Here is a 108,670-nt window from a genome sequence, read left to right on the forward strand (position 1 = left end):
AGGATGGAATAAATATGTCTCAGTATTTTACTTTCTTATGCCTGTGTTTTCAGCCTCTGGAAGTATCAAATATAGTTTATTCATAAGTGATCTGTATCACATTAGTATCTGCCCTGAGGATACATGACTATGGATTGAAAACATCAGGCCATTATAAAGCACATTAGGAGTTGGACTACAAATATATAGACCTGGGTTCCATTCCTGTTTGTGTTTTTGGACAGGACAGTTCGTCTGCATTGTCTCAGTTCACCCAGGTATAAATGGAGAGTATGACTGGGGAGGTAACCTGCAACAGAGACGTATGTCCTGTCCAGGGGGAGTTGTAAACTGTAATCTGTTTCATGTTACAGTACCTCAAGCCAATGGGCCTGTACAGACTTCAAGATTTTCTTAAAGGAAATCACAGCCATTAAAATAAGAGTTATATGACAGTGTGTAGAGTGACTTCCTGTTAAAGAAATATTAACTAACTATATATAAATAATTGCATGGGTGTTAGTAAGAATGCATTCTTTGAGAGAGTTCACAGATTTGTGGCATCAGTGAAATGGTGCTACTGCACAAACTGAGAACAGGCAGAGAGGTCTCAGTGCACCAAGAAATAAGAATGCAATACAGTGTGATATCACATAGCCAAAGAAACAGAGAAACTAGATTACACAACACATATGGGTGATTCTTAGACTATGGGCACTTATTATGTCCTTTGATCATATTGTATGAAAAACAGAAAAAAGGGGAAATGTCACACTTTTATAGTTATCTTTACAATGAAAGTGTGTTAAGAAATTTGTTCTAGTAGTCTATGATGACTTTTTCACCTTTTTTCAGCATCATTCTATGCAAATATTGCCGTTTTGTGCTTGTCCCACACCCAGACTTTTGATCTTCAGTGATAAAAATGAATGGTAAAGAAATGCTTTTTCTAATGTTTTAAAATATCTCTGAATAAAATATCAGTAAAATAATCAAAACATAATTGGGGTATTCAATGTCATACAACTGTTGTGATTTTTTTAAACAAAATGTAGTTGTCCCACACTATTGCCGTAATTTCCACCACAACACTGTAATGTCCCTAAACAGTTTGTATGAAAGATTGTTTGGGTAATTTCTATGGAGATAAACAGTGACATCAGAGCACATGTATATAGCGCCAAATCACAACAAACAGTTGCCCCAAGGCGCTTTGTATTGTAAGGCAATGGTGTGGTGGAAATTACATTTACAAGGCCAATAGTGTCCGTAGTTAAATAATCACCCATATATTCCACATGCTTCCATGTATGTTAAGTCATACCTGTGGAACCATTTGTTTAATGCTTTAATTTTGTTGTCACATTATTGGCAATAAAGGTTTATAATGAATCTGAAGTACAACTGTAGTAATAGTCAAAAAAGGAACATTTGCAGTGGGGGGCAAGCGGTTAGTATGTTTGTTACGAGAGCAGAAGGTTCCTGGTTCAAGACCATCCCTGCATATTCCATATGTTATGAAAGTACATCATTTTAAATAGTTTTGGTCAACTATACCATGTGAGGTGAAGAAGAGTGTGCAGGCAGGGTGGCAGGTGTGGTTTGTGATAGAAGGGTATCTGCAAGAGTGAAAGGGCAAGTTTACAAGATAATAATGAGACCAGCTACGTATGTTGCATGCAGAATGTGATGTTTTGCAGTTGACTAGATATCTTTGTGATCATGTACCACAGAAAGAAAATGGTTTTGCACACTGGCAATAATTCTACACTTTAATTTTACACTATTTAAGCAGTCCAAAAATGTGCTTGAGGGGCGGCTTTTGACCTAGTGGATCACACACTGAGGCAGGTTCTAATAACCACCAAGTTTATTTGTTTGACTCAACCTGATCCTATTTCTTTGCAAAATTTCACCATAATCTGCAAATCCAGACAGACAAGAGCAATCACCTAACCTCATCCCTCCTCTGGTGGTTGGAGGATATAATACGGTGGAAACTTAAGACTTGACAGTCTTGTTGAAGGCTGACTTTTTCACATTACTCTCAAACACTAAACAGTGCCTCCCTGCCACTGCTGTCCATGACACCAAATTGGCCATTTACTATTCTTCATTGGCCTTGCCGCACCTTTCAATACCACCCATCTTCCCACAGCACCTGTCAATTTGGAAACAATCTCATTATTTGTAATGTAATGTCCAGAAAGCCTAAACAGAATCAGTGTGACACTAGGAACATTGCTGTTTCACAGTCAGCCAAAACAGATGGGTGCATCCAACAACACGATCAGCTGCTCCTCACTGATTTATAACCTTTGTGTACAAAATGACAGGTTGCTGTTTGCGAGCCAGTCTCACAGATCAATCGGCCACTAACCTCCTCTGCGACACCTCCGCCGCCACCTTATGCTTTAAACTGTAATCATCCATCAAGCCCGAGGCCTCGTATCAGAAATTGTTGGGTCGATGTGGCTAAGGTTTCCGATGCAGCTTGGACAGCGGCAAGGCAGGCAGACATAATCGAGTGGCCTGTTTTCATAAATGCAACAGCTGGGACCCAGAGAGGAGGAGGCCAAAGACGACGGGACACAGTGGTCAGGAGTTACAGGAGAACAAGGGATAGCAGAGTGGTACAAACTGGTAAGACAGTCTAATGTATGAATACTGGACAAATCGGGGAGAATAAAAACAAAAATTTCTCTTGCACAACATTGCTTAAGAATAAATGACTGACCACAATCTTCCTTCTTGCCCTACAAAATGTTTCCATTAATCAGACAGTGTAGTACCATTAGTTTCCTTTCACTTGGTGTGTTTTGTTTACTTACTTCTGCAAGAAGAAAAGACACAAAAGAAGAATTAGGGCAAATTCTTTTGCCTCTTGAGTCATGACCATATCCCCTGATCCCAGACAATTAGGACCATGACCTCAAACATAGTCCAACATGTTACTTGCTGAGCAACACAGTTGGGCTTCCAAAAGTAAAGACGTGTACACAGTAATTAAATATGATGATGATGTGGAATATGAAGGTGTGGAAGAGAAGAAAACTTTAATTAAGCTGGTGTTTATACAGTATACAAGACCCTGATAGTGTTTCTGTGGAGTGGCTGAGTAAGCCATTATACAAGTGAGGTTGAGTAATAGGTTGTTGTTCTTTCAGCTGCTCCCCTCTTTTGGTCACCACAGAGGATACAACCAGATCCGCATTGGTGGCATTTGGCACAAGTTTAATGCCGGATGCCCTTCCTGACGCAACTTCAGTTTTACCTGGAGAAACACACACACACACACACACACACACACACACACACACACACACACACACACACACACACACACACACACACACACACACACACACACACACACACACACACACACACACACACACACACACACACACACACACACACACACACTGCTTAGCTTGAGATCTGATGGGATCAGGCTCACTCAGAGGAGACTGGCTGCATACAGTTAAAACTTTGCATGTAAATTGACCAACATATAAGTGCACTAAGAGCAAGTCTTGACACATCACTATATAAAAAAAACAAAAAACAATGTGTTGCTCTACTTTTCTGCATTAACACTGCCATCACAGATGTTTAAGGGCACCAACACAATCCCATACCATGACAGACCCTGGTTTTGGACTTGTTACTGATAATTCTGGAGTGCACAGCATCCATTTGTTTAAAAAAAAAGATCTGGAATACTGATTTGTTTGACCGCAGTGCACTTTTTCGCTGTGTGATGGTCCAACCCAGATGCCTCCAAGTCCAGCAAAGTCAATATCACTTCTGGACAAGGTTAGCATAAGGCTTCTTTGTTACACAGTAAAGTTTTAAGTGGCGTTTGTGAATGTATCACCGCATTGTAGTTCTAAGTTCCTGAACCATGTGGCTATATCAGCTATTGATGAATGACTGTTCTTGATGCAGTGCTGTCTGATTGGTGGGGGATCACAGGTGTTCTTGTTAGGTTTGTGCACTTGCCCTTTACAGTGAGGAAAATATGTATTTGATCCACTGTCAATTTTGCAGGTTTTCTCACCTTCAAAGAATGGAGAGGTCTGTAATTTTTTATCGTAGGTACACTTCAACTGTAGGATTTTAAACCATGACAGCATCATGTGTTACTAATGTAATCTTTGTGACTGTGGTCCCAGCTCTCTTCAGGTCATTGACCAGGTCCTTGTGTGTAGTTCTTGGCTTTCTCAGAATCATCCTTACTCCACAAGGTGAGATCTTGCATGGAGCCCCAGACTGAGGAAGATTGACAGTCATCTTGTGTTTCTTCCATTTTCTAATAATTACACCAACAGTTGTCTTCTCACCAAGCTGCCTGCCTGTTGTCAATCCCAGCCTGGTGCAGGTCTACAGTTTTGTCCCTCGTGTCCTTAGACAGCTCTTTAGTCTTGGCCATGGTCGATAGGTTGGAGTGCGATTCACTGAGTGTGTGCACAGGTGTCTTTTAAACAGGTAACAAGTTCAAACAGGTGCAGTTAATACAGGTAAAGAGTGCAGAATAGGAGGACTTCTTAAACACAAACAGGTCTGTGAGAGACAGAATTCTTGCATGTTGGTAGGTGATCAAATACTTATTTTATGCAATAAAATGCAAATTAATTATTTAAAAATCATACAATGTGATTTTCTGGATTTTTTTTAGATTCTGTCTCTCACAGTTGAAGTGTACCTACGATATAAATTACAGACCTCTCCATTCTTTGTAGGTGGGAAAACTTGCAAAATCGACAATGTATCAAATACTTATTTGCTTCACTGTACGTATTGAAACTCCTCCATTTTAACTGAATACTTATAGCACATTTGAATAAACCTTTTTTTGTGAGGATGGTATGAGCCCACATTTTGGTTTCATACACATTTTTACACTGGATGCCATTGTTTCTACAACTTTTGACATTTGCTAATATTTAGCTTAGAGGTTAGTTAGCTGTACTCACAGTTCCTCATGGATACTGCTATTTTACAAAGTTAACATGTAAATAGTTCTGAAATGAAAATGAGCTTTTTCATAATGTGCTAATTATTGTTAAGATCTTAGTTGGGTAACATCAAGCTGCTAACTAGTTTATTATTTTCTTAAATTGCCTCACCTAGCAAATGTTGCATTGTGGTTAAATTGAGAAAGAAAGAAAGAAAAAAAAACACAACAACAACACAAACTAGGGTTGAGCGGGATACTCATTTCAGACAAGTATCCAGTACGGATAAAGCATTTCTGACAAGTACGAGCATGATCCGAATAAAACTCAATATCTGTGCTTGTGCTGAAGGAAAATTCTCATTGGCTACCTAACTGTCTTCATGCTCTGTGATTGGCCAGTCACACACAGTGCCTGCCCCTCCACAGACAGACACGTCTGTCTGCAGCTTCTCTCTCACACACAGGATCTCTCTGTGCTTGGTTTCCGTGCTGTGCTCTCTCTTCAGCTCGCCTCTCTTTCAGTTTGTATGATATTTAAAGTTACTTGGTGAACTTGTTTTGTATCGTACGCGGAGCATTTGACAAGACAGAGTTGAAAACGGCTCATGTCACGTCGATCACCGCCTCCACTCTGGTCGGGACTTTTTTTTTTTTTAACCATTTGTTTGCTCTTTGTTTTGTTGGTGATATAAAGTCAGTTGGAAAACTTTGCTCCTACTGAACGCGGTGCTTTTGAGATGAATACAGTGAACAAGGCTGACATTATTTCCCTGTTTGCCATCACTGGATGTTTGCATGAATCACCAGGTTCACACAGATCGTTGAATTAAGTCTTACAGATCACTTACACACATATACACACATAGCTGAACACACAAAGTAGCCTATATTAATATTTTTAATGAACATGGCTGCATGCAGTAGCTCCATGAAAAAAATCAAAATGATCCACACAGCCACAGCGCTCTCAATCAGAAAAAAGTTTTATTAAGCAGAAAAAAAAAGTAACGCTTTGAGCAAATGCCTTTCTGATTGAGAGCTCTGCGGTTGTGCGGATCATTTAGATTTTTTCATGGTGATATGCTGTTGATCCTGCACGCCTCTTCAGATGCTTGGGATGTGCGTGTCTTCATTGCTTTGCATGCAGTATCTGACACTTTCTCACTGCAGTTCATAAAAATAAATTGGTCAGTAGAACCTCTCTCTCTCTCCCTCTCACAGTCACACACACATGCACACAGACATGCATTAATCAATATTGTTTAACTTTAAAATGCCAAGAACGTTAGGTAGTAAAAATAAATAACTGAAAAAGATTAGTTTGATCATAATTTTTTTTTTTTTTTTTTTAATTGTGTTGAGTGTGACAACTCTTGTTCATACATACTTAGTAGTTCATAATTTCCTACTGCATTGAATATCAATTCTGAGGCTATTATTATTCATTCATACATTTAAGAATATTCATGTTCTGAGTTTATAAAAAAAAACTTCTGTAAAATAGTTCCTTTACTATTGTGTTCAAAAACATATTCATGTTCTGAGTATATATATATATATATATATATATATATAAAAAATTGTTCTATAAATGGTTCCTTTACTATTGTGATGAAAAACATTGAATCTCAATTCTGAGGCTGTTCTGTAAATACTCAGACTTAAGAATATTCATGTTTTGAGTTCATAAAAACTTGTTCTGTAAATAGTTCTCTTGCTTTTGTGATAAAAAAAAATGATTTGAATCTCAATTTTGAGGCTGTTCTGTAGTTTTCAAATAAACAATAAATATAGCAACTTCTGATCAATCCATATCAATTTCAAACTTAAATCTTCTTAAAATAATGTACTAATTTAATCCCTAGCCATTTCTGGTTAAACCACGCCCACTTCCGGTTTAGGCCAAGCGCACTACATGTACAGATACGGATACAGATAATTATATGGTTGAACAGATAATGTACTCGCTCATCCCTAATTTAAACACCTTACAAGCAGTTTGTTTTAAAAATAAGATTAGAAACATTTAAACTGACCTACAAATGTAGACATATACGAATGATTACTGCTCCTAAAATGTACACCAGAGCTCAGAAAATAGGTGCCGCATGTTCACAGCATCTCCTCCAGAGGGAGCCATTTCAGCATCAACTGCCACCTCATTTATGTGCAGCTATGTAGAACTCACAAAAAAAAAAAAAAACTTTGAGGGGAAAAGACATCCCAATGCCCGTATCTTAAAATTTGGGCAAAGTTAAATACAATACAATTTTAGAAATTGTGCCATTCACGTTTTTCACTTAACTCCAAGTAACCTTCTTCAACTTAAAAATGTATTAATTCCACCACTTGTCTAAAGATTACCTGCTGTTAGCCCACTGGTTTACAGGTAATCTATTAAATGGGGTGTGTGGATTTTTTTTTTAAATTTCACATAGACTAGTTTTAGTTGAACAGTCAGTCCTGATTAATTCTTAGCTTAGGAACACAAGGAGTTTTGAGCAAGTTTCTTAGAACTGGAGCTGCCCTACCCGACGCAACTACAGTGTAAAACTTGTGCCAAGTCCCAATGCAGATCTCTACTAAATTTGACAATCCTGAGCAACTGGGGCAGCCCCCCCCCCCCCCCCCCCCAAAAAAGATAGTTTTGAGGCTGAAATGAAATATTCTTTGATACTTGTTTTAAGAACCAAATTTCCTTAACTCCATAAAAGGAAAATTTGATTACCCCAGACTTATACAAATATTTGCATTTAAACACAAATTCTTTCAGACAGCTCTGCAAACTAATAATGACACTTCAATTGTAATTACTAATGAATAAGCGTGTATAAAACTAGACTGTCACAGTGATTTTTACATTACAGTTTGACACAGGTTTTTGTTTCTTTTTTTTAATTCAATCCAAGAGTCACATTAACAAGGTAGATCATAGCAGTCCTGAACAGACAAAAATCAAAGCAGCTTGCAGTAATGACTATCAAAATGCATTCAAATAAAACATAAGAGTGTGGAAAAAGACCAGGAGTTAAAGCTACAGAGAAAACATTTCAGTTTCCTGGGTCAAATACAGCAAGCCATCGGAAAGACACCATCACTCTAGTTCTGCTGTCAGAGTACACAAGTGTTTCGTCTTCAGCTCACTGCTGGACAAACAGTCACAAACGGGCAGCCAGTAGCATTAAAGAAGAAAAGTCACCTCTACTAATGCATTTCAAACATAAGTGTGCGGAGCGAATGAACTGATTGGAGTCATTTCCATACAGCTCCAATTTAAAATAATTCTGCATGGAAAAGGTGCACAAAAAATAAAAATACATGCACCACTTGATGGAAACCAAACACTTTGCTTTGAAATAAAAGTTTTCTTCTTGCATAACCATTTTACAGCCTTAAAATGCATTAAGTAGTTTAAATTGTCAGGAAATGTTAAAAGAAAAAACAAACAAAAAAACAAAACAGGTTGGGAGATTAAGTTCAGTCACAGTCTCAGTTAAAGATCAGAGTTTGGTCTTTAAATATTCCTTTTGTTAGTTGGCCCACATATTTACAGTGGATTTAGTGATAATTTTAAGAATCACCTTGTCTCAGAGGGGTGGGTGGACTGAACACCTTCAGTCTATGGTGTGAATATTAACATAAATCAAATCACGAGATGCTACAAAAATCCCACAAGGAAGCAAAAAAAAAAAAAAAAAAAAAAAGGAATGAGAAAATTCCTATAGTTGTGAGTATGTGAAATAAGGAGCGGGTAACAGCTTCTTATTTGTGTTCAGAGTCCCTCGGGGCTCTTGCTTTTGTAGCAAATATATCAAAGTGTAAACTGCACAATCATAAATTTGAGCTCCAACACTAACTTGCACGTGTAACATACTTTCCAACACGTGATACTTGCATAAAAAATAAAAATCTAAAGAGCAACTTTAAACGACGTGATAATGGGAAAACACTACAGCGTGATTAAGCACTGATTTCTGTGTGTACAGTTGGGAGTGTTTGTGTGAGGAGGCCCGTCATTTGGCGACTAACACCTCAGGACCTGACAGATTAACACACAACCTGTTCACACTACAAACATAAAAAAGTGTAAATTAGAAACTAATGATTTGTTAGGAAAATGTCACCTGCAGATCAGTGCTTCCGATTGTGACAAGATTGTCTATACATTCTCTTTTTTTAGTCATAAACCCCATAGATTCAAGGCTATCGGTTTCTATATGAAATCTGCATTTTGTTATCGAAGCAGTCAACAGCAACGTTGATAAAATTTCACACTGTTTTGGAGGAATACAGCACATTACTGCAGTATTATACAAAGGTGGAGGAGGGGAAAACGTGGCTTTGTTTTTAAACCAGCAATACAATCTGCAAAGAGAATACATAAGATCACAGATCTCTGTTATGGCAGTGGAAAATAAAAATCATTCATATACGTATATCAAAAATTCACAAAATGTCCCGCATTTGGAATATTCAAAATACATATCAGAACTCTTTAACAGATACATCTTGAGAAGGCTAAAGAGATGTGAAATATTGCTTCACTGAAAGCCTAAAATGTGTGTGCGTGCACGCGCATGCACCCCCATGGATCCAACAGGAATATGAAACGAAACGCTGACAAATACAAACTTTTAGGAAAAAAAAACAGAAAACAGAAAACACCAAAAATACTGTGAAATGTTCATACCCAAAAACTTAAAATCAAACCACTAATACAGTAAAAGGTATAAGTTGGCCAGTGACGGCGTCTTACACCATTCCCATTCGGTGCACTCTGGTGAGGTACTGATTCCCTTTAAACATTTCCCTTTAAAACGTGACATCAACCACTGTATGTTAACGGCGGTGTTGCCAACCGAACGGTCCCTCCTAAAGTTCATTCCCCCCTGCTTTCACTGCCCATGTGTCATTTCGAAGCGTCAGCAGCAACTCACCGATTATCACCTCGTTTCTGCTTAAAACTGCGCTCCAGTCATCATCTATCTGCAACAAATATCTGAAGCTTTTGTACAACAATCATTTCCACATAAATTCAGCATTATTTCACATCATAATAAAAAACGGTGGAGCGTGGCAGCAGCGCGCCTGAGTCTGACTCTCTACACCCAAAGCGATCAAAGGGAATAATGTGATTATTAACCATTAGATGACAAAGTAAAACCTCTTAAATCATGCTAAAGTCAGTGGTAAGCAGAAAAAAGGCAATAATCGGTGAATCGTTGCTGATGCTCCGAAATGACGCATGCGCAGCAAAGGCAGAGGGGACCATTTAGTCTGCAACACTGGTTACACCAGAGGTCAATCCCTCAATGGCAAGATACCTACAATAAAATTACACACTAAGGTAATATTCAGCTAATTAAAAATAAACTCATTTGTCTGATTTACAGTCTGATTTTTTGGAAATTCTGTTTCACAGCACAGAGCCAATAGCCCGATTGTAAACCTTTACTCACGCTGCTACACGCTGCTGTAAAGATAATTCCATTATTAAATTAATCACCAGCTATAATGACAAGTGAGTCATTTTTGTAATAATAATATAAAAAATCCCTAACTGTCAGATTACAGTGGCATAAATGTGAATATAATCCAATTTCCTTACATGTTTCTTTACTGCTATCTGAGTGTAAAACGAATTAGTTTGATTTGTGGACAAAACAAGACATTTGAGGATGTCATCTTGGGGTTTGGGAAACAGTGACTGACATTTTTCCACCAGTTTCTAAAGATTTATGGGCCAAACAACTAATCTAGTAATTGAAAAAACAGCAGACTATTTAATAATGAAAATAATCCTTAGTTGCAGCCCTAGCCAGTAGAGAGACAACAAATTTAAAAATCACATTTTTGTGCCAATTGCATCAGCATCATTAAAAACAAAAACAAACCCACAAAGCATGGATTTTTACCACAGGTGGATATTTTCTGATTCCACAGTTGTCCTTCAGGTGTGATTTGGTGCAGCACTGTTTAAATCAAACGCTTTGAGTAGTGGCGTATAAATGACATAGCTTCTTTCTTGTATGTGAGTTATTAATATAATATAGCCATTACTGTCAAATTAGAGATTTTACCGAGAAGCTGACATTTCATTGTAATGTCATGCAGAAAAAAAAGGGAAGTTGAGAAATACTCTGCTGACAAATTGTAGGAATGGTTAGGTGTTTGGCAGTGTATGGAAGAAAAGAAGTAGTATGACCCTAAGTTACCATTTAATAATAATAATAATAATTAAAAAAAACAATTGAATGTGCTTTCAATTGCCATACATTTTGAGTTCCTCCTTAAAGCCATTAATTACACTTAAGAGTTAAGAGCAGGAAAAAAAAAACAAAAAAAACAACCCATACATCCTTTTTGGTCCACACTGTATAATTTCAATAAAACATAACGTGCCTGAAAGAGCATAGTTGAGGTTTATGTCGACGATGAATGAATAAACAGACAAGTATCGATGTTAAAATCCAGTGAACGTCAAAAATGATGACATCATAGAAGTTTTTCATTGTCACTGAACCCTGAGCTAAATCAAATATCACTGTATATATATGTACTCGTATGTACAGTGCATCTGTGAAGTACTCACAGCGCTTGACTTTTTCCACATTTTGCTATGTTACAGCTTTATTCCAAAATGGACCAAATTCATTTTTCCCCTCAAGTGTCTACACACCATACCACATAATGACAATGTGAAAAAAGTTGAGATTTTTCAAATTTATTGAAAATAAAAATCCAAGAAATCACATGTAAAGTATTCACAGTCTTTGCCATGAAGCTAAAAATTTAGCTCAGGTGCATCCAGTTCGCACTGATCATAATTTAGATGCTTCTACAGCTTCTCTACCTGGGGTAAATGATTTTCCATGATTTGGAAAGGCCAAAACCTGTCTACATGTAAGGTCCCACAGTTGACAGTGCATGTCAGAGCACAAACCAAACATGAAGTCAAAGTAATAGTCTATAGACTTCTGAGACAGGATTGTTTCGAAGCACAAAATTGGGGAAGGGTACATAAACATTTCTGCTGCTCTGAAGGTTCCAATGTGCACAGTGGCCTCCATTATCTGTAAATGGAAGACGCTGGGCTCCACTAGTAGTCTTCCTAGAGCTGGCTGCCCAGGCTTCAGTCCGGGAGGTGACCAAGAACACGATGATCATTCTGTCAGAGCTCCAACATTCCTCTGTGGAGAGAGGAGAACCGTCCAGAAGGACAACCATGTCTGCAGCAATCCACCAATCAGGTCTGTACAGTAGAGTGGCCAGACGGAAGCCACTCCTTCGTAAAAGGCACATGGCAGCCCACCTGGAGTTTGCCAAAAGGTTGCTGAAGGACTCTCAGACCATGAGAAACAAAATTCTCTGGTCTGATGAGGCAAAGATTGAACTCTGGGCTGAATGCCAGACATTACATTTGGAAGAATTCAAGCACCATCCCTGCAGTTAAGCATGGTGGGTGGCAGCATCATGCTGTGGGGATGTTTTTCAGCGGCAGGAACTGGGAGACCATTCAGGATTGAGGGAAAGATTAATGCAGCTATGGACAGCGACATCCTGGATGAAAACCTGCACCAGGGAACTCTTGACCTCAGACCGAGGCGCCGGTTCATCTTTCAGCAGGACAATGACCATAAGCACACAGCCAAGATATCAAAAGTGGCTTCAGGACAACTCTGTGAATGTCCTTGAGTGGTCCAGCCAGAGACCAGGCCTGAATCTGATTGAACATCTCTGGAAAAATCTGAAAATATCTGTGCACCGACGCTCCCCATCCCAAATTTTTGTTTTTTTTTAATGAATTGGCAACAAAAAAAAGGGGGGGGGAGGGACTTTTTTCATGCTGTCATTATGGGGTGTTGCAAGTAGAATTTTGAGAGGAAAAAATAAATTTCTTCCATTTTGGAATAAGGCTGTAACATAAGAAAATGTGGAAAAAGCGAAAAGCTGTTAATACTTTCTGGATGCACCGTATGTATGTAACAGGCTTACACAGACCTGAGTTCACCTCAAATGTGACTAGTAAAGCTAAACGCTTCGAGTGGTCAAACAATTGTCACTGGTTCTCTCTTAGGCCTTAGTTCTTGAGATAAAGAATCCTAAATACTGCTCAAAACAGCAAGAGCCCATGCAATCAACATTTTCTGTTCAAAAGGCAGCTACCATTTAAGAGGAGAAACAACCAAAAGGTTCAACTAAACGCTGATATTCAATAATGATGAGTTCCCTTCACTGGCTGAGGCTTGATTCTCTCCCGCTTCTCTCTTTTTAAAAACATGCGGTCAGAATGAAAGTCGAAGGGAGAGAGAGAAAAAAAATGTGAATGCTTGTTTGTCAATCAATCAAGCATCTTATCTGTAACAGCCGTCGGGTGACTATTTGATCATCTGGTATGGCTACGACAAAAAGTAAAAAATAAAAATAAATCACCTGACATTGACCTTAAATTTTATGTGCATAATAACAAGGATTATGAAGGGAAAAAGAAAAACTACAAATCCCTATCTTGGTCAATGAGGTTACTCAAAGTAATGAAGATTCACTCGAGAGCTCACCATTACTCACACACCGCTCTCACCAGGAGAGCAGATTATGATTTTTGACACATTCAAGTTCAGTTTTGTTTCTTTACTAGTCCAGCTTTAGCGTCTTGGCGGTCGTTGGGACTGAAGTCGGGGCAGATACCGTTGGCTGTCTTGGTTTGGTGACCGTGGTTTGCACTGTGATAGAGGCCTGCATTTTTTGCGTACAAGTACTCCTCAGCAAATTCTGGGTGCTGCTCCACAAAGCTCCTGAACATATCTGTAGACACACCACAAGAGGGCACCAGAGATAAATGTAAAATGAAAGATAATTTCTTACAGTTCCATTACTAGAGACTTCAATCAATCAATCAATCAATTTTTTTATATAGCGCCAAATCACAACAAACAGTTGCCCCAAGGCGCTCTATATTGTAAGGCAAGGCCATACAATAATTATGTAAAACCCCAACGGTCAAAACGACCCCCTATGAGCAAGCACTTGGCTACAGTGGGAAGGAAAAACTCCCTTTTTAACAGGAAGAAACCTCCAGCAGAACCAGGCTCAGGGAGGGGCAGTCTTCTGCTGGGACTGGTTGGGGCTGAGGGAGAGAACCAGGAAAAAGACATGCTGTGGAGGGGAGCAGAGATCGATCACTAATGATTAAATGCAGAGTGGTGCATACAGAGCAAAAAGAGAAAGAAACAGTGCATCATGGGAACCCCCCAGCAGTCTACGTCTATAGCAGCATAACTAAGGGATGGTTCAGGGTCACCTGATCCAGCCCTAACTATAAGCTTTAGCAAAAAGGAAAGTTTCAAGCCTAATCTTAAAAGTAGAGAGGGTGTCTGTCTCCCTGATCTAAATTGGGAGCTGGTTCCACAGGAGGAGCCTGAAAGCTGAAGGCTCTGCCTCCCATTCTACTCTTACAAACCCTAGGAACTACAAGTAAGCCTGCACTCTGAGAGCGAAGTGCTCTATTAGGGTGATATGGTACTACGAGGTCCCTAAGATAAGATGGGACCTGATTATTCAAAACCTTATAAGTAAGAAGAAGAATTTTAAATTCTATTCTAGAATTAACAGGAAGCCAATGAAGAGAGGCCAATATGGGTGAGATATGCTCTCTCCTTCTAGTCCCCGTCAGTACTCTAGCTGCAGCATTTTGAATTAACTGAAGGCTTTTTAGGGAACTTTTAGGACAACCTGACAATAATGAATTACAATAGTCCAGCCTAGAGGAAATAAATGCATGAATTAGTTTTTCAGCATCACTCTGAGACAAGACCTTTCTGATTTTAGAGATATTGCGTAAATGCAAAAAAGCAGTCCTACATATTTGTTTAATATGCGCTTTGAATGACATATCCTGATCAAAAATGACTCCAAGATTTCTCACAGTATTACTAGAGGTCAGGGTAATGCCATCCAGAGTAAGGATCTGGTTAGACACCATGTTTCTAAGATTTGTCGGGCCAAGTACAATAACTTCAGTTTTATCTGAGTTTAAAAGCAGGAATTAGAGGTCATCCATGTCTTTATGTCTGTAAGACAATCCTGCAGTTTAGCTAATTGGTGTGTGTCCTCTGGCTTCATGGATAGATAAAGCTGGGTATCATCTGCGTAACAATGAAAATTTAAGCAATACCGTCTAATAATACTACCTAAGGGAAGCATGTATAAAGTGAATAAAATTGGTCCTAGCACAGAACCTTGTGGAACTCCATAATTAACTTTAGTCTGTGAAGAAGATTCCCCATTTACATGAACAAATTGTAATCTATTAGACAAATATGATTCAAACCACCGCAGCGCAGTGCCTTTAATACCTATGGCATGCTCTAATCTCTGTAATAAAATTTTATGGTCAACAGTATCAAAAGCAGCACTGAGGTCTAACAGAACAAGCACAGAGATGAGTCCACTGTCCGAGGCCATAAGAAGATCATTTGTAACCTTCACTAATGCTGTTTCTGTACTATGATGAATTCTAAAACCTGACTGAAACTCTTCAAATAGACCATTCCTCTGCAGATGATCAGTTAGCTGTTTTACAACTACCCTTTCAAGAATTTCTGAGCGAAAAGGAAGGTTGGAGATTGGCCTATAATTAGCTAAGATAGCTGGGTCAAGTGATGGCTTTTTAAGTAATGGTTTAATTACTGCCACCTTAAAAGCCTGTGGTACATAGCCAACTAACAAAAATAGATTGATCATATTTAAGATCAAAGCATTAAATAATGGTAGGGCTTCCTTGAGCAGCCTGGTAGGAATGGGGTCTAATAAACATGTTGATGGTTTGGATGAAGTAACTAATGAAAATAACTCAGACAGAACAATCGGAGAGAAAGAGTCTAACCAAATACCGGCATCACTGAAAGCAGCCAAAGATAACGATACGTCTTTGGGATGGTTATGAGTAATTTTTTCTCTAATAGTTAAAATTTTGTTAGCAAAGAAAGTCATGAAGTCATTACTAGTTAAAGTTAATGGAATACTCAGCTCAATAGAGCTCTGACTCTTTGTCAGCCTGGCTACAGTGCTGAAAAGAAACCTGGGGTTGTTCTTATTTTCTTCAATTAGTGATGAGTAGAAAGATGTCCTAGCTTTACGGAGGGCTTTTTTATAGAGCAACAGACTCTTTTTTCCAGGCTAAGTGAAGATCTTCTAAATTAGTGAGACGCCATTTCCTCTCCAACTTAGGGGTTATCTGCTTTAAGCTACGAGTTTGTGAGTTATACCACGGAGCCAGGCACTTCTGATTTAAAGCTCTCTTTTTCAGAGGAGCTACAGCATCCAAAGTTGTCTTCAATGAGGATGTAAAACTATTGACGAGATACTCTATCTCACTTACAGAGTTTAGGTAGCTACTCTGCACTGTGTTGGTATATGGCATTAGAGAACATAAAGAAGGAATCATATCCTTAAACCTAGTTACAGCGCTTTCTGAAAGACTTCTAGTGTAATGAAACTTATTCCCCACTGCTGGGTAGTCCATCAGAGTAAATGTAATGTTATTAAGAAATGATCAGACAGAAGGGAGTTTTCAGGGAATACTGTTAAGTCTTCTATTTCCATACCATAAGTCAGAACAAGATCTAAGATATGATTAAAGTGGTGGGTGGACTCATTTACTTTTTGAGCAAAGCCAATAGAGTCTAATAATAGATTAAATGCAGTGTTGAGGCAGTCATTCTCAGCATCTGTGTGGATGTTAAAATCGCCCACTATAATTATCTTATCTGAGCTAAGCACTAAGTCAGACAAAAGGTCTGAAAATTCACAGAGAAACTCACAGTAACGACCAGGTGGACGATAGATAATAACAAATAAAACTGGTTTTGGGACTTCCAATTTGGATGGACAAGACTAAGAGTCAAGCTTTCAAATGAATTAAAGCTCTGTCTGGGTTTTTGATTAATTAATAAGCTGGAATGGAAGATTGCTGCTAATCCTCCGCCCCGGCCCGTGCTACGAGCATTCTGACAGTTAGTGTGACTCGGGGGTGTTGACTCATTTAACTAACATATTCATCCTGCTGTAACCAGGTTTCTGTAAGGCAGAATAAATCAATATGTTGATCAATTATTATATCATTTACCAACAGGGACTTAGAAGAGAGAGACCTAATGTTTAATAGACCACATTTAACTGTTTTAGTCTGTGGTGGAGTTGAAGGTGCTATATTATTTTTCTTTTTGAATTTTATGCTTAAATAGATTTTTGCTGGTTATTGGTGGTCTGGGAGCAGACACCGTCTCTACGGGGATGGGGTAATGAGGGGATGGCAGGGGGAGAGAAGCTGCAGAGAGGTGTGTAAGACTACAACTCTGCTTCCTGGTCCCAACCCTGGATAGTCACGGTTTGGAGGATATAAGAAAATTGGCCAGATTTCTAGAAATGAGAGCTGCTCCACCCAAAGTGGGATGGATGCCGTCTCTCCTAACAAGACCAGGTTTTCCCCAGAAGCTTTGCCAATTATCTATGAAGCCCACCTCATTTTTTGGACACCACTCAGACAGCCAGCAATTCAAGGAGCAAGGAGAACATGCGGCTAAACATGTCACTCCCGGTCCGATTGGGGAGGGGCCCAGAGAAAACTACAGAATCCGACATTGTTTTTGCAAAGTTACACACCGATTTAATGTTAATTTTAGTGACCTCCGATTGGCGTAACCGGGTGTCATTACTGCCGACGTGAATTACAATCTTACCAAATTTACGCTTAGCCTTAGCCAGCAGCTTCAAATTTCATTTCCTTCAATGTCGCCTGCTCTGGCCCCCGGAAGACAATTGACTATGGTTGCTGGTGTCGCTAACTTCACATTTCTCAAAACAGAGTCGCCAATAACCAGAGTTTGATCCTCGGCGGGTGTGTCATCGAGTGGGGAAAAACGGTTAGAAATGTGAACGGGTTGGCGGTGTACACGGGGCTTCTGTTTAGGGCTACGCTTCCTCCTCACAGTCACCCAGTCAGCCTGCTTTCCCGGCTGCTCGGGATCTGCCAGGGGGTAACTAACGGCGGCTAAGCTACCTTGGTCCGCACCGACTACAGGGGCCTGGCTAGCTGTAGAATTTTCCACGGTGCGGAGCCGAGTCTCCAATTTGCCCAGCCTGGCCTCCAAAGCTATGAATAAGCTTATTACATGTACCGTTACTGCTAAAGGAGGCCGAGGAATAACTAAACAATTCACACCCAGAGCAGAAAAGTGCGGGAGAGACAGAAGCCGCCATGCTAAATCGGCTAAGAGCTAGTAGCTACGCTAAGCTAGCTCACTAGCTAGCTACCAATGACATTGGTTAATGGGGACACCTGCTGCTTCTCATTGCAGAGTTGGAAAAAGTATTTAAGTGGAACCATTGGTTAAATCTTCTCTCCATTACACTGTTCCACCAAGTTTATTCAATATTTTGATTGATCACTGACCAGGGTATGCTTACCAAAAGTGATTTTCCCTTTGTGGTCCTTGTGGATGGCAGTGAACAGATGCGACACATTGAGGTGATCCACTCCTAAAGCAGTTTTCAGGATAACTACCAACTCTGAATCAGTGATGGTGCCATCCTCCTCAGCCTCAAACATCTACAAAGGGAAAACATAAAATAAAAATATGATTTCACCAATGAGAGTTCAAATCTGAAAGAAAAAAAAAAAAAAAAAAAAAAAAAAAAATCCAACACAGCCAGATGAATCACTATATATACTTCTAAAATAAGGGAGGGCATAAAAACAAAAGTACATAATCTCTCAACAGATTTCATGGGCCCTGAGGTCACAGATGTTTATCTATTAAACCTATTCAAGTGAGAACATGAAAATAACCAAAAAATGAGTCCACAGACTGATATTTGTGCTGAACAAAAGGTGACCATATACAATATTATCTATCAAGCAAATGTTATGCGGATCTTAAGCGAGGTCTGCAAACTCTTACCCCGTCTGGTGACAGGGCGGAAATATGAAACAGAACGTACCTTGAAGGCCAATTTCATAGTTTCAAGAGTCTTGGCAGGTCTGCATACAACTGATAAGGCTATCACATATTCTCTGATATCCATGCAGTTATTTTCATGCTGGAAAAGCAAAGGAAAACAATGTTTGAGCAAAGATTGTGAGTCAGTACATGTTCAGTTTTTCCACAAGTGGAAAATCTCTATTTAGGCTGAGAACCAGCTGCCGGAGTAAAACACTGTAGTTTTAGACTGCATTCTGAATGAACAGAAATTAACATTGTAAACTGCTGTCAGAGTAGGAGGGGTGACTGAAAGGTTTTGAGCCAGACCCTGAAAAAAAAGCGTGTGGTTCTCCATCTTTTGCATTCTGAGAAACCAAAGCTTCTCTTGAGAATGTGTGTGAGATTTAGAATCACTGGGTGTAATGTTGCAGATACAAGTGCGTAGGGGTGTGTCAGATTAGCAAAATGGACAGAGCTGGTGGTTTTGCTGGGACTCAGTATGCCACAAAAAAGGGAATGCCTCCGAAGGAGATCCATGAGGACATGGTCATGACATTATCAATCAATTCAATCAATTTTATTTATATAGCGCCAAATCATAACAAACAGTTGCCCCAAGGCGCTTTATATTGTAAGGCAAGGCCATACAATAATTAGGTAAAAACCACAACGGTCAAAACAACATTAGGGGATGATATCCTGTCTTTTGCTACAGTTAAATGCTGGTCAGCTGAATTCAACAGGGGCAGAACAAGTGTCAAAGATGGCACAAGATGAGGAAGACCTTGAACTGCCACCTTGACCTATATGATCCAGAAGATCCCTGATATGGACCTCACTGACAGAAGAGTAAGTGAGCGTCACATAGTGAGTGCACTAGGCATTTCCCTTGAGAGAGTTCATTCAATTTTGAATGAAGAACTGGGAATGATGAAACTTTCAGCATGATGGGTCGCAAGGCTTCTCACAGCTGATCAGCAATGTACAAGGTTCCAGATGCCCAAGAAGAATCATTGGCTTTTTGAGGCAAATCTAGATAACCTCATGTTGACGATTCGTGACCATGGATGAGACCTGGGTCTCTCACTTCGAACCAGAGCCCAAACAACAACCGAACCAATGGAAACATGCTGGTTCTTCCCTGCAGAAGAAAGCCAAAGCTGCCTCATCTGCTGGAAAGGTCATGGCCTCTGTCTTCTGGGATGCTGAGGCCATCATAATGGTGGACTATCTCTAGAAGGGACAGACCATCAATGCAGCCCATTATGCTTCCCTTTTCCAACAACTGCGGGAGAAAATAAAGCAGAAGCAGTGTGGAATGCTCCGACAAGGCATTCTGTTTCACCAGAGCAATGCTCTGGTCCATACGCTGGCCATCACAATGGCTGGCATCCATGAATGTGGCTTTGAATGTGTTCCACACCCACCTTATGCCTCTGATGTGGCTCCTTTCAGACTTCCATTTGTTTCCAAAGATGAAAAGGCATCTTGCTGGAACACGTGATAATACCGCTAATGATGCCACATCTGCAGTGGATGACTTCCTTGAGGTCCAGGATCAGACCTTCTATGAAAACAGTATTAAGGCACTGCAGGGATGCTGGGAAAGGTGTGTGTACTTACATGGGGATTATGCTGAGAAATAAAGCATTACATTAATTTAGTTGTGGTTTCTTCTTGGTTGGACTCAAAACTTTTCAATCATCCCTTCTCTGTTCTCCGAAGAAATCAACACATGCAAATCCATAGGTGTAGCTACTGAAACAAAAAGCTATGTCCTGTATAAAATGGACAAAATGAGAACCAAAGACAAAACAAGGTTCTGAACATTTCCTACTAAGCATAACTGCTACAAAACAAATCATCAAACTTTATGTCGACAGACGTTAAAATCTGTAGCAGACATCAGATTCTGGCATCTGACCTTTTCTTCTGGAAGAAATTTCCAGACTATAAGTCACGTCAAAAAATGCATCATAAAGAAAAAACCTAAGCTGCAGCAGCGCATACGTCACATCTATTTTTAAACATATTTCACAAGAAATGAATAAAAAAAAAAAAATGTCTAACAATCTGGAAAGACACTTCAGTCACACACCAGTCTAAAGGAAACAGACTAAATACCTTTAAATGTTGCATTTCCTGTTTCCTTGAACCATGATTTTTGTGTTGTTGCGGCTTTATTTTTGACATATGAGAGTCGGCTGAAAAGTTCTGCCTCCAATATGATTATTTCAACAACAAGCAAGACAAGGAAGTGAAACTAGTACAAGTATTGCTGCACAAAACAGTTTTTGCTTGCAATTTCAGGCATGCAGAATAGCCTTCAATGAAACTCATGCACACAGTAGTAGGTAAAAATACTGATATACACAGACGTGTTTTTGAAATGTGGCAATACTGAATTCCTTACCATGGAGGGTTGTGCCCACATGGATATTCATTGATGAATGACTGCTGGCAAGACTGTACATTTTTTTAAAATGCCAACTGGAATGAAAATTAAGACCACTATTACAATAACTAAAAGCGGAAAACAAAACAACATAAATGCGTGAGTATTAGGGAGAAAAGTTTTGCCCGTATACATAGAACACGGTTACTGGTTTAAGCCACGCTGCAAAGTCTGCCTCAGCAAGCAATTTGTCATCAAAATTATACTTCCTTCTGTCATCACACAAGTGCTTGGCTCCTCTATCTCACTTTGCATAATGTGAATAGGCTTAAAAAAAAAAATAGTAGAAGAGAAAATGATAGTGTCATTTATTTGGATATTTTTAAATTTCAATGTGAGAAGAAAACATAAATAAAATCCTACTTCCCATGTACTACCATTTTTAAGATTATGCTTCCCTTTTCCCACAACTGCAGGAGCAAATAAAGCAGAAGCAGTGTGGAATGCTCCGCCTAGGCATTATGTTTCACCAGGGCAAAGCTCTGGTCCACACGCCGGTCATCGCAATGGCTGCCATTCACAAATACAAACAACTAGAGGTGCACCGATCGATCGGGCACCAATCATTATTGGCCGATCACGCCTTGATCGGTTTGATCGGTGATCGGCAAAATGCGCCGATCAAAAGGACCGGTGCAGGCAGTAGCGCAGGGAGTGCTTGGTCCTGTCATGACACGCTTTCCTCTGTGACGTAAACTCATTTTGCTTCTGATATGAGCTGGATGGACAAGGAGAGCAGTCGCCATCATCTAATGTAGTCCATGTCCGTCAAAATGAGTCAAATGGCTCTGACAGATCTAAATAGACTGCTGTGTAATGAATGGAACCACACTGCCATCTAGTGGACATCCAGTGTGCGTGAGTGTGTATTTGTGAATCAGTAGGCATTTTGATTGTGTTTATCTATATACATAAATGGCTACTTTTGTCTTTCTGTCTGTCTGGAATAGGCTCTAAAACTACAAAAGGTGAACTCCCCAAAGTTACATATTCTGAACCACCATGACAGGGGCTACTACCTGGTACTATTTTCAAACAAAAAAAAATTAATATTAAGACAACAATATTAGTTAGTTTCAATCCACATGAATTGTGATAGTTCTCCCCATGCCAGGCATTGGTGGCTGAGAAGGGGTAGGGTAGGCGGGGGTCAATCCACATGAATTTTGATAAAACTTATACACAATCACTATGATATAATACTTATCAGAATACAGCCTATTCCTTCTTGGAATGAAGGTTTTCACTCTTAGCAGAGAGCTTTCAACCACAGGCTGTAAATTAAACTTTAAAAATTTACTGGAAGGCTGTAAATTAAACTTTAAAAGTTCAATGGATAAAATATCAAGCTTTGTCTTTTCTTGCAATTTGTACATGTATTTCTAAACATTTGCACATATTCTAAAAATAAAGGTGTCAAGTGTACATGATGTGTATCACTTGCCTAGCGTTGATCATAATGTATCAGGCAAACGCATGTTTTCTGTATCACAATGGCACTCTGCAGATCATTTGAAAAAATGATGTAGTTCTAACTGCTGACGGGGCAGCACCCTTTCAATCAGCCAGTAAGCGGGCATAGAACCTGTGTTCTCCAATGGCGCGTTGTATATAGGCTGCTCATTATGATGTAAATATCATAAATTAAATTTTGTTATTTATCAACTCTTCACAACCTTCTGTCCTATTATAATAGTGCACTAGCTTTGGGGTTGATCTAATAGTTTTGGTATGTTGATGTTTCATGGCTCAAACTGTTTTTAGTGGTCAAACCTCTTTTTTTATTTTACAATTGAAAAGATTGTTGGTTCTCTAAATATAACAATGAATGCATAACTAAGAAATATGCAAGGCAACATTTACACCATTTAAAGATGGAATGCCTTAAAGTGTGCAAAAAGAAACCACTACTTTTGCTGATAATGTGGCTGGCCTGAATATGGCAGATCCTGCCATCTTCCAGTTAGTCAGATGCTCCAGAGTTGGTAACCCCAATCAGCTGTATATCCACTTTCCTGACAGAAGGACAAGGAACATTGTCTACCAAGAGGCTCTTCAGAACTATTGGTCAGTAAAAGCTACATTTAAATATATATTCAACATCTCAAATCCAAAATTAACATTTGCTTAAAAGCCATTTTATTTTTGTAGCATTGTTATAAACTAGATTTGCAATGTATCAACAATTATAAAGTTCATAACATCAATTCTGATTAATGATTATGAGCATACTTGATCTGCAATATAAAGTCTGAAGAACTTCATTGTTGTTTCTTGCATGCAGCAAAATTCAGTTTTCTCTCTTGGTTTGGGGATTCCACCTATTTTGGGTTTGTAGTTCAAACCTTTGCTTATTCGGACTACATATATACTTATAAGATATCTACAATTATGACAAAATATAAACTTTGGAATATTTTGTAGATTATATCTTAAACAGGTTAACCTGGGCAACGCCGGGTACCCCAGCTAGTTTTTTCATATGAGTGTAGAGGTACAGAGAGTACAAAGAAGCTTTGTTCATTTGATTTGCTTATATTGTGAACTGCCATGATACTGGAATTGACAACTAAGTTAAAAAAAAAAAAAAAAAAAAAAATGATTGAATTGATTGATTTGTTTGTGGATCTGTGGATTTTGCAAAAAGAATGTCTCAAAATTACGTCACAGAGGAAAGCAATGAATGATGTAATTGGTGATCCACAAATGCTGAAACTCAATTCACAAATACAATTTCCAGTTTTACAAATGTTTTTTTTTTTTTTTTTACAAATTAAGTTTATATTTGCAAATACAACATTATTTGCAAAGACCAATTTACAAGTTACAAATATGAAATTTGCATTTGTGGATATCTGAACACATTTTCAAATCAATGATTATTTGTAGATCACCCTGTGTGCATTTACAAATATTAATGAGACCATTTAACCCCATAGAATGAGGGCTGTATTTTACATTCTCAACGTATTCTCTGTAGGCTGTAACCTGAGCAACATGAAACATGGAGGAAGAAAAAAAAAGCTTGCTGGTAGAACAAAGTCAGTGTAATAAAACAAAAGTTGGCAGTTTATTCTAGTGTCTTTATTTGAATGCATGTTTTTTGTTTTCATTAAGTTTTAATGCAAAAATAATCCTATACATTAGACCTATATTCTTATTTTGGGCATGATCCAAATATGTACTTGATCAGTATCGGCCTTGATCGGTATCCGCAGATCAAAATTTCAGTGATCGGCCTAAAAAATCCTGATCGGTGCACCTCTACAAACAACGTTAGCTTATATTAGCACTGAAATTAGCCATTCTATTTACATATCAAAAGAACAAATTTACAATCGTTAATGGACTATTACATCCCACCTTTATTACAAAAGCGGACATTCAAGCATGTAAAAGGGAACCACAATGCCACAAACAACTTAATATTCTGATCCTGAGGACCCCTTAGCTGCCCAACAAGGTGCCTGCTGTAAAAAAACACCCAATTCAGCACTGAACCGTTCCTGCAGGAAAACACTGATCTCAAAAATGACCCAGGCAATCGGCACAAAAGCGGAGATCCACCAAAAAGCGGAGATTTTTCATCCCTGAGATATACGATTCCTGCACGTACTTGTTATTTAAAGATTCATGGAGAAGGCAGAACTTTTTTAGCCAACACTTATACAAGTCAATTTAGAATGTAAGTGGCATGACCTCCCAAACTAGTAAAATAACCGTGATTTGTACCCCAGAAAAACTACAGTACTGTTTTAATAAACTGAAACATGGTTTTAAAATGAACTGGCTTGAATCAATTTGTATGCCAAGATATCAAGATCAGAAAAATTTAGCTCCATTTTAAAATTTGCTGTAAATTATTGTAGAGTTTTGCAATTTGTGTCATGCTGCCATTTGTGACAATACAATGAAATCGTGGCCCATGTATCATGATGCACGGCATACCGTGATGTCCTTCCTAATACTGAACCCTGAAAGATGCATGAATTAGAGAGTAATGAAAATCTCACCCGTTACCTCATCAAAAAGTGCAAACATGTCTCGCAGCATGTCTGAAATGGGCACATCCAAGTAGTGAGCAAACTCATCCAATCCCAGCTTTTCTCCCTCCAGCTTCCTGGCTCTGTTTCCATACTCCTGAAGAACCTTCTCTGTATTCTTGGGTTTCAAGCTGGAAGAGTGAAGGGCAGGACTATATGGTTAATAATGATGCCACAAGGTGGCCACATACACACAAAAGCAGCACCATGAAGCACAACTGACTGAACAAGTTTGACTTTTGTGACTTAAGCAAACTGTGAATGACCATGGGCTTGACAGTCTCTGTAGTATGAATGTGTCATAGAATTTCATATACATCACACATACTATACATCCAACTAGTTAAAAACACCTGTACCAGTACGGTTTGTCTCTGGGTTCCGAGACTTCTGGAATTACCACACACCTGATGCCACATAACTCCACAAAATACCACTCACAGTGAAAGAGGACACAGCAACAGGGGTTTCAATATGTACTGTTGGCTGTCACAACTGTTAGGCTACTTGACAAAGTACAAATGTTAGCTTTTAGTGGCATCTTAGACTGCAATTGATCCATGATCAACTGTAGATTAATTGCAAAGCTTACAAAAAAGCGTAAACTATAGATTTATTGTCATGGTGAGTTATTCTCAAAGTAATAACTGTGTAAATCTTGATTTACAGTCACAATGGCAATTAAATACTTTTGAGCCAAGGGGCCAAAAAGCCCCCAACAAAAACAAACGTGTGCTCATATGAATGGAGCACAATTTATTTCAATTTCAATTTATTTTCATTTATATAGCACCAAATCACAACAGAGTTGCCTCGAGGCGCTTCACAGAAGTCAGCAGTGAGCAGACCATCTCTGTGCTCAAAGTAGCCTGTTGCTCAACGGACATCAGGTTCCAAACATGGAATATTCACTCTAAAATAGCAGCAATTGAGAATGGAATGATCTCAGTGTATGTGTGCTGCGTCTTCTTCATGCTGCTTATTTTTGGACAAAGTACAGCTTTCAAACAATATAATATAACTAGATTTGGGTAGTGTTCCTAAAATAGGTAACTGACATTTTTCAAGGGTAGTAATAAATTATGCTAAGTTTCTATAATGAGTTGGAATGGTGTGTGAGTCCAAATTGTTTTAGAACCTTAGACCTCAACAGTTTTTAGAGGAAGATCTCAACCCTTTAGTTTCCTGTTAATTACACAACTTTTTAATGCTAACTTACTGTTTTAATAGTAAGTCCCTTCGGCTGCTCCCTTGTTTTGCACTCGGGGTCGCCACAGCAAATCCAAGGTGGATCTGCATGTTGAATTGGCACAGGTTTTATGCCGGATGCCCTTCCTGACACAACTCCACATTACATGGAGAAATGTGGCAGGGGTGGGATTTGAACCCAGAGCCTTCTGAACTGAAACCAAGCACATTAACCACTTGGCCACTACCACTAATTTACTGTTTTAATGTACTTCTAAATTGTTTAGGTTCATGTTATAATATACACACTATTGCTATTATTAATATTGTACTTTATTATTACTTATGTTTTGTCAACTGATTTTTAAATGAACCACAATAGAAGTAAGTGTTTACACCTGGCGTACCCAACCAGGCAATCCCAGGCTGAGTTCCAGTGAATCGCATGAAAGAGGGGAAAAAAAAAAAAAAAAAAAAAAAAAAAAAAAAAAAACTCACTGGGCTCGAGAGGATTTAGTGCTGCTATAACAGACTGAAGCAGCAGGTGGCAACAATGCACCAACAAGGATGCCGGCTGCCGTTAAACGCCAGAGTAGAAGAATAGCCCTTCTTCTTCTTTGTCTTTCGGCTGTTCCCGTTAGGGATCGCCACAGCAGATCAATCGTTTCCATCTCACCCTGTCCTCTGTATCTTCCTCTGTCACACCAACCACCTGCATGTCCTCTCTCAGCACATCCATGAACCTCCTCTTTGGTCTCCCTCTTCTCCTCCTGCCTGGTGGCTCCATCCTCAGCATCCTTCTCCCTATATACCCTGGGTCCCTCCTCTGCACATGTCCAAACCATCTCAATCTCGCCTCTCTGACTTTGTCTCCAAACCGTCCCACCTGAGCTGTCCCTCTGATATGTTCATTCCTAATCTTGTCCATTCTTGTCACTCCCAAAGAGAATCTCAACATCTTCAGCTCTGCCACCTCCAGCTCTGCCTCCTGTCTTTTTGTTAGTGCCACTGTCTCTAAACCATACAACATAGCTGGTCTCACTACTGTTTTGTAAACTTTCCCCTTCACTCTTGCTGATATTCTTCGGTCACAAATCACTCCTGCCACCTTTCTCCACCCACTCCACCCTGCCTGCACTCTCACCTCTCTACCACACTCTCCATTACTTTGAACAGTTGACCCCAAATATTTAAACTCATCTACTTTCACCACTTCTACTCCTTGTAACTGCACTATTACACTGGGCTCCCTCTCATTCACACACATGTACTCAGTCTTGCTTCTACTGACTTTCATTCCCCTTCTCTCCAAAGCATATCTCCACTTCTCCAGACTAGACTCAACTTGCTCTCTACTCTCACTACAGATCACAATGTCATCTGCAAACATCACAGTCCATGGGGACTCCTGTCTGATCTCATCTGTCAACCTGTCCATCACCACTGCAAACAAGAAAGGACTCAGAGCTGATCCTTGGTGTAATCCCACCTCCACCTTGAATGAGTCTGTCATTCCGACTGCGCATCTCATCGCTGTCACACTATTCTTGTACATGTCCTGCACTACCCTAACGTACTTCTCTGCCACTCCAGACTTCCTCATACAATGCCACAACTCTTCTCTTGGCACCCTATCATAAGCTTTTTCTAAGTCCACAAACACACAATGTAACTCTTTCTGTCCTCTGTACTTTTCCAACAGTATTCTCAGAGCAAACATTGCATCTGTAGTGCTCTTTCTCGGCATGAAACCATATTGCTGCTCACAGATCGTCACCTGTTTTCTAGGCCTAGCTTCTACTACTCTTTCCCATAACTTCATGCTGTGGCTGATCAGCTTTATGCCTCTGTAGTTACTGCAGCTCTGCACATCACCCTTGTTCTTGAAAATAGGAACCAGCACACTTCGTCTCCACTCCTCAGGCATCCTCTCACTTTCCAAGATTTTATTAAACAATCTGGTTAGAAACTCTACTGCCATCTCTCCTAGACATTTCCATGCCTCCATTGGAATGTCATCTGGACCAACTGCCTTTCCACTGTTCATCCTCTTCATAGCAGCCCTCACTTCGTCCTTGCTAATCTCTTACTTCCTGATTTACTCTCACCACATAATCCAGCCTTTTCTCTTGCTCATTTTCTTTATTCATCAACTCTACAAAATATTCCCTCCACCTTCTCAGCACACACTCCTCACTTGTCAGCACATTACCATGTGCATCTTTTACCACCCTAACCTGCTGCACATCCTTTCCAGCTCTGTCCCTTTGTCTGGCCAATCGGTACAAGTCCTTTTCTCCTTCCTTACTATTCAACTTCTTGTACAGCTCGCAATATGCCTTTTCCTTTGCTTTTGCCACTTCTCTTCTCGCCTTACGCCGCATCTCCTTGTACTCCTGTCTACTTTCTTCATCTCTCCGACTATCCCAAAACTTTTTCGCCAACCTCTTTCTCCTTATGCTTTCCTGGACCTCTTCATTCCACCAAGTCTCCTTGTCTTCCTTCCACTGTCCAGATGTCATACCCAGTACTGCCCTAGCTGTCTCCCTCACCACATCTGCAGTACTTTTCCAGTTGTCCAAAATTGCTTCCCCTCCAACTAGTGCTTCTCTCACCTGCTCGCTAAATTTCACACAACAGTCTTCCTCCTTCAGCTTCCACCATCTGATCCTTTGTTGAGCTCTCACTCTCTTCTTCTTCTTTACCTCTAAAGTCATCCTACAAACAACCATCCTATGCTGTCTAGTGACACTCTCTCCTGCTACCACCTTACAGTCTGTGATTTCTTTTAGCTTGCATCTCCTATAAAGAATGTAGTCCACCTGTGTGCACCTTCCTCCACTCTTATATGTTACCCTGTGCTCCTCCCTTTTCTTAAAGTAGGTATTCACCACAGCCATTTCCATCCTTTTTGCAAAATCAACTACCATCTGTCCTTCCCCATTCCTATCCTTGATACCATATCTACCCATTACTTCCTCATCACCTCTGTTCCCTTCACCAACATGCCCATTGAAGTCTGCTCCTATCACCACTCTTTCATGCTTGGGCACACTCTCCACCACCTCATCTAACCCACTCCAGAAATCTTCTTTCTCCTTCATCTCACAACCTACCTGTGGGGCATATGCACTGATGATATTCATCATCACCCCTTCAATTTCCAACTTCACACTCATCACCCTGTCAGACACTCGCTTAACCTCCAACACACTTTTAACATACTCTTCCTTTAAAATGACCCCAACACCATTTCTCTTCCTGTCCTCACCATGGTACAATAACTTGTACCCACCGCCAATGCTCCTGCTCTTACTTCCCTTCCACTTGGTCTCCTGCACACACAATATGTCTACCTTTCTCCTCTCCATCATATCAGCCAGCTCTCTCCCTTTACCAGTCATACTACCAACATTCAAAGTCCCCACTCTCATTTCCACCCTTCTAGTTTTCTTCTTCTCCCGCTGTTCGTGGCAACGTTTTCCTCCTCTTCTTCGTCGTCGTCTTCGCCCAGCAGTAGCCCAATTTCCACCGGCACCCTGTTGGGCAATAGCACCGATGGCGGACGTTGTTAACCCGGGCCGCGACCGATCCGGTATGGGAATTCAATTCTGAGTCTGCATAGCTGGGTTGGCTTGTTTTACGCCGGATGCCCTTCCTGACGCAACCCTCCTCATTTATCCGGGCTTGGGACCGGCACTCAGAATGTACTGGCTGCACACCCCATGTGGCTGAGTTAAGAATAGCCCTTCTTCTATGGTGGATAAATTATAATTTTCATTCTGTATTATTTTTTAATTTATTCGAATGGCAAATCCATCTGTCTTATCTGCAATGTAAATGTTGCTTTACTAAAGAAAGGGAATTTGGAGAGGCACTTCAGACGATTCACAAGAAATGCGATACTAACTTCTAACGCTAACCCGACTAAATCCCCCCTGCTCGCTCGAAAAGTCCAGGAAGTGAAAAGTCGGCAAGCAGCACAATGATTCATGGTCCATAAATATGAAGAGTGACGAATGTGACGAACAAGATTGCAGTGTTCTGAGGACACATTTATTCTGTTCAGAGCTGGAGGAGACACACATCTGCTGCACCCAGACATTAGGTGGCTCAGCAGAGGTACATTTCTGGAATGGTCTTCTGCCTGAAATTAAAGAATTTCTGAAACATTCAAACCATGCTGAATATGCACAGCTTTTGGATTTGAAAGCACGTTAAAAGCAAATTACATGCACTATCAAACAGGTTGCAACAGTGTGACCTGCAGAACTTTCCACACATGGACACAGACTGGGCGGAGCCTGAGAGCGCATGCTGTGATCACATGCAGAGCATCTTGTCAGAATTTGACTGGCCCTTCACTGATTTTGCATCCAAAGAGCCTGTTGTCAGTAGTCCTCTCTGTTTTCCCCAAATGGAAAACAGAGGACTGCTTTTGCTTACGCCTGCTCTACTGTCCGGACTATGAGAGACCAGCTTCCTTCTCTCAGGGCCAGAAGTCCCACTAAGCTAGGGAACAACTTTTACAACTTGAGGCCAGTCCTTGGCCTACTTGTGCTTATTTCCACCATGCACATTTACTTCAATGATGCATTATTATTGTTACAACCTGCCAGAAAATTATGTTATTGTATTGTATTAATTATTTATAATTAATACATATTATCAATCAATCAATCAATTTTTTTTATATAGCGCCAAATCACAACAAACAGTTGCCCCAAGGCGCTTTATATTGTAAGGCAAGGCCATACAACAATTATGTAAAACCCCAACGGTCAAAACGACCCCCTGTGAGCAAGCACTTGGCTACAGTGGGAAGGAAAAACTCCCTTTTAACAGGAAGAAACCTCCAGCAGAACCAGGCTCAGGGAGGGGCAGTCTTCTGCTGGGACTGGTTGGGGCTGAGGGAGAAAACCGGGAAAAAGACATGCTGTGGAGGGGAGCAGAGATCGATCACTATATATATTAATATAATTATTAATATATATTGTATATATTGCGGCTACGTTGTGGCGTTCCATATGGCTTGGTAGATCTCGATACACTGTCAACAAAAAGGTTTACACTTTCTTGTGTCATCGATGTATTTTTAATTACAATTATATTATGCACTTACATTAAACTTACTAAATAAAAATCGCACACACCACTTTGCTTTTAAAAGATGATTTAGCACCCCCTGCTGGAATTGTGTGTGAGTCCAGCATGTAATTATTAACATCCATTGTTCAGTGTTCTTAGCTAATATCGTAGTTTCACCCAAAAAATTAGTCCTATCAACATTCTGTTATGACGACGTTCATCCTTGACCCAAAATACATAAGCATACCAAATGGCGCGTGTGTGTGCACACACACACACACACACACCACTTGGCTTTTAATATATAGATAATTTACCGCTCCCTGCTGGAATGCATGTAAGTGCAAAATTTAAATATCAATGTCTACTGATCTCTGGTAGCCAATATCCCTAATTTCTCCAAAAATACTAGTCCTATCAAATTTCTGTTTTCACTGCGTTCATCCTTGACCCAAAATACATAAGCATACCAAATGGAAAATGTCAGCTATCTCCAGTTTCTCAGAGATCAAAGCCATACACATGCACGCATACACCCACACAGAAGCCATCTGGCTATTAATATATAAATTATCAGCCAGAATAAATGAAGTATAAATTATGTGAGTATTCAGAGTCATTAGACTGACAATTTTTCATGCAACATACTTTGTTGTGATGTACTTTGATGAGATGTACTCTGATGTACTTTCATGTCATGTACTCTGCTCTGAAGATGAACTCTGTTCTGTTTTTAAGACTTCAGTTCTTCAATAACGCTTTCAAATGCAAACCACTGAATGGGTTTCAGATTCACTCGGGCATTATTAAAGAAATAAAAAGCCTAAATTCCAGATGTATTTGTCAACTTTCTGAGTGGATTAAAGAAATTAGTACATTTCCTGTATCTTATTTTAGGTCACATTTCAATGTTTCACATTTAAATAGTCACAGAATTTAATTCATGCACTTCTAGAAGCAGTCATAATGGAAATGCAGTTTTACAGGGGCGGGACAAGAAAAGTTTGACTGGTGGGGGCTTTAAACAAAGTAAAACAATAAAAAATTCAGCCCTAGATTCTTAGCAAAGATGAGTATATTGTAACAGTATATAACAGTGTATTGCAATTCATAAGTGAAGTATAAAGACATTCTCTTATTTTGTTCTGAAAAGGCACCAGAAACTTTCTACAGACAGAAATTCAAAATATTCACAGAAAACTCCTCCCACACAAGCATTTTGACATGCACCGCTGCAAGAATAAGTGTGCAAGTGTTACTTTTTTCATTACAACTTTTACTTCCTTGCTTTATGAAACCCCTGTGCAATGGAGAAAAGTAGAATCATGCTCACAGCTCAGTCCCACATGTGAGAATATACACTGTATTGTACTGAAAGCCTCAACCACATATTCTGTTTTCTCCATTTATGTAGTTGCTTTCATTCCTCCAAACAAATTTTCTCTCAAACTGGACAATCAATCTTTCTGCCACAAGGCGTGATACATGCGTAAACTCATACTTCCACGCCTAACTTACACAGTAAGTGGGACAGAAAACTACACAACATTCAGATCAGGTCCAGTCAGTCTGCACTGTCCTCAAGAGACAGCTTGTTGATCAATGGCTAATTCCCCCAAATGTACACACTGCCTGCTGTGGTCATTGAAGCACAAGTTGCACATCCGTGCGTCCCTTATCTACTGTTCATTGATGGGTGAACTGCACAGGGAAATTCAAGAGACTCACCCCAGTCTCCTGACAAGCTTGGCAAAGTCCAGCAGGCAAGTGTTGACTGGAAGTCTGAGCTGGCCTTCTGCCATGGCCAGCTGGCAGTCGTCAAATGAATAGTCTGTAACGGGCACTCCCAGGGCTCTGAGCACAGCACACAGCAGACAATCAAACAACAGTGTGCGCAAATCAATCTTACCTTAAGGCATGTAAAGCGCAGTACGGTAGCAACACGGCTGGTTTGAAGTTCAGTGAAATGCCTACTAATATTTTGTGCTTTTACAACATAATAGTTTCAGCTTTCAAGCACGGCATGGAAATGTGCATTTTATACAGTGCAGTTATATTTAGGTCAAACAGACCAGCATAAACACACAACAGATTTTATGGACAGCAAGGATGATGCTGTAGTTGCATATTTGCAAATTGCCTCATATTTACTCTCATAATATACATGACTTAATTTCAATTGTCATCCAAAAAGAGTATCTTGGATTTTAATAAAGGCTGAACCAGTCCAGAATATATTTTTAAAAAGGAAGAGATCATCATTAATGTTTTCCACAATTTCAACATCTAAACCATGAGGGATCACACCTCTGTAAGACTTTGGTCTGAACTTGTTTTCAAGTCTAACCAGATCTGACAATTTGTTATTTGGGAAAGTAAAAAAGGTATTATTCATGGCAAGTACAAAAACAAATCAGAGTACCAGTGAAACACACACACACACCAAAAGGACATAACACAAATGTATACGGTGCATCTGGAAAGTATTCACAGCACTTCACTTTTTCCACATTTTATTATGTTACAACCTTCTTCCAAAATGGATGAAATTTATTTTCTGCCTCAAAATTCTAAACACAATATCCCATAATAACAATGTGAAAAAAGTGTTTTCTTTTTTTTAAGTTTTTTTTTTGACCAACAGCCTGATGGTCACTCTTTCAGAGCTCCAACATTCCTCTGTGGAGAGAGGAGAACCTTCCAGAAGGACAACCATTTCTGCAGCAATCTTGCCATGTGCATTATACATGCCAGGCGTCATGTTTGGAGGAAACCAGGCACCATACCTGTAGTGAAACATGATGGTGGCAGCATCATGCTGTGGGAATGGTTTTCAGCGGCAGGAACTGGGAGACTAGTCAGGATTGAGGGAAAGATGAATGCAACAATGTACAGAGACAACCTGGATGAAAACCTGCTCCAGAGCATGACCGGAGCGATGGTTTACCTTTCAGCAGGACAATGACCATAAGCACACAGCCAAGATATCAAAGGAAGGGCTTCAGGACAACTCTGTGAACGTCCTTGAGTGGTCCAGCCAGACGTGAATCCAACTGAACATCCCTGGAGAGATCTGAAAATGGCTGTGCACCGACACTCCTCATCCAACCTGTCGGAGCTTGAGAGGTGCTGCAAAGAGGAAACTGCCCAAAGATAGGTGCACCAAGCTTGTGGCATCATATTCAATAATTGCTGTAATTGCTGCTTAAGGTACATCAACAAAGTATTGAGCAAGGGCTACAAATACTTATGTACAAGTAATTTCTTAGATTTTTTTTTATTTTTAATAATGCAACAACAACAACAACAAAATGTTCATGTTGTCATTATGGGGTGTTGTGAATAAGGCTGTAACATAAAATGTCGAAAAAGTGAAGCGCTGTGAATACTTTCTGAATGCATTGTAAACCGTCCCATCAAGAAATATAACTGTACTATGACTGATTCCAGTTTCAACAGCAATGAAAGTATCTATAACAATTCTGGAAATACATCCTGAAGATACAAACCAAAGAATAAAAAGCAAGTCTAGGATATACATGACACACAGCAAATAGTAACCCACAACAATTACATTGACTTTAGCACATTTTCAACCAAAAGCAACAAATGAAGTATTTTAACTTACTTGGCCATAACACGTCTTACATTTATTGCATATAGTACAGGATTCTTTTTCTCATCCTCTGATGGCGTGTAGATGGGAAGGTACTGCACAGAAAACAGAAATGTTAACTCAGCCAAACCTTTGTGGTTGTTAAAAAAGAAACGGCAAGTCATCTAGGGCATGTTAACCTCACACTCACCTCTATCACAAATTCATTGTGCAACTGGCACAGTGTCAGCCACAAGATTTTAAACCTGAGAAACATTATTAGAATAAGATGCCAATGACACAAGACAGATATCATGTTCTATAAATATTTTAAGAACTTTACACTTTTACGGCATATAATACGGCAGAACTCTGCCGTATTATATTTGTGCCACTAACTCAAAACAAACTGAATTGATGCATTAATATTCTGTACGGGAATACAATTACACCCTTTATTTCTTTCAGTGTAACATTTTTTCTTTCTTTCTTTTCACAAAGTATTTTTTGTTTGTTTTTTCCGCCCCTCAGAAAGAATAAGTCAGACTTTTTGGATTACAGACTACAATGTCTTAATCACACTGGAATTTGCTACTGAGACTTTTAAATTCCTTCTTTGAAACTTAATTCTACCCAGTACAGTGGGTAGAATTATACATCAATACATTTTTAAAAAATGAACAGAAAGCATCAAATTGATGGGGTCAGAGGGAATATAGATATTTCATCAGACATGAAACACGTGTAACTGTCTCAATATTTTGCTTTTTGTGAAAACAAATGACAAGATTCAAACTTTTGTAAAATCCCAAAAATATCAGTAGGATTCTATCAGCCAATAAAAACAAACACAAAACAATAAAATGTAAACTACAAATTATGTACTCACGCTCCTGGTCCCTGCCATGTCCATGTGATTGTGTCCTGTACACAGAAAATGGCAAAATTAAAGAACTGAAACCAACTGGATACAAGTACAATATTTCAAATATGAATAAACTAACAAGCTCCACAAATAAATTCCGTACTGTGAAGCGGATAAGAGTCTTTAACTCCACCTGGGCGAAACTTCAGTCTGACATGCATTACTTCCCCAGCAAAGGTTGGTACCCATTTTTACAGCTGGGCAAACTGAAACAATGCAGACTGTCTTGTCTTGTCCAGGGACACAGACAGGTAACATAAGCATTAATAAAATCCAAGTCTACATATTGACAGGCCATCTCCTTATCCAGCAAACTGCCTGCTCTATACTTTCCTTCAGTGCCAGAGTAGAATTTTTGAGACATCAAACATGATAACTGAGCATCTTATTTTCTGAATAAGTCAACTAACTAGTTACCAGCCTGTCTTGCCAATCAAACACAGGTCATCATTGGTTCCAACAGTCCCACACTACTACTATATTCTAGCAGGGTTTCTTAAAGCTAGTCAATGACAATTTCAACAAAGCAAGTGATACAATATGACTGTATGGTTTAACAACAAAACGGGGGATGACAATTCCTAAACACTTTCTGCAGTTTTTTCTAAGTTCCTGAACAGAAGGTTAATGGTCCAGAGAAGGCAGAGCTCCACAGATAGTCGCAGAATAGTGCGACTTGGTGAACCGTTCCAGTAACTTTCCTACATCTCATGAATGACTTACCTAAGTTAAGCCCCGGTCACACAGCACTAACAGGTCAACAAAGCCTGAATGAAACAAGAAATCTGGACTTTCGCTGACTTCCTGAGGCATTGTTTAACCTCCGTTCAGCTTCGTTCTTGCAGATGGCACCTCATCAGAATTTTTAAACGAATACTGCAGAAAACCTTAATTTGTCCGCATTTCGTTTTGCTTTGCTCTTGACAGTTTCTTATTGTTTGCTTAGTATTTGTAATGTTAGCATTTCATTTGGCTGTCGTTTAAACTCCCAAGTCCGATGTCTTGAACGAAGGTTGACAATACCTGAACGAATTAATAACTAAAGCTTTGATAAGCTGAACGAAACATCCTTGTATCGTTAATGAACCGTCCATGTTTGGGAAGAAAAAGCAACATTTTTATACAGAAACAACTGCGTTAACAACATTTTATCAAGTACTTTAACTATTTACACACGTTTCAACCATTTCTGGCTGGCCTGCGTGTGCACCTCGTTTTACACCTGTTTTCGGTCACATCATCATGAATGTTCCGTTTTTGATTTCATTTAAAGCATTGAAGTTGATGTTCCCTTCGTTTTTATTTTTGTTTTAAGTTCTGTCCGACTTCGCAGGCTTTTCGGTCATAGAAAAAGTGTAAGATCTGTCGTCCACCTTTTTGCAACAATTTTTGACTTTTTATCCTTCATCCAGCTTTAGCCATGTGCCATGTGACCAGGGCATTACATGATTATCCCCTGCCCACCTAAAGCCAAAGACAAACTAGCAGGAGATCTTGTGCACATTTTGTCACCACTGAGGGTGTATTCTTCATCAAAATGTTCCACTACACCTTTCCCAAAACATGGAGGCAAATAAAATCCATTTAAAGAGTTTGACAGCGTACCATTCAACCTCAACAGAAGTTAAAATGGAATTCCCTGACACAGAACAAGCCAGTCACTGTATGCAAGGGTCATGGTCTAATTCTTTGAAATCCCATTAAGTATGCATATTGCTGAAAAGGACTACAGTAAGTGCCAAATCCCCAACCACTGACTGTTATTGAGAAGGCAGTTTCTTGGAATTGTATCTACAGTAAAACTCACCTAAAACGTCATTGTATGAACTGGATACTCACACTCACCAGACAAAAGCAAAGGCCCCAATGCTTTTGTATGGTTTTCCTTGTAATAAACACTGTATATATTCCCTGTAGATCGGTCGGCGCCTCCTGACTGAGAATAATCCATTACATACATATAACAGATTTTCTCTGTTTTATACATATGATGGATTTTGATTATAATGGACAAAATTCACTGGTCAACCTGAATCCATTGTATGTGAGTTTTACCAGGCGCAACGTAAATTCTCTGACATTACATGGAACTACAGTACTCTTGCATTAACAGAGATGAGCTGAGGTGATTCAGGCATCTGATTAGGTTGCCATCTCAAATTCCTCCTTTGGACAATTGTTTGAACAAGTACACCTGGAAAAAAAATCCTGCAGTACGCCAAGAATGTACTAGGGATTAGATCTCACATGTAACAGTTTGGCATTCCCTAGAGGAGTAGAAAGATTGGACTGAGGAAAGAGACACCTGGGTGACCCAACTAATCTTACTCTTACAGACACGTCAATCAGTAAGCAGTGAATAAAATGGACTGAATTGAGCTTTATTGTCATTGAATAAAATACAACAAAATTCCGTGTGGTACCTCTTAACAAAAGAACACAACATATGACAACAAAAGACAGAGGAAAACATACAACAGCATACAATAACATATTACAACAGAAGACAACATACAGCACTTTAGCATAATAAAACAGGAAAATAAAAATAAAAATACAAAATAATAATAGCAACATACAAGTGGTGCAAAATGGCAGAGAGAAAGTAGTGCAAGATATGGAATTAGTGCAAGGTATAAATGAATAAGTTATTGAATTGAATTAAATTGAGCTTTTATTGTCCTTATATATGATGCAACAATTGATGAGATACTCAAAAGTGATTCCAACTGATCCTTAGCAATATGTAGGATTGTTAAATATTAAGTATGTAAATATCAAGTATTATAAAAAAAATGCACTTTTCCCAACAACTAGGTTTATATAATTGCTGTAACACACTTTAGCAGCAAAGTCCAAGTATTAGTTACAACTAGTTTTAACTGCAGTTGCAATAATGTAAGAATTATGGTTTTTACCAGTTTATTTGGGTAACGAATCACCACAGGCTGCACTGGTACGGCTGGGATGAAAGCCCCTACAAGAATGTAAAAAGAATCAAAAAGTTCACTGATTATACGTTGCACACAATACACAGAATAAATACACACACAGACCACTTTTTACTCATGATATCAATACCTAATGCAGGGAGATGAGCAAGTGCAATTAAAAAGAATAATCTAACATGGAATTACAATGACAAAATTCATAACCAATCAGTGATGCAATCCCAGTCTACATTTTCACGTACACAATTCCATATGTTTCAAAATAAACGCAAACAAATGTGAATAATCAGAATTATTAATAAAAGGCTCTAGCCACGTTCATGCCCCTGGGATAGACTCCAGCTCCCCTGTGACCCTATTTATAGCAGAGTTTGTGAATTTCCTGCATCAAGTCTACGATCCAGGCTTTCACTGAATTCCTGGACTTGGTCATCAGAGGTGCATCTGTATGCGGCAAAAGCACTGAACTTGTAGAGATTCATGTATCTAAACAGTGACATTGATGTTTGTGGTTCTCGCCCTTAGAGCTCAAGAGATGCTTGGGAAGGTCGCTGGTGATGATCGGTGATGCTGATACCTTTTCTGGAGAACAAAGGGCCCAGTCTTTAGGCTCCTGGTGCTTCTCATCTTACAGTATGGCTGTGATAAATGGAGGTCCACCAGGTGATGACTGGATGCCTCTGGTGCCAGTTCCCTTCAGAGGATCTTTGGGTACAACTGGAATTACTTTGTGCCAAATGAGTGGTTCCTTTGAGAAACTCAAAGTATCACTTGCATTGCGAGGAAGTGTCAGCTACAACATTTTGGACATGTGGCAAGTTTCCCTGTGTATCAATCCAGCATGAAGGACCTCAGCGGCTTCAAAAGACCAAGAGGATGCCTATGTTTCATCTGGATATGTCAGACAGATGGCTATTTTTCCAAATGTGGGGATGGACTTATTGGCTAACTGAGTGGTTTTGGTCAAAAACCCAAGGCAGCTCTATGGTACATATGCTTCAAGACTTTACTTGAGGCTATTTTGATGCACCTGTTACTGCAGACAGGAGATTACAGTGAAAGGACAAATGTCAGTATCCACAAACATGCTATTCAATATTTAATCAAAGTTCTAACCATAATCTGTAAATCAGACTTCTCTCAAATGTGAAACACCACATTTTAGGGGATGGGGAAAAACAAACAAAAACCCAAAACCTAAATTTGTCATGAATAAGCAAAGTGATGCTTCCTTGAGGAATGGAACCGATGGTTGCATCGGTCCCATCAACATGTGTTATGTCCATATTTTTTTTATTTCCTTTATTTGTCACTGTACATAATAAGATGCTCTTGCTTTAGAATAAGATGTATGGAAATACTTTAATTCCTTAATGGGGGGGGGGGGGGGTCCATTGGTGTGAGAGAGGTGGTGCTATGACATCATCGTTTCAGAAACTTGACCAATAAGAAGTGCCAGGGGAAGCATGCGCTGGCTGATGAAAAGCACTGTCATTCACGAAGCCAAGGAGCAGTCCGAGGGCCACGTGACAGCTTGCAAAAATTGTTGAAATCTGAATTTTTGGGGAAAATCTCAAAAAAGTGGAAATCCGCATTTCCTCAGAAAACTTGCATGTCTGTGATTGTTGAAGCTGCATATCATAGTCAATGGTCTAATAAGAACCCCCCACCGCCTTATTAAATTATCATCAGATCTCCACTGAGCTCATATATGACATTTTGGAAGCACAATTGATGGAAATCAGTCATACATACAACAAAATTTGTCCTCTGCATTTAACCATCCTAATTACAGTTAGATACAATCCAACCACTCAGTGCAGTGGGCAGCCACAGTCCAATGCCTGGGGACCAACTCCAGATGAAGAGACGCTATCTTGGTCAGGGGCAGAGGAAGGAGCAGATCCTAAATAAGCATGTTTTTGATTGTGGGAGGAAACCGGAGTACCCAGAGGAAACCCACACAGACACAGGGAGAACATATAAACTCCACACAGAAAGGGCGGGAAGCAATCCCACAACTTTCTTGCTGTGAGTGCTAACCACTAATCCACTGTGCTGCCACAATACAGAAGCATTTTTGTTGAAAGCCAGGAGAGATACAGATGGCATCATGATAAGGTCCTCAGGGCACCAGTTTGTTCTATTCAATTCACCAGGGAGGGGGAGAAATTCCACCACTCAAAGAAAAAGACCAACATGAACCTCCTGCAGGCAACTAAACCGTGGGAGATGAGGTTGGACCTGGGAAGAAAGCGCCACTTCCCCCAGGTTGTCCAAACTTCCCTGAGGCCTCATATCATCATATAGTCTGAGGAGAAGAAGGTCATCCTGACATGAGAAGCTGCATGTGAAGAGGCCTCAGAGATGAAGAACGTCAAGTACTTAGACCTAGTCCAAGAATGCAGGGATAAAGGGTGGCAGGCCTGATTCTTCCCAGTGGAGGTTGAAGGTAGGGTTTTTTTTTCCCAGCTCAGTCTGTGTGGAAGACTCTTACAGCTCTGGGAATAGCAGAGAGGGAGAGCAAGTCTATGGCTCATAGGCTGGGGAAGGCAGCAGACAGAGCCTCTTGCTGGCCCTGCAATATGCGGGAGAAGTGGCTGGAAACCAGGAGAACATGGGCAGTAAGTGGCCACCACTGCTGACCAACCAACTGGAGGACATTATGGTTCAGAGTCAAAACGTCCTATGAACGTTGGATGTCACCTTCTCCTGGCAGTAAGACGTAGTCACAATTAGGTGACTGAAGGCAGTGACATCGAAAAGCTTCTCAATGTACGAGGTCTGTCAATAAAGTATAGGTCCTTTTTATTTTTTTCAAAAACTATATGGATTTCATTCATATGTTTTTACGTCAGACATGCTTGAACCCTCGTGCGCATGTGTGAGTTTTTCCACGCCTGTCGGTGACGTCATTCGCCTGTGAGCACTCCTTGTGGGAGGAGTCGTCCAGCCCCTCGTCGGAATTCCTTTGTCTGAGAAGTTGGTGAGAGACTGGCGCTTTGTTTGATCAAAATTTTTTCTAAACCTGTGAGACACATCGAAGTGGACACGTTCGAAAAATTAAGCTGGTTTTCGGTGAAAATTTTAATGGCTGATGAGAGATTGAGGTGATACCGTCGCTTTAAGGACTTCCCACGGAGCGAGACGTCGTGCAGCACTCCCAGGCTCCGTCGTCAGCCTGTTTCAAGCTGAAAACCTCCACATTTCAGGCTCTATTGATCCAGGACGTCGTGAGAGAACAGAGAAGTTTCAGAAGAAGTCGGTTTCAGCATTTTATCCAGATATTCCACTGTTAAAGGAGATTTTTTTAATGAAAGATGTGCGGGCGGATTGCAGCGTCGGCTCGCAGCCGCCGCGACGCTCCGCCACAGGAAAAACACCTCTGTTGGAAGCCTTAAGGACAAGTTGGAACATGTCCAGCTGTTAAACAATTTCTCATATACTCACTCCACTGAAAGCCATCAAAAGCCGCCTGGATTTTACAAATGGTTATCAACACGGAGGTGTTTTTCCTGTGCCGCCACACCGCGCCGGCTGCGTCCCGACGCGCGGACCCGTCCGCACGTCTTTCATTAAAAAAATCTCCTTTAACAGTGGAATATCCGGATAAAATGCTGAAACCGACTTCTTCTGAAACTTCTCTGTTCTCTCACGACGTCCTGGATCAATAGAGCCTGAAATGTGGAGGTTTTCAGCTTGAAACAGGCTGACGCCACCTGGGAGTGCTGCACTTAAAGTGACAGTATCACCTCAAAATCTCTCATCAGCCGTTAAAATTTTCACCGAAAACCATCTTAATTTTTCGAACCGTGTCCACTTCGATGTGTCTCACAGGTTTAGAAAAAATTTTGATCAAACAAAGCGCCAGTCTCTCAGCAACTTTTCAGACAAAGGAATTCCGACGAGGGGCTGGACGACTCCTCCCACAAGGAGTGCTCACAGGCGAATAACGTCACCGATAGGCGTGGAAAAACTCACGCATGCGCACGAGGGTTCAAGCATGTCTGACGTAAAAACATATGAATGAAATCCATATAGTTTTTGAAAAAAATAAAAAGGACCTATCCTTTATTGACAGCCCTCGTATTTTATTGTGTTGTGTAACATTTTATTAAACATCCTTTTTTTTTTCCAAAATTGATCACTTTGCATGTATTTCCAAAGTGCAAACAATTTTTAAGGAGGACTGCCAATTCAGTTCTTCACTGAAACATGCTTAGGCATATTTGATATCTGTATAACACAAATCTTTGTCCAAATTTTGTTTTAATGTGGCAAATATCAGCTTTAAACATCCTTATTTGTAGAAAAAAAAAGTCCACAGAAAGTTTGGTTCATTAAAATCAGCAATTTTAAACTTATTGGTGTGCAGTCAGTTTGCATCTATGAATCTGTGATATCAGCAACATGAAAACAGGCAAACAGCTGGCAACATGACTTCAAAGAAGAAAGATGAATAAGAAATCTGTGATGGGGAAAGTCACCTGGCTTAAAGGTGATGAGGCAGGATCTATTTGTGCACGTTCCTTCAGGAAAAATCATTACCTGTAAGAAAGAAAAAAAAAGCTGATCACGCGACGTCAAGGCTGGATTCTATTCTGGAAACGCTGCTGTGCATGCACACTGTGCCATTATATCATCTAACAGAAAAATGTGCAGTTAGCCATAGGTTTTCATCCAAATCCAACAAGGACAATTACTGGTCAGTGCTGCTTTGACAACAAGGACATGAGAAAAGTTTGTTGACTAACTGAAAAAGCATTTTCCAATAGCTTCCAGTCAAACATATGCTTGTTTTGTAAGGAAGTGGTTTCATTTGAGGTTTTTTTTCCCTATGCTAACATCACACATGTTTTTTGGTTGGTGGTCATGCTGATGTGATCCGGATGTGTAGTGGGATTGTCACTACATACTGTGTGAATCTGAACTGCCCGATTAGATGGATTGCAGTAAATCTGCCTTAAAATCATGACACCAGTTTGCACAAGCTACCCTTTTAGTTTGAGTCATCATTCCTAAGATTTATGTTCTTTTTAGGTAAATATATGTCAAGCTTTAAAACATTTTGAGTGAACTAGGATCAGTCAGCTCTGACCCAAAAGACTGCTCTTTGCACTGAAATATGCCAGTTAGAGTACACTAGGATTTGTAGTTTTCTTTTCAAAGTGTTTGTGTGTGTCTGCATGGATCCACGCAGAGAAGAATTTCCTATTATTTTACCTGAGGCCACGCCCCTCCAGAGTGTGCTCTACGTTTGATCTCCTCTACAGTCTTCCTTCTGGAATCCTCATCTGAGCGAGACACAAAGACTGGCCTGATGTACTTGATCAAAGCTGGAAGACATGCCAAAAAGAAGACAGAGGGCCATGAAAAAAAAATATATGGTGTGAACATAGAGACAAAAATATGGAAAAAGTTGCAGGAAACTTTTTAAGCACCTTGAGAAGCCCTGCAGGGTCTACATTATACAGTATTGCAATAAGTGGGGGTAGTGTCACTGATTTTGTCCTAGTGAAAACTGGTGTTCATCAGGGATATGTTCTCCCACACTGCTTAGTTCATCCACTGACTGGGTGTTGAGTGGGGGAACCAGTGGCTTAGTATCTTTGTTGGCCAGGAATTGTTTATCATCCTTGAATTCACCAACAATAGTAGAATTTTTGCAGAATAGATGGATGCCCAGTTTCCAGAACTTAAGATGCTCAGCCGATTAATAAGGCCAAGAGGATGCTGTTCCATCTTGCTGTGGCAGACAAATGTTACTTTCAAAAGGCGTGTATGGACCCGTTGTCAACCTGGGTGATTGCCATTCAAGAGTAAAGCTGGTCCTGTGGTGGATATGGCGACATGTCTGAGAGCAAACACTCCGAGACTTGAGTTGAACAGCAATGTGTGCTCAGACATAGCCCAAGTGGATTGATGCTATCTGTGTAACTTGCTTTTATGTCTGCCATGAAGACAGAGGCCTGAAAACCAAAATTGAGAAAATTTTATTTCAAAATATTTTTGTATGCCCACTTCCTGTATATTGGTCTTTACTGAATATCTGAAGGGTTATTTATTAATATTTCTGTCCCTGATCTACATATCCCCCAAAATTTAAATTCCTTGAATAAAAAGCACAATTTTCCCATTGAAGAAATAAACAAACATACAATTTCCATTTTCCTTCAACACAATGCAACTGTCTGACAGAAGTGACAGAAGGCAGTGACATTACTGCCATCTTATTCTTTCACCATTTCATGGCCACATCAGCCCACTAGATTGTGTCAGACAAATGTGGTGGTTAGAATGAGGACTGAAACAACAGTAATGGAGTCAAAGTTTGTATAAGTCCCTTCGGCTGCTCCCTTGTTTTGCACTCAGGGTCGCCACAGCAAAAAAAGCTCTTGCAGAGTGGCTGTGCACAATTTGTGACAATACAAAGGGTGACTAAAATTTCAAACCTCTCAAGCAAAAACTAATTACAAGAAAATGTACAAAGAAAAATAAACATGATTCCTTTCTTGTTTGGCCAATTCTAAACAAAACTGAAATAGCACTTTCTTATGGCATTCACACAAAAGAAAATAAGAAGCTAGAGGACAACAAAAGGAATGCCAAAAAACGAAGAAATTGATTTCCAACTATGAGCTGGCTGTTGACAGCGGGATTAGAGACCTAGCCACAACCCTAAGTCACACACCACATACATCACTGTGGCTGATCTGTCTTAATGCTTAGTCTGGATTCCACGGATTTAACCAGCCACTAGTGCCTGGTTCCTGTCTCAGTAGCAACACGACTAGTCAGAGTTAAGATATACAGACAAGAGGACAGCCGAGTATATCAAAACTTCTCTCTTACACACACACACACACCTAACCGTAAAAGCAAGGCAGTTACCATTATATGAACATTAGTGGGTCACCCGGATCCTCTCCCAGAAAAATTCACACAAGAAGAATATTTCTCTCTCTCTGACCACAGACTTGTGCCATCCATGAGCATTCAGATGTAACTCTTGCACTCCGTTTGCTCAGTGCAAATAAATCTGGTTTGACTTCAACATCTGACTGTTTCACAGGAGATGTTTATCAAAAAACAGTGTTGGCGTTCTTCCACACCCAAACCCTGATAGTTGCTGGGGATTGTACTGCAGTTGCGAGTCTCCATTCATGGAGGCGTTTTATATCTGAAGGTGCTCTTAGAAACAAACATCCAAAGGAATCACAGTGCATGGCTTGCCAGGTTGAAATGGGAGCTGATTAAGTGGGCTGTGATGTATACAAGGATGCATTGACTCTCCATCTCTGGTCAATAACAGGGAATCAAAGAATTTCACTCCTCTGAAACTACATCTTATCCCACCGCAGGCAAGGTGGGTGATGGATAGGTCCCAACAGACATCTCTACTAAACTACTGCATTAAGCTGGCTACATTGAGTAGCACTATCGAGCTGAACCTCTTGCTGGGATGTTAGACATCTCTAGTGCCAGGGTTCTTGTGGCTCATTCTCCAATCATCTGTAAAGCACCAAATGTTTGTGTTGCCAAAGCAGTGTAACAGCTGAAGACTGGGAATGGTCCAGGGTTCAGGGATATTGGAACCAAACTTCTCCAAGAGGGTGGAAATGCTGTTGTTTGGGCACTGCAAGCAATCTTTGGTTCAATATGGGATATAGGCATCACCCTTCAAGCCTAGAAGAAAGGACTTGATTTCCCACTGTGGAAAGTAAAAGGTTAACAAGATTCAGTTTCTGTTACTTGCCACTAAGTGATTGGAGGAGTATGGCTTTACACCCAAGAGGTCAGCTGGATTCTAGCTCTGAGAGTACTAAATAAATGCAAGCCTAAGTATTGGGAGTACTTCTTTGCAGCCTATATGGATTTTGGCAAAGCATTTGATTCAGCTGCTCTTTGGAAAAAGTAGTAACTTCTGTGAAGATTCTGAGGCCCATTGGTGCCAGTGATTATCTCTGGATACAGACAGGTAGCACAAGCAGGATTCAAACCCAACTTTACATGTTGGCAGGTCATCTCCTTACCCACTCAGTATGTGCTCTGCTCACATCCAAGATGAATGCATCCTAAGAATTTGCAGCATCCCCAAGAAGCTGCTGGACACTGCAGCATATCTATACATAGGCAGCAAGATGACCATTATGTGTATATTCCACCGAGCGCGGGGTGCACGAGGCTGAGCTTGCGCTCTCAGATGAGATTATTAGCGTGGAGAGAGACTTTCCGGACTCTCTTGTTATAATTCTTGGTGATTTTAACAAAGGGAGTCTCAGTCAGGAATTACCAAAATACAAACAGTTTGTTAAATGCCCGACCAGAGAAGGGAGCACGTTAGATCATTGTTACACGACAGTGAGCGGCGCCTACCGCGCGGTGGCCCGTGCAGCTTTGGGACTCTCAGATCACGTGATGGTCCACTTGATCCCCACGTACAGACAGAGACTTAAACTCTGTAAACCTGTTGTGAGGACGTCTAAACTGTGGAGCAATGAAGCTGTAGAGCAGCTACGTGCGTGCTTGGCCACCACAGATTGGGATATGTTTGAGGCTTCAACAGACAGTCTAGATGACTACACGGACACTGTGACGTCATATATTCATTTCTGTGAAGACAGCATCATCCCACAGCGTACCAGGGTGAGATATAACAATGACAAGCCCTGGTTCACACCTAAACTCCAGCAGCTCCATCAGCAGAAAGAGGTGGCTTTCAGAGAAGGAGACAGAGACAGCTATAGAGGTGCAAAGTACAGATTTAGCAAGGAGGTGGCAAAGGCTAAATCCATGTACAGTTCACGTCTGCAGCAAAGGTTCTCTGCCAACGACTCGGCCTCTGTGTGGAGGGGGTTGAAAGAGATCACCAACTACAAGCCCAATGCACCTCGTTCTATTAACGACCTCAAGCTGGCCAACGACCTGAACGTCTTCTATTCACGCTTTGAAGACAAGGACTCACACCTCCCCACCCCCCACACAACTGGATATTCAAACACTCTGGACCCCCCCCCTCTCACTGCTGCCCTCCCCACTCCCCCTGTTGCCCTCTCGGTCCAAGAGGAGGACGTGAGGAGACATTTCAAAAGGCTGAATCCACGTAAGGCCCCGGGCCCAGACTGCATCTCTCCTGCCACCCTGAGACACTGCGCTGATGAGCTGGCCCCAGTCTTCACGGGGATCTTCAACACCTCCCTGGAGTCATGCCATGTTCCAGTCTGTTTCAAGTCCTCAATCATAGTTCCAGTCCCCAAGAAACCACGCATCACTGGACTTAATGACTAACATCCTGTGGCTCTCACGTCTGTAGTCATGAAGACCTTCGAACGCCTGGTTTTATCCCACCTGAAGTCCATCACCGACCCCCTCCTGGACCCCCTGCAGTTTGCCTACAGAGCCAACAGGTCTGTAGATGATGCCATAAACCTGGCCCTGCACTCCATCCTGCAGCACCTGGACTCCCCAGGAACCTACACTAGGATCCTGTTTGTGGACTTCAGCTCTGCATTCAACACCATCCTTCCAGCTTTGCTCCAGGACAAGCTTTCTCTGCTCCACATGCCCGACTCCACCTGCAGGTGGATGACAGACTTACTGACGGACCGGAGTCAGCGTGTGAGGCTGGGAAAAAATGTCTCGAACACTCGGGCTCTCAGCACAGGACCTCCACAGGGCTGTGTCCTTTCCCCTCTGCTCTTCTCCCTCTACACTAACTGCTGCACCTCCAGCCACGACTCTGTAAAGCTCATCAAGTTTGCAGACGACACCACCCTCATCGACTCATTTCGGATGGGGATGAGTCTGCCTACAGGAGGGAGATGGACCGGCTGGTGACCTGGTGCAGCAACAACAACTCGGAGCTCAACGCCCAGAAAACAGTAGAGATGATCATGGACTTCAGGAAAGCCACAGCCCCCCCCGCCCTCCCTCGCCCTCACCAACAGCCCCATCACCACTGTGGTCTGTCACCGCTTCCTCGGCACCACCATCACCCAGGACCTCAAGTGGGAGTCAACCATCAGCTCCCTCATCAAGAAGGCCCAGCAGAGGATGTACTTCCTACGGCAGCTGAAGAAGGCCAAGCTGCCTGTCCAGCTGATGGTGCAGTTCTACACGGCCATCATCGAGTCCATCCTCTGCTCCTCCATCACGGTGTGGTACGCCGGGGCCACAGCCAGGGACAGAGACAGACTGCAGCGCATTGTGGCCTCTGCTGAGAAGGTGATCTGCTGTAGCCTTCCATCTCTCCACGACCTGCACGTCTCCAGGACTCTGGGCCGAGCAGGTCGGATCACAGCTGACCCTTCTCAACCCTGCACGACGGTCTATTTCAAACCACTCCCCTCGGGCAGGAGGCACTTCCCCGCCATAAGAACAGTTTCTTCCCCTCTGCCGTTAGACTCATGAACACCTCATAACTCAGTCACCTTAAGCTTAACTCTGTCACTTTATCATTTTATCACAGGTCACTTTAGACAATGTACTTTCATTTTTAAATTGCACTCACCCACGGCACACTGCTTTTTTTCCTGTTTCTCTGTATTTCTGGTTGCACACAGCCTTTCATATTTCTTTTTTTTAATCTTATATTTTATCTTATTTTGACACATATGTTATATTTAGCTTAGCATTTTATCTCTTCTTAATGTTGCAACCATTGTACCAAAGCAAATTCCTAGTCTGTGATTCCTGTTCACTGGCAATGCAATAACACCTCTTCTGATTCTGATTTAGCTAACAAGAGGATTAAGGCAGAGGGGCAGTACTTGGGATGCCAGATGTCAACACTCAACCCCTGAGTTGTCATGTACCCATCAGTGAAACAGCAAGGAAGCTGCCCATCTGATGACCACAAAGAAGCATTTACCCTTAACATGAGTCTCATGTGCTGTGCAGAGTAGGGACAGAATCTCTGACTTTTTCCCCAGTACTGGTGCTTATCATGGATGTGTGTCTGGCTACTGCACTGGTCAATGCTTGCCTGTGGTGGAATTTGGTGGGTTGTGAAACTAGAGGGTCTGATGGCATTTTTTGAAGAAAAGGTTGACAGACCTTGAACATGTGGGCAATACTTGTGAACGTTACACATCACTGAAAAGCCAGATTGCAGCACTTGAGAAGCTGGGTGAGAAATCAGAGTCCATGTCTGAAATTGAGCCAGGGTTTCAAGGAGTTTGTGGATTCAGCCATTAGAAGAGTATCTATATGCAGTAACAGTTATGACTTTTAGAGACAATCACTTATCTTGTGCTTGCATTCATCGTCTCTTTGTCCTTGGCCTTACATATTGAGAGATGCCTGAGAAGAGCTTATACTAGGGGAGCTCCGACCATTACCTCTGCGCACCCCCCACCCAGGACCAAACCAAACCAACTTTTTTAGGTTCCTTAGATGACCCCAAAACACAATCAGGATGTTCCCAAAAATTAAAACTGGCCTCAAGCCAGTTATCCAAGATGCTGTCCAAGATCGCTGCCAAAATAGGGTTTTTCACTAAAACACCTTTAAACAACTTAAATATCACAGAGATTTGGACATCTTGGACGCCAGCTTGGATAACTGGCTTGAGGCCAGTTTTTATTTTTGGGAACATCCTGATTGTGTTTTGGGGTCATCTAAGACCTAAAAAAGTTGGTTTGGTTTGGTCCGGGGGGGGGGGGGGGCGGCAAAGGTAGTGGTCATAGCTCCCCTGGTATTATGACTGACGAGGTCGCGAGACAGAGATGCTTGGCAAATGTCAATACCTTTGTTTATTGGTAGAGTATGTCCAGATCCACCATATGAAGTATTCCCAAAATTCAACTTCCCTTTCAATGAGAACCACAAGGATTTAATACCTTTATCCTGACGCAGAGTGCTCTGCAAAATAAGAAGCTCCAATGGGCAGAAAGTTTGTTAAAAAAAAATAATAAATGCTGAAATACACCTACGAAATTAATTTAAAGAGAGCATTCCGAAGAAGCATGCCTGGTAACAATAACAAAAATCTTATAGTTTACTGCACAAACGTCCACATATAAGGTAAAGCAACTGCTGCCATGAAAACATCCCACAGTTAGAAAATCCTACCTCACTGTACAGTTGTACATACGCAAGTTGTCGACCTCAAGGACAATTCCCCAAATAAACTTCTTAGCTGAATCGCTCTCAGTTAGGATCATGCCTAGAGCCAAGCAGATTCACAGGTTTTATTTTGAAACACAGTACTAAGGCTGTATCAACCTCGCAAGCTTCACAAGGACCCGATGCCTATAAATAGTCATACCCTTTGGGTTTTACACATTCTAATTTCTTTACACTACTGAACAAAAAGGTTTCTCCATATTAATATTGCTAAAAAAAAAAAAAAAAAAAAAAAAATCCTCCAAACTCCAACAGAAAAATTTGTACAACTTGCTATAAATTAAATATCAAACCCAATGAGATGCACAAGTAATGGCACACTTTAGTATAACAAGTAAATCGTCACATTACAGTGTGTTTTCTTCAGACAAATCAGGGGATTGATAGATGAACATTTCTAAGTCACTGAATACATATTGGACTTCATTTAAATTGGTCATTAAAAAATACAAACAGTATGGTAATTTATAGTAAAGCTGTCTGGAATCTGCACTTCTTAAAAACTGGGTGACCGTGCAAGGACACTAGTGATGAAAGCCATCAAGACACATGACAACTCTGACTGAATTGACTTCTGTGGATGTGAATGGAGAGATTGTGACAATGACAAAGCTGATCTATTACATCCACAAGTCACGGCTTCATGGTGGAGTGGCATAGAGAAGGGCTTTCATACAAAGAAACATCAGCTCTACCCTCGTCACCTGTGTGTCTTCTGGCAAACTGTAGCTGAACTTTCAAGTCTGTTTCAAGAAAATACTTCTCTCTTCTAAATCACCACGATGCTGCATAATTGATAATGTAAAATACATAACTTGCACTATACCCAATTTGTCCAATTGCAGCCAGAGGACAATTTAACTCATTCAATCATCATGTGGGTTTGATGGCTTCCCTCACTCGAAAACTTTGACAACTGCTGACTCTAGACAGATTAACCACAGAGTCCATACTGTTTGCATTTATCTGTCTGGGAAAAAAAAAGAAAAAAAAAAAAAAAAAACTGTAAAAATTTTTTTACTTGCATTATACTACTTGCATTTTACTTGCATTGACCCTGACTGGGGATGTTGTTGGGCGGTGGAAGGAGTACTTTGAGGATCTCCTCAATCCCATCGTCACGTCTTCCGAATGGGAAGAAGAGACTGGGGACTCAGAGGCGGATTCATCCATTACCTGGGCCGAAGTCACCGAGGCGGATCGAAAGCTCCTCGGTGGCAAGGCTCCTGGGGTGGATGAAATCCGTCCTGAGTTACATTAAGTAGTCTGATGGTTTGGGACTGTCTTGGCTGACACGCCTCTGCAACAATCGCATGGCGATCAGGGACAGTGCCTCTGGATTGGCAGACCGGGGTGTGGTCCCTCTGTTTAAGAGGGGGACCGTAGGGTGTGTTCCAACTATAGGGGGATCACACTCCTCAGCCTCCCGGTAAGGTCTATTCCAGAGTACGGAGAGGAGAATTCGACCGATGTTGAACCTCGGATTCAGGAGGAGCTGTGTAGTTTTCGTCCTGGTCGCGAGCACACTGGGACACAGCTCTACACGCTCCACGAGGCTCGTGCATCGGGGTTCAATGGGAGTTTGCCCAAACAGTCCCAGTGTGTTTGGTGGATCTGGAGAAGGGTTCGACCGTAGTCCCTCGGGGCCCCTGTGGGGTAAGTATCATCGGGGTCTGGTTCACCGAGTGAGGTACGGATGGAGCGTGAGATCGATAAGACGGATCGGTGCAGCAATCTGCAAGTGATGCGGTCGCTGTATCGGACTGTCGTGGGTGAAGAGAGAGCTGAGTAGGGGGTGCAAAGCTCTCGGATATTACCGATCAATCCTACATTCCGATCCTCACCTATGGGTCATGAGATTTGGCTCATGACCAAAAGAACGAGATTGCGAGTACAAGCGGCCGAGATGAGTTTCCTCCGCAGGGTGGCTGGGCGCTCCCTTAGAGATAGTGTGAGGAGCTCGGTCACTCAGGAGGAGCTCGGAGTCGAGCCGCTGCTCCTCCACATCGAAAGGAGTCAGTTGAGGTGGCTCAGGCATCTTTTACGGAAGCCCCCTGGACGCCTCACTGGGAGGAGCTCGGAGTCGAGCCACTGCTCCTCCACATCGAAAGGAGTCAGTTGAGGTGGCTCGTGGCATCTTTTCTGGATGACCCTGGACGCCTCACTGGGGAGGTGTTCCCGGCACGTCCCATTGGGAGGGAGGCCCCGGGGAAGACCCAGGACACGCTGGAGGGACTACATCTCTCGGCTGGCTTGGGAACGCCTTGGGGTTCCCCCAGAGAAGCTGGGGGAGGTGTGTGTGGATCGGGAGGTCTGGCGGTTTTGCTTGAGCTGCTGCCCCCGCGACCCGACTCCGGATAAAGAGGAAGAAAATGGATGGATGCATTATACTAAAGGCTTCCATTACTTATGCAAACCATCATTTTGGCTTTGATATTTCTATTTATTTAAAATAAAGTTGCAGAGATTTGTTTTCAATTTGAAGAGGATTATTTTAGACATTTTAATAAAGAGAAGCCAGAATCCCCCCCCCCCCCCCGCCCCCCCCCAAAAAAAGTGGCACAAAGAAATTAAAATGTGTAAAAGCCCAAGGGTATAAATACTATTTACAGGCACTCTATAGACTTAGCAGAAGAAGTGGAAGAATTAACTTAAAATATACCTCCTCCTTTCACATCCTGTTTCTAAGATCAGTGTAAGAAATACCTGAACTGAATTGAGAAACCCCATACTAGTGGTCTACTAAAGACAAACTAAATATTAATTTGTGGTGGTTCTAGAACTATAATGACACTCGTAAATGAAGCAATACATTAACCATGTATCCTTCATGTGTTTTTAAATACATGGCATTAAAAAGTTTAACAATGATGTGAGTTAACTGTGATTTATTTGTTATCCTATTATGAGAATTATGTCTCTACCAACCCTGGCACAGAGCAGATCAGCCATCAGTTTATCATTCCCCAAGTTTGTGGCAGTAGACCTCTTTTGTGCATTTATTCGTGTAAATTACGTACTGCCCCAAAGAGGTATATCCTTGCTTTCAGCTTTCATGACTATAGAAGCCATTGTCGTGGTCACTGGGATAGCGTCAAAGTAAGATGAATGGGGCGCCAAGGTGAGGATGGGTGCTTCTGCAGGCAATGCTCTTCGTCCTTTGATGGTCATCCAATGGAAGCCTCCAGCAAACCACATGACCCGCATGATGGTCCGCAGAACTCTGTCCACAAGTCTGGTAAAACAGACATTGCATGGAGAAAGTTTTAACACACTGCAATAATTTTATGATCAACACTGTAGCAATTAACAGACATTCAGCCTTTTAGTTTTCCATTTTTTTTGGATGTACCAAAGTAAAAGATCTCTAAAACACCATTAGATACCAGAAAAGAACTATATAGTGAAAGAACTTAGACTAACATTTCTACAACTCTAATGCTATCCCATTATACATTGCTTGCTGCCACAGAATTACACAACTTAACTGCGATAAACTGTATTTTCACAAAAGTGGAATAACATTATAATAGTTCATCATTTGTATTATCTTATTCTGCATTGTTTATATGTTTGCAAGTCGAGTGTTTATAGAGATTTGAGAAACAAATTTAATTTGAACATTTCTTAAAAAGCTACTTCACATGTTCGAAGGAAACAAAATAACACACAGCAGCAGACCCACCTTCTCCAAAGGCATTGGGGTTCAACTGTGGTCTCAGAGCGTCCTACTGTGGCCAGGAACGCAAAAGGCCAAGCCAGCAGCATCATAAATGCTGCAATAAGGAGACGAATGGGGAATAGTGTGACTGTCATTACTGCTATCTGCAAGAGATTGAGAAAAAGACAAATGATTAAGAAACTTTTTTAAAACATGCCTAATGCTAATAATATTTTTTGGAAGAGGAGAAAACAAAGACTATGCTAAAATTGGGTAAACATTTCTATTTGCTTAAACCACCAAAAAATAAAAAAATCTTGTACCATATTAAAAAATTAACAATAATAATTCCAAACACTGTGCAACTCTATAGTGCCATTTTTTTTTTTTTTAGTACTCCATTTCAATTATTCATTCGAGCTGAACCTGACACCTCCGAAATTATCTCCTGTGCAAAGCCGCACATTATCATCCATCTCAATCATCATTGCCATGGGGGGCAATTCCATTTTTTCTGATACGCAGCAAAAATAAGTTGTTTAAAGCTGCTGTTGATACTGTAAATGTGGGTTTTATTTGCTTTAGTTAAAGGCTATTGCTTTGACTACCACAGTTCTGACTCATGAAAGATTACACTGAAAAGTTGAGAGAACCCACACAGACAGGGAAGAACACAGAAATCTATACAAATTGGCACATACAAAAGTTTTTAAATGTACACAGAGGGACTGACAGCACCAGCACATAACGGTTACAAACACTTTTAATACATATTCATTCCCAAAGAACAATTTAAAATAGTGAATCCACAAATTTAAACATGTGATTACACACACCCACACACACACACTACAACAACATAAATAATTCATGTGGAACATGGGTCTTTAAAACAAAGACATTGCATAGTACACATTCGAGTCCACAGTGGATCGTTTACAGGTTTTATCTCTCCCTGATAGCAACATTTAAGTCTATATTTGTCCTGATAACAAGAGCTTGAATCCAATTACAAAAATCTTTATCTGACTGATTGACAATTTAGTAAAATTAAAGCTCACTCAGTAAACTATCAACACAAAGACTAATAAACCAGGGTTGGGGTGTTTTGAGGCCCATCATGGTTAACCCTCTGGAGGTCTTGGGGTATTTTCTTGATTTTTCCACATTTTCAGTAATTCCCCTCTTAACCCTCTGGGGTTAAGGGAATAATTAGCCATTTCTGACTACTTCTGGCTTTACTGTTATAATTTACCTTAAAAACCGTTTACTTTGCCTTGTTTGGTGTAATTTTTTCATCACAATCTCACCTGTGAGACTGACACTTTTGCTTTCATTCTACAATACTGTATTAACACAATGGACCTAAATTCACACAAAAACATAAAATCTGAATAGAAAAAAAGTTTTGTTAGTTTTCTGTCATTTTTACAACTTAGAATGCAAATATAAATTGTAAATGTCAAACACATATGTAGCAAACAAAGTTAGGCTATATACAACTATTTACATTAAAATGTAGGAAATGCTTCATGTATTTTTTGTAGAACTATTTACAAAACAATAAGATGCCACACAAATTATTTGTGCCACTCAAAAAACAATTCATGTTTAACACAAGACAGAGGGGACACAAGCCTGACCAGGTGGACAACAGTAGGAGTATCACTCCTGCTGTTGTCCACCTGGAAGCAGTGCAGGCACTTCAGTCTGCCTTTGGTGGCATTTTGGCATGGATCTCCTCAGCAACCAAATACGTGGGCTGGTGATCATTTTTGACTGGTTTAAGCTGTGCATTTTTCCCACCAATGATAAAGGAGAAGTTGTTTATTTTTTCCCCTGCGACTACTGCAGTGAGAGCGGAGAACAAGGAAGTAAAAGTCCTGTTTGCTGCGCGCTTCTGCAAAAACATGCACCAAAAATGCCCATATTATTTAGGAAAAAGCAGGGTGTAAATTATTAATCATGATTCGAGTTATACTAAGCCTAGAAACAATTTAAAAAATGGTATACCGTTTGATAATAGCCAAGTGGCCTCTGTATACATGCATGCATGTGTATAGCTTCGATCACGGAGAACCCAGGGAGAGTGGACATTTGCCGTTTGGTATGCTAGTGTGTTTTTGCATGAACGGTGAACGTTGCCGGGACTAATACTTTGGAACCTCAATTTCCCTGATGGAGTCTTTCTAAGGGATCAATAAAATTCTATCTAATGTAATCTCTATTTTTGGAGAAATGAGTAAAAGTAAGTCCCTTTAGCTGCTCCCTTGTTTGCACTCGGGGTCGCCACAGCAAATCCAAGGTGGATCTGCATGTTGAATTGGCACAGGTTTTATGCCGGATGCCCTTCCTGATGCAACTCCACATTACACGGAGAAATGTGGCAGGGGTGGGATTTGAACCTGGAGCCTTCTGAACTGAAACCAAGCACATTAACCACTTGGCCACCACCCCGATTTTAGCTAACCAGTAAACAATGGACGTAGTGATGCAATGCACCACCGGAGTTCTATGTTTTGGGGTTTAAAATGTTGTTATTGTGGTTCATCTTAGTTTAACAGTATTGTTAGTGTTACTGATTTATTGTGTTTTTGTAGTTCAGTTGGTTTAGTCAGTTTAGTAATGTGTCATATTGCAATTACCATGAGTGACTTGAGTGAAAAGTGTATTGCATTTCATGTTTTCCGCCACCGTCTCTGTGTGAGCATGTGTAAAAATGAAAGCACCTGCTTGCGACAGAAAGCGTAAAAGACAAAAAGCTCTCAGTGCGTGCATATAACTTCATCGATCAAAAACATGCTTATTTAGGGTCTGTTCCTTTCTCTGCCGCTGACCAAGGCAGCGTTAACAACCCCAATTCCAATGAAGTTGGGAAAAAAGTTGTTTCAAAAAAGCTGGGACAGTGGTATGTTTACCACTGTGTTACATCACCTTTCTTTCTAACAACACTCAATAAGCATTTGGGAACTGAGGACACTAATTGTCGAAGCTTTGTAGGTGGAATTCTTTCCCATTCTTGCTTGATGTACGACTTCAGTTGTTCAGCAGTCTGGGGCCTCCGTTGTCGTATGTTGCGCTTCATAATGCGCCACACATTTTCAATGGGCGACAGGTCTGGACTACAGGCAGGCCAGTCTAGTACCCGCACTCTTTTACTACGAGGCCACGCTGTTGTAACACGTGCAGAATGTGGCCTGGCATTTTCTTGCTGAAATAAGCAGGATGTCCCTGAAAAAGATGTTGCTTAGATGGCAGCATGTGTTGCTCCAAAACCTGGATGTACCTGTCAGCATTGATGGTGCCATCACAGATGTGTAAGTTGCCCATGCCATGGGCACTAACACACCCCATACCATCAGAGATGCTGGTTTTTGAACTTTGCACTGGTAACAATCTGGATGGTCTTCTTCCTCTTTTGTCCAGAGGACACAACGTTCATGATTTCCAAAAACAATTTGAAATGTGAAATTGAAATTCATCAGACCACAGCACACTTTTCCACTTTGCATCTGTCCATTTCAAATGAGCTTGGGCCCAGAGAAGGCGGCGGCGTTTCTGGATGTTGTTGTTGATTAGCTTTGGCTTTGCATGGCCATGCTGTACCATATGGTACAGTTTTAACTTGAACTTGTAGATGTAGCGATGAGCTATGTTAACTGACAATGTTTTTCTGAAGTGTTCCTGAGCCCACATGTTAAGATCCTTTACACAATGTTGGTTTTTAATGCAGTGCCGCCTGAGGGATTGAAGGTCACGAGTATTCAATGTTGGTTTTCGGCCTTGCTGCTTATGTGTAGAAAGTTCTCCAGATTCTCTAAATCTTCTGGTTATATTATGGACTGTAGATGATGGAATCCCTAAATCCCTTGCAATTGAATGTTGAGAAACATTGTTCTTAAACTGTTGGACTATTTTTTTTCACGCAGTTGTTCACAAAGTGGTGATCTCGCCCCATCTTTGCTTGTGAACGGCTGAGCCTTTTGGGGATGCTACTTTTATACCCAATCATGACACTCACCTGTTTCCAATTAACCTGTTCATCTGTGGAATGTTCCAAACAGGTGTTCTTTGAGCATTCATCAACTTTCCCAGTCTTTTGTTGCCCTGTCCCAACTTTTTTGAAATGTGTTGCAGGCATCCATTTCAAAATGAGCAAATATTTGCAGAAAAACAATAAAGTTTATCAGTTTGAACATTAAATATCTTGTCTTTGTGGTGTATTCAAATGAATATAGGTTGAAGAGGATTTTCAAATCATTGTATTCCGTTTTTAATTTACATTTTACACAACGTCCCAACTTCATTGTAATTGGGGTTGTACATCTGGAGTTGGTCCCCGGGCACTGGACTGTGGCTGCTCACTGCTCCTAGAGGTTAGATTGTGTCTAAATGTAATTAGGATGGGTTAAATGCAGAGGACAAGTTTAGTTGTATGTGTATATGTGCAATGACAAAGGCACTGCTCGATTCCATTATAACTTCGATCATGGAGCTGACATTTGCCGTTTGGTGTGCTTATGCATTTTGGGTCAAGGATGAACGCTGTAAAAATGTAACGTCGATGGGACTATTTTTTTTTTTTTTAAGAAACTACAGATATTAGCCAGCGCTGTTAATTACATTCTGGACTAACACTCCATTCCAGCAGAGCATGGTAAATCATCTTTATATTAAAGGAGTGAGTAAGTGTGTGCGTGATTTTATTTAGTAGGTCCAATGTAAGTACAACCCCTGGCAATAATTATGGAATCACCGGCCTTGGAGGATGTTCATTCAGTTGTTTAATTTTGTAGAAAAAAGCAGATCACAGACATGACACAAAACTAAAGTCATTTCAAATGGCAACTTTCTGGCTTTAAGAAACACTATAAGAAATCAGGAAAAATAATTGTGGCAGTCAGTAACGGTTACTTTTTTAGATCAAGCAGAGGGAAAAAAATATGGACTCACTCAATTCTGAGGAATAAATTATGGAATCACCCTGTAAATTTCCATCCCCAAAACTAACACCTACATCAAATCAGATCTGCTCATTAGTCTGCATCTAAAAAGGAGTGATCACACATTGGAGAGCTGTTGCACCAAGTGAACTGACATGAATCATGGGTCCAACACGAGAGATGTCAATTGAAACAAAGGAGAGGATTATCAAACTCTTAAAAGAGGGTAAATCATCACGCAATGTTGCAAAAGATGTTGGTTGTTCACAGTCAGCTGTGTCTAAATTCTGGACCAAATACAAACATGGGAAGGTTGTTAAAGGCAAACATACTGGTAGACCAAGGAAGACATCAAAGCGTCAAGACAGAAAACTTAAAGCAATATGTCTCAAAAATGCACAACAAAACAAATGAGGAACGAATGGGAGGAAACTGGAGTCAACGTCTGTGACCGAACTGTAAGAAACCGCTTAAAGGAAATGGGATTTACATACAGAAAAGCTAAATGAAAGCCATCATTAACACCTAAAGAGAAAAAAACAAGGTTACAATGGGCTAAGGAAAAACAATAGTGGACTGTGGATGACTGGATGAAAGTCACATTCAGTGATGAATCTCGAATCTGCATTGGGCAAGGTGATGATGCTGGAACTTTTGTTTGGTGCCATTCCAATGAGATTTATAAAGATGACTGCCTGAAGAGAACATGTAAATTTCCACAGTCACTGATATGGGGCTGCATGTCAGGTAAAGGCACTGAGGAGATGGCTGTCATTACATCATCAATAAATGCACAAGTTTACGTTGATATTTTGGACACTTTTCTTATCCCATAAATTGAAAGGATGTTTGGGGATGATGAAATCATTTTTCAAGATGATAATGCATCTTGCCATAGAGCAAAAACTGTGAAAATATTCCTTGCAAAAAGACACATAGGGTCAATATCATGGCCTGCAAATACTCCGGATCTTAATCCAATTGAAAATCTTAGGTGGAAGTTGAAGAAAATGTTCCATGACAAGGCTCCAACCTGCAAAGCTGATCTGGCAACAGCAATCAGAGAAAGTTGGAGCCAGATTGATGAAGAGTACTGTTTGTCACTCATTAAGTCCATGCCTCAGAGACTGCGAGCTGTTATAAAAGCCAGAGTTGGTGCAACAAAATACTAGGGATGTGTTGGAGCGTTCTTTTGTTTTTCATGATTCCATAATTTTTTCCTCAGAATTGAGTGATTCCATATTTTTTTCCCCTCTGCTTGGTCTAAAAAAGTAACCGTTACTGACTGCCACAATTTTTTTTCCTGATTTCTTACACTCAACAAAAATATAAACGCAACACTTTTGGTTTTGCTCCCATTTTGTATGAGATGAACTCAAAGATCTAAAACTTTTTCCACATACACAATATCACCATTTCCCTCAAATATTGTTCACAAACCAGTCCAAATCTGTGATAGTGAGCACTTCTCCTTTGCTGAGATAATCCATCCCACCTCACAGGTGTGCCATATCAAGATGCTGATTAGATCATCAGTTCAGTTCATTATCAGTTTTGTTTTATGGGGGGGGATACCAATCAGTATCTGGTGTGACCACCATTTGCCTCATGCAGTGCAACACATCTCCTTCGCATAGAGTTGATCAGGTTGTCAATTGTAGCCTGTGGAATGTTGGTCCACTCCTCTTCAATGGCTGTGCGAAGTTGCTGGATATTGGCAGGAACTGGTATACGCTGTCGTATACGCCGGTCCAGAGCATCCCAAACATGCTCAATGGGTGACGTCCGGTGAGTATGCCGGCCATGCAAGAACTGGGACATTTTCAGCTTCCACGAATTGTGTACAGATCCTTGCAACATGGGGCCGTGCATTATCCTGCTGCAACATGAGGTGATGTTCTGGGATGTATGGCACAACAATGGGCCTCAGGATCTCGTCACGGTATCTCTGTGCATTCAAAATGCCATCAATAAAATGCACCTGTGTTCTTCGTCCATAACAGGCGCCTGCCCATATCATAACCCCACCGCCACCATGGGCCACTTGATCCACAACATTGACATCAGAAAACTGCTCACCTACACGACGCCACACGCTGTCTGCCATCTGCCCTGAACAGTGTGAACCGGGATTCATCCGTGAAGAGAACACCTCTCCAACATGCCAAACGCCAGCGAATGTGAGCATTTGCCCATTCAAGTCGGTAACGATGACGAAGTGGAGTCAGGTCGAGACCCCGATGAGGACGACGAGCATGCAGATGAGCTTCCCTGAGACGGTTTCTGACAGTTTGTGCAGAAATTCTTTGGCTATGCAAACCGTTTGTTTCAGCAGCTGTCCGAGTGGCTGGTCTCAGACGATCTTGGAGGTGAACATGCTGGATGTGGAGGTCCTGGGCTGGTGTGGTTACACGTGGTCTGCGGTTGTGAGGCTGGTTGGATGTACTGCCAAATTCTCTGAAACGCCTTTGGAGACGGCTTATGGTAGAGAAATGAACATTCAATACACGAGCAACAGCTCTGGTTGACATTCCTGCTGTCAGCATGCCAACTGCACGCTCCCTCAAATCTTGCGACATCTGTGGCATTGTGCTGTGTGATAAAACTGCACCTTTCAGAGTGGCCTTTTATTGTGGGCAGTCTAAGGCACACCTGTGCACTAATCATGGTGTCTAATCAGCATCTTGATATGGCACACCTGTGAGGTGGGATGGATTATCTCAGCAAAGGAGAAGTGCTCACTATCACAGATTTAGACTGGTTTGTGAACAATATTTGAGGGAAATGGTGATATTGTTTATGTGGAAAAAGTTTTAGATCTTTGAGTTCATCTCATACAAAATGGGAACAAACCAAAAGTGTTGCGTTTATATTTTTGTTGAGTGTATAATGTTTCTTAAAGCCAGAAAGTTGCCATTTGAAATTACTTTAGTTTGTGTCATGTCTGTGATCTGCTTTTTTTCTACAAAATTAAACAACTGAATGACCATCCTCTGAGGCTGGTGATTCCATAATTTTTGCCAGGTTGTATATTAAAGTAAGTGCCTTTGGAAGGCTCCCTTGTTTTCACTTGGGGTCGCCACAGCAGATCCAGTGGGGATTTACATGTTGAGTTTTACGCCGGATGCCCTTCCTGACGCAGCCTCACATTACATGGAGAAATGTGGCACAGAATCCAAATGCACTAACCACTTGGCCACCTCCCCTGCCCCCTAATCCATCATTACGTCTTTACTGTTATCTGTCAAATGAAGAATATACTGCATTTCAGCAGTATTCTAAGAAAAAGGACATTCTGAGGATGAACCAGCTCATTAAGAAAGTGGGCTCCGTGGTTGGACTGTGCCTGGATTCTGTGGAGAAGGTGGTGGAGCAGAGACCACTCTCCAAGATCCTGTCCAATCAGACCCACCCCCTGAACTCTGTCTTCTCCCACCACATAAGCTTGATGAGCTCCAGATTCCTCTCACTGAGGTGTAACACAGAGACTGAAGAACTCTTTTGTCTCTCGCACCATCAGACTGTATAATGCTGCAACTTCAAGCAGGAGCAGGAGAAATGAGCTGGAAATGTCCCGCGCATAGTCTATAGTTCCTTAACTCCTTCCACTTTGATTTGTTTGCGTTTTATTATTTATTACTGTTTTTTATATGTACTTTTAATGTGTGTTAACCTTTATGTGTGAGAATGGGAGTGACAGACCGCTGTACAATTTCGGTCGGGATTAATTAAGTATCTAACCATCCAGCCGAAGAACAAAGTAACCCCAGCGTGACACAAAGCATCCCGAGTTTGAATGTGTGGCACAACAATGGCTCATTTCAATCTTCTCACATACAACACCATTTGCTGTCATTTTTAACTTCTGCACTCTGGCTGACACTCCTCAAAGTATAGTCATTGGGGTCAATTGAGCAGGCGAGCATTAAAGGAGGACTAGCTTAAATTTAATTATTTTATCTGATAAAACATACTAAAAACATGCATTTCCCACATTTCTTTTTTATCATTAATAAATTGATGAAATAAAAAAATAAAGAACTCATCTGATTGGTCAGAAATTTTATGACGCATATGCGGGGACCAAGCTCCTGTTCATATATTTGGCACTGTTGCAAACTTATTTTTAGCTATTTTTTTTTTCCTGCTCTTCTCATGAAGATACTGTATGCTTTATACATATCCAATGGATATTTTTAACTTTCTAACGCTACCAGGAGCCAGCTTTTTCACTTATTCAAAAAACAAAAAGGGACATCCTGGCAGAGTCAAACAGGAGACACAGGGGCAGCAAGGCCGGGGCTAAGCTAAAGGCTAGGCTAGCAGAAAACTGGAGACACTACAAACCATCAATGCTCTGTGATCGTGGGAAATGTGAACTCGCTGATCTCAAACAAGATCGACAAGCTGTCTGCACTGAAAAACCAGCAGATTTACCATGAGAGCAGCTTGTTTATCCTTACGGAGCTGTGGCTAATGGATGCTAACATAGACCTGCTGGAATTCACTGCTGTGAGAGCCGACACTAAAGCGTGCGGGAAAACAAAGGTGGGATTTGTCATTTACGTTAACCACTGGTACAACCCAGGACATATCACTGTAACGACAGTCTTGTCCTCTCAGGATCTCAAGCTGCTAGCCGTTAGCCTGCGGGTAGACTATCTACCGAGGAAGCTTAGTCCGTTCAAGAAGACCAAAGCCAGCTGTCACCGCAAGAACACAGGAAGTCTTTGCAGGAGGTGAGTTTCAAAAGTGGACTATTTATTTATCAGTCTAGCTGAGGACATGATATAAATTTTAAATTGTGCAGAGATGCAGAGCTAAACACATTACCACATACGCTGATGACACTTCTGGTTTTTATGCAACACCTCCAGCAGCAATTTATTTTTAGCAAATTTGTTTAGCGTGATAACTATTAATAGAAAATGCTAATTTTCAAAATAACTGCAAAAATTAGTTTTATTTAACACTTAGAATGACACTATAATACATTTTTTTTTACAACAGGTCCCATTTAAGCTGACCAACTTTTCCACACATGTCCACTGGTTGGAAATATTTTATTCTACAAATACCACAAAGATACAACATATCCTCTTATAAAATGAACAATAATGCTAATAATATTAAAGCAAACAGAGCTCTGGTACTGGAATAGTATCAGTATCGGCAGATATCCAAATTTAGGTGCTGGGATCGGATCTGAAGTGGAACAAATGTGGATCGGTGCATCACTAGTGCTAAATTTAATATCCTGGGAAGTCCCCTGCCTGAACAAAAATTTGTATTTTGTATGTAACTTTACAGCAAGGACAATGAAATGCATGTATGTGGCAGGAAGGAGGCGTAGCATCATGATGGTGGCTCCACATTGTGATGTTAGTCAGCCATCTGCAATGGAGGATTTAATCACATCCCCGGCTCAAAAGTGTGCAGCAGTTATGCTACGTATTAAGGCACTAGGTGAAGCCCAACTTATATGAAACCAGAGGATCTGACCAGTCCTCTGACACTTATCCTACTGAGTCACATGCTACTTTATCCCTGAAAGCAAACTGAAAGTACATGAACCACCCTAGGTCACTATTATTCCAAGTAACAAGATACTATTAATGTCTGCTCCACCACAGCAGGCATTCATAAAAATGTTATATTATGACTGGTATGCACTATTAGAGGGAATAATTCACAAAATATTGATCTGTGTTTCAACTACAGTTTGCATTATATACCTGATACACATTATTGTTTAATACTATCAGGCAATTATTTCAGACAGCTAGCAAACAAGTTTCCCCCCCATGGATGATAATACACTTAATATGCTACACTCAATAAGAAACAAGTTTTGCTATGTGCCAACAATATTTACTTTGTACTTTGATGATTGTGTGTCAATCATCTTTAACCATAAAAATCCAAATATGACAGGGTTCAAGGTTTTAGTCAGGTTTCACTGCCACCGATGTAAAAAAAAAAAAAAAAAAAAAATCTGTAAGATATATATGCATTTTATCAAACAAATTTTGTTTCTTTGGTAAAAAGAATTGTGTACTTTCTGATGGGAGCTTTATTTTTTCCTTAATTATAGATTTATGTCACTTTTATAGCCATTTATACTAAAAACAGGCAAAAAAAAATGATGATTTTCAGTGACATTTTGATAGTGGAAATTTTAAGCAGAAGACCATATAATAATGTTTATTCGACAAGCTATTTGAAATGTTCTTTCCTTTGTGCATGATGTTTGCTTTATTTTGATACCCAGTTTTAAGGCTTGCAGATATTCCAAGATGTTTTTTCTGGAACAGTGTTTAAAAGGAGCCCAGTGACAAAACCGTTTGCTTTTTTAAAGTTGAAGATAATAATCTATTTTATATTTCATTTTTTTGGAACAACCCTGGCAACTACATGCAAGTTTTCTATATCACTGTGTTCTCCAGGACCTGACAAATATGACGGTGTACCAGGAAATGAATATTCTCCAAACAGTTCAGAGTACACTAACAGTATAGTAACCCACTCGCTTAAAATTATTGATGTGTAAAAAAATTATTGAACCTTGTAAAAAAATAAAAAACAAACACTTCTGTAATTTTGAACACAGAGCTTTCAAAATCATGCCAAATATACCTTGATAGGTTGTTCATTTGGTGTATAAATAGCTTTGTGATCACTGTGTTCTGAAACAAGTTTTATTTATTTATTTTTACATTGCATAGTTGTCTTTGATTACAGATTTTGAATTTTGGGGGTATTATGATGCTTTATGTTACTTTTGTCTGAATTTTACTGCTTAAATCAATTAATCATAATTAATAAACATATGCCAAACTTGTTAAAGCTTTTGTCGAGAATCTAGATGTCATGTATTAACAACACAGTAATTATTTATGTCAACAGTATGAATGCAATATTTTTGTCAATTTCCACCTGTAGTGTCTGAGAATAAATGGCTATAGCTCAAAAGTGGTTAAAGATTTTGCATTTCTGATTTCAAATCTGAAATCCTGAGAAAGGTTTATCACAGAAAATCTATGTTTTAAATTTCCAATGGAAAGTTGAAAAAAAGGGTTATTTTAGCAGTAAAACCTGACTCAAACCTTGAACCCCGTCATTTTCATTTAACCAGATAAGAAACACCCACTGAGATCAAGACCTCTTTCACAGGGGGATCAGCACACACCAACAGGCAAATCAATAATAAAAAAACAACACAAGCAGCTAACCAATGGATACAATTATTTGAAACAACAACAGCTCTAACACAATAAAACCCATGGTCTAAGACAGGGTTTAAAACAGACACATTGTCCAAAAGATTTCTGTTGTTGGTTTTCTAATATTGAGCGGAAAGCTGTCAGTGAAACCAGCCCAGGCAGTTTCAATTCCATTTGGAGGACATTCCAAGAAAAGGAGGAGGCAAAACTAGAAGTTTTCTTTCCCTTTTCCGTTCGAACATGGGGAACATAAAAACGCAAAGTGTCATTCAAACGTAAGGCATAGCAGCGTACAGTTCTCAGCAGAAAAGTGGACAGATAAGTCGGAACCAGCCCAACAAGTGCCTTATATACCAAACTCATGCAGTGTGTGAGCCACCTTTCTTCCAAAGAGGACATGCCAGCCTTGGCATAGAGTTCGCAGTGATGGGTAAGGCGGATACTACCAGTGATAAATCTGAGCGCACGATACACTGGAGACAAGGACTCCAAACATGTGCTGGAAGCACATAAATACACAGCATCACCATAGTCCAATACAAGCATAAAAGTAGCATTTATCAAATGTTTCTGGGCTTCAAGGGAGAAACAGGACTTGTTTTTATAGAACCCAAGCTTCAACTGCAATTTAAAAATCAAAGGTCTAATGTGAGCCTTGAAGGAGAGCTCTGCATCCACAATTAAACCCAGATACTTATAATTAGTGACCAGCTCACTTGACCTTGGACAGTTTTAATAACTAGTATGCTCTCTGAAGAAACCGATGAATTTGAAAAAAAACCCCAACATTTTAGATTTCTCAACATTTAAAACCAATTTCAGTTTCCAAAGGTGGGAAGAAGCATTTAATAAATTTACACACAAGTCTTTTATGTAAATTTGTAAACAGAATGGGTCCTAAAACTGAACCTTGAGGTACACCTTTTGTGACCTCTAGGAAGGAGGAACTAACTCTAGCCATCGGAACACACTGTGTTATACCCTTCAAATAATCTGCAAACCAAGCAACAGCTTGATTGGAAATACATTTCCTCAAAAGAATTTTTAGCAAGAGACTGTGATCCACAGTATCAAAAGCCTTTGACAGAGCAAGAAACAAGGCAACACAAAGCTTCCTCGAGTCTAATGCTTCGAACACATCATTTAAAACTTTTAAGGCTGCAGTAGCAGTGTTGTGATGCTTCCTGAAGCCCGACTGAAGAGGGTTTAGAATATTGCTTAATTCCAAATATTCCTTCAATTGATAACATACAAGCTTTCAAACACCTTTGCCAAAATACATAATTTTGAGATAGGCCTAGGTAGGGATGGGTATTGATAAGATTTTAATTGATGTCATTATTGATTCTGCTTATCGATCCGATTCCTTAGCAATTCCCTTAATAACCTCTTGTGAATTTTGTGTACTAAAAGTAAGCTTTACAGGTTTTCTATGTCAACAACATTTTATTGAGTCTTAAAGTAAATAAATATGAAATTGGTCACTGTATCCTTGATCTCTGGACATAAATAAAAATTAAAATCTGTAGTTTTTTTTGTCAAAAGCATTTCCTTTCAGACATTTTGGCATGAATGTCTCTCCATACCTCTAAGCTGAGCTCAAACGGCTGCTGCACGTCAGTGCAGGACGTCTCATTTTGGGAGGAAAAAAACATTTTGATCGATTGCAGTTTGTTTATATTACAACATATGGAAAGAGATATCAATTGATTTAAACAGCGTTTCCCTTTGAAGTTATTAATTCCAACTGGACTCCATCATTCTAACTTGACTCGGCAGAGAGCTGCGCAGCATTTGGAGCTATGTGAACAGAAGGGAGGACCATTCTCGTTTCTTTCTCGTAACAAGAGTCCCAGTTACTGACTTTAATCTGCACAAAAGTGACTCACGATTGACATATTCAGGGATGAAAGTGGTGGTAAAAAAAAAAAAAAAAAAAAAAAAAAAAGGCTGTGACCCAAAATTACCTCCCAACACCACCCACACGAAAATGGTTGAATTCTAGAAGCTCTGAAATGCAATCTGGGGCTATTCCAGACAAACTGCAGTGAGGGCAGCATTCATTTTGGTGAGAAAAAAAAAAAAAAAAAAAAAAACAACTTTCCTTATAGTGCAGCAGATAACCAAAACAATCGTTCAGTTTGTGATAAAAGCATGTAATTTGGTACACATATAGCCAAAGGCATATGAAAAGATTTGGATATGGAGGCATTATGAATTTCACTGGTCAACAAAAAAAAATTTTGTCTGCTACCTGAAGAGAAACAACTGATTTTGGCTAATTTGAGTATGCTGATTTCAAATATGCAAACAGAATTTCTCTAGCACGTCAAGATTTTGAGTTATGTGACTATACCAATAAACGCCAGTCGCCAAATTGTTCTCAATGATTTTATTAGAAATGAACACACAACTGGTGAAAAAAATTAATACACTCCACAATTAGTCTTAACAGTTCAAAAGTGAGCCAAACACTTGCTCTTGCGCTTGTGGGTCACAGACGTTTCACGCTGTAGAAACTAGCAGTAGTCACCCATCATGTTTGTATTTTAACGCTCCTGGTACCTGGTCTCCATTTCAGAGATATCGTAGTGGAATCTTTCACCATGCTCATCACTCACATCACCCAAATTGGGTGGAAAGAACTCAAGATGAGAGTGCAGGAAGTGAATCTTAAGTGACATTCTGCAGCCCATGCGTTTGTATGATTTGAGCAAGGGGTCTGAGCTTAGATGGAAAGTCTTTGTCTCTAATAACCTCACGTATTTGAGGTCCATCAAAAATCCCAGCTTTAAGCTTGGCATCACTTTGGACTGCCCCAAATTTTTGCTTCAGGTATTTAAAGCCATCTGAGCTATGATCCATTGCCTTCACAAAGTTCTTGATGATACCAAGTTTTATATGCAGGGGAGGAAGGTATACTTTCTGTGGATCAATCAATGCCTGGTGTTTTACATTGTGTTTTTCAACTGTGTGTTGGACTCGTTCTGGCCACGTCTTGATTTTGATAGATTGTTCCTTTCTCATAAACATTTGCAGTGTGCTAGATCTGATGCATTTGCCAAATATCTCTAGGTCTCTTTTTTCATATTTTGCATTTCTGATTTTAGAACACTGAACAAACTATTTTTGAGGCTAGATTAATCATATATATATATATATTTATTTATTTATTTATTTTTTTTTTCAGTGCTCCAGCAGTATTCCATCACTTGATGTACATGTACCACAAAAAACTTGGTTTTCATCTGTAGACTGATCAAAGTAATCATTATAAAAAAATTACAAATTTCTGGCAATGTTGGCCCTCAATATTGGCAGTTTATTGATTGAATTGTTTTACCATATTTGGATTCAGCAACCCAAAATCACCCAAATTAGTGCTAAATTCTGTTTTATTCTAAAATTAGAAAATTTTAACACAATCTACATTTGCATGAGAAGCGCCATAATAGCAATAGATTAGCTAAATATTGGCATGTGCATAACTCAAGAACCTGATGTGCTAGACAAATTCTGATTATAGATTTGGAATCAGCATACCTGAAATACCTTATATCAGCTAATATTCACCAGGTAGCAAAACCATTGTTGACCAGTGTTTTCAACATGGCGCCCATGGCAGCCATTTTTCAAAATGGCCACCAGCAATGCCTGTTTTCTTATGAGTGACGGACATAATATGATATTTTAGACATATTTACCACATATTGTACTTGGTAAATGTCTATAGGATAATTGAAAAGTTGTCATTTCATATTCAAGATGGCCGCCATTTCCCAAGACGGCAGCCGTCACTTTTATGACGGTCTGATATGTATGATCTCGGTGTCAAATCAGTCATCGTTTATGATGCAGAATTCAAATTCTGAACTTAAAATTGGCCAGAAGCATCCTTACACCTCACAACTGAACATGACCACTGGTGAAGACAAACTGGTGGTTATGTTTGGTGGACTGCATATTGAGAAGGCGGCATTGAAGATGTTGGGGAACCGGTTACAAGGAAGCGGTTGGGTTGACGCACTAGTGCAAGCTGACATCTCATCTCCAGGGAAAGCTGACTCCTTCTTTAAAGCAGCTCATGTAACTCGCACCAGGAGAGACCATCAAATTACAGCAACGGCTCTGTATGTTCTGCAGCACCAGGCTTATGACAACTATTGTCAAACACAAACAGATCAAGTGCCACTTGCGTTTGAAGTTTGGTGCAGCAGGAGAGCAGAAAACATCCCACAATTTCAGTACTGGTCTATTGTTCTTGAATTAGAGCTGCTCGTGCTAGTATTTGTGCGGTCATTGCGAGAGGGATGTTTCTCCATGTACCTTGATGCACTAACAGAACTAGTCAAGTGGTTTCATGCAATGGATCATACCCATTATGCAAGATGGATTCCAGTTCACCTGAGGGACATGGCTGAACTACCAAGGACACAGCCGAGCGTAGCTCAAGCGTTCAGGGAAGGCAAGTTCACTGTCCAGAAGACCAAGAATGTGTTTTCCTCCATGGCCATTGACCAGGCTCATGAGCAGATGAATGCTTGCGTCAAAGGAGATGGTGGTGCTGTGGGCCTCACTAATAACCCATCTGCACTACTGCGATGGATGGTAGCAGGACCAGAAGTAGCCCGATCCATACAGGAATTTGAGATTAGCTCAAAAAAAATCAGATAACACACTGTACCATGATCAAACAACAAGTTCCCTGATCTCATTCATCAAAGATGTACGGTCTTTGGTCAGTGCAATGGAACATTTTGGAAATCCATTTGAAGAGGAAAGCAAGGACTTGGTTGTTCTCCACTCAAAGGAACAGCTGGACCTTCAGCTGCTGAGGCAGTTAGGTGAAACAGACAGGAGAGCAACAATTTGACGCTTTCACAAATGAATGCATTGTTGAGAGAATAAAACCAGTGGATGACACCATACCAAGAAATAAGCTGCAGGTGTTCGGTACTTCAACCAGGAGGACAGTATCAAAACCAAAACAGAAACTGGTTTCTCTCAAACAGGATATGGCGCTCTTTTCAAGACTATTTATTGCTTGCCAGACCAGGGATGGAAACTTAGATGAATTCTTTCGACACGAGAACCAACCGTGTCCACCAGCGCTGTCTAATGGGGGAGGTCTCCACCTGGGACAGAAGAGTGATCTGCTTCCATGCCTGGAAAAAGTTCACAGTGCATACTCAAAGTCCAAAGGTTACCTGTACCATTGTAGATGGGGCAGCCATCATCCAGATGCTGAAACCAAGTTCAGTAAAAACCTTCAATGACTATGCCCATGTGATCTTCATTCCATATCTAACCAGAAAACTTGAAAGTGTGTCCAGGCATGATCTGGTGTGGGACCGCTACTTGTCTGATTCTCTGAAAGCTGCTACAAGAGCAAAGCGTGGAACTGGGATTCACAGACGTGTGGTAGGTGATGCAGCCATTCCCAGGAACTGGCCAAACTTTCTCAGAGTTGACAGCAATAAGACAGCACTGTTTGCCTTTCTCTCAAAAGCTCTTCTCACATCGTTACTGCAGGAGGACAAACAGCTTGTTATCACTAGTGACATAGAAGTCCTTAGCAAGCCACCACTCCCAGATAGGTCTTAGATTGCTCCTTGATCGCATGAGGAAGCCGATAGTCGCATGTTATTACATGTAGCCCATGCAGCCAGAGACGGCCATCATAAGATCATGATTAAAACAGTAGATACTGATGTTGTGGTACTAGCTGTGGCAAGAGTTTCCGATACTTAGCAGCCCATGAAATTGCAGCAGGGCTAGGACCTGAGAAAGCACGTGCGCTACCACTGTTCCATGCAGTGACGGGTTGCGACACTGTGTCTTGTTGGCCATGGGAAAAAGACTGCGTGGGCTGTATGGACTGTGTTTCCTGAGCTTACGCATGCCCTGTTGAAACTGTCTTCAGCCCCAACTGAGATACCACAAGAGGTAATGGCCACAATTGAAAGGTTTGTTATCCTACTCTATGACCGAACCAGCACATGCACAGAAATAGATACGGCAAGAAGGAAGTTATTCGCCAAGACGCACAATGCAGAATCAATCCCTCCGACCAAAGCTGCCCTGGAAGAGCATGTCAAGAGAGCAATATACCAAGGAGGTCATGTGTGGGGTCAAGTGCTGGTGTCAACACCAGAACTACCTTCACCGTGCAAATGGGTTGGTCAAAGACATCTAAGGGAGACTATGAACCCTTCTGGACATGCCTACCAGATGCAGGCCAGTCAAGTTATGAACTTGTCTCTTGCAAATGTAAGAAGGGTTGTGTTGGGCATTGCAAGTGCAAAAAAGCTCAGTTACAATGCACTGCCCTCTGCTTCTGTGAAGGCGAGTGTGAATAGTCTTCCTTGTGATAGACCCTAGATTTGGCATCACTTAATACAACCCCTGGCAAAAATTATGGACTCACCGGCCTCGGAGGATGTTCATTCAGTTGTTTAATTTTGTAGGAAAAAAGGAGATCACAGACATGACACAAAACTAAAGTCATTTCAAATGGCAACTTTCTGGCTTTAAGAAACACTATAAGAAATCAGGAAAAAAAATTGTGGCAGTCAGTAACGGTTACTTTTTTAGACCAAGCAGAGGGAAAAAAAATATGGAATCACTCAATTCTGAGGAAAAAATTATGGAATCATGAAAAACAAAAGAACGCTCCAACACATCACTAGTATTTTGTTGCATCACCTCTGGCTTTTATAACAGCTTGCAGTCTCTGAGGCATGGACTTAATGAGTGACAAACAGTACTCTTCATCAATCTGGCTCCAACTTTCTCTGATTCCTGTTGCCAGATCAGCTTTGCAGGTTGGAGCCTTATCATGGACCATTTTCTTTAACTTCCACCAAAGATTTTCAATTGGATTAAGATCCGGACTATTTGCAGGCCATGACATTGAACCTATGTGTCTTTTTGCAAGGAATATTTTCACAGTTTTTGCTCTATGGCAAGATGCATTATCATCTTGAAAAATGATTTCATCATCCCCAAACATCCTTTCAAATGATGGGTTAAGAAAAGTGTCCAAAATATCAACGTAAACTTGTGCATTTATTGATGATGTAATGACAGCCATCTCCCCAGTGCCTTTACCTGACATGCAGCCCCATATCATCAATGACTGTGGAAATTTACATATTCTCTTCAGGCAGTCATCTTTATAAATCTGATTGGAACGGCACAAAAAACAAAAGTTCCAGCATCATCATCTTGTCCAATGCAGATTCGAGATTCATCACTGAATATGACTTTCATCCAATCATCCACAGCCCACGATTGCTATTCCTTAGCCCACTGTAACCTTGTTTTTTTCTGTTTAGGTGTTAATGATGACTTTCGTTTAGCTTTTCTGTATGTAAATCCCATTTCCTTTAAGCGGTTTCTTACAGTTCGGTCACAGACGTTGACTCCAGTTTCCTCCCATTCGTTCCTCATTTGTTTTGTTGTTCATTTTCGATTTTTGAGACATATTGCTTTAAGTTTTCTGTCTTGACGCTTTGATGTCTTCCTTGGTCTACCAGTATGTTTGCCTTTAACAACCTTCCCATGTTGTTTGTATTTGGTCCAGAGTTTAGACACAGCTGGCTATATGTGTACCAAATTTCATGCTTTTATCACAAACTGAACGATTCTTATACATATTGGAGTTAAGCTGCTGGACTATTATTCAAATTCACTCCAGTAGTATTCTGCTCTTACTAGGATGCAGAAGTTTTCTAGCTTGGCAGATAGTTATGGAGGAAATCACTGAAGAAATTAACAAATTGAAAATATGGTTTGACCAAAATAAATTGTCATTAAACTTAAATAAAACGGGGATGAAGATGAGATGTAAGAGTCACTAGGTGTTCACAGGAAACATTTATTTCTATGTTTATTTACGTTCATTGTTAGTTGGTTTTATATTTTCTGTTGTGTTTTTCATCAGGTTCTTTTTGTCTTTTTCTCTAAAATTATATTGTAGCATTATATGTTATTATTACTATTATTGTTGTTGTTGCCATTATTAATATATAAACAAAAATATCTAAAAATAAATAAAAATTACAATTTGCAATACATTTGACTCTTATGACAACAAACGCTGAGCCATTAATTATACAAAAAATAAATGCACACAAATGTGCTGAGATGCGAACAGCTTAATGCTAATTTTAACATTGAAAATGCCATAGACAAGCTAACGCGTTAGCATCGTTCCCATTTTTAAAGTTAGGAAATACATCTATCAACTGTTTCAGAAGACCATAACAGGTCGGTTTAACATAAAAAAGGTAAATATTACTCACAGACATATATGCTCTTTGGGGTTTTGGTGGGGAAAATTAAGATAAAGCGAAATAAAACAAAGAACCACGAGCAGCGGGTTGGATCAATGCTCCATTGCTTCAAACTTCAAAGAAGTGCCGCGCTGCAGAAAAGGATGGTTACAGACCCTGCAGGGGTTCTGTAATTGACGTAGAGACATGATCATTTTCCTGACAAACACCACCACAAACAACGGCCGCTCTGAAGGACCGTTAAGGGAATCGTTAAGCAAAAAGGCTATTGATGTCGGTGGATCGAATCATTTCTTAATGATACCCGAAAACAACCGGTTCTCGATACCCAACCCTAGGCCTATGGTTGTTCACAATTGAAAGTTCGCCTCTTTTTAACAGTGGGAGAACAAATGCAGATTACTAAACTTTGGGAAATGTGTTTTAAGACTCACATTAAAAATTTCAAGTTAAAGGCTCAGCAATAAAATCAGCTGCCAATTAAAATAATGGATCCAAGCAATCAGGACCAGCTGATTTTTTTAGAATCCAACTTCCACTGTGAACAGAGACACACACAGGTTTAAAATTAAAAGATCAACAGCAGCAAATTCATTATTTAAAACTTTTCCTTTAAAATCAAAGCTAAAAGAATCAAACAAGTGCCCTGCTGAAATAAAATGTTCATTAAAATAATTTACCATGGTGCCCTTATCAGACAGGGTTATAGAGTCTTTGATCAAAAAACTAGACAAATCACTGGAAGACATAGCAACCGTAGATTTAACAACATTCCAAAATTTCTTACGATCATTTACAGTGGGGTAAAAAAAAAAAAAAAGAAAAGTATTTAGTCAGCTCCTAATTGTGCAAGTTCTCCTACTTAGAAAGAAGAGAGAGGTCTGTAATTTTCACCATAGGTACACTTCAACTATGAGAGACAAAAATGAGAAAAAAAAATCCAGGAAATCACATTGTAGGATTTTTAAAGAATTTATTTGTAAATTATGGTGGAAAATAAGTATTTGGTCAATAACAAAAATTCAACTCAATACTTTGTAACATAATCTTTGTTTGCAATGACAGAGGTCAAATGTTTCCTGTAAGTCTTCATCAGGTTTGCACACACTGTAGCTGGTATTTTGGCACATTCCTCCATGCAGATCTCCTCTAAAGCAGTGATGTTTTAGGGCTGTCACTGGGCAACACGGACTTTCAACTCCCTCAACAAATTTTCTATGGGGTTGAAGTCTGGAGACTGGCTTGGCCACTCCAGCACCTTGAAATGCTTTTTAATGGAGCCACTCCTTTGTTGCCCGAGCAGTGTGTTTGGGATCACTGTCATGCTGGTAGACCCAACCACATTGCATAGTCAATGCTGTCAGTGATGGAAGGAGATTTTGGCTTAAAAACTCACGATAAATGGCCACGTTCATTCTTCCCTTAACACAGATCAGTTGCCCTGTCCCCTTTGCAGAAAAACAGTCCCAAAGCATATGATGTTTCCACCCCCATGTTTCACAGCAGATATGGTGTTCTTAGAATGCAACTCAGCATTCGTCTTCCTCCAAACACGACTAGTTGAGTTTTTAACTAAAAAGTTGTATTTTGGTTTCATCTGACCACGATATTCTCCGAATCCTCTTCTGGATCATCCATATGCTCTCTGGCAAACTTCAGACGGGCCTGGACATGTACTGGCTTAAGTAGGGGGACATGTCTAGCACTGCAGGATTTGAGTCCCTCTCTGTGTAGTGTGTAGCCTTTGTTACTTTGGTCCCAGCTCTCTGCAGGTCATTCATCAGGTCCCTCCGTGTAGTTCTGGGATTTTTGCTCACCGTTTTCATGATCATTTTGACCCCACGGGATGAGATCTTGTGTGGAGCCCCAGATCGAGGAAGATTATCAATGGTCTTGCATGGGTTCCATTTTCTTACAATTGCTCCCACAGTTGATTTATTCACACCAACCCGCTTGACTATTGTAGATTCACTCTTCCCAGCCTGGTGCACATCTACAATTTTCTTCCTGGTGTCCTTCGACAGCTCTTTGTGGACAGGTGTCTTTTATTCAGATAATGAGTTCAAACAGGTGCCATTAATATAGGTAACAGGTGGAGAACAGAAGAGCTTCTTAAAGAAGAAGTTACAGGTCTGTGAGAGCCAGAAATCATGCTTGTTTGTGGGTGACCAAATACTTATTTTCCACCATAATTTACAAATAAACTCTTTAAAAATCCTACAATGTGATTTTCCTGATTTTTTTTCCTCATTTTGTCTCTCATAGTTGAAGTTAGGGCTGCAGCTATCGAATATTTTTGGAATCGCATATTCTATCAATTATTTTATTGATTAATCGAGTAATTGGATAAAAAGTACCTTTGTGTTTTTAAACAATATCAGTAGTGGCAGGGCTCTCCCTACAGCAATGGCACAATGTTTCTGTGCCATCATGCAGATTTTTAAGTTTAGGGTGTTCCCTCTCTCTGTTTTCCAGGGTTATTAATTACCTCCGCCAAGGAGGTTATGTTTTCGGTCGAGTTTGTCTGTCTGTCAGCAGGATAACTCAAAAAGTTTTGAACGGATTTTGATGAAATTTTGTGGAGTGGTTGGAAATGACAAGAGGCACAAGTGATTCAATTTTAGGGGTGATCCGGATCCAGGAATTTTTTAAAGGATTCTTCACCATTGCGGGATAGGGGGAATTTTTGACATTCTAGTTTCTAAGTCCACAAAAACAAGGCAGAAAGGCTTGAAAAAAATTAGGGTGTAACATAGTCAAATGTTCTATCAAACAACAAAGTTTGGTGATGATCGGATCAGGATTCCGGATCTGGTGATTCAGAATATGCAAAAATATAGGGAAAATAGAAAATGTGTCAGTGTGAGGTGACAAATGAAGCTAGAGATGCACAACTAACACCAAATTGTAGCTGAATCTGTACTGATTCAGTAAGGCGTCATCAGATTTGATGTAGCATCAAATAGAGCTAGATCCAGAAGAAAACCGCCATTACCGAAAAATGGTTTTTATACAATAACTTTTGAACTAATAAAGACATAAAAGTGATCCCAAGTTCTAGTGGTATGTTTTCATGGTCAAGGATGTCAAATATAAAGGAAAGAAAAGTGTATGTATCATAGTTTTGGTTGTAACACTGAATTGTTGAATAGATCACTGTGCCAAGGAGGGAATCTCTTTAGGGTCAGTGACCCTATGGCCTTGTGTAGCACATCCAACACTTAAAAAATAGTTTTATTTCAGAATTTACTGTTATTTATTTAGAGAAGTGTTTCATAAATGTTAAAAAATTCATATATTTGCAGTTTAGTTGAATAATAAATTGAATTTTGTCTCTTATTTGTTTTCGTCTATAAGCACATGCCATATCAATATCAGTGCTCAGATGACAGTAGCTTCTGGGAAAGGTGCAAGTAGCAATAAACTGTGATGCCAAGCGCTAAGGATACATGCTATCCAGTCACAGCAGATGACACTATTTTACTACTGAACAAACATCATTGTTAGACTTTTTTAGGTTCAATGATTCCACGGCGTGTAGATGTTATGGCGTCAGTGACCCCATGGCCTTGGTAGAGGTTTGCACTCTGAGTGCTTCTAGTTTTTTCATGTTAAGAGTTTTAGAGCTTTGCCAAACCATAAGCCCAGGCAGTCTGAAATCTTCAGTGTGCATTCTTTTTTCCTTCTTACTGCATATTTCATTTGCATATTGCACTTGAATATTTGCATATTCAAGTGCATATTTCATTTGCACTTTTTATTACTGTAATTTATTCAGTGTGGATTGCAGCATTTCCACAAAAGTTGCCTGTTGATAAAAACTCTTACCAAATCTGAATTAAAGCTTTTTTTTTTTTAATCATTAAACATGACTCATTTAAAGTGCGCGTCCTTTCGCTTCATCTGCGGAGGTGGAGAACGGCTAGTGGAGCAAAACATTTTTTTTTTTTAATATATACAAACACACTGCTTCACTTAAAATGCGCAATAAGTCCATTTCAGACGATCCACGTGGACCCTTTCTCTTAAAATGCTTTATTTTACTCAGCATGTGGCTTTGAAAACTTGTAGCATCGCCTGCTACATTGATTAGCACTATGGTCTTCTGTGTTTTTTTTTTTTGTGGGAGCGTTACAGCGCCACATACAGGCCTGAGGTATGTACTACAGCTTTAAACGAATTTTCGAGGCAAAGAATTTGCCTCAAACATTTTTTGTAATCAAATTACTCGAATCGTTTCAGCCCTAGTTGAAGTGTACCTATGCTGAAAATTACAGACCTCTCTCATCTTTCTAAGTAGGAGAACTTGCACAATAGTGAGCTCAATAAATGCTTTTTTACCCCACTGTAAGCTTTTGGTAGTTTCAGATTAAAAAAAAAAAAAAAGTCAGATTTTGCCTTTTTGATCAAAAATGTACATTTATTGCCCAATTTCCAAAAAATAATCCTGTCCACCTCAGATTTAGTTTTTCGCACCGTAGCCCAAAAAGCTCTCGATTTACCAATCGATCTACGTTCCGATCCTCACCTATGGTTATGAGATTTGGCTCATGACCGAAAGAATGAGATCGGGAGTACAAGCGGCCGAGATGAGTTTCCTCCACAGGGTGGCTGGGCACTCCCTTAGAGATAGGGTGAGGAGCTCGGTCACTCGGGAGGAGCTCGGAGTCGAGCCACTGCTCCTCCACGTCGAAAGGAGCCAGTTGAGGTAGCTCGGGCATCTTTTCCGGATGCCCCCTGGACGCCTCACTGGAGAGGTGTTCCGGGCACAGCCCATCGGGAGGAGGCCCCGGGGAAGACCCAGGACAAGCTGGAGGGACTATGTCTCTCGGCTGGCTTGGGAACGCCTCGGGGTTCCCCCGGAGGAACTGGGAGAGGTGTGTGTGGATCGGGAGGTCTAGGTGGCTTTGCTTGAGCAGCTACCCCCGCAACTCGACTCCGGATAAAGCGGAAGAAAATGGATGGATGGATGGCACCGTAGCCCAGGCATGATCTCTTTCTTTAAGAAGGTTTCCAAGCTCTGTGGAAAACCAGGGATTATTCTGTCCCTTTACTCTAAAACTTAAGTAATGAAGCATGTTTATTTATTAGCTTCAAGAATTCCTAATGAAATAAATTCCAGGCCAATTCAACATCACCTAGAATGGAGATTCACTTCCACTCAACACTTAGCAGATCCTGCAAAAAATCCTGCTCCTGAAAATCTTTAACATCTCTCTTAAGCAAAAATTTTGGTTTGGCTTTAGAAAGTTTGGCATTTCTGATCACTGCAACTGCAGAGTGGTCACTCAGATCCTTCCCAAAAACACCAACAGCGTTATATTTATGAGGGTCATACAGAAAATATCTCCAACTGCATTTTTTTATTGGAGTTTTTTTTTTCAAGCGATTTCCTCTGCTAACACAAATTCTGACTCAGAGCAGGAAAGACATATCCGTGCATGTGCAGCAACAGACTGAGCTTATTACAGCACGTGCAGCAGATCAAAATACCTTATGACTCAGAATGGTTTAAAAAAAACAAACAAAAATACTGCAAGTACAGTTTTCAATCATCTCAACATCTATTAATGCTGCATTATGACAAATTGTAAAAAAACAATTTACATATTTTATTTTCCAACAGCAAAGCACAAACTAGGGCTGGCGGTATGGACTAAAATTCATACTGCAGTATCACTTGAAGCATAGACAGTAATGGTATATATTGTGATATATTTCCAGTATACAGTAAATGTCAATCCAACTGTTTATGAATGGGGAACATACTCCAATCAGCAAATCCACTGCAGCAGAAACCTGTATTCTTAACTGCAAAGAAATTTTAAATGGCAAGGAATGATATTTTAGGAACATTTCTTGTGCAAAATGACAAATATTGGGAAATAAAAACCCTTTCAAGTAACTTCCAAGCAGTGCAACAGGAGTGTCGTGATCCACCATTTGTCCTGACGTTGTCATTGTGTTGTCCTTGTCTTCTGTCTGTTATATATTGTCATTTCTGGGCATTTTGTGGTCTCTGTTTTATACTTTATACTAGAAACTCACAGTAACGACCAGGTGGACGATAGATAATGACAAATAAAACTGGGTTTTGGGACTTCCAATTTGGATGGACAAGACTAAGAGTCAAGCTTTCAAATGAATTAAAGCTCTGTCTGGGTTTTTGATTAATTAATAAGCGGGAATAGAAGATTGCTACTCGAAAACATTTTAATTTTTATTCAGTCTTTCACAAAAGAATTTGGATGTGTAAAAACACAGACACCTTCCTCCCTCCACCAAAATTCAGTAATAATATGATGACCGGCAGTGTTTTCACTCAATATGCAAAATTACATATTTTCATTTTCAACATTATTAAACAGTAAAGGAAGTCCCTTTGGCTTCTCCTTTTTACACTCAGGGTCACCACAGCAGATCTGAGATAGATCTGTATGTTGTATGTCCAACTACACATTACACTGAATGGGCAGCAGTCTTGAAGCAGTAACCTGTTCTGGTTACACGCACACTAATTGCTTGGCCACCACACTATCCTGGACATTATTACTCACTGAACCCCAATTTACTTCATATATTATGCTACCTTTGTCTGCCAAAAACTTTGGTGAACCCACTTATAGCACCAACAGTTCCTCCATATTAATAAAGGTGCATTTTCACCAAAGATTTAAAGAATTTTCTAAAAAACATTTCATTTATTCCAGATTTAGAGAAATTATTTATCTATAAAGTATTCTAGACAATCACGCGAGACATATTCTGAAAGCTGAGATTGTTCTTAACACTTTGATATGCAACATGTGGGCATTATACTAAACAAAGAGACCTTCAAAGGGTCTAAAATTACAGAAAAAAGAAAATACGTATAGACCTAAAAGGGTTTCAAACAATAAAAAGTGGGGATTGAACCACCTGAATCTATGTCTGCTGTGGTGACTCAAAGCAAAAAGGAAGAAGTCAAAAGAATTTACTTACAATTTGTTTATTTTTACCGCATTTCAAGCCTGTCGTGCAGCAGAAGATATGTTGTTACGGTGAGTAGCAGGTCAGTGTTACGGAGTGTGTTGTATGATTACACATAATTTTCCTCTTTGAACTGACCTGAAGTAACACAGCAGTGTGACAGTTAAACCAGGCCTGCAACAAATGCTTCAAAAGATGTTTCCACTGTGAATGTATTTATAAATTCTGAAGAGCATAGATCTTCACAGCCAGCAGGGTCCTCTCACTGGAAAGAATGGAAAACCTGCTTTACCACCATGTGAAATCAGTAGGATGACATTTCTGACCATTTTGTTCCATCAGGGCACATAACTTTTCTGTTTGGGTCAATACTACTGGTGGACTTGTCGTCGCCACTCGCTGGATTGATTTTGCCATCTTGGGAATTGATGGTCCAGAAGTTAAAGTGGTGGATTTGAGACCATCAGACCAGAAAATCATTAAGGGCTCTTAAGACAACTTCCTAATGCTGTGTTCAACTGCACGTTGTTAATTCTGAGTCAGTATTTTTGATAGCTGATGTAAATGTGCAACTCCAGTGCAACTGACTGGAAAAAAGTCTCTTTGTGATATTTTTGCTGTATCTTGGGAGGGGGGTGGCAGGGTTGCTTTGTGGTTGTCTGTCTCACAGCAAGAAGATCCTGGAACTTCCCACCTGGTCCTTTTTGCATGGAGTCTGCATCCCTGTGTTCACGTGGGTTCCCTCTGGGTTCCTCCCACTTCAAAAGCCATGCAGATTAGGTGAACTGGAAATTTTAAATTGACTGTAGGCTTGCATGTGTGAACATGTGAATGTGTTTGTTTACATGTGACCCTGTGATAGACTGGCATCCTGTCCAGGGAGTACCCCGCATCACACCCTATGACTGCTGGACTAGGCCCCTGTCCCCTTGTGACCCTTAATTGGAGTAAGCAGGTATAGAAAATGAATTAATTAATCTTGGGAGAAGGACTGACAAGGATTTGCAATCCACCGCCAAACTGAGAACAAAAACCAAGGCCCACATGAAATCAAGACTTACCAGAAACATTTATTACATAAATCCGCCATTAAACACATTTTCTAAGCACATACTGATGAGAACCCCAGTGTGACTGAGTGAATCAGGACTCGCCCAACTGTACTCCACCATGGCCCCGGTTGTTATCGTGTGACGTCAGTGCAAACCCAAAACCTCCTCATCCGCACGTGTTTGTTACAGAGAGGGATGCTCAACAAACTTAATGTCAAGCAATCCGGAAAATGCTCCTTTGTTTGCAATAGCAGGTACTGTCTCCTGCAGAAAGGTGGCATTTCCAGACAACACAACCTTGTTTACAGCAGCCAAAGTAGACAGCAACAAGCCGAAGCCAGGCCCATCCTGCACAGACGGCCACGCATCTTATTGTGCTTCATTAAGATTATTTCTTCTCTTAACGGGCTGCTTTTCACGTGTAACGGATTCACAGGGGAGATAAAACGCCAGTGCTGTTGCTGGATAACAATAATAATAATGATGATGATAATGATAATAAGCACTTTCAGCCGTTCACAGCAGAAATGTGAAGCCAACAGGGAGAGTAAGCAACATGTATGGAGCCAAAGTTAGCTCGCTAGTTAGCACTAGCTCAGTTGGTTAAATGCAACGGGGAAGCAGCCGTTATTTTAGCCAGAAAGTCCACAAATAATTCTAACAGTCTATTTAACTCATGTGGAAGAAACAAGTCTTTACCTTCGCTTTTTCCGCAGGGGTGAATTTTAAGACGTGCACAAAAGGATTCCTGAACGGAGGAGTCTGGTCCATCTTCTTCCCGTCTCCCTCCATCCCGCAGTGTCTGCTGCTCGGTAACCTCATTTCTTCCACAAACAACGTTACTTTTTTTATTCTCCCGAACAGATTCCTCCTGTAGTCCTCGCCAACGACGCTTGTTTTTGTCGTGCACGGTGGGTAACTGAGGCGGCAGAGCGGGTTTTTATCTTCCTTTCCTGGACAGCATGGAGGGATAATAGTTAGCCGATGGATTAGCTGGAGTTAATTTGAAATCACCGTCGATGTCTTTCTGTCCGCGGATCGTGCACAGAACGCCTCCTTCTCCTCCCTGCGCTGTTCCCAGATCAGCCCCTCCTCGCTCTAACGGTGGAGCCGCGACCACAGTGCGCATGCGCAGCTCGCGCATCCTTCGTGTCACTCCAAAGGATGCCGAACGACGACGTGATGCTGCCTTCAGAGACTTACCAAAATGTCGGAGTTCCAAGAGTTTACATACACTAAATAATTTGTGTGCGTGTACGTGGGCCTGTGTTCTGTGGCCAAATTTGCTAAATCACAAAGCCACATTTAAATATGTGTCTAGCAAAAGTAAATCACTGGTGCGGCGCCGGAAAAGAAATTGCAACTCTTTTTGTCCAGCAAGTTTGAAAAGACAACGCGCACCACCAATCTGAGGAAAATGTTTGTTTTTGTTGTTTGTGGACAAAGTGGAAGTGAGAACTGCGTGCAACCAGATGTTTTTTTTTTAAGTTTGTCTTTAGTGTAAGTGGATCTGACCTCAGTACACACATGCAGCTGTGAGTCACATGTGCATCAAGGTTACATTGTTGGACCTGTGGTAAGACTGTGCAGCAGAAAAGTGGGCGTCTCTCAGTTTGGATGACTAAGTGGAAATTTATTGTTCGGTGCACTGTGAGGGCCACAAGAGCTGCATCTGCATTTGTGTACTTGCCCACGTGGGAGCGTGGGTGTGTGACGATCTGACCTCAGCCGCTAGTTCTTCTCACAACAGTCATAAAGTGATTGTAGTTTCATTTGGCTGCTCCCTTTTTTAAATTGATTTAGCTAGTTCGGGTATGGACTGCATGTTTAACGCCGGATGCCCTTCCTGATGTGGGGTTGGGGTGCAGGTTACCTTGTTACCTTGTTTGTGATGCAAATGCACGAACCCAGTTTTTATATATATATATATATATATATATATATATATATATATATATATATATATATATATATATATATATATATATATATATATAAGAACAGCAGTGACTAATTATTTTCAACATTTTCCCCTTGTTTATTTCTGTCAGTACTGGTGGATTTAAATCAGAACAGCTGGTTTTAGCTTTTGCTTCGCAACTGAATGGTGCTGTGTAACTAATAATATGCTGCCCTCCAGTGGTCAAGCTCTTACATTACATAGAGATTGTCCAGTGGATAAAACACACACACACACACACATATATATATATATATATACACAACCCCTGGCAAAAATTATGGAATCACCAGCCTCAGAGGATGTTCATTCAGTTGTTTAATTTTGTAGAAAAAAAGCAGATCACAGACATGACACAAAACTAAAGTCATTTCAAATGGCAACTTTCTGGCTTTAAGAAACACTATAAGAAATCAGGAAAAAAAAATTGTGGCAGTCAGTAACGGTTACTTTTTTAGACCAAGCAGAGGGAAAAAATATGGAATCACTCACTTCTGAGGAAAAAGTATGGAATCATGAAAAACAAAAGAACGCTCCAACACGTCACTAGTATTTTGTTGCACCACCTCTGGCTTTTATAACAGCTTGCAGTCTCTGAGGCATGGACTTAATGAGTGACAAACAGTACTCTTCAATCTGGCTCCAACTTTCTTTGATTGCTGTTGCCAGATCAGCTTTGCAGGTTGGAGCCTTGTCATGGACCATTTTCTTCAACTTCCACCAAATATTTTCAATTGGATTAAGATCCGGACTATTTGCAGGCCATGACATTGACCCCATGTGTCTTTTTGCAAGGAATGTTTTCACAGTTTTTGCTCTATGACAAGATGCATTATCATCTTGAAAAATGATTCCATCATTCCCAAACATCCTTTCAATTGATGGGATAAGAAAAGTGTCCAAAATATCAATGTAAACTTGTGCATTTATTGATGATGTAATGACAGCCATCTCCCCAGTGCCTTTACCTGACATGCAGCCCCATATCATCAATGACTGTGGAAATTTACATGTTGTCTTCAGGCAGTCATCTTTATAAATCTCATTGGAACGGCACCAAACAAAAGTTCCAGCATCATCACCTTGCCCAATGCAGATTCGAGATTCATCACTGAATATGACTTTCATCCAGTCATCCACAGTCCATGATTGCTTTTCCTTAGCCCATTGTAACCTTGTTTTTTTCTGTTTAGGTGTTAATGATGGCTTTTGTTTAGCTTTTCTATATGTAAATCCCATTTCCTTTAGGCGGTTTCTTACAGTTCGGTCACAGACGTTGACTCCAGTTTCCTCCCATTCGTTCCTCATTTGTTTTGTTGTGCATTTTCGATTTTTGAGACATATTGCTTTAAGTTTTCTGTCTTGACGCTTTGATGTCTTCCTTGGTCTACCAGTATGTTTGCCTTTAACAACCTTCCCATGTTGTTTGTATTTGGTCCAGAGTTTAGACACAACTGACTGTGAACAACCAACATCTTTTGCAACATTGCGTGATGATTTACCCTCTTTTAAGAGTTTGATAATCCTCTCCTTTGTTTCAATTGACATCTCTCATGTTGGAGCCATGATTCATGTCAGTCCACTTGGTGCAACAGCTCTCCAAGGTGTGATCACTCCTTTTTAGATGCAGACTAACGAGCAGATCTGATTTGATGCAGGTGTTAGTTTTGGGGATGAAAATTTACAGGGTGATTCCATAATTTATTCCTCAGAATTGAGTGAGTCCATATTTTTTTACCTCTGCTTGGTCTAAAAAAGTAACCATTACTGACTGCCACAATTATTTTTCCTGATTTCTTATAGTGTTTCTTAAAGCCAGAAAGTTGCCATTTGAAATGACTTTAGTTTTGTGTCATGTCTGTGATCTGCTTTTTTTCTACAAAATTAAACAACTGAATGAACATCCTCCGAGGCCGGTGATTCCATAATTATTGCCAGGGGTTGTATATATATATATATATATATATATATATATATATATATATACTGTCAGACAGAAAAATCACAAATGTGCCCTTGAGCATATGTGCAATATCCCGTGCCCTTTATTTATTACTGCATGTTGTGTATACACATATACACATGCAGAGGCAGTTATCGATAGTTTTTTTTTAACCTATCACTATCACACATCTTGGACTGGTATTCTGTGCTTTGTTTTTAGCTATTTGTGTAGTGCATCGATATTTCATTCTGTGACAGCATTTGCATTGTTTTTTTTTTTTACTGAGTGACAATAAAAACGAGTCTAAGTCCAAGTCTTTAATCTTCACATTGCTCTCACTGTGCAGTTGAGCACCTTGATTGGCCGCACGGTGACATCACTGTGTGAAAATGTCTGAGTGGTTGAAAGTAAAAAAGCATCATTGCAAAGCACTTTTTGCACCTGCATCAGATGGGAAATGCAGTGCAGCAATGCAGTGCATTTATTTGTTTGCATGTCTAGTTAGTGTGATTAATTCCCAACTCATGCAAAGATTTTTAGATGAACAGGCTGTATTAAATTGTTGTCTGTTTGGGATGATCCAAGGATTACTATTGTTGTTGTTGTACCAAATGACAGATTAGAGACGGCATGTTTTGCGGACCCTTTTCTCTACAATGTGTAAATGGTGTATTGCCGCATCCACCACACTGCAGAACTGCCTTGGGTCCTGGATAGCAACCACCCTGGCAGAGAATGCGTCCATTCCCACGTCTTAGTCATCTCTCTGCTGCAGCCAGGTGAATTATGGGCGTCCCCTTGGCTTTTTTTCACTTTCCTCAGTGCTGAGGCAGCTGAGTGTTGGATCATGCCCAGAGAAGGGCGTTACGTAGCCAAAATTTCAAAGCCCAGCGTTCATGAGGATACCAGTTAGACGTGCCATCTGCATCTCCCTAATTAACAGTTTGTTTGACTCAATGACATTCTAGGATCCTCCATAGAGACCCACTCACAAAGAAATGCAGTTGTTGCAGGAGGTCATTGGTTACTGACCTGTAATATAGTTGTGCATCTTCGAGTACAACCCCAATTCCAATGAAGTTGGGGCACTGTGTGAAATGTAAATAAAAACAAAATATAATGATTTGCAAATCCTCTTCAACCTATATTCAGTTGAATACACCACAATAAAGACAAGATATTCAGTGTTCAAACTAATGGACTTTTTTTGTTTTTTGTGCAAATATTTGCTCAAAAAGCTGGGACGGGCAACAAAAGACTGGGAAAGTTGATGGATGCTCAAAGAACACCTGTTTGGAACATTCCACAGGTGAACAGGTTAATTGGAAACAGGTGAGTGTCATGATTGGGTATAAAAGGAGCATCCCACAAGGCTCAGCCGATGGGGCGAGGATCACCACTTTGTGAACAACTGCGTGAAAAAATAGTCCAACAGTTTAAAAACAATGTTTCTCAACATTCAATTGCAAAGAATTTAGGGATTCCATCATCTACAGTCCATAATATAATCAGAAGATTCAGAGAATCTGGAGAACAAGACAATGCCAAGCCATATTCTGCAGGTGTTACTACAGTGTGGCTTCGTAGTAAAATAGTGCGGGTACTAGACTGGCCTGCCTGCAGTTCAGACCTGTCGCCCATTGAAAATGTGTGGCGCATTATGAAGCGCAAAATACGACAACGGAGACCCCGGACTGTTGAACAACTGAAGTGTACATCAAGCAAGAATGGGAAAGAATTCCACCTACAAAGCTTCAACAATTAGTGCCCTCAGTTCCCAAACGCTTACTGAATGTTGTTAGAAGGAAAGGTGATGTAACATAGTGGTAAACATAGCACTGTCCCAGCTTTTTTGAAATGTGTTGCAGGCATTCAATTTAAAAAGAGCAAATATTTGCACAAAAATAATAAAGTTTATGAATTTGAACTTTAAATATCTTGTCTTTGTGGTGGATTCAAATAAATATAGGTTGAAGAGGATTTGCAAATCATTGTATTCTGTTTTTATTTACATTTCACACAATGTCCCAACTTCATTGGAATTGGGGTTGTATGACTGAGATGGTTGAGCCATATGTTAGGTTCTGAGGTTAGAAACAAAACAGCATGTGTTAAGAGTTTTTTGATTCAGTGCACTTTTGTTGTGGAACATGCTTCCATAAATAAATGGGACAGGTTTGAGTAAGATTGTCGAGAGAAAACTTAAAGCTTCTTGCTCTTAGCTGCCTATAATAATCATTTGTATCTTTATATTAATTTTGTTTCCCTGCATATCCTATTTTATTATTAATATTTAGTTACCATGTTTTTAATATTTTGCTGTTATATTTTGGTTTCATGTATGGTGTGAAAGTACTGCACAAATAAAATTACAAAGGAGGAGGTTTAAGCATTGTTGGCACAGGTACCACTTCATGGGGCTTTGGAGGATGATATGAGAACCACACACCCGCCCACAAATGCACAGATGTTTGGGTAATACCGGCTGCCCGTTGTGTCATTGAGCGCCTCATTCAGTCCTCCTGTGCCGGGAAGTGTGATGTATTTGTTTGTTTGCCATGGAACACACCACCTGCCCAGCTGACTTATCGAGTGCTAGAGATTCAAGCTGGGTAGGGTTCATGTTACACCACTTCAAGAGAACTTTTATATAGACCTGCCTGCCGGCGTTCTGTCAAGATGAGCTCCCCCAGTCGAGTTGTTCTCCCTGTAGTGCAAATTGACATTTACGTGTGTCAAGATGAGCTCCCCGTTGAGACGAGCTCCCCGTCATCTAACGACAATATATATATACATACATTTTTTTTTTTACTTTATTTAACCAGGTCGATTCCATTGAGACACAAAGATCTCTTTTCCAAGGGAAGCCTGGCCAAGAAAGCAGCTTAAAACAAAGTTTCAAGAGGAGGATATAGAATCAGACAACAATAAAACTGACACAATACAATCTGGTCACATCATAGAGTTAATACGAGTATGGGGCCTTCATAAGCAGGAACAACAACGATATGAGGCAGATACTATGTCCCTCATAATATTTTAAATGATCCAAGAGAAGTTAGTTCCCTCAAGTTCAAAGTTCTCTGTAGTGAGTTCCAGGCAGCAGGTGTGAAGTACATGAAGGAATGCTTACCTAACTCAGTATGAATTTTGGGGACATTGAGCAGGTAGCAATCACTGGAACGCAAGGAATAAGTGCTCTGGGTTCTCGAAATGTAGCCACATAGATATTGGGGGAGTAGACCTAAGATTGCTTTGTAAATAAAAATGTGCCAGTGTGAGAGACAACGTGCAACCAATGAGGGTCACTCAGCACCGTGATAGACGGAGTCCAAAGATTGGAGACAATTAGCAGGGGCATGCATATAAAGAAGGTTGCCGTAATCCAATAAAGGAAGAAAGGTGGCAGCTACTAAATTCTTCCTAGTGGCAACGCTAAAACATGTCCTGTTACGGTAAAAAAAACCCAGTTTTAGCTTTAGTTTTTGATCAGGTTCTCTATATGAGACTTAAATGAAAGCCTGTCATCAATCAGCACACCCAAATACTTGTAGCAAGGCACTAGCTCAATCGTGTATCCTTGCAAGGAGAAGACATTAGGAGGGAGCTCGGGTGTCTTCCCGACGGTTCTGCTTTAAAGACAGCGTGTGCACATGCAAGCCTTTACTTTGTTAAATTGAAAAGATGCTTATTGCTGTATTTTTATGTAAAGACAAGACTTGTGTGGGTTTCTTCAGTAGTGGAGCTCATCTCGATGGGTGACCGTGGCCCCTCGAGATTAGCTCGCCTACCGAAGAAAATGATCTAGAAATGTTTTCAAGAACATCAGTGGTTGAAAAGATGCAGCCTGTGCTTAACAGGCACCGACTAATACATGTAACGTAGGACAGGCCAATTCATGGACAGGACAGGTTAAAACTTCATCTTGCCTGCTCAGTGGGCAGTGTTGAGTACTATAATCAAGGTAGATAATTGCTTGATTGGTACCCAGGCTGAAAATGTTACATTACAACTGCACACTGTAATTATTATCCATTTTAATGAAATAATATTATTGATGAAAGAGGTTGCGGGGATATTTTGTAGTTTCCAAAGTTATGGCAGAAAATTAAATCCCATTACAGGGAACAAGAATGGGAATTATCTGCATCAGTGGGCAAGATTCAGTATTTTCTGCATATAAACAATGTACAAAAATCAATCAATCAATCAATCAATTTTTTTATATAGCGCCAAATCACAACAAACAGTTGCCCCAAGGCGCTTTATATTGTAAGGCAAGGCCATACAATAATTATGTAAAACCCCAACGGTCAAAACGACCCCCTGTGAGCAAGCACTTGGCTACAGTGGGAAGGAAAAACTCCCTTTTAACAGGAAGAAACCTCCAGCAGAACCAGGCTCAGGGAGGGGCAGTCTTCTGCTGGGACTGGTTGGGGCTGAGGGAGAGAACCAGGAAAAAGACATGCTGTGGAGGGGAGCAGAGATCGAACACTAATGATTAAATGCAGAGTGGTGCATACAGAGCAAAAAGAGAAAGAAACAGTGCATCATGGGAACCCCCCAGCAGTCTACGTCTATAGCAGCATAACTAAGGGATGGTTCAGGGTCACCTGATCCAGCCCTAACTATAAGCTTTAGCAAAAAGGAAAGTTTTAAGCCTAATCTTAAAAGTAGAGAGGGTGTCTGTCTCCCTGATCTGAATTGGGAGCTGGTTCCACAGGAGAGGAGCCTGAAAGCTGAAGGCTCTGCCTCCCATTCTACTCTTACAAACCCTAGGAACTACAAATAAGCCTGCAGTCTGAGAGCGAAGCGCTCTATTGGGGTGATATGGTACTACGAGGTCCCTAAGATAAGATGGGACCTGATTATTCAAAACCTTATAAGTAAGAAGAAGAATTTTAAATTCTATTCTAGAATTAACAGGAAGCCAATGAAGAGAGGCCAATATGGGTGACATATGCTCTCTCCTTCTAGTCCCCGTCAGTACTCTAGCTGCAGCATTTTGAATTAACTGAAGGCTTTTTAGGGAACTTTTAGGACAACCTGATAATAATGAATTACAATAGTCCAGCCTAGAGGAAATAAATGCATGAATTAGTTTTTCAGCATCACTCTGAGACAAGACCTTTCTGATTTTAGAGATATTGCGTAAATGCAAAAAAGCAGTCCTACATATTTGTTTAATATGCGCTTTGAATGACATATCCTGATCAAAAATGACTCCAAGATTTCTCACAGTATTACTAGAGGTCAGGGTAATGCCATCCAGAGTAAGGATCTGGTTAGACACCATGTTTCTAAGATTTGTGGGGCCAAGTACAATAACTTCAGTTTTATCTGAGTTTAAAAGCAGGAAATTAGAGGTCATCCATGTCTTTATGTCTGTAAGACAATCCTGCAGTTTAGCTAATTGGTGTGTGTCCTCTGGCTTCATGGATAGATAAAGCTGGGTATCATCTGCGTAACAATGAAAATTTAAGCAATACCGTCTAATAATACTGCCTAAGGGAAGCATGTATAAAGTGAATAAAATTGGTCCTAGCACAGAACCTTGTGGAACTCCATAATTAACTTTAGTCTGTGAAGAAGATTCCCCATTTACATGAACAAATTGTAATCTATTAGACAAATATGATTCAAACCACCGCAGCGCAGTGCCTTTAATACCTATGGCATGCTCTAATCTCTGTAATAAAATTTTATGGTCAACAGTATCAAAAGCAGCACTGAGGTCTAACAGAACAAGCACAGAGATGAGTCCACTGTCCGAGGCCATAAGAAGATCATTTGTAACCTTCACTAATGCTGTTTCTGTACTATGATGAATTCTAAAACCTGACTGAAACTCTTCAAATAGACCATTCCTCTGCAGATGATCAGTTAGCTGTTTTACAACTACCCTTTCAAGAATTTTTGAGAGAAAAGGAAGGTTGGAGATTGGCCTATAATTAGCTAAGATAGCTGGGTCAAGTGATGGCTTTTTAAGTAATGGTTTAATTACTGCCACCTTAAAAGCCTGTGGTACATAGCCAACTAACAAAGATAGATTGATCATATTTAAGATCGAAGCATTAAATAATGGTAGGGCTTCCTTGAGCAGCCTGGTAGGAATGGGGTCTAATAAACATGTTGATGGTTTGGATGAAGTAACTAATGAAAATAACTCAGACAGAACAATCGGAGAGAAAGAGTCTAACCAAATACCGGCATCACTGAAAGCAGCCAAAGATAACGATACGTCTTTGGGATGGTTATGAGTAATTTTTTCTCTAATAGTTAAAATTTTGTTAGCAAAGAAAGTCATGAAGTCATTACTAGTTAAAGTTAATGGAATACTCAGCTCAATAGAGCTCTGACTCTTTGTCAGCCTGGCTACAGTGCTGAAAAGAAACCTGGGGTTGTTCTTATTTTCTTCAATTAGTGATGAGTAGAAAGATGTCCTAGCTTTACGGAGGGCTTTTTTATAGAGCAACAGACTCTTTTTCCAGGCTAAGTGAAGATCTTCTAAATTAGTGAGACGCCATTTCCTCTCCAACTTACGGGTTATCTGCTTTAAGCTACGAGTTTGTGAGTTATACCACGGAGTCAGGCACTTCTGATTTAAAGCTCTCTTTTTTAGAGGAGCTACAGCATCCAAAGTTGTCTTCAATGAGGATGTAAAACTATTGACGAGATACTCTATCTCACTTACAGAGTTTAGGTAGCTACTCTGCACTGTGTTGGTATATGGCATTAGAGAACATAAAGAAGGAATCATATCCTTAAACCTAGTTACAGCGCTTTCTGAAAGACTTCTAGTGTAATGAAACTTATTCCCCACTGCTGGGTAGTCCATCAGAGTAAATGTAAATGTTATTAAGAAATGATCAGACAGAAGGGAGTTTTCAGGGAATACTGTTAAGTCTTCTATTTCCATACCATAAGTCAGAACAAGATCTAAGATATGATTAAAGTGGTGGGTGGACTCATTTACTTTTTCAGCAAAGCCAATAGAGTCTAATAATAGATTAAATGCAGTGTTGAGGCTGTCATTCTCAGCATCTGTGTGGATGTTAAAATCGCCCACTATAATTATCTTATCTGAGCTAAGCACTAAGTCAGACAAAAGGTCTGAAAATTCACAGAGAAACTCACAGTAACGACCAGGTGGACGATAGATAATAACAAATAAAACTGGTTTTTGGGACTTCCAATTTGGATGGACAAGACTAAGAGTCAAGCTTTCAAATGAATTAAAGCTCTGTCTGGGTTTTTGATTAATTAATAAGCTGGAATGGAAGATTGCTGCTAATCCTCCGCCCCGGCCCGTGCTACGAGCATTCTGACAGTTAGTGTGACTCGGGGGTGTTGACTCATTTAAACTAACATATTCATCCTGCTGTAACCAGGTTTCTGTAAGGCAGAATAAATCAATATGTTGATCAATTATTATATCATTTACCAACAGGGACTTAGAAGAGAGAGACCTAATGTTTAATAGACCACATTTAACTGTTTTAGTCTGTGGTGCAGTTGAAGGTGCTATATTATTTTTTCTTTTTGAATTTTTATGCTTAAATAGATTTTTGCTGGTTATTGGTAGTCTGGGAGCAGGCACCGTCTCTACGGGGATGGGGTAATGAGGGGATGGCAGGGGGAGAGAAGCTGCAGAGAGGTGTGTAAGACTACAACTCTGCTTCCTGGTCCCAACCCTGGATAGTCACGGTTTGGAGGATTTAAGAAAATTGGCCAGATTTCTAGAAATGAGAGCTGCTCCATCCAAAGTGGGATGGATGCCGTCTCTCCTAACAAGACCAGGTTTTCCCCTGGAAAAAGCTAGCGGATTCCTAAAAACACGCAAAGTGAATAATGTGTAAATAATTTAGAGGTGATTCAGCAGAAGGAGTGCTTTAGTTAAGGCACGTAAAGATTACACTGGGAAACAAATCGTAATCTAGATAACTAAATCAATCTAACTGCGCAGATTAAACAGCTAACAGATACAGCAAAACACCGCTGTGCTCCGGAACAGGAAGTGATACAATACCGCAGTGAGAGCCAACCACCAGTAGAGGCAAGCAAGGAGTGACCACTAAAAAATAAAGCCTTGAAATTAGCTATCCCACCTATTCCAGCTATCATACTATGAGGCATAATTATCATCCATCCACTTTTTTATACCCGCTTACTCCAGTTAAGGGTCACGGTGGGCTGGAGCTAGTTTATCATTATCATGTTAAATAGTACATTTCATTCACACTAAAAATACAACAGAAATTATTTTGCAGTGCTCACCTGCGGACTCATTAAAGTAAACACCTATGTCACAATAGTCACCATCAGACCATTTAGCTGGGTCATTCTTCCGGATTTTGGGTAGAAGGCAGTAAGGCATTGTTTTACTCCAACAAATGCAATTTTCTAGTTATGTCTTTTCCTTGTGGGCACAACTAACATCGCTACATAATTATATGCCATTGTGATGTTATATCAATGTGTAAATTCTATAAATTATATTAAAAACTGGAATAAAAATCTCAGAATTAGCACTTTGCTATCACTTTGTTGTCAGTCACAAAGCAAAATGGCAACCACTGTTGGACACTGACAAATCAGAAGGGATCATGCAGCCCTGGATGGAGAAATATTTGGAAGTGATTTATGTGAAAAAAAAATACTGCATTATTATAGACAACCACAAGATGGCAGCCTCAACTTTATCTAAAGTCTGGGTCTTTTAGTGAAGCTTAGGGCTAGTGGCCGGTGATCACCTTAGTATTTCTCCTGTTTTTCTTGTTGCTTAATGCTGACAAATTATGCTGTATTTGTTGTCTTCCTGCCACCTGAGTCTGTTTTTTTTTTCTCTCTCTCTCTCTGTTGGAGGTGCGGCTCCATCCAGAGATGGGAGTGGTATCTTCTTCTGCAGGCCTCCCGTCTTGTGCACCAGCATGGACTCCCAAAATTTCCTGTATATTTGTATTGTAAATTGTGTTGGTAGCATGGCCCAAGCAGAGGGTCACCCCTGTGAGTCTGGTCTACTTGAGGTTTCTTCCTCAAATCATCAGAGGGAGTTTTTCCTTACCACTGTTGCCTGTGTGCTTGCTGTTGGAGTTGGTATGATGAGACCTTACTTGTGTAAAGTGCCTTGAGGCAACTTTGTTGTGACTTGGTGCTATATAAATTAAATAAACTGAATTGAATTGATGCCAAAATCTACACGTGACAAGTTGCAATGCATTCTGATCTGAATGAGGTTCTGTCTGACCCACACTCTTGATCAGAAATTGGCAGTAATGCACCATTAAGCTGGATGCCAGTGACCATAAAACAAGAAAGAGAAGAGCTGAATGAGGAGGCCTTAAAACTTCCTAGGTAACAGGAAAAAAGTGAAATTAATAAACCATGCTCTCAAACTGAAAGACCACACTCTTGCCCAAAGAGAGGGAATAAACTTCATACAGTCTAGATTAAAGAGAGGGAATAACCTTCATACTACTCAGCACTCCATTTGTTTTCACTTTGTATCACAGCCAGAATGGCAACAATGACAATGACTATAGGCTAAAGAAAGGTTAAGTAGAATGTTTTAAAAATGTCAAATATTAAAAAAAAATGTCATTTATTGATATAAACATGCACTTGTTTATCTCCTTCTTGACATTTTCATTTGTTCAGTGGTGAGAAGAAGCAGTTTATTCTTGAGCTCTTCGGGCTTCATACAGTAGCATTGATTATCTTGTTAGCTTCTGCTCACTAATATGGTGTTTGCATACTACATAAATATATAATGTGCCAATTAAATTAATTTTGCTTCTCATTGCATGAAGGAGTAGCACCATGTTTCAAAAACAAATATGAATTAAAGGCCGACGCAACTTATATATTTTGTTCCTCTTCATGACACATTGATGGACAGATGTGATTAATACTCTGATGTGACAGAAAGTCCCAAAAATACTGTATTTTTAGAGGTTGTTCATGAGGATATCAACATGGTTCATTACTCTCCTTCTTCTTGTTTGTCTTTCGGCTGTTCCCATTAGGGGTCGCCACAGCAGATCAATCGTTTCCATCTCACCCTGTCCTCTGTATCTTCCTCTGTCACACCAACCACCTGCATGTCCTCCCTCAGCACATCCATAAACCTCCTCTTTGGCCTCCCTCTTCTCCTCCTGCCTGGTGGCTCCATTCTCAGCATCCTTCTCCCTATATACCCTGGGTCCCTCCTCTGCACATGTCCAAACCATCTCAATCTCGCCTCTCTGACTTTGTCTCCAAACTGTTCCACCTGAGCTGTCCCTCTGATATGTTCATTCCTAATCTTGTCCATTCTCATCACTCCCAAAGAGAATTGGTTGGCCATTTTGTCGGTTGGGCATCAGTTTTTCTTTTTAACTTTCACAGTTTGAGTTACAGTCGGGTTGAACTGAAGCATTGGACAAGTTTGGGTTGCTCTTCAGTGGACTTACTCATCACTGCCCCACACAGAACATGCATGTATTAATTGTATTGATGTATTCTGGGTCTACAACACAACATAATGGTCTGATCTTGTGGTGAAAATACAGATAACACAAACAGAATGTAAAGAAAGTTTTTATGATATTTATTTGTACTGTGCTGGTTTCAGGCACAGCAGTTTCTAGTGACCTCTATTGATAAACCTCCTTCCTGCATATGCATGAAATGTGATCAAATTCATTGAACTTTGGGCTATGCATTTGATTTTTTAATTTATTTATTTATCACACTTTATTTTACTTTTTGTTGTGAGCAATCATGTTTACTTTTGGTCCTTGCAATTGCAAATATGTCAAAATCAATCAAACACCCACAACACACCAGCAGTCTAAAGCATACAGAGTTGTACTGTTACTCCACATGCATGCAACACACAAACCCGCTCACAGCATTCAACCTCAGATTTTAATTTGGTGCAGAGCATGTAGGCGACGTGCCCTGTGGGCTGACCATATCAGGTCGTGACATTTGCATTTGACAGGTATCACATCAGACAGGGTTAATGCTGGAGAGGATGGAGGGATAGAAAAGGTAAAAAAAAAAGTGAAAAAGGTTTCTCCATTCCTGCTACACCCCCTTTCCTTCACTCGTTCTCTTCCTTCAATCCCACAGCTGAGGTGCTTAAATTAAAAGGGAAGAAATGCAATTTAAAGACATGGGGTAAACAATCACAAAACACTTGTTTCTGGAGGAGACACAATTTCCTGGTGCCTTGTCCAATTTCTTATGGCCTGGAGGGCTGCCACATGCGTTTTAACACCTGGTTCTACACCGCTGATTAAAATTGTAATGCCCGTGTTGAATCAATCCATATGACATTTTGGAAATACACAAGTATCAGGACATTTTATATATACAGCGTTTTTTTTTTTAATGTTTCCATTTGAAAACGGAAATGTGCAAGGTGGTGACTAACCCCGAGTGTCACTGCTATGCCTCCAAACTGTTTGGGGGGATTTCAATACTCTAAATGAGTATAAATATGCCACTATTGTTGAACACAGTATTTTATCAAAATTGTCATGTGTGCTGTAACAAAATTGTACAATTATCATTGTTTATGTGGTCTTATTGACATTGATCCAGCACGTAGGTGACTCAGTGTTGAGGACCTGAGCAGTGGATTAAGGCCAAGGGTACATTCACTTTTCACCCACAGACTCTATTTGCCTTATTGAGGTTTCGAATCCCGCAAAACTTCGAAGAGGTAGCCGCTCTGCGAGATGTCAGTAACATTGAGAACTGCACTGACATCGGGGTGAATGTGAGGCATACTTGTAAAGCGCTTTGAGCATCTGTTGCAGATGGAAAAGCGCTATATAAATGCAGTCCATTTACCACTTACCACTGAGACACTCTGATCAGGCTGCACTTTAACCGCTGCACACGGACAACAGCATTAACATTGCAACATAAAACTCTTTGTATATTGTGCCTAAAACTCTCGTGACTATGTTATCTGGGTTTTTAGACATTGTTATTGTTTGATTTATGTAAAAATGCAAGAAGCTCAGGTTGTTTCTCCATTATTTTTAATGGGAATCGCTGTGAGCTGCGAACGCTTCCTGTTTATGTCATTCTGGGGGGAAGTGAAGTTTGCTCTTTAACATCCTGCTTATTGTCCTTTACAGCACTCTTTGTCCAGTTTGTTCCAGATTAATATATGTATATAATGTCTGCAATTCTGTTTGCGTTTATTAAATTCCATGTAGGTAAAACGTAACAGACATGGATTATTTGGAATATTTGTTTTAGGGAGTTTTTAGGGTCTCATGCACACAGTCTCTTATTAACGTGATGAAAAGCATAAAAAATTACATTTTAGTAGTATAATGTTCATTTGTGATTGTCGTCATGTGGATTCTCTATGTTGTTTTGACTTAAGCCACTCTCTGGCGCACAAGAGATTATAGGATATCTCAATAGGGCGAATCGAACCATTATCTTAATAGCCCCATTAATTTATGGATTAATTTATTGATTTTTACAGGCTCCTGGCAGCCCCCTTTCCACTGAGTGGTTTGGGTCGGAGCTGCACCGTGTTTTCGGTGTCAGAACGGTTATTCTCACAGGCAGAATCCTTTTGCTTGGCAGGTGGAACACTTATGTTGATGAGCGCACACGCACGATGTCATACGGATTCTCCACTCGACACGGAGGCAAAACTATTTTCATATTATTTTTTTATTTATTTTATCATGGGAATTTTGTCGCTTGCAGACTGAGATGTTATGAGCAGATGAGGGACTACGAGTCTTTTAACTTGCAGCGCAAAGCGGCTCGTGGTGGAACAAGAGGATCCATTCACAGCAGAGACCCGAACCATCTGCCGCAGATGCAATGAACGTATTACACCTGTAGTTCACCGTGCCAGTCGTGGATAAGTACAGGAGAGACTCGAATCATCATGGACTTTTCTTCAGCCAGGAAAATAAATTATTTTCAGATGTTTTCATCAAAATGAAGATGATCTCACTGAAATGGACAGGTAAGACTATATTATTTACTCCTCGTGTGAATGGTTTTAATATTTAATAATAATGTGTTACGGCACTAAGGTACAGCACATTAACTGTATTCAAAAAGGAAACAATATTTATTTAAAAAATAGCTGATATTTTCAGTCTCTGGTGACATTTTTCAGATTTGAATGTACCTTTTTCTCAGAAAAAAAAATCTAATAAAAAAAATCCACACCATCACTGTTTTTCTGATGTCACAGACAAACAATTTATTACAACCAAAGAGCTGGCAAAAAAGTATCATCTCCACCAGCATGACAAAATTGCCTGCGTTATTTATTTATTTATTTTATAATCACCATTATGTGTTCTGAACTCTGCCAATATCGTCACGGTTTTCTCTCCCTCTTCGTAATCTAAATAAGGCTCAAAACCATAAGGCTGTGTCCTCCACAGCTTATTCAGACACATGCTCAGACTGGACTTTAAAAAAAAAAAAAAAAGAAGCTCCACACTAGAAAAAAAAAAAACATCTGAAAACAGCTCGACCTCCGCCGTGTTTGTGATGACATAGCAACAATATGGCCGTGGCTGAGGGCTGAAATAGAGCGCAGGCTTTACACAGCTGTTGTTTATCTTTCACCTCCGCACTTATCATCGACTTTTATTGTTCAGGATTTTTAAAATGTCATTTTTTTCGTCATTTTTAGTGATTATTTGTGCACATTTTTTGGAGTCACCTACACTTTAATGCATAAAGGGGTTTAGCATGAGTGGCTCAATGTGTGACAGAAGTAGCCTGACCACGCCCATGTCTCTGAGTCCAAACCAGCTAAGCTAACAGGCTAACCACGGTTTGGCTGTTTATTAAATCATATTTTTGGGGACCGTGCAGCGGTTTTCCTAACTCTTTCATTTGGTGTGGACATTAAAAGATATGAGCCGCCTATTTTCTCAGTACTTGTACATTAAAAGGGACATAAAGGATCAGGGTATCCATAGCTGGTAACAATGCTAACGCCGTTAGCATACAATATTAAATACAAAAATTTCACTCAGCGCAAATACTGCTGCAGGGAGGTTTTAGATGATCCGTTAGGATGTTCCACCAAACAACAAGTCATATTATTTCAGCTGTTTGTAATTAGATGCTCCAAATGACAAACACCTTCCCAATATCAAACGTGATATAATCTGAAAACATCTTAAACTAAAAATATAGGATAGTTGTCATGGTGGAGGAAACTATCAATTGAGACCAAAACTGTTTTTTGTACCAGGGTGTAAGCATGCTTACTTCTGCTCTAAATTTGGACATTTTAACATGGACTCCTGTGGGAATGTGCTTCCTTTTGGAACCAGCCTCAAGTGGCTAGTCACACACACACACACACACACACACACACACACACACACACACACACACACACACACACACACACACACACACACACACACACACACACACACACACACACACACACACACACACACACTTCCATGTTGGCTTAATTTTCCAGCACCAGAGTCTAGGGCTTATGTAAATCAAAGACAGTCTTGCTTTAATGCACTGGAGGCCTGTGGTGGAGGTCGTGACTCAATGTGCTGCTTCAGTCAATCTTAATAGTTTGTTTTCTCAATCTTAAAAGTCAGCGAGTGTGTTCCACTCCTAAGACGGCCTCTGGAGAGTGCCGGCTCAGTGCACTTTTAACTTTAACCTTGCATCCAAACAACTTTCTCGTACTTCTTTCCAAAGCAGCTTGTGGACACTTGTCATAATCTGAAGCATGTGAACCTTGAGGGAGAGTCGCACCACGATTGACATCAGCACATGTACGTGCGGAAGTCCAGGATCAGAGTTGAAAGATGATTTAAGGACACATGTATGAATGACAGCAGCAATGGAAGAGTGAGAAGGAAAAGGACGAAGAGTGACTGAGAACGTCCAGATTTTTGTGCCAACACTGCTGCGCCCCCTCAGGCCAAACATCTGAGGCGGTGTGACAGACAGACGGTTGTTTGCTTCACATCGCAGTAATGTTTTACCAGCCCCTGCGCCCATGTCAATCAATGGCCGGCATGTTCCAAAACATATTCAACACACACAGAGAACACCTTGGCTTGAGGAAATGGATTGTGCACAAGATTGGCAGGGGACTTGCTGGACGCGTCAATCAAAAGCTCTTTGTTTTGGAGAGAATAAAAGATGTTTTTTGTTTTGCCTCAGTTTCTATAGAAACATGAAGATTTAGTTTTACATTTTGCTTCGTGTAGTATTATTCTGGACGTGGGATTGTGTTTGGGCTGATCTTACAACACTCCGCTCCGAGCGGCATCCCTCTTCATCTTTACATTTCATGATATGCTGATGATATGACGAGCAGCGGATGGGGCTCAGGGAGTGGAATGGCCGTCAGATTGCTGCCGTTTGAAACTGCAATCTCACAAAAAGCGCATTTGAAATCAGAGAACCGCCGGCCCCCTTCACTGGCATCAAATCTGAGCGGCTTCTCCTTTTTTCCCCCCCTTCATCCTTTTCCTCTTTTCTCTTGTTCCTGTCTTCCTGTCCAGCCTCTCCAGGTGCTGCGCTATCTCCAAGCCAACAGAGGAATCCGCGAGTCGTGCATATCCACAGCTCTTTGAAAGAGGAGGCCCCCTTTGTCGCTCATCTCGGAAAGCACCTTCCATCGTCCTCTGTGTTCCTCGGGGAGATGAAGCGGGTTTTGTAACCAAAGCCACATGTTGGGCAGAACAGCCAGTTGTAAGACAAGAAAGATCTTTGTGGTGAACACAAGTGCTTGGCTATCCTCACGCATGCCTGTCTGTCAGCAGCGCTGTGCACGCTGGACACCTGTACTACTGTAATTTTACACAGGCAAAAAGGAAGACATCCTACATAGAGGGGTTAATGTCAAGTGGTTATATTGTGCTGGTTACTTAGTAAAGAATTCTGTAAGTGGTGCTGAGTGGCCCCTCTTCTGTTTAATGCCACCGTCCTCAAAAAAGTATCGTGACCACCTGAGACTGACATACCCACCAGAGAACTGTGCCATATTTTTCATAGTGGTTAAAGCCGTTGAGTACCAACATTAAAGGTCATGATCTATATATATATATATATATGTTGTTTGTCTCCACTGGGAGATTTGCTTTTGACACTGTGCAGCAACTCCACAGCAAGAAGTGAAACCACCGTGACACTTGCACAAATTTGATCCCCGCACTGGCACGCAATTTTACATGCCAATGAGTAAACTTGCGTAAATTGTGCGTAAACTGTGCAAGGACCTGCTCACAGTGACAAGAACTGACATGCAGTGTTTGGGAGTAGGTTGCGCAATGTTCACGACTACTTCACGCAAGTGGCACAAAATATATGCATGGCAGACATTTTGAACATTTCAAAATTTTCTTCTAGCCTTGCACAGTTTACGCACAGTTTACGATGAGTTTACTCACTGGCGTGTGTCAAGGTGGCTTAAGTACTGTGTAGGCCCTGAGGTCAGTCGGAGCCAGTGCTTTGCATTGAATTCTGCATTGTGAAGCAGATTGGAGTCTGATTCTTCCTAAATGGGACTCCAGTCTGATGCAGGTTACTTCGCCAGGTAAGGCCAGTACCCATTTCCAGCTTGGTGGACTGAGACCATGTGGATGAAGTGTCTTGACCAAGGACACAGGCATGTTGCATGCCTGGGGAATCAAACCCAGCTCCTTATGCCACTGAGTTACCTGCTCACAACAAGAAACAAGTAAATATCCAACATAAACACAGGTGGTAAAATTAAAAATACAAGAAGTTTGAAAAAATTTTTAAAGAAATTTTTTTATGGTAAATGGCCTACATTTATATAGCATGTTTCCATCTGCATCAGAAGCTCAAAGCACTTTACAATGATGTCTCACATTCACCCATTCACCCTCACACACTGATGCCATACAAAGTGCTCACTACACACCAGGAGCAACTAGGGGATTAAGGACCTTGCCCAAGAGCCCTTAGAGATTTTCCACTCTGGCTGATTTTTGAACCAATGGTCCTCTGGTCTAAAGCCCAATGCTTAACCACTAGACTACCACCTCCCCCCTTGTTGACATAACCTTTGACCTTGAATTGATTGGCTTGACCTTCACTTTGAAATTCAAAGTCAAGGGCATAATTGTTTAATTCAAGCAGTTTGGGGCCAAAATACATTGAACAGAGTGGAAGGTTTTTTGTGTTTGTAGATGAGGATACAAAGGAATTGTTTGCAGGACTTGATGTGCAGATGTTGCATGATTAAAAGTGGATGCTCTCCTTGGATTTTTAAACAGCTGCTATTGTTTGTGAGATCTGATTTGTACTATGGGTGTGAGTTACCACCACACATGTATAGTAGTAACTTTAATTTTGAAGTAAAATGCAAATTTGCCCATTTGCGACAAATTCTATTGTCGCAAATGGGTGACATTTGCGCCCATTTGATCCACCAAAATCAAAATCCTCACTGCTCAGCTTCACCCCGTGTTGTGGTCAATTGTTGTTGAGGTTTGATTCTGTATGTTCTAACTATTTTGTGTATCAGCTAAGTAAAAGAAAGGCGGGAATAAAAGGACTTGAAATAAAGAAGAGAGACAGAAGCCTCCCAGCTGTGTTTAGGCAGTCTTGTATAAAGTACCTCAAAGTGATACGTGAGTGAAAGTAAAATTACTTTGGTAAAAGTTAAAGTCTCCTTTTAAAATATTACATGAGTAAAAGTCTTAAAGTATCTGACATTTACTGTACTTAAGTAATAAAAAGTAAATTTCTCATATAAAATGTACTTTAAGTAAAAGTATTGAGTAAAAGTAAAATCCAAAACGAGTGGAGAGTGAAACAGTGACACACACAAAAAAAAGCCAGTGTGGTGTCTGGAGAAACCAGGAGGGGGCCTCAGCCCCTATAAAAGGCTGGATCCGCCTCTGGTGGAGCATTTTGTGTTGGTGACGGGACGAGTGAAGCAACAGGTGGATGGAAATAGGTGTAAAGAAAGTTGCTGTTCTTTTTCCTAGAAGACCCACACAGCCAGGCTCTTGTGAAACAGAACAGTAGCACGGGCCGGGGCGGTGGATTAGCAGCAATCTTCCATTCCAGCTTATTAATTAATCAAAAACCCAGACAGAGCTTTAATTCATTTGAAAGCTTGTCTCTTAGTCTTGTCCATCCAAATTGGAAGTCCCAAAAACCAGTTTTATTTGTTATTATCTATCGTCCACCTGGTCGTTACTGTGAGTTTCTCTGTGAATTTTCAGACCTTTTGTCTGACTTAGTGCTTAGCTCAGATAAGATAATTATAGTGGGCGATTTTAACATCCACACAGATGCTGAGAATGACAGCCTCAACACTGCATTTAATCTATTATTAGACTCTATTGGCTTTGCTCAAAAAGTAAATGAGTCCACCCACCACTTTAATCATATCTTAGATCTTGTTCTGACTTATGGTATGGAAATAGAAGACTTAACAGTATTCCCTGAAAACTCCCTTCTGTCAGTAGGGAATAAGTTTCATTACACTAGAAGTCTTTCAGAAAGCGCTGTAACTAGGTTTAAGGATATGATTCCTTCTTTATGTTCTCTAATGCCATATAACAACACAGTGCAGAGTAGCTACCTAAACTCTGTAAGGGAGATAGAGTATCTCGTCAATAGTTTTACATCCTCATTGAAGACAGCTTTGGATGCTGTAGCTCCTCTGAAAAAGAGAGCTTTAAATCAGAAGTGTCTGACTCCATGGTATAACTCTCAAACTCGTAGCTTAAAGCAGATAACCCGTAAGTTGGAGAGGAAATGGCGTCTCACTAATTTAGAAGATCTTCACTTAGCCTGGAAAAAGAGTCTGTTGCTCTATAAAAAAGCCCTCCGTAAAGCTAGGACATCTTTCTACTCATCACTAATTGAAGAAAATAAGAACAACCCCAGGTTTCTTTTCAGCACTGTAGCCAGGCTGACAAAGAGTCAGAGCTCTATTGAGCTGAGTATTCCATTAACTTTAACTAGTAATGAGTTCATGACTTTCTTTGCTAACAAAATTTTAACTATTAGAGAAAAAATTACTCATAACCATCCCAAAGACGTATCGTTATCTTTGGCTGCTTTCAGTGATGCCGGTATTTGGTTAGACTCTTTCTCTCCGATTGTTCTGTCTGAGTTATTTTCATTAGTTACTTCATCCAAACCATCAACATGTTTATTAGACCCCATTCCTACCAGGCTGCTCAAGGAAGCCCTACCATTATTTAATGCTTCGATCTTAAATATGATCAATCTATCTTTGTTAGTTGGCTATGTACCACAGGCTTTTAAGGTGGCAGTAATTAAACCATTACTTAAAAAGCCATCACTTGACCCAGCTATCTTAGCTAATTATAGGCCAATCTCCAACCTTCCTTTTCTCTCAAAAATTCTTGAAAGGGTAGTTGTAAAACAGCTAACTGATCATCTGCAGAGGAATGGTCTATTTGAAGAGTTTCAGTCAGGTTTTAGAATTCATCATAGTACAGAAACAGCATTAGTGAAGGTTACAAATGATCTTCTTATGGCCTCGGACAGTGGACTCATCTCTGTGCTTGTTCTGTTAGACCTCAGTGCTGCTTTTGATACTGTTGACCATAAAATTTTATTACAGAGATTAGAGCATGCCATAGGTATTAAAGGCACTGCGCTGCGGTGGTTTGAATCATATTTGTCTAATAGATTACAATTTGTTCATGTAAATGGGGAATCTTCTTCACAGACAATTTTTTGCATTTACGCAATATCTCTAAAATCAGAAAGGTCTTGTCTCAGAGTGATGCTGAAAAACTAATTCATGCATTTATTTCCTCTAGGCTGGACTATTGTAATTCATTATTATCAGGTTGTCCTAAAAGTTCCCTAAAAAGCCTTCAGTTAATTCAAAATGCTGCAGCTAGAGTGCTGACGGGGACTAGAAGGAGAGAGCATATCTCACCCATATTGGCCTCTCTTCATTGGCTTCCTGTTAATTCTAGAATAGAATTTAAAATTCTTCTTCTTACTTATAAGGTTTTGAATAATCAGGTCCCATCTTATCTTAGGGACCTCGTAGTACCATATCACCCCAATAGAGCGCTTCGCTCTCAGACTGCAGGCTTACTTGTAGTTCCTAGGGTTTGTAAGAGTAGAATGGGAGGCAGAGCCTTCAGCTTTCAGGCTCCTCTCCTGTGGAACCAGCTCCCAATTCAGATCAGGGAGACAGACACCCTCTCTACTTTTAAGATTAGGCTTAAAACTTTCCTTTTTGCTAAAGCTTATAGTTAGGGCTGGATCAGGTGACCCTGAACCATCCCTTAGTTATGCTGCTATAGACGTAGACTGCTGGGGGGTTCCCATGATGCACTGTTTCTTTCTCTTTTTGCTCTGTATGCACCACTCTGCATTTAATCATTAGTGATCGATCTCTGCTCCCCTCCACAGCATGTCTTTTTCCTGGTTCTCTCCCTCAGCCCCAACCAGTCCCAGCAGAAGACTGCCCCTCCCTGAGCCTGGTTCTGCTGGAGGTTTCTTCCTGTTAAAAGGGAGTTTTTCCTTCCCACTGTAGCCAAGTGCTTGCTCACAGGGGGTCGTTTTGACCGTTGGGGTTTTACATCATTATTGTATGGCCTTGCCTTACAATATAAAGCGCCTTGGGGCAACTGTTTGTTGTGATTTGGCGCTATATAAAAAAAAAATTGAATTGAATTGAATTGAATTGAACAGTCATTTATAACTACACAGTTGTCCCAAATTTAAGGAAGAAAAAAAAAAACTTTTCAAGCGTCACCACCACCAACCAATGTAAAGCAACCAAACGTAGTACTCTTTGCGCTCTCGAATCCAAAACGTGACGTCGCTTTTACGCAGCACTTCTCTGTGAAAATTTCTAATAAAATGAAATCAAACAGACACGGCGGCCTGTTTTGTCGGTACTGAAGTTTTCCCCTTAACTCCGATCATGCGCTGGACTCGAGTGGGAGCTGATCCGTGTGTATGTGTGTGTGCGCATTTGGAGTTCAAAGTGCAGATGGATTTCATCCTCCACGGTCTCCTCTTCCTCAACGGGGGCGCAGATTCAACCTGTTATCTTTTTTTGTCTTTTAAACTTGTTTTATGTCAAACACGGCACTTGATGCTGCAGGAGTGAAAGCTGTCCCCTTGCGCTCATGTTGAAGAGAACTGTATCTGCTGCACTCCGGCTTTCACCTCTGCAAACAGGCATTGCCCAATCAAATTTCTTCTACTTTTATATTGTAGTAACGAGTAACGAAGAGGGTTAAGAGAAATGTATTGTTGTAAAAGTATACATTTTACTGGGGAAATGTAGTGGAGTAAAAGTGAAAGTCGC

The 108,670-nt window shown here is 40.4% G+C and overlaps 1 protein-coding gene and 1 long non-coding RNA gene across 2 annotated transcripts; both read right to left on the reverse strand.

The window, feature by feature from the left end:
- Positions 1-12,842: 12,842 nt before the first annotated feature.
- Positions 12,843-84,525, reverse strand: LOC117514693 (lysophosphatidylcholine acyltransferase 1). The gene is made up of 14 exons (XM_034175255.1): positions 84,140-84,525; positions 54,981-55,120; positions 54,316-54,530; positions 44,393-44,505; positions 43,657-43,717; positions 39,137-39,195; positions 36,183-36,217; positions 35,505-35,559; positions 35,327-35,409; positions 33,427-33,552; positions 25,400-25,553; positions 18,944-19,042; positions 18,410-18,551; positions 12,843-13,747 (listed from the first exon to the last, which is right to left on the reverse strand). The coding sequence occupies exons 1-14, from the start codon at positions 84,260-84,262 to the stop codon at positions 13,560-13,562; spliced, it is 1,593 nt and encodes a 530-aa protein (XP_034031146.1). The 5' UTR covers positions 84,263-84,525; the 3' UTR covers positions 12,843-13,559.
- LOC117514694 lies at positions 74,438-79,433 on the reverse strand. The gene is made up of 3 exons (XR_004561936.1): positions 79,357-79,433; positions 77,417-77,422; positions 74,438-74,451 (listed from the first exon to the last, which is right to left on the reverse strand). It is a non-coding gene; the product is annotated as an uncharacterized LOC117514694 (long non-coding RNA).
- Positions 84,526-108,670: the final 24,145 nt, after the last annotated feature.

The sequence above is a fragment of the Thalassophryne amazonica genome, chromosome 7 (genome assembly GCF_902500255.1).
Source record: "Thalassophryne amazonica chromosome 7, fThaAma1.1, whole genome shotgun sequence".
Taxonomy (NCBI): domain Eukaryota; kingdom Metazoa; phylum Chordata; class Actinopteri; order Batrachoidiformes; family Batrachoididae; genus Thalassophryne; species Thalassophryne amazonica.

What these genes read in the sequence shown, in the direction of transcription:
- LOC117514693 (XM_034175255.1), bottom strand. Translation starts at nt 84,262, where the DNA reads ATGAGGTTACCGAGCAGCAGACACTGCGGGATGGAGGGAGACGGGAAG. An exon ending in TTCGTTACCCAAATAAACTG is followed by an intron (nt 36,218 to 39,136) that starts GTAAAAACCATA and finishes TTCTGTGTACAG; the next exon opens with GACACAATCACATGGACATG. An exon ending in ACAATGAATTTGTGATAGAG is followed by an intron (nt 35,410 to 35,504) that starts GTGAGTGTGAGG and finishes TTTTCTGTGCAG; the next exon opens with TACCTTCCCATCTACACGCC.